The following is a 140,002-nucleotide window of genomic DNA, read 5'->3' as shown; positions in this document are numbered from 1 at the left end:
TGATCTGTAAGGCCTGTGGTTCTTCCAAAAGTGAAGTTTCCAATGAGGTTGCTTTTATGTCTTCATCTCTTTCATAAGCTCCAGAACATGATCTCATGATTTAAGGAACCATCTTACGACACTGTGTTATTGAAAGGCTAAATATTAAAAAGTAGAAAATTAAAGAGGGCATCTCTTGGGCGGTTTAGGGGGCAGGGATGGAGGTGGTGGTGGTAAGGATTTTGCTGTCTGGTACAGACTGGAAAAAAATATTGAACTGGTGACTCAGAATAGCATTTGATCTTCCTGAGTAATGGTGGGTGTCAGACCCCTCCTCTGCAGCCAGAGCAAAGTACCACTGCCGTTCAGTGGCTTCACTCTGGCCTCACAGCAAATCTCTACACGTGACAAGGCTCATCCAAAAATTTTCCAGTCTCTTTACCTTCCTGTTGACAGTTCTAGACGTGAAAGAATATGATATTATTGTTGTTATGCGCTGTAGCCTTGACTTGTCCTACATCCCAAGAGCAGTAATTTGCCAAGAATTTAAACTTACTATCAAGACAATATGTTTTCGTGTTTGCCAAAGTGTAGCAGTGGCTCTTTGCACAGAGCTCAGAAAATGTGTGCTTCATTCCCTATTTACTCTTATCTCTGCTGAACTAAAGTAATCAGGCAAGGATGCAGCTTTCCTGAGCCCAAAGGCACTGAGGAAAGGGTCGTTACCAAATGTTCTTTCTGCTACTGCAGAAGAATGCGAAATGTGCTTTCTGTAAGACCTTGCATGCTCGGGCCAAGCACGTTGGCTGGCTGGAAGACACGCAGTGAAAACAAAGGCTCTCCTGCTAAGAAAAACAGGCACTGATTTACAAAGAAAATGATACGCTGTTATCTGCTGAGTCCAGAGCACAGGCTTGTATGCCTCAGCTAAACAAACTGAAAACAAGCAGTGGGGTTCTCACGAATCTGAATACAACTTTCTGCTAAGAAATTAACCAATCTTCCAACCAACGCTCTTTTATTATAGACGAGGCACAAATGTGGTGCAAAAAGGTAATAGATACAACATATAGCCCTGCCACAGGCAAGCCCAACCAGGATTTTCTGAGTAGTTTTCTAACAGAAACGCTTATGTTGCAGTACCATCTTGTGGCTAACGTGTGACATAGGTTGTGGGTTTGACTTTTTTTTTTTTTTTTTTTTTTCCATTGAAAAAGGAACAGGCAGGTTAAGAGACAAAAATCCAGTTCTTTTCGTATGTCCACAGGGCATCAAATGCTCAGATTTTCTGTCTCCATTTATTGTAGCAGTGCTTCTAAGTATTAATACATGCATATCATTGCCATTAATCCACTTGCCAGACTGCTGTCCTGAGAATCCTGGCTTACAGAGGTACTGCTACAGACTTTGATCCACGCTTCTCTCTGGACCAGCTCTCTGGCACGGCCTCTGTCAGGGGAAGGATGTCAGTAGCAGCAGAGGCTTGAGAGATTTCGGCAGTGTCATGCTGGGGACCCCTGCTTTTAAGTCACGGCTCCCGTGGAAACTCTGCCTGCTCTCTGTGCTGCCTCCATCAACTGAAAGGCCCTTAGAATGATTGTCAGAGTGGCAGGGGCTTAATGGAGTTCGAGGCTGAAATCTGCCGTTGAAAATTAGAGTCCTGCTGTGTACACACTAAGCCCCAATTAACAGAAAATAATGTTTTAAAGAGGCACAAATAGCAATCAACGTATCGCATTTCACAGGAAGGAAATGCTTCCTGTCCCTCACCCTCACAGCTTCTGAGCACCACTTGCTGAGCGAAAAAAAAGCCTGTATAGGGCAGTGAGATGGTTAATGGCTCTGGGGCTGGGACACTAACTGCACTGCCTGGCACAGGATGCTCACACCAGAGCAGAAGGACCATGGGGACAGCGGGGGTCCCCAGCCCCTCCTGCTCCCCAGGTACATCCATCTGACGTGCATGATCTAGAGGAAGAATGCTGAAAATATAACTCTAAGAGCTTTAAAATTGACATTTAGTCATTGAAGTAGCAGTTGCTGGGGTAACAACTCATTGCATGGCAGTGGTGGCATTGCAAGTAGCATCTTCCCCAAGGAAAACACAGGCAAGCTATCATTAAGCCATTCACTATTAAAACAGAGTGCAGACTAATTCACAGTTATTTCCTCCATCTGGCTGTAGCGCACACACTTAGAAAATGATCTCTTCTTCTACTTTAATAATGAATGGGAATGAGCAAAGGGAAGGGTTGAGCTTGCACTCAGAGCATTGCAGTAGAAGGAAAAACTCATCCTGGGAGCAGCTCCTAAAACTTTCTTTATTTCAGGCTACAGGGGCCTAAACCACAGATGACTTGCAAATAATGTGAGCTTTAGCTTTTGATAAATCTAAAACCAGCACATCCCAATTATCAAATATTTTACATTTTATATTTTAAATTTCCCAGAGGCCAAAGGCTGTCTTGTGTAACAAGACCTTATTCACCAGTGATGCTCACAGCACAGCCAACCAAGCTGGGTCTTTTCCCCCAATTTTTGAACCAAGGACCAAAAGATACGACACAACAGTTGCAGGAAGGTATAGGATGGGGAGACATAGGAAAGAAGTCTTGCAGTTGAGTCAAATGAAATCCTGGAGTGGTGAGAGAAATCGATTGTGCAAAATTGCACTGAAGAAAATAAAACCAAGCAAGGTAGCCAAAAAATAGAAGAAATTGGACAGAGAAATAAGCAGAAAGAGGAGAGACATGCAGCTGTAAGATGGAAAGGAAGAATTGATTTTTTGATCAGCTGAAAAGGCTTAGGACAAGAAAATAATGATATAACTTGGGGAAACCATGTTGCCTTGGCTGGAAAGGTATCAGCTGAGCTCACCAGGGACTGGGCTTTTTGTTTCGTGTTGTACTGGGAGATTTCACCTCAAGGTAAGGAGGGGTGGGATGGGATCTGCAGAAAGGCTCTCACCTGCCTCTGGCTCGTGAAACAGCCACTCACTGCATTAATGCTTTGGAAGGAGCAAACTATATTAAAGGGAATAAAACAATTATATTATTACGGGGAAAGGGCCAACATAAAAACGGGAGCTATATGACTGGGCTAAAAAAATCTGAAAGGGGGCTAAATGCTGCATTTATAGCTAAGAAGAGGAAAGTGTTGGCATTAGGAGATTTTTTATTTTTATTTTTTTCTGTAATTTTCCCCTGGTCGTTTCACTAAGGTGCACAGTGGTACCGATCTGTACCCGCAGCATCGCTGGAGCTTGGGGGGGGGGAGTGGTCCTCCGGCACTGATTTTTGGGGGCCGTGGGAGCAGCAAGGAGCGGTGAGGCCGGCAGGACACCGCAAGAGGGCAGGGCATAGCTGGAAATTCAGCCGGCATGCCTGGGACAGCTGCGGCTCACAGCCTGCAGAAAGCGTTTAGCGGAGATTTCCCCACAATTGCACCGAGGGGCAGAGGGAAGGCGGCTCTCAACGCCACACAACACAAATGCATGCCTAACGCAACATAAATCGTATGTAACAGAGCTCACCATAACCCAGCATAACACAAAGAGCACCTGGAGAATTAGGCAAAGGAAAAAAAAGGTGCACAGCTGGGCCATTTACACCCTGGAGTGTATTAACTGAACGTGCCATTGATGCTGGTCATATCATGGCATCGGCATTGCAATCCCCTTTCACCCTCTTGCGGGAGCCAGCCAGCACTGGGGTACCCAGCACATCTTCCAGGCTGCTCTGATCCATCCTGCCCAACACAAATCCCTTCTCAGAGCTCAACACGACCGATAAGGATTTTAAAGGTAATAAACAAAAAATCCTCTTTCTTATTGTGATGGGCAACCTAAGCCCAGATTCTGTGAATTTATTATTTTGGTGCATTATTTACATACCCTATAGGAAAATATATCAGGAAAAAGAGATGAAAAATTCTTCACCACTAAGATATAGTTTTGTGGCAGTTGCACACTAAACTGTCAGTTCAGTGTTTATTGAATCATTTAAAAATATTTTTAAATGCTGTGTTGCCTTATGTTAATATTATCAAACTGAGGGCAGCTGAAATATCTTCTGCCACAGCAGTACTACCAAAACATTGAAAAAGTATCTTAGACTGAAAAAAAACACCTGCATTTAAGTAACACCTCTTAAACAGGGACACATGAGCCAATCCTTGAATCCCCGTGCAGCAGTGCTGCGTCATCTGGCCCAAGGTAAATCCTATAACACTTGTTCCCAACCCAAATCCACAGGAGTATGATGTGTGGCTTGATTCAACAGTTATGTTTCTCGAGCTTGATAGCAAACCAAGCATATTTCTTTGCAGCAGGTGGTGCTGCAGAGCAGACCTGTTCTTGTATCTGTGGCTGAGCTTTTTAAAAACTGTGTTTGGAAAGTACTGAATATATACATTTACATTAAGCTGATTTTCAATAGTTTTCCATTCTCCTCTGCGTGTTACAAAAGTCTGTATTATTCAGTGAACACGCCAGTGGGTACGTGTTGCTGTGTAATTAAAGGCTGGGGGGCTGAGGCAGCGCAGCATGAGCTAACACAGGTATTTGAGACAGAACAATTCGGCAAGCAATCAAAATCCTAAGCTTTTGAGGCCAGAAGGTTCAAAGCACTTGGACTAGGCTACATGTACTAGCATGAGCATGATAAAACCTCAGGAGGCAGAAGCCGTAGGTGTCTGGCACTGCAGGAGGCAGGCTTTGCTGCAGTTAAACTCCTGGCAGAGCCAGGGGATTGGGAATTTTAGCACCATGAAGTCCAGAAACTGAAGTGCTGGAGGACTGGAAGACTCGGGATAGTGAGCGATGAAAGGTTCCAGGGGCAGTCCCAAGGGGGTGGTTGAGAAACTGGGGCTGGTGCCAGCATGATTTGGTCCTTTGACTGTAAGGGGAGCTAAACAGTGAGAAATACTCTGGTCACTGCTCTCGTGGAAGGGATCTAAGAATTTTTACACATTAATTATTTAAAATGTGAAGTGCACTTGCCTGTGGGTGCTTAAAAACTGTTACTGCTCTTAGGATCACTTTTCTGAAGAGTTCACATTGTTCACATTTTCTTTACTTTCATGAATTCTATACTGCACAAGGATTGGCTCCAGGTAATAAAATACCCAGCTCAGGGTTGTAGTCACCAAACCTATAGGAAGATTGTCTTACAGCTAATGCACCTACATGGGACTCAGACAATTTTAATGACTGTGTCTTCCTGTGGATGTGCAGGCCACCACACATAGCTCCAGATGGGATGGACAAAAGACAGACTTGGAGGGCCCTGTGTACAGACATAGGAAGGAATTCGCCTACTGCTAAGTACCAGCTTGTTACTTGCTTAACCACTTACTTTAATAAAACAAGGCAAAGGGGAATATGAGGAACCTAATTGATTAATATCCTGATATTTTTAAATACACAGGGTTTTTTACAAAGCTTTGTGAAGGCAGCAAAAAACTGGTGGTTTCTAAAGCCAAGAACCAAGAAAATATTGGATTATTTATTTATTTATTTATTTAAAATAATTTTCTGTCATTAGAACTTGCACACAGTTAAAACAGATCGACACTGCCTTTCAAAAATAGATGTCTGCCATCTTGCTGGGGCTCTGAAAAAAAAAAAGAAAAAGGTGATTTTCTATATTAATAGTTCAGAAGACCAGAGAGCAATAAAGAGTACAAAGCTGTGAAACAGTTTCCATAGCAAATACTAAATGCCAGGCTTCTAGATAGTATAGGCAGTGCTGTGATTAACAGCATCAGTTACCAGTACAGCACTTCAAGTTCTCTCTGTGACATATTAACATAGATGTAGGAGCTTTGAAAATCAGGTTATGTAGCATTTTAGGTCTGTTGATTGACATGATGTTATGATATCTACCATATGCTTAAGGAAAAAAAAAAAAAAAAAAAAACACAAAAAAAAACACACACACACACAAAAAAAAAAAACAAACAAAAAAACACAGGACCTTATACTATATTGCTAGTCTGTTCTTTTTGCACCACATTTTTGTTTAGCCATACAGGACTGGTTCTCCTAACATATTTGTCCTACTTTTCCCCAGAGCAACTGATTTCTAGACACATGTTGCAGATTTTCTGCTCTGCAGCTCACACAAGTCCCCAGAATAAGCCAAGCTGGTTCCTGGTTGTCCTCGACGCATTGTCACACTGGCCCAGTTTTAATGTGCAGATGTAACACAAATAACACAAGCTCAGGTTCACATGTTAAGCTGGTACACAACACCATAGACGCCACCTGAATAAAATTTCAGTATTATGAATGTCTCCTAAATAAAGTGTAAATTGTCTTTAAACACATATCATGATTACTGGGGCCAAAGGAGAGAGTGAACACTTGTGACAGCACCAGCACAGCTGCAGGACAGCCAAGCTGGACACCTGGATGGTGACCTGGAATTGCTACCTCAAAGCACATTTTGATGCCAAAATCTTTTCCTGCACTCTGACCCAGCAGGATGAAGGCTAAATTATAAATAATTTTCCTTTGAATTATAATTTTTCAATTTTTTTCTATGTTTAAGAGATGGAAAGTATATACATTGAGATACAAGCCCAGACAAGATAAATATCTTCTCTGAATAAGTCACAAGAGGATACTTAGATGTACATGCAGTTCTGTTCACTGAAGTTTAGAAATCATTTCACAAGCTCCAAAGTCAAATTGAATAGGACTGTAAGTGGCAGCAACACCTATTTCCCGTGTCTACAATCTTGTATTTACGATTTATTGAACATAGTTGGGAAAATATGTTTTCAGGTTGTTCCAGCACTGTGTATTGTTTGTGGAGCTGAAGGACTGTGCTTCTCCTCTGTATTGAAGCAATCTGGTTTATATGTAGGAACTCTTCACATTCTTGGGGTGTGCAAGGCAGCCTAAGAGAGGTGCAAAACCACCTTGCATCCTCCTGTGTGATGGGAACTGCACTCCTCTGAGGGAGATGGAGATGAAAGAAGAGGCATCACTTTCAGGCTGTTCCTCTACATCAGTCTTTTCTGTGCATTTTTTTTTCTTGTTTGCCATGCTTTTGCACCTGCATGTTTTATGGCAGCCATGTAATAGTTAGCTGGGTTTCAAAGTACTCTTTCAAGAAGCAGCAGATCCAGAGCATGTCTGCCCAAGCCACAGCCCGGACTTACGCACTTCAAGCTGTTTTTTTCCCTCTCTGTTTTCATGCACCACAGATGAACTCCACAGCATAACCATGAGCTTATTTTTTCTCTGGTGGACCCAGCCTGTATCTCAGCCGTGGGGCTGCCCTGTGAGCTGCAGCTGTGCTGTGGAGCAGGGCTCTGTGCAGTGGAAGACCAGCGGGGCTGCTCAGCAAACGCAAGGCAGACGCTGCAGCAAAGGTTATGTCACTTGGTCTTAGGCCAGCAGCAGGGGGGACTGAAGGGCTTAATAGACCGAGGTCCTCACACTGTTGCTCTTCTCTTTGGAGCAAGGGGAAAGTATGCAAAACAAGAGCCAAAACCTGAGGAGAGTAGCTCTCCGGAGCTGTAAGGGATCTAGCATCAAACCTGTGATTTCTGCTCCAAAGTACATTTGCCTGCTGTCTCTCTCTGATTATTGTGTGTCCAGATCAACCCACGGAGAAGCATAGCTTTGTTACTTCAAAAGATTTCTTACTGGCTAGGGATTAAACAAAAATTCAGTCAGAATCACAAGACTATTTCAACTGCGACTGCTTGAACTCCACTCTGAAAATAAAGACCACACAAAATAACATTGCAGACTTTGCAATGAAAAATGAAAAGGTGTAATCCAGTCACAATAAAACAAGTAAAAGGGAAATTCATCTGTGTGCTGCCCCTATAGACACAAGCAGAGGCCAAGTGCTGGGATCTGTAGAGCCTGTTCCTGCCCTCTCATAGATTTGTGCATACTGGGATTACCTCTGTAATTATGGCTCAGGAAACAATTCTACTGGAAATCTAGTGAAAGGTATAAAATCCACTTAGCTCCCTTATGACTGCAGGTTGTCAAAATGCAGAAGGCAGAGCCAGAGGGTGGATTTCTAAGGACTTGGAGCAGGATCTATGGTGTTCCCCCATTATCATCAACTTGGACGTTTTATATGCACAAGTCCTGTGCTTAGTGAGAGACTGTGCTGCTACATTGCTTCCCAATAGCATGTGAATCCTTCCTGGGGATACACCCCAAATCTGCACCACAGATTATATGGGATGGTCACACAGGGAGAGCAGGACAACGTGAGGCCTTGCCAAAGTCATCTGTGGCGAGGCCAACAGAAGCTCCTGGGAAGCTCTCCAAAGCTCTAATCTGGGCCTCCTCTGTGTTTTTCTTTTGGTAAAAAGCCCATTTCTTTAATCCCTGATGTTCGGGGTCAGGATGGCACGAAGCCTGATGTCTCGTCCTGTGGGGCCTTGTGCTTTGCAGGAGCAGGAAGTCCCAGCGGTGGGAGGCGTCTCCCTGGTGCTGATCCTACCATGTGCTGAGAGAAGGACACAACTGAGCAGGCCCTGGGCAAACATATATGCATCCAACACATCTAATGGGGGCCATTTTTGAGGGGGGGAGGTACTGAGCCATAGCTGGAGCAAAATCCTGTTCTTCCGAGCCAGCTAGGCTGAGCAGAAAGCATCTGCTGCTGTCTCAGCCGTGTGAGTTGGCTGACATGGCCTGGTTTTAATCGGAGAGGTGCTTTCAGGTGAAATGTTGAGTCCTCCTTAGCCCTGCGAGAACACATCTGATCAAAATTTTATACAGCCTTGGGATCTTGGTGTTTTATAAACAAAGGTTTTCCAGAAGTGTAAATGAGAAAAGACTGGAGTTTCAGAAATTGCTCGTCAGGTGAAAAAATACAAAGGAAGAAAGAAAAGCATAGGAACTTACTGATTTGTTTGTATTTATTATTTGCTTCCATGGTGAAAATAACGTCTTTCCTTAATATGAAAAATAAAATAAAGCAGTAATTACTATTTGTGCTCTTTGCTTGTTTGTTTGTTTTTCAGTTTGTCTATATATAAAATCATTTTCAAAACCTACAAAATGTGTTTCAAGTCTTTAAGGAAAGAGTAAGATCTTTGGGCTGGTGTTCCCAAGGTACTCCATGGTCTTTTAAAATGGTTGGACAAGATGATCTCACAGGTCTTTTCCAACCTTAATAATTCTATGACTCTGAAAATCCTCAATTAATTTATATTAATTCTATCCATCCTGGATATCCTGTAATAGTTCAGATTATTGTCTCTGCTCTTTATTTCACCTGCAGTCACAGGTAGGGATGCTGGTGAAGAAGCAAGGCCTTGCAACACCAGTTGTGTTAACATGGAGTGGTAGAGGCAGCCCTACCTAGGTGTCCCACAGCCTCTGCACACACACAAGGGGTGATAATGGAATTTCCTAGCTTCTGAGGCTTTTTAATCACAGTGTTGTTTCAGTATGGGTTTGGGGTATCATAGAGCCATATTTTCCTTGGCAGGCAGTGATCCTGATCCAAAGATCATTGCCAGTTTGGGAAGAAAATGTATTAGTTTTAAAAGAACGAGATCCTTAATTCACTGGATAATCCACTGCTAATATCTAGTGGAGAGAGGCTGCTCCCCTCTTTGTTTCTGCTTTCATAATATTTAACAGGTACAGTTGCTCTCCCTGCAGCGGTACTACAGTTCCTGGCAATATTCAGAGCCCCTGATATTCTGTTACCCACTCAGCTACTTGGTGATCCTGGAAGTTATGGAGTGCTGAAAACTGGACCACTGCTTGGAAGTGTGCTTGCTTGCAAAGCTGGTGTGATTTCCATGTCCTGTTCCCTCCGAATCCCACTTGCTATTTGAAATACATCTGATTAGGATGTTAAATCGCTCTGATGTTAATGCACTCCAGGTGGTCCTACGCTGTTGGGAGCTGACGTGTTTCATCACAGAGAGACACCGCAGTAAGTGCTTACAAAATGGAAATACTGCAAAGGCTGCCAGTTGTCATTTGTTCAACAAGCAGAACGGTCAGCACTGATTACAATGCACCAGCGCACCTCCGGTGCAATCCCTGAACCACAAGCAGAGCCTCTGCAATAAATATAAATACAGCTGAGCAAGGGCTGCCGAGACATAAATAGATAAAACCATCTGGTAAAAATTGACCTCACCTCCCTTACAAGAGCCCTTCTTAAAACTGAGGGTGGCTGCCAAATGCATGCTTGCTCTTTGTTCCTGTGCTATGAGACGGACGATGAATGTCATTTACCAACTGGAAGTGAATCCTTCTTGGTTCAGGGTTTGAGCATCAGTCATAACACACTTTTGGTAGTATGGCGGACCTCTGGCAGAAGTCTGGAAGCCAAAAAAGGGCTATGTGATACACAAGCTAGCCACAGGCTGTACGCTGTACCTGTTGCAATAGAAAGGCTGATATGTTTTAACTTTTCCCTAAGATGCCTGTTGGCCACACCAAATCTCTAGTCACTTTGCAGAAGACTGTTTTATGTAACTATAGTGGATGGAGTGTTCCTCATACCTGTGTTAAAATATATATATATACATTTTGACAAAGATTTTGAAATACATTTAGGTACCAAGGAGGATACTTGGGATTTCCAAGATGTACCAGGCAGGATAAAGAAATGAGTTTCCAATGTGTGGAGACCTAAGCAGCAAACAGATCTGACAGAGAGTAAAAAAAAAAATTAATGTGGAAAGTGTGGAGAATTTCAGCCTTTCTCCGGGCTGAGAGTTGGACCTGGAGAAGAAGGTCTACCTGGTAGAAGATTGGCTGGAGGATAAGGAGACAGAAACAGGCAATAAAAGGCTGAAGGACTCAGCACCTTGGGGCTGAAAGATGGCGTTAAGTAAAGCCTTTCAACCCTGCATCCCTGCATCCCCCCCTTTTTTTTTTTAAAAAAAAAAAAAAAAAAAGATTAAAAATGAATGAATTGAACTGATTATTTTTTTTTTTGGGGGGGGGGGGGGGGGGGGGGGGGAGGGGTGGAGTGGGTGATTGGGGAGGGAGAGCTCTTCTCTTATAAAAGCAATTCCTATTGTAAACTTCTGGATGACAGAAGGTGTTATACCAATATGCCCAATATCACTTCCCTTTAATGGACAGTGCACAGCATAATTTTAATGGCAAATTTATTATAAGAGTACTCTTCTCTACTAAATCTCATACCACAATCCTAAATACTGATCTATGTTTTCAGCCTCTAAAATAATCCTTTCCTTTCTCAAAGTACTAAAAATGTCTGCTTGAGAGAATAAGTGTCCAAACATTTTCAAACTGTTTTGCTGAATTGCTCAACTTGAAGATAATGTTTGCCGGAGTCACACTGGAAAGTCACATTTTGTCTACTAAATTTAAACTTCATTCCTCTGTTTGTTTGTAAGATACTCTTTTTTTTTTTTTTTTTTTTGGCTTCAAACTGTTATATTACCTAACTACTACGGCTAACTGCTATATAAACTATTGTGCTAAAACTAAAAATGAACTAATAATGTTTATGTAACTGACCTCAGAATTGGGAGAACTTTCAAGCAAAGGGATGTGTTTCTACTCAAATTTCACCATTGGATAAATTTGTCACTGTTTTTGTCTTTGTAAAAATTACAGACAGGTTTAGTTTTCATAAGGAAGCAACTATTTCAGGTTAATATTGTCCCATTTAGATTTGGGCTTATTTGTGTTCAACTCTGTATTATCAGATTTTAAGATTCAACTTTTGCTGTTAAGAATCTTTTTTTTTCCATCCATTGTGTTGTGCCTTTTCAGCAAGAAAAAGACATGTTCTGCATCAGTTTTTTTTTTTTTTTTTTTTTTTGTATGTTACCATTAATAAGAGACTTGCACTTTTATTTACAAAGACAATTTATTGTACTGTATCTACATACTAAGTGGTTGCTAGGAAATCCAGTTTAATCCACTGCTTGTGAAAGAGAATCCATCTAGAATTTTAAATAGATGAAGCAAATGTGAATTATTTCTTTGTTTCTAAGTGCACTGCACACAGGTCCAAATTAAAAAAATGACTTTGAAAGATTTTTGGGGGACTGTTGATTCTAGATTGATTCCATCTATCCATTCAAACTACTGGATTTTATTAATGCTATCAAGTAGAAGGCTGTTGTCTCTTACTGATCCTCTGCTCCTAGCAGTCTTTACTGTCATGCACCACATCCAGGTTTGTATGTGAAAATCCAGGAAGGTATTTTAATTTCCACAAGAGACATGTTTCAGCAGGACATCTTATTTGGCAAAAATACTGCTTCATACCTCTGATAAATATCAGTTTTACTGATCACTGTGGAGATCTCTGCTCTTGGGCCATAGTGTGTCTCATACCCATGCAAGAAAACAGAAGATTTCAAAAAAACATTCAGTCACACAAGAAATCCTGTACTTTTGGTTAATTCAGGTTTAATTAAAAGAATAAATACTGTATATTGCATGTGCACTGCTGGTAATCCCATGTATTGAAAAATGCGAATCCAATCCCATGAAATGTGAGATTAATTAAAATAAAACATTTGGGCTTTTTCTGAGGCTTGCGTTTTGATCCACAGGTTTCCTATTTCATCTTCATGTTTGCCTTCCTGGCCATGTGGGCTAGAAACTAACTTTTTAAGGGAAAGTTGAGACTCTAGCACACTAAATAAGTTTAGCTGGTGGGCCTCTAAAGAAAATATTCATTACCAGCTGACTCGTAATAACATCTTTCAGCAGCTGCACGGCGTGTGCGGTGTTCTCCATGTGCTGGCTCAAGTGCTGGGTGCACGTTGCTCTCGGGCAGCTGGCTGATCTCCAGCCCTCTGCCAGGGTCAAGGCAAACACTGAAAGCCTGCACGGGGATTGCAAGTGAGTGCGTGGACCCTGTTAGTGCTGCAGGTGAGTTGGTTGCTCTACGAGTAGTGTTCCCACAGCTTTGGGAACTCGTGTTTTTCAAAAGTCAAGAATTTGCATTCATCTGCTTATGCTTTTGACCTTAAAACAATGCCTTTCTATGCTTTTGCCATGACAAACACTATACAAATAAAAATGCATTTTTTTTCTAACACCTGAGACTGTTAGGAAATACCAAATCTATGGTGACTTAAACAAGGAGGAACTGCCTACATAAGAAAACAAAGCGGGCCTTGAACCAATTAGCACAGCATGATTTCATTTAATATATTTATTATGGTTTCTATTAAAGAGCCATTGCTTGCCTAGTTACATAATGCTATCATTTTGATAGAGTGTAACGCTCTTTATAAAATATGATATTATTTTGGCTCATGATTCCAAGAACAAATTTTTCACTTAATTTCTGCTAAGTTTAAGGAAGCAGAATGAAGCTGGTCCTGACAGTCTAGAAAGAAAGGGGTAAAAAATTTGTATAACAGTACTCGTGTACTAGCTGTCCAGGTGAAGTGAAGTGTATGGGGAAGACATAGGCACATTTCCAGTTGCCATCACATTGGCTTGGACACCACTAAAAGAAGAAATGGAACACATAGACAAATCAAACAACTTTCCTGCTGCTCAGGGTCTGCCATGGAGCCCAGGAGGGGTCCTGCAGCTGTTTTCTCTTCACACTTTGTCTCACTCCATGTGGAACAAGCTCTTCACCTCTCAGCAAGAGTGGATTTCAGTGAAGGATGGATATTTTCCAACACTAGCTGATTTCATTGAAGAAAAATTCCCTTTGTTGTGGTTGGATCTTGCAATGAGGCAATTTTCTCCAGGCTGCAAAGGTGACTGTAGTGCATTGTCCTGCAATGATAGGCTAGGTTTTCCTCAGACTCTTACAGTAACTTCCCAGACCCTCAGACGATCTAAATGAAGCACCATCCAGGGAGCTTCAAACCATTAAAATCTAAACCTTCCCTTTAATCACCTCATGTTGCTGTCACAGCTCCTTTGCTAGTGCCCTGAGGCAGTTTCCTGAAGGATGCAGGAGCTGAGGAGTGACTTGCTGAGAGTCTGAGAGCAGAATATTTAGTTATCTAAATTGGCATTGCTGAAGTGATATCAATGTACATGCACAGTTTTATGTCATCTGGAGATCAAGGTCTGGAAATGTTTCCATGTCTTAAAAAAAACCACAATACATAGCTTATTGTGCTCTTTCCCTTCTCTTCCTCTTTCCTCATACTCTTCTTTATTTATCCCAATGTTTTGTTCCACCTTCCCCTCCTTTTGACACTATTTTCTATACAAATTCTATTTTTTGTTTGTTTTGTACTGCTACTTATAATCTCACCACACGGATTTCCATATATGCTTCTAGATGACATACCACATGCATCTCTAAACCCTGGCTTTAGAACACAAAAGCACAAAGTTGTAAGTTTGGTTAAAACTTTCAAAATTTGATATAAAAATTACAGGAGGAGATCAAAAAGTAAACAAACAAACAAAAAAATAAAAACAACAGGAGTGTAAGAAATTGCATTTCAACACATCATTCTGAAATCTCTCGTCTATTTGCCATGCATCATGGTTGAACCTTTTGCCAAGACCTTATTCAAAATGGTCTTCTGTGGATCTCACCTCTATGCAGATCAATCTGAAAACAAGAGCAAGTATTAAAGTTTGTGTTCCTGTTGAATGTAGGACCAATTTCACTGATTTCAATGGTATTACTTGAGCAATAAGCTACTACTTCGTATAAAAGAAAGAAAAAAAAAAAAAAAGAAAGAGAGAGAGAAAGAAAAAGAAAGAAAGAAAGAAAGAAAGAAAGAAAGAAAGAAAGAAAGAAAGAAAGAAAGAAAGAAAGAAAAGGAAAATTTCAATTCTACAATCTGAAGTCTATTTTCCAATGAAAAATACTTTTAATGTCTAATGTTATTCTCCTTGATACCTGACAGTGCTATATAGTCATTATTACTGAGAAATAGTTCATTTAAGTCACCACAAAATCACAAATGTCTTCACATTTGAGATTTTTTGTTGTTCAGGACAAGGAGTATACCCACAAGCTCCTGAGTTTTGAATACACAAGTTCTTGCCCTTCTCAATCTAAGCTAGTTAAAAAGAACTATGGACTTTTCAAGATATTGCCTCTGGAAATTCCTGTGATAGTTACTGCACATGACATTACCACAGTCTTGTAACTGTTAATTGTTTTAAAAAATAGGATAAAGACTATATTCCTGACACACAACCAACTAGAAAATTACCCTTTTGTTAATGTTCTAACCTGAGAAGAAAAAACTTTGACTCAAGACTCATTAGAACATTAAGAAATATAATGGGATCTTTCCTTCTTTTTAATTTTCTCTTTCCTTCAGTAATAATAATAATAATAATAATAACGTAAGGTTAGCCATTTATAAACCTGAATATATTTTCTTGATTGTAATATAATGACTTTGCTTAGATTGCCTGGAGTCAACGAGGCATCTATTCTTCTAGTTTTTGTATGAGCAAAGAGCTTTTTTTTTTGCTTTTTTTTTTTTTTTCTTCCCCCCGTTAATCTGAAAAATTGATTCATTTTTCTTCTTTTCAAATGAAAGCCCTATCCAGGTTAAGTCAACGAGATGTTCTACTTACTGCAGCACTGCCATATGCACACCATGTCCAATGTGCTTGATGTGTACCGTGTGCTACACAGCAGATACAGCATGGGGAAGTGGTAACTGAGATGTCAGACACCAAACTGTCATAGGTCTTGCATCTTTGGTGACACGTGAGCTTGGTGTTGAGTGAAATCATGGACTTATTCTTCGGCAGACAGCTTCTTCTGCTGGGGACCACATGACGATGGTAATGGGTTCCAAATGAAGGAAGGCTTTGGGGTAGGTCATCACCTCTGCTCCACAAAACTTGAATTCTGTGGGCACCACCATGAACTCTTCCCAAGAAACCTTCACAAAGGCCAAGTATGCATTTCCTCAGCAAGATAGTCAAAGCTGTACAGATTGATGAGTGCTGCTGAAGTCTCTGCTGGGCTGATCTTTCTTGTTTTTCTTTATTTAATTTAAATAATGTATTTGGATGTGCTCTTGTTACTGGAACAACTTCTGGAAAGCATATGATGACTGCAAGCAGTAAAACATACTTTATTGATATACCATGGGTGATTACCAAGACTTGGTTGGAAATTTGGAAAAATCTGTTCTTATTTAAATATAATAAACAACACAGGCTTGAGAATTGCAAAAATTGTTGAATAATATTTCTCTCTCTGAGAAGATTTGTCTGAAATGCATTTGTTCATGTTGATAGATATGAAGAATAACCTCATGCAAGTTGCACTGGAGAAAAATGAGTGTAGGAGGAAAATTAAGGAAAGGAATCTGAAGCAGAAACCACAGTTTTATGGTATACGAAAAAAAGGAAGTATTGTTGCAACTTTTAAGGGAAATGTATTTATCACACTGACATTTTAAGGCTGTAGTTGGGGGTGCTTTGAGAATAAACATTATTATACAAAGAAAAAGGAATCTGTAAGGTCCTGACGAAAGTAGATGCCAGAGACTTGATTCATTGCCTCAAGCAATTATTTCATGTAAACAGAAGCCCCCAAACCCACTCCTACATACTACTGAATATGTTCACTGTTTTGTTTTGTCAGTTGTTGAAAGTCATATTGCAGTTTGTTTAAAGAAAAAGCTTTTTGTTTCAGAAAACATATTCACCAGGAAACCACAAGAGACCAGTCTGTACAGCAGAACGTACTACAAACAGATCTAGGGTAATCCTTACCCTGAGAATATGAGGGTAAAAAAAAAAATACATTTTCCGATGTATGAAGTTTCTGGGTTCCTTGGATATATTGTGTGAGGAAGCCACAATGGTTTTAGTTTCTGAAATAAAAACAGAGTTCCTTAAGGAAAGAAAGGTTTCTATTAATTTTGGTTCTTTTGGGTGTCTCCTGGGGGTGTTATTTATTCTTTCTGTTGCTGTATCCACACCAACAGTGTTTGAATTCACTGATATTTTCACACAAAATGTACCTAACATTTCTGAGAACTCTAAAGATGTCACAAATATACTGGTGATTTTTTCTTGGGATTTGAGATATTTTTGTCTCCCTACCCTTAATATTTAAATTCACCTGCTCTGTGAGATATGCCATATACATTTCAGACCTGCTGTTTACCACTTAGTGGTGATGATAAAGAAGGTTAATCAGCCAGAGATGTCCAGCTCCTCAAAAAGAACAGTAAATAGGACAACTTAGCTTCAATTACCCTGTTCTATCTTGGCAACAGTTTGAATACTTCTGGTTTGGTATTTTTCCAAAAAGTCAAAATTGTCCAGACATGCTAATAAAAAGTTGAGAACAATATATTTCATTTCTAGCTAGAGCAGATCAGGAAATATTCTTGCATTTATTTTTCTTGTCTAAGTCCCAAACAGCCCTGTGTTTTGCTTGCATGAGACTGAAGTCAGACAAAGAATGAAAAGCAGCCAAATATTGAATAAATATTTCTCAGGGAAGGTGACCATGATAGGTCATCCATGATAACTCCCTGGGTAACTCTCCTTCTACACTAAGGGGAATACTTTTTGTTTCACAATACTTTTCTGGTATTAATATATAAAAAAATCATTAAAGAGTCAGTGACTTTTAGATTTCATTGTAAAAAATTGCTTTTTTACAACTCTATCAAAATTCCATAATTGCTAAAGGAGTCTTAAATACTCTCCGTTCAGCTGAAAATAGAGTTGTTTGAATATTATTTTTTTTTTTTTGCAGTTAAGATATGATTTTTGCTAATAAGTGGATGCTTCTGTCAAAATATTTCAGCAGCTTTCTCTCTTTCTTTAAAATTGGCTCAACATCCAAAAAGAAAACTGTGTGCCATGGGCTGCATGGTATATAACCAGGGACAGCATTCTTCCAGTTTATCATACCACTGAAGCACTTTTATTAGAGTATAAGATACAGTCAGGCAAAAAGAACTTTATTTTGATGTTAAAAAGAAAAAAAAAGCCCACAGCAATTGGGACAGGTAACCCAGATCAGGAGACAATGACGTAATTGAAAACATTTTATTTTTACTCATTATCCCCTTATTTTGGAAAATTCATCCCCGTTGGAAAAATTTGGCGAATTCCATAGTTAAAGCATTTTAACGGGAAGAGAAGATAATGGAGAATAGAAGGGCAAAAATCCTTCATCTAATCCTTATTCACCAACAGAAATGCTTATTGCCTCATATGACCACACTTTCATGCCACATGGCTTGGCAAGATCACAGCCTTTCTCCCCATCCACATCAAACATCAAAGAACATAAATGATGCCAGCACACATGGTCTCCCTCTCCATCATTGCCATCTGCGTGGAGATCATGCACTTGGATGGGTGATGGGAGACCCTGCTTCATTACACTTTGGGGTCACAAGTGAACATGCCACGAGTCTGAGAACTGCTGTGAGTGGTAAAACCATCCGGTCTTAGCTGAATCCCTGTCCTGTCCTGCAGCGTGGGAGAGGTGAGACGTGGTGTGGCATAGTGGGATGCTGCTGCAGTCCCACATTTCCTCCAGCTGCCAACAGACTTGGGACTGCTCCCCATTGCTCATCAGCTGAGCAGGAATGAAAATCACACCTTGGAAATCTGGGGAATTTTCACAAATCATGAGGAAGGAGGAATTAAGACATTGGGCAAAAACTAAGGTGGCTGCTGACAATAACCACAGCAGCACGAGGCTGGCAGTGGCTGTAAAGGAAGATTTCCTGCACATTGCAAAACCTACACCACTTTGACAGAGGTTGCTATTTTATTTCACACTGGCTGATGCTAGATGGTCCCTGGGGCCCGCTAGGTCTCCAAGTTGGTGAGCTCATGATACTTTCAATAATCAGAAGGTATTCCTACATGGCTGCACTAATAGACAGACTGACAGGATCTACCTGCAGGGAAGAAATTGCTCTGAAACCATAACAGCAGCGTTGAGGGATTGATGGGGTGAGGTGCTGGGTTTTCACAACTCCCTGTGGGTAGGATTGCTCTGTGCTAGTGCAGGAGGATCAGTGGGCAGAGAAACTGAGCTAGAAATAAACTTGCCTTTTCTGTTCATTTTATTTATTTTATTTTATTCTATTTTTTATTCTTCTTTTTTTATTTATTATTATTCTATTTTATTTTATTTTAATTTTATTTTCCCTGCAACCCCTCTTAGATTAGAGTTTTGTTTCTGTTAGTCCATGTATTTTGTGTTTTAAGTCACCTTTTCCAGATCTCTGCCCATTACAGCTATCACAGTGCCACTGTCAGGAGACAGCTCAGCAGTGACAGCCACCCTGTGGGTGCTGCCAGTGTCCTTTGGGGGTCTTCAAACTACCATGAGCTTCTTCTAGGGTGGCAGGACAGCTATCAACCCTATCTACCTGCTGGGTACCATTTCAGACACTGCAAGAAGGGGAAGCCTCTGCTTTGCAGCCAGTGCTGCTCACGGATGCAGATTAACAGGGGGGACTCTGCTCTTTTCCCCTTCTTCACTGCCTTTGTGCTCAGTCCTGGACGCTGGAAGCAAAAACTTTGTTTCTTCTATGTATTCCTCTTAATTTCCACCATATTTGAGATGTGGAAATTACTGTTCATCTTATTAATTCTTCAGCCATGCTGTTTTCTTCTTATCCCTTGAATTTCCAGTGCTTTGCATCCTAGAGAGGTGGCTGCACGCTTTGTTTGCGCTGGTAAACCTAAATTACATTCCTAACCCCATTTGTATGGAAGATTAGTAACAAAGCAAGCTGAAGAGAAGCGGTAAGTCAATCAATGAATTAACCTCCTGGTTAAATGCCATAGTATGTGACAGGACAAATGCATCATGATCCCTCTTTGGTTTAGAAATGCAAATTTCAACAAGGGAGATTAGTGCAGTTTATAATGACCCAGAATGTTTGCCTTAAAAAATGATATCCCAGATGTTGGCTGGCAGACAAGGATTCAGCCTCTAGAGTTTCAGCAATATGCTTGCAACATGAAAAATGTGCTCTTATCAAGGAGTGGAGACTCCAGGCTCAGTATTGATTTAAATTTATGAGCATATTTCAAAGGCAGCGCAGGGTTTATTTAGTGCAGGCAACTGGCTGAAAACAATATTTACCTTGCTTCTCAGGGCCAGCAGAGGTACCAGCTTCAGGTTTCCAGCTTCCCCTGGTGTTTGTGCAAAACTGCATGTCTTCCATGCTGTACAAGGGGGAAATCCAAATCTGCCCACCCAAGTGAGACAGCAGACAGATCACCCCTCATCCTTGAAGGATCAGATCTGGCACAGGAGCTTCACTTGGAGTCCACCTGAAGCGTTGGGGAATTGTCTGAGGTGACAACTAGTATCTGGACTATTTCAGTTTTACATCTGGAAGGAGAGAAGACAGCTGATCCTCACTGACCCCTAGATGAGCTTTTTGCTTATTAATGAAGGCTGAGGAGGACCCCATCTCTTCCCTTGCATTCTTGCAGAAGAGGCGGTTTATGAGAATGACTAGTCAGGACTGGAGATTTACTGTAAATGTCCTAGTTTTCCTGTGGGTTGGCCAACTGTGAACCTCTTACTGAAGATGTATTCTTCTATAAATTTCCATCATGGATTGTTTTATGATATCCTCTTCATCTGGCCGATTCTGTTTACTTTAGCTGCATATAAACCATCTCACAGGTCAATGTGGCAAGAAATTAAGCTAAAACAAAACATTTAACTTAAAAAAAAAACAAAAACTTATATTTTACTGTTCACTGGCCATCACAGGCTTCTTATTTCTATTTTAAGACAAGCTTTATGTATTTTTTAGGAAGGAATATCAATTATTGGAAGCTTGCACATAGTTATATACATTTTTAAAGCTTAAGAGAATTATTAGATTTTCTTTAAGAATTAGAACTTTCCCTTTCACATTTCAAGCTCTCCAGTTATTGCTTTCCCCAAGCTCTTCATCTTTCTAGATGTTCCTTATTTGATGTGCAGCTTATCTAGATGTACCTCCACTAGATGATATGTAGGTTTATCTGTGATAAAATACTGGAGATGAGTTCTCAAGGATTAATCTGACAGAATTTTCTTTCTTTGATTTGCATTTTAATGAATTTATATAACCTTAGGGTACTTTTTAAGCATCAGCAGCATTATAAATGGTTTTAAGATATAAAAAAATCTGCATTTTGTTAAATACAATGACTAAAAGTTCAGATGTCGTTAACTCTGTAGTTTGTCTATCTATATAATACACTCTGAACAACATTTAGAAAGGTGACCTTGATGTGTGAGCGTATCCATGACAGACAAATCTAGATGCAGTTTAGTCATAAAGTCTTAAATAAAGACTCACAAGTCTTCCTCCTTCACCAAGATAACACTAAGGGAAAAGAAGAAACAAAAGATGGAAGTTACAGGAGACAACAAATATATCTCGGGGGAAAAAGAAAAAAAAAAAAAGGGACAGAAACTCCATATAAACAAATTATTAACAGAACAACCTTGGAAAAAATGTATGAACTTTTAAAACCATATAATGGTTTTAAAGAACATAATATTACAGAATCACAGAATCACAGAGTAATTGAGTTTGGAAGCGACCTCCAGAGATCATCTAGTCCAACCCCACTGCTCAAGCAGGGTTGTCAGCATTTAAGTGAGATTGAATTAGTCATGCTATAAAACTGGAGATCTGTAAAAAGAGATAATTATTTAAAGGAATTCAGTTCCTAATGGAAACTTCCTGGAGAAACAAATCCCAGTTTTGCTATGGTCAGAGCCCTGATCCATGCAGCCAAAATTGCCTGAAGGAGTCCAAAGCCAAAGCATAACCACTTCTGTAGGTCTGCCATTGATATTCTTCAATATCCAAAAAAAAAAGCATCCAACTCAAATTGCAGTAAAGTAACTATATTTAGAGTTGAATTAAAATCAGAATAATAATAATAAAAAGCCATAGAGTTAGAATTAAAACAAATAAACAAACAAACAACAAAAAAAAAAACATTTAGGGAGAGACTTGAAGGCACAGTGATTTGGTGTGCAAGAGTAACATGCCAGGTAGCAAGGTCAAGAAAGAAACAGAAGTGAGAAGTAATACTTCTCTACAAATTAAAATGAGGTGGACGACACTGAGTTTGTACAGAACTAAGTGGAGAGTTCCTCGCTCCATGTCTTCTGTGAGACCTCAAATGGTGAAGCTGTTATTTTGCAATCAACTCATCTGTATGTACATCACAGAACATATTGCTACAAAGTTCTGCCTAAAGTTTTGTAGATTAAATATTTATGAGCTCTTTTGCAACTCAAAAAACACTGAATAAAATTGGACTCCTGATTTGAATGGAAATACATTGCTACTTAAAAGACTCAAGATTTGCTGGAGAAGTTGCTTTTACATTTTATTGTGAAGACTTGTACCTGTCCTATGTGTGAAAAAAATTCCAACCATCTTTATTTACATCAGAGGCAATTATTGCAAGAAAACACAGGAGAAGACTCGTGATTTGGGTCTGAACTTACATTCAACATCTGGTACTATAATCTAAATGAAAGCTTTTTGGAAGGAAAAAAAAAAAAAAAAAAAAAAAAGCTATTGACTTCTTTAGGTTGTTCTAGATGATTTTAAAAGTTTTAGAAGTATTTGTTTCCATGACTTAAAATTAGGAAAAAAGATCTGTCATTTTTTTTAAAGACTTTTATGTTGTTGTTGTCGCAGATGCATCTGTAGTTAATACAAACCAAAACAAATTAAACCAAACAAAGATTCCTCATGGTAGTCTAGCGGAGATTTAGAGGAACTGGCAAATTGAAATTAAAAACTTTGCATAAAACATTAATCTTCTTATTTAACAATTTCATAATAAAAGTCTTGGCTACTCATATGGCGCTCATGATGGGAAAATACAACAGCTCTGTGCAGTGGTAAGTGCAAAGTGTCTGTCATTAAGCTGGGGCCATTCTCTGAACCTGAGAAGTGCTATGGGGTAAGGACGATCCAAACTGACCTATGCAGAGGTGTGTGTATTGCATGCTACACTATATTTTACATATGGACCCTGAAGAAAGAATTTCTCACTTAAGGGGAGACTAATTATATGACCTTTGTAATTTGAGGATCCTTCTGGAGAATTTTAATCACTCAGACAGCATGAACGATTCAAGTCAGCTCTACTTACAATCAATTACATGTAAGCAGATTTATCATCAGAACAAGCCATCAAAAAAGGCACCTTGATAGAAATAGTGCTGCTTACATTGCATGCTAGAATGCATGTTATGATTTCATATTTTCCTGATATTAATCAGGAAATCAGGATACCAACTCTGATGAATTTATAGCAGCAGGGACATTGCTAGGACAAGATGTGACTGATGCAATGTATTTTCCACTTTAAGAACACGAACTTCAATTTTTTATATTCATTCATTTATGTTATGTTATGTGGGACAAGTTGTGATCTGTTATGCTGCAGTTCAGTACCATAAACATCTTCAGCAGCTCTAGTGAAATCATCTGTAAAATCAGGCCATAAAAGCCAAAATTGCCCAGAGGAGCCAGCAATGGTAGCACACCTTACAAGTGAGGCAAATGTACTCCTTGAGTTTTGCTCAGAAGGAGCTAGAATAGGTGTTTTAAGGTCATTTGTCAGCTACAAAAGTTCTAGGCATCTTCCAGGCTCTATATTACACAGAAGCACTTCCTTTTGGTCTCTTTTGGACAGAGAAATGTAGTAAGATGAGAAAGGTAGAGAAAGAAATGAGATGTTAAGAAGAGAGGCATTGAATGGAGAAATTACAGTTGGGATAGAAATAGAAAAGGAAGATGAAGACAAAAATCTTAGTGGGTGCGTTCGTTACTGAACACTTCTGTCTTAACTCTATGGAGATTTTATATGCAGCTGTACATTTCTCATAGTTATTTATAATCACCAGATTCAGAAAAAAAAGCTTTATGTCTTTTCATAGGCTTGCCAGCTCAAGAGGACAAGATCACCTATCTCCTTTCCAATGGTAGAATAGATTACAGATAACTTTACCTCTGTAACTTGCAAAGATGTTTTCACTACAAACAAGTGACTTTCAGTGTTGTGTTTAGCTGAACAAACATGAAGTTTATCATTATAAATCATCTCCTCTTATTCATCACCTTTAGATATTTGCTATTCTTTTTAAGAAGTTTTCCTTCTTTTTTCCTTCTTCCTTATTTTCTTCTTCCTCTCCTTTTTCTGTGAAGCAGTTGATTCCCAATTCCCATTACAATTAGAGCATCAAACCAATTTGAAGATCCTGATTTAAAAGCTTACATGTTTTACCAGTGACCTGTGTGTTCTTCCTGATTAATCTTTCTCTTCTGATACCTCCTTTGTAACATCTGGATACCTCAGCCAGGTGCTCTGAGATTCACTGAACAGTCACTGTTTACCTTATGGAAAGCTGTAACAGATACCATTATAGCCACTGCTTGATGATAGGCTATTATGGGTTTTCTGCTCTTCTCAGGGGTTTTGTTTCTTGCTAAAAACACCAAAAGTGGTGATCTCTACTAGGCAAAGAGCCTTTTTCACCATCAGAAATATAAATTTGATGCATTCTTGTGTTCTGGAGCACTTCTGTAATTTTCCACGAAAGATTAACTTCCCCATATTTGTAAAGATGAAAAGACCTCAGTGTGATGTTCATTATCAGAGAAGCAAACACTGACTCAATACTGACTATCAGATGTAAGAAAACAACACAAAAGGACAGATAAAATCTTTGGCATGGGGGACTTCAGGCATAGAACCTATTGCATTGGTATTGCTGTACGGATGAATACAGATTTTAAGAAGCACAAGATGGGCAGGGCTGTATCTCTAGCCTGAGCAGACTGCATATTGAAGTACCGAAATTGAGGTCAGCTCATCAGCAGCAATTATCTCACCTTCCAGACACAACAGATTCTTAGACCTGAGCTCATTTGATGCCTTTTCTTCCAGGGTTAATTTGGAATAACCAGAGAGAATGTATTATTCTGCTTGCACCATGGGTCAAGAATCAAATGAATAAGTCACCCTTGAGCTTTTAGTAAAATATTACTTACACAACGTGTATTACCAGATGCAAGAAGGCCTTTTTTTTTTTTTTTTTTTTTTTTAGTTTGTCCTGAAGAAACAACAAGAAAGCATTTTGGAGACACTACCATCATTAGAATCATAGAATCATTCAAGACTTAATTTTAATTCTTGGATCTCAAACTGAGCAGAAACATTTCCTTTAATTATAACTCCCATGTGAAGATATTTTATCATTCTGTAGGTAAAATAAACTGACACAGAACCAACGAGCCTCTACCTCTGAATGTCTCTACTGTTTTCTGGTTTTCTGCTGAGAAGATGATGAGAAAGTACATACATTAAGAAATACAAATACCTACAGATGGTCTCTGGAAATTCACACGAAGTTGAACTAAAAGATCATTTCGATAACTGGCTGCCCAGCAACACCTTTTCTCTAAGACAATTCTATAGCATGTAACAAGGTTTTTGCCAGCTCTGCTATGATGATGGTGCTTTTTTTATTGGTTGTGGACCCAGAACATCTTGGTTCATGCAGAGTCCATAGGCTGGAAGTCTCTTGGAATCTGCTGGTCCCAGGTACTTGCATAAATGCCACCAGTAAAAACAAATTTAAACATTTCATTGGTGTAGAATTTCAAAACTATTCAAATCCAAAGAGATGAAAACTTCCCCTTACTGAACGAGTGACTATGATTTGATCTGCTTCTGTATCCAGAAATACTTGTTATGGGCTTAGGGATATCTATAGTAGTAATAAAAATAGTAACACACTGCTAATTTGAAATACATTCTGATTTCCTTTCTGGAGACAGAATCTGCTCTCTGATGGCAAAAGACATGAGTGTAGCTGGTGGGGGGTTAAAAGCAACATTTGTAAGATAAGCATTACCGAGGCCTTATGCCCCTATCTTGTTGAAAAACATGTTGGTATAGCTGGAAGCCTTATAGAGATTTGAGGCTTATATTCCTATAGGGAAAATTTAAATAAATAATTTTCTCTTTCAACAGCTGTAGGAAATGCTTAGATGTACCCTTTAATTTCTCTCATCAATCAGTTCAGATTGCTTTTAAATGGGGATCATAGGGAAGCCATATGCTCAGAGATATTCTTAACACATTGTTCAGCCTAACAGAACTAAGCTTGCTCCTTAGGAGGTTAATTTTTCACTGTAATCTTGTATTCTGATCGAATTTCCTAGCAGTAGGTGGTCAGCTGCATTGTTAAAGGGCCATTTCAATGAACTCCAAAGGAACGTGGCAGAACAGCTCTCATCTCGCTTTCTTCTAATTGCTTAAAACATCTCCACGTGTGAAAGGCAGCACAAAGGCTTTGCAGCGAGCAGTGATCAAGGTGGCTGCTCAAATCAAAGCAGAAGATTGTTGTGAGATACTCTATTCATTTTGTGAGGAAAGTCTTTCCTTTTTTACACAGACTCAGAAACATGGCTTGACCTGCCTTTTGCTCTCAGGGGGACAATTGGTACCTTTGGTTCTCACCCTCCAAGCACTCACCAAAGTCAGTGAGCTCTTTGCCTTTAATCCATAAATTCCTTTTCTGTGGAGTACAAGCTCTGAAAAATTAATGATTTGAAAGAGATCATATGCACAGGTCCTGTCTCAGATCCTTTTCTGTGTGAAAAACTGTGTATTGAAATGGCAGAAATATACATATATGTGTATATATATATATTTTTTTTCCCCTCAACTTCTTATTGTTTATGAAGAAGGCCCTCAAAAATAGAAGGGGAAAAATCACCATTCAAGTCAACTGCAAAGTGCCCAGCTCTGTTCCTGAAAGCTGCTGCTTTGTCCTGGGAAGGCTGAAGACCTCCAGCCACCTCCTGCCTCAGCAGGACATGGCACAAAGGCAGCAGCTCTGCAGTACATCGAGAATGTGCCAACTGTGGAGTCAGGTCATCTATGGTGAAATGCCTTGAAATGGAAGATCTTTCAGTTTTAATGATGTTATTTCTTTGTGTGAAAACAGAAAAAATGAAGTCAAGAATATATATTAAGTGGATCAGTAGCAAAGGCAAAGCTTGGGTCCCAACTTAAGGCCAATAACTTGTTCATCTGGGGAGACATGCATTTGCACCCTGTTGCCTGGGCAGGGTACTTTGGGAGAGAGGGACAGCAGTTCACTTGATGTTGCTCTTGCAAGTGAACAGCTTTTTGCATGGGCCTCAGCCCAATGGCTGGGAGCTAAAAGGTCACATTACCTCTAAGGAAGAGGAGAATGAGCAGTCTTCAAGGCTAATGGAAATGCTGGCACTGGGTGTTGCATAAAGAGAGCCTGGTTCTTCTTTCAGGCGTGTGTAAATCAATCTGAGTAAGAGATAATGCATTATAAACTGTTGCACATAGAAGGAAAAAAAAGAAAAAAACACTAAGAACACTGTTTCTTTTGCTAATGGCATGTGCTCTTTGCAGCCTCTAGTAACAGCTCTCAGCATGGGAGATATTTTATATAACAACATCTGGTTACATAGTGCAAACAAAACAACAATTTACACAAGGGCATGTGAGAAGGTTTGACATATGGTATTTATTTATGAGTTTCAAAGAGTTGCCTCTATTTAGTTTCCATTCGCATATTCCATATATCCCATGAAGAGACCCCACCTGGGTTGTATACATGATCAGATCATTTTGGTGTATTTAGGCACGATGCTGAGTTAAGGGAACCTCCAATTGGCAGGCTCAGGTGAAGCAGAGATTAATCACAGTTTCTACTGAGAGAGATGGCAGTTTTCTACGAGAAATATTAGTGAGAAATTCAGAACTGAGAAAAAAATATCACAATTCATCGATAAGGATTAGGCACCAAATATGTGTCATCTGATTTATTGCAAGAAACTTCCTGTAATGACATTGAGCATCAGCCATTAATGCCAAATTTTGATCCTGAAGTGTTGTGGAGTCTCCTGTTAAGTAGGGATACTTTTTAATGTTTAGATGGAACATATAGCAGAACATTTCAATGCTTTTCTTGCTTAGAGTGGAAAAAGTATGCTTAAAAATATAGAAGTCATATCTGTGCCAGTCATTTGGTTCAGATCATGATGAACTCAGCCATGACAAGCGTATAAACTCTCTGTGTCTACATGCACATCCGCTCATTTCTGCTCTAATCTTCCAAGATCCTGAGTGCACAAAGTGGCCTCAGGACTAAAAGATGCATGACTAGATTACTATATTACAGATCTGTAATGTCAACTTCATGTCCCTATGGGAAAAAAGTATCATTTTCCAGTGACCAAGAACAGTAAGCTAGCAATTTCAACTACTTTACACACTGATTTATTTCCAAATCATATATCCAAGCCTCAGATGGGATTTCAAAATACTTTGTCAACTTATCAAACCAGTAAACTTGCATAGCTAAAACCCAACCAAATGTGAAAAATCTGCAGACAACAATTCAATCAAAACAAATTTCTAGAATACCAACATATAAAGCCTAAAAATTAGAATCATGTTAGTCTCACATCCTCAGGTCACGACATTTTCCATAGAGGAATGAGAAGATGTAAATTTGGGAGGGATTTTTATGGTTACTCAGTTTGACCTACCACATGGTACAGACTAGACAGAGATATTTTTTAGATTATTTCTGCACCCAAATTCATATCTTTTGAAGACATTCTAAAGTCTCTATTACATCTGTCACCAGTTAAGTTCCAATAAAGTTTAGCCTTGCCATTAAAAATCTGCAGCTCGTTCATGTTCTGATTTTTATTTATTAGTTGGTTTCAGCTACCAGAGTTGATAATTCCGGAATTTGCTGAGCCAAAAGAGCCCTCTGCTGTTGGAAACCTACTTACACCCAGGGGACTTTTAGCCCACAGTCAAGTGTTCTATCGCATAGTGTAGAAAAACAGAGTTTTTTAGTTTTTGGAAGGCAGTATTTCTTATGCTGGCATCCTTCTTGCAGTTCTGTTCTGAAATGTTTCTAAAATTGCCAACATTTTTTGTGGGTTGGCATCGCAAACACTGGCATCTCGATTGTGGTGAAATTAAAAAATACTTTCTTCCCCTCTCAAGTTTTTAAGTCTCAGATTTCACCTTCAGGTAGTTATTTTTCAAAACAACATAAAGAAATATGGCTCAAATTAGACATTGTCTTTGGTGTGAGCTAGGCAACCACAAGTAAAGAGGGACGTGTGACACTGGTCAGTCTTATAGGGAAGGCGCCTGTCTGCAGTCTGTTTTGGACTATGTCTTGTGGCACAACCACTTCATCCAGCACGGAAGAAACATTTTTATAAGGCAAGATAATAGTGCCTGCAAACACAGTCAAGGCTAGCAATGGTCCAAAGACTGAAGTTTTCTACAAATGCAATTTACTTTCATGGCTCTCCTAAAAATATGGCTCTCATTAGAGGTATGGAAGTAGACCTTTAAAAATACCTCTCTCTCTGCAAAGTGAAAGCAGTTGGCTTGTTGAAATGCCAAGTTTTTGTCCTCTGAATGTTAGTCGTGAGAGTTATTTTTATTTGGCTGCTTCTCCCCTCACCCTGACCCAGAGCTGGGTCCCCTCCGGGCTCTCCCTTGCATCTGCAGGATGAACAGACCTGCTGCAGCTTGCTTGTGAGGACCCTTTCTGTCCAGCAGAAGATAGGTCACAGCTATGCCCTTCTACCGTCCACAAGCATAAGGGGATATCAAAGAAAAGAGGAAGAGAGGACAGGGCATGCAGGCTGCCACCGTGGTGGCTGCAGACACATCGTTATGGACAGGTTTTCTTCCTTGTGACAGCATAGAGTAAAATCACTCCATGGAAGCCAGGACTGGGTCATCTACTCCAGAAAACCCTAGGCTGACAGGAAGAAAAACTAATTTTCTCTGCACCAGATTTTCAGATTTTCAGTTAATCGCTTGTATGAGCAGTTTAAGCCAGCGTGCCCGGTGTGCGGAGCTGTGGCAGTGCTGATGGGACCCAGCATGAGCTGTGCTGGAGGCTGGGTAAATGAACCTGTACAGTTCTCACAGCTGCTTTCATTATTAATTATAGCGGGCATTTATGTACGATCTCATTTAAATACATCCATCACATATGAGATAATTTCAAGGAAATGCTCAAGAGGCTGAAAATAAATAGGGTCTCTCGAGCCAGATGAGCTGACCCTGGCTCAGTCACTGGCACTACAGATGTCTCTGTGGATTTTACCTTACAGGGCCTCCTGCATTAATTAATGCCCAAGAACCGATCTGATCAATGGCATGGTCACAAGATCTTCCTCACCTTTGCTTGACAGTCAAAGGATACCCCAAAGTTAGAAATTATTGGCCCAAATCTTCACAGCATATTAATTGTATACACATGATTAATTTTATTAGTGCTCTGGATATTGTTACCAAATCCCAGTTTGATTCTCTAATTAGCCTGCTTTGTTAATTAATTAGGCTTTTATAGCCACACTGTGAGAATGTTGCCTCCAATACTTTTTGTTCTTTTTGGACACACTCCTTTGATTTTGACAGGGAACTTGGAGTTTGCAGATATTTAAAGTTACTACTGACTTCCTTTCCCACATTCTTATTTTTATGAAATACAGATTGCTGATGCTCTGGGTGAGGAACAAGCCATAACCTGAACTGACTCGTTAACAAACAACAGAAGTTATCTGGGGAGGCACGTGATAAGTAGCTCGCTCCCTTCCCTCCTAGTAAATATTTATTTAATATTAAATAGTAAATATTTATTTAATTTTTATTAAGTAAATATAAGTAAATATTTATTTATTTTTTATTGCCATGGCTTATTATGTAGTGTGAACTGCCATAGCTTCTGTTCTAGTTTCGAAACAGATTTTTGGCCTTGCACTGCAGCTACTTCCTTTTTTTATGCAGCTCTATCCATTGTGGCCCATGGAACCTGAGGGAAATCAGAAAAGCTCAGACACCTGGAGAGCTCCACGCCACTGAGAGTCACATGGTGAATCCCGAGAGACCAGAGAGTTTTACACAATAACATACCGATAGAAGAGAAGGGAAAAAAAAAAAAAGTAAAAAAAAAGTATCAGAAGTCACCATTCCAGCAATATGAGGGAAATGATGGAAACCAAGTGTGTTTACCAATACAGACCTTAAACTGTTATGTTAATTGCTCTGGAAATAGTCAGGAATAGTGATGTGGTCTGAGACCCCTGGCAGTGACTGTTCATAGCACAATCTACCCCCAGAATCCCATTTGCTGTTTAAATGAATCAGTCAGTCCTGGACTTGTCACAGCATTCAGGCTGGGGCAGCCGGGGACTCAGGCAGGTCTGGGCAGGAGGGGTTATTTTTAGGACAGGAATCAACATGATCCAGAAACAAGAATTATAACAATTTTTACTTTCCAGATCATGAGCTTGTTCTTCAGAATTAGATGAAATTCATGATAAGTCTGGAAAAAGGAGAAGTTTTGTATCATTATCAGCTCCACATTTTTTCTGGTCAAAAATAAGTAAATAAATAAATAAAAATCACTGACACCATTTTGAAGCCCTCATTAGAAGTACCTGTAAAGCAGGTCAACCTGTTCGATGCCCAGCCACAGATCTGGCCCAGCACACCAAGGGCACACCGTGACATCCACCAGGCTCTTGGTGCAGCACCTCTCGCTGATGCTGGGCAGAGCACCATCCATCCATCTCAAGTCTAATGTGACAGTGATTTATGACAGGTACCTCTAAGAAATCAATACCGAGAGAGCCAACTGCTTCTGAAATTGCAATTTATACAAATGTGGCCCTCTTCTGATATTAATCTTAAATTCTGAAACTATGAAGCTCTCTGAAAACTCCTAAGATTTCCTTTCTCGTCCCTTTCTTGTACCCATCCCATCCCAATTTTGAGGTCAAACAACCTGTCTTATGGCAGCTCTAACATGCTGTGCTGGCAAGTACAGTCTCTGTGTGCTCCAAGCTTCACCCATGCTATTTAGCACAGAAGTCTTTCCTAATAGCCTGTATTACCTAATTGTGTATAGTTGCATACAGCATAAATTACAATACTAAATTTACACGTATATGAAATAAAATCACCATTACACAATTAAATAATTAAGAACACTACATTTTAACAACTTTATAACATCCTTATAAAGGTACCAACTAATTCTATACATTTCTATAAATTATATATGTATACATAGCATAATTGCTATACACAGACCATATTATGTTGAGTGTTACTCCAAAATTTGAATGCTTGTAGTTACCTATTAGGAAAATATTTTAATTTCAGTGAAAACTATTGAAAAAACAGCTTTGCCTGATTTGCTTTGAAAAGTGTCATTTGTAGGAATCAGCTGTTAATATAGTTTATATCTTACCTCTTGCTTTTTCCTTTTGTGGCAAAGAAAACACATGATTATGCTTTATCACCTTTTTAGCCAGGACATCTTATTTGAGATGAGACCTTAAAAGTCTTACTCACAGGAGGGAGACTCTTAAAATCCCTTTTATAAATGGCTTGTTTGTAAAACTGGTAGCTTACAAGCTGTAGGTTCTTTAAGAAATAGTTTGGAGAACTGACTGCAACCAAGTAACCCTTTTTAAACAGACGCCAAGGTTTTTCCATCATCCTGCCTCCTCCTTGCTAGGATGGTGGAGCACCCTTCATAGTCAGCCTATTAATGAATCCTGTCTGCATGAATTTCCAAACAAAGTTATGCGGTCATACTAAACATGTGTGTTCAATACACACAAGCACATGTAAGTACAAGCAAATTAAACTTGCAGCTCTTATCAGCTGCACAAGGCTTTTTCCAGAGAAGACTAAATGGAGAAAGTGAGTCACAGAAAGCTGGAGCAGCATGGTCAGATTGACAGAATACTGAAGAACTGAAGGTAAATCTTGGCTCTGCTACTCCTCAGCTTTCTGTGCTCATGGCTGGAACATGTGTGGCTGCCTGTACAAAGAAACTGGACAGAGAGAAAATATGCGAGAAGGGCCTCCGTGCTTGGGGGAAAGGGAGAAATGTAAAGAAAAAGTTTTTCTCTCTCTGAGATCCTAAATCTAATCTTGAAAGAGCGTGGTACTGTTGTTTATATGTTTAAACATGAATATGCACTGCTGATTCTCTGGGATGAATAGCTTTTGATTTTTTATTTGTAGAAACACAATTACAGTCCACTCCGAAAGGTCCAGAATCACAACTATCCCATTGTGAACCTTTCTTTATAGCACAGACATCTACTTTCTGACACAGAAATGAAAGAGACTGACAGGCCAAGCAGAAAGATCCGCCTGTAAAGACAGTGTTACCTCAACAGATTGCTGTTGGGCTGGTAATAAAACCTGCTTGCACCCTCTGGTTGTTTTCTCAGCAAAACCAGCTATTTGAAAAAATCAAGGTGGTGAAAACACAAACCAACTCTGTAAAGAGTAAGGAGTTATATGAAATGATGGCATTAAGGACCAAGCAACAAAATAACCGGGTTGCCTGATGGGGAGCTGAGGCAGAATGCAGGGGACCATTAATTGCCTGGCCTGGATAAAGGCTTTTTGGCCTGAGATGGCTGCACGGCACGGCCAGCCGTGGGGCTCCCACCGCTGCTGACACGCACAAGCAGGGCTCTGTAAACACCATCTCATTAGGGCTTTCAGAAAGGGAATTGTTATGAGCTGGGTCTGGGAGCGAAGCCTGCACGAGGCAGGTCACGGGCGGGATGGGGCTGAGGGCTGCATCCCAGCCTTTGCATGGGGCTCACGCCTGGGTGACTGCAGTAGAGGAGCAAGGGTGAAGTATTTAATGCTAGAAAGACTGATATCAAAATCCACCACCTCCACCACACTTCCAATAATCCTAGAAATTGCAAGGGATTTTTTCCCAGATTAATGAATGTCCATGGAATTGGGCTGTCTGTCTGGAATGCGGTGTGTCTTGCTTTGCCTTTCTCCATCCTACTGTTTTTGTTTTAAACTTCTGGTGTTTTCCAGGGCATTTTCAACATTGCCTTATAAGTATTTTTTTTCTTTCATGACAGCCCTAGACAAGTAGGCAGGAGGAATTTACACATGATTGGGTGAAATAACACGAAACAAATATTTTCCATTGCAATTACAAGGTTGGCCTCCTCACATAAATTATTTATGGAAAAGTGTGCTTAATACTGTTACCCAGATTTTCCAAGATAAAAGAGGATGAAGCTAAAGTTGCTGCACTGTAATCCATTAGTCTGGTATGTATGATGGATCACAACTAGATGGGAACCATTTACAGAGTAGCTATAAGTGATCCTCCAGCTGACCCTGACTTTTGAAGCTGATTTTCCACTACCAAGGTGAAGATATATCTGCTGCAGCACAACAAAACTTTCTAGGCACGTTGCATCCATCTTCCCGGCCATGCTGGCCCTCGGCTTGTTCAGCAGCACTTCACTGTGCAGCCCTGGACGCAACAGATACGTGTGGATATAGGAAGGTTAATGACATGAGGCATTTCACACTGGAAAATATGATACTGGGGAACGTTTAGTTTGTCTGAGTGGATTCCTGAGTGACTTGACTCACTAATGCTGCCCTGCAGTAAATTGCTGAACGTGCGAGGAGGTGTACAGACATGCAGGGGAGACGACCATGGCTGAGCAGACCGCTCATGTCTACCAGAGCCTTCTCCTAATTCCCATGGCTCAGGGCCCTGCCACGTGGCTCAAGATGAGGCAAAACATTCTCATGCAAACTGGACTCACCAAGGGCTCAAAGCACCTGCTGAATCACGAGGCAGAATTGCTGTAATTCTGGGATTAAAGAAAGAAGTGGCTGACAGCTCAGCTCATCATAAAAATTCAGAGAATACAATCTGCTGCCAAAGACTGTATTCATATTAGTTGATGAAACTAATCACTGTGCATACTCATAGCTGCGAGAAAGCCCAGAAATTCTTAGCTGCAACCTGAGTTCCACATATGGCAACTTCATTGGCAGGACAAACATTGTGAGTGAAGTTTCTTTCTTCCTCTGTGTTTAAGATGAATATGTGTGATTTAAAACAAATGTGCTATAAAACTCCCCGCCATTTGGTGATGTGTTGCCCCCTGCCATTTGGTAATTTGGCCAGGGGGCAGCAGGACTGGAAGGTCATTGCAGCCTTTGGGACAAGGAGGGCTGGTGGAGAAGCAAGAAGAAATGCTGAGCTTGCAGCAAGTGTCCTGGAGGGACTGGAGGTACCAGCATTGCGTGCAGGCAGTAAGGAAACCGAGCGTGATTTCCTCTGGACCTCTATCCTGTGTCTCTCTGTAATGACTTGATGCGTCTGATTGCTCATCACAGCCAGTCCAGCTTTTCTTCATGTCTCCTGCTCCCTCATCCAGAGTGAATACCCTTGGCTCTCTTCCATACCCCCTAATTGCCATCTTGGCAAGAGGATTCATGTGCTTGGGTTGGTCTGAAGCTGTCTGTATGTTGGTATAACAGCTAGCTAAACATAACAGAAAATCATTAAATTCGCAGAGCAATTTTCTTCTCGAGTTACTAGTTTAGCTGTCTTTTCACTATTCAGCCAATTTTCATGCTATGTGAGTGGATTTTTTTTTGTCATCTTGACTTTAATGTTGAGTTGAAATGAAATCCATCGGGGACTCAAACATCACAAGAGATGAAGGCACTGCAGATGGATGGATTTTGGGAAGACCGTGGACAGGCAGCTTGGTGACAATGCAACACAATGGGACAGGCATTTCCAGATACCCTACTACAAAAATTACCTTCTGTGGGGCTTCAGGGTGTAAAGAAGGACTAGTGATGCTTCTGTAACACCTTAGGCAGCTTGAATTTATCAGAGATAAAATAATGCATGGGAAGGGTGTGACATTATTGGTAAAATCACAGTTTTCAGATGAGTGTTTGCAAGTGACTTCTACCATTTGTGAAAAATCATGACCTTACATGACTGTAACCTCAGTTAAAATACAAAGTACCCTTGAAACATAAAGCTGTCACTCAGCATTAAATAATCAAAATATCTGAGTGCATGACAGAGTTCTCTGGAGAGAGAGAAGCTAAGTTTTCATTTTTCCTCATTTGCTGGCAAAGAAGCCTTCAGTAATGTTCTCTGTAAATGATCGGAAGTCTCTGGTGAATTTCTGCTGGGATTTTGTCCGAAGTGAATGAAACCTGGATGATGAATGGGTTTGAAAATGCTTGTTTATATTCAGAAAAAGCATCACATTTAATATCACTTCAAACCACCTGTGAAACTAAGCAGGAAAGATAATCATGGTGTAGTGTTACACCTATTTAAATAAGAAGACAGCCTGAAGGCTCAGAAAATGTACAGGTCCCATTCCCAGGGCTTCCAGCCTTGCTGCTGGTTTGGTCCAGAGGTCTAATATCTCATTTTAAAATTTCTGCAAATCCTCTCAGCTTTCTTCTGAAATGGATCCCCAAGAAGCAGACAAGACCAATGAAGCAGAACACAAACTCAAGTCTTGGTAGCAAAGTTTGTGTTCAAATTTGGAATATTTGAAAATTTTACGTCTGAGGAAAAGGAGGCTCATCTCAAGGCAGATGTGCAGAAAATATGGATGGGAGAGGAAGAGAAGGTCATAGGCAATAGCTGCATCTCTAAAAACCCCAGGAGAATGCAGAAATTGCTTTGTGCCAGTTTGGTTATCAATCTAGATATAGCAGTAACCAAGAAATATGAAACTCACTTGTCTGGATACTGTTGCAAAGGACGCGGTAGTTCTTGACTTTATTCACCAATAATTTCCTTTAAAAATATTATTATTGTTTTTATTATCATTTTTTAATGACATAAGATGTTATATCCTGATGGATGCTTCTGGAAATGATTATCTGTTCAGCTGACAAGCTTATCTGGCCTCAAGTGAAGCTGAGGTATTTTACTTGAGTGTGTTTGCCATACCCAGTATGAAGGAAGCAAAACTAATCTGAACCGCACTGTGGGGTGTATTTGGCTACGTTTCAATATTTCTGAAATTCAAATTCAGTAACCCAAATGTTAAAGACTGTCTGAATGATATAACTTAACTGAAGTCAAGAACATCTCTAATAGTGATGATTCGATTAATAAGTGTGACTGTATAAGCATACTGTGAGAAATAACCCACTTCTTAGAAATCTTAGTCTAAATATTCAGAGGGCACAAAAAAGGGGGAAGCTGATCTCTCAAAGATCCCTTTCAACCTAAATTGTTCTGTGACTTTAGGAACCAAAATACTCAAGGTAGATTAAAAAAAATGAAGGCATCAATGATTGCTATATCAGACCCCTGACCTTTTAACCACCCTGCTTCCTTGGCAGTGCCCAGAACTGCTGTGGAGAAATGCATTAATGAATTTCTCATAGTCAGGCATTTGTGATTTGAGGTAATTTACATTATGCCATATATTAGTAAACATCTGCACAGCCTTAAAGCTTCACTGTATTTTTAGAGCCCCTCTGGCCACCTTTTGACTAGCTTTATCTAACAGGCTGGCACAAGTACTTTTTTAACAGCTATAAGTCAGGTTCAAACGAGTTTATTACACAGCTGTGAAACTCTACTGTCATATCCAGTAATGTAAGTCTGACATGAATCTTTGATGCCTACTGCATGACAAGTGAAGACTCATTTTGGAACTTATCTTTACCATAAATTCTTGCATTTTCACTGTTTTAATAAGTGAATGCATTATGGAAGGTATCTCCAGCATTTTGTCAAAAACATGTGATTATTACAATTAACAAAATCAGTTCTTCCAAACTTTAAACAAATACATTAGCTGTAATTAATGAAATGTCTCTAAATTAATGTTGAGTCTGTTCAGATTTGGATATAAACTATGTAGGGACGTAGTTATTATGGAAGTATCACATTATTTATGAACCACAACCATGAATACTACTTTAGTCTGAAAGGAATCACTCCTTGCTATTGTCTTTAAAAAGCTCTTAAATATAATAATTTTGATGACTGCTTTATGGTGTCACATTTACCCACTCTACTGCATTTGGCATGGCAAAGACTGCTACATTTATGTGTCGTCTTCAGTCCCACCAGATTTCTGTCTGTGACTTCTCACGCTACACTTAGGCTGTGGATATTGAAGAAATCGTATAAAGAAAAAAAAAGGCTTTTGAGTTTCATCAATCTCCGCATTGCATTTCCCTGCTGCTGCCTGGGATGTGTTAAACATACTGCTCACACTCCACATGGCACATGTATAGCAATTTTGGTCCAGGAAATACCAGACAGAAATGTGAGAGTCATTACTTTTTGAAATTCAAATGTTGGCAGGTAGGTGATGTCCATGGGAATTTGCTGGAAGTGGCTGTTTTTGTACAAGTAAAGCGAAAAGGCCGCTCCTGCCGCACATCACCCATAGCCTGTCTGCCTGCAAAGCTGGGGCATTTCTTCCCATTTTCTCCAACTATTCCATAAAACCACCATCACCCAGTCATCTCTGTAGCCCTAATGCTAGCTTGGCCTTACAGTTAAAATGAAAGGCACATAAAATTTGCTCTACCTTGATCAATGCAAAAAACTCTACTTTCAACTATTGACTAATGCAGACCCCCAGCCTTTCAAATGCTGATTAATCAGCCAAAGGAAAATAATATTAGGAAAAAAAATATTGGATCTTCTTTCTGTAGTGCTAGCATTACAGACTTTTGAATCACATGGCAGTTTCTTCCGTCCCCTTTCTGGTGATAATCCTGCTGGCGCTGATCCAGCAATGACTGCCAAATGCCAGGGCAATGTGTTGTCAACATCAAATCTACAAGCATTCTGGGGCATGAAGAAATGTAGTTCCCATCATAAAAAAGTAGAACTATTACATTCTTTGCAAAAATGCCTGAAATTCTTTTTGGCTTTGTTTATGGCATGGGTTAATGTTGTCTTTCTCAAAATTCTGCTTCTTCTCATCTGTTCAGCATGGTAGGGAAAAGAAAACTCTGGAAAAGAGGATGCAGAGATTTTTCACTTCTCCAGCACAAATGGAGTGAAACAAATTTCTCTGAGCTAAGTATCTCTAAATAATAAGGATGATGTGTGAAGCCTCTGATCCACATTCAAAGCATTTCTGCCATGAACTGAGCCATCACCTAAGATGACTTTGGGATGCTCAAAACATGAAAATCCCACAGTTCTATTTCTTGCTAAGAAAAGGGTTCATACAGCAAAAATGATATCATAGCGCAGGGAAGTATAAGAGAACAAGGAACTTTTGTTTCCATGGCAATCTGAGCTCCTTCTTCAGAGAGAAACACAAAGGCAATATGCTGAATGATTATCTGAAGGTCATGTTGTTCTTACCAGAAAAGTTAAAGACAATACACTGGGCTAATTTCCCCAGGCAGAATGCATGCTGTATTTCTAACCAGTTAAAATAAACAATTTCTAAAGGAAATAACTGCTATCATTGATGTCATGTGTTTATTTTAAAATCTATTTTCAAAAAAGAATACCAGCCTGCTCATGAGGGAGGGGAGCATAAGTGACTGTTCTTCAGACTCACGCATATTTTTTGTCATTATTTGATGTCCTCAGAAGACAAAAGTTGAGATCCTGCACATTTTTGACATCCCACACCTGGTAATATAATCTTATTCCCCTTTAGGTCAAACATCTCTTAACAATGAATTAAACGTCTCCCTATCAGAGCTTGAGTTTGCATCCAGTCAGATCTTGGAGGAAGAGTGACACTTGTAAGCAAGTGCAAATAGGTTTTTAAGAGCCTGGGTACCACAGGGGTGCACGCAGTAAACACAGGTATGCCATGGAAAAGCAGCTAGCTGTTATTCTCCTCAGTTACATACGTAAGAACCAGCACTTAAGTGACATATAAATGTTAAATGCAGTTTACTTTGTGTTTCCCAGTGTTAGTTTTAGGTTTCCATTTCCTCTGATATGTTTTGACCTTGTTGACAGCAGGAGTAAAATGATTTATGAAGAAAAAAAGAAGACTGCTTAAAAACTAATTCTATTTTCTTGCTCCGCTCTCTGCTCTGTGATTTACTACAGATCTAAAGTACAAAGGGAGAAAAAACTTTTCTGGTGTTCAGAAGAAAAGTTATTTTTAGTGTTGTTTTGTTGCCAAGACATATAGAAACCTTATGTGCTACCTCAGAAAGTTACCGAGGAATGGGAACAAGAGGGATGCCTATTTCTTGATCTTTTCCTTCCCACCACTTAGCTTTTCTCCAATTAAAAATTGCACATGTTCAAAAAGAGAAATTGCAGGAGTCACTGACCATTTTGAAGTAGAATTAAGTAAGAAATTTGTGATCATGCATTGTGTAAATATAAAGGAAGATTTTGAAGCAGGACATACTTACACATACAACCCTACCTGTCTTCAGTAAAAACGCCTTCCTGAATCAGAACTCCTAGAAGGTAGGGTTGTTGACATCCAGGTAGGGACAAACAAGGTTGCAGGTGCTGGAGAATGTGATGGAGCCCAGTTCTTCGAGACTTTAACCAGTAGTTCCAACAAAGCTATATAATTCCAAACTGAAATAAGAGCTGGAAAAACAAACAAACAAACAAAAAACATCTCAAGGGACAGGAAAGGTGGGAAAGGGCAATGCTATTTGACTGCAGCTGGGGTGAGGAGGAGCTGGAAGTGTCTCTTTTTCCACAGGTGTTGATGAAGCTGGCTCAAAGAACATGGCTTGAATAATGTTAACTCGACTTGGAGGGTAAGCCATAATCTTGCAAATAAATAATTCTGAGGAACAGAGGAGGAAACCCCTGCTCATTTGCTGATAACAGCATGCAGTGTTTCACTTCAGCAGAACAAAAATTTATGTAGAATGACTTCTACATTGTCATGGGCTTTGTTCCAGGAGGGAGGATATGGCTAGCTACAGTCGTTCTACAGAAATATTAGTCTGCTTAATCTCCTTTCACATCAACTGCAAGTTTTTAAAAGCTTTTGTGATACTTTACAGGCAAAAATAAGGAACAGCCCTTCTTATGCCAAAAACATCTCTCAGTTCAACTAATGAGACTTCAGTGAGGTTAATACTCCCATGGTAGTCTAAGAAGAAAAAAACATCTCCCTTCCTGTAAGTTGTATATTGCTAGGATGCTGACTTAGAGAAAAAAGGGTGAAGACTTCTTATACTTAGGGAGACCTAAATTCTACCCAGAGACAGGCTTCGCCATGGCTGGAGCTGGCTGGACGCATGCATACCCTGAAAGCAGAGGTGGGTCCACTAGGAACAGCAATGCTTGCAGATGGAAACCCACAGGAGGAACAGCCATTTCTTAGGAGTGCTCCCTCTGTGCATTCTGACCAAGCTGTAGGAAATACAAACTAGCAGAAAGTATTAAAGTTCAATAGAAAGAAATGTAGGCAAGCTAGGTGCAGACATGGGCAGGGACGTAGGAATAGATGTTGCTGGGTATAAACATGTTTGCGAGTGAGTCTCTCTGGGCGGCTAGGAGTCAGTGATTGCTGTCGAGAGAAGGAAGGTATGGATACATGGAGAAAAGGGATAGAGTTATCTGTGCTGGCTCTGAGAGGTGAGGAATGATTGGGGCCCATCCTGAAGTTCTGCAAGACTGTTACTTGCAGAAATGGAGGTGTGCAAGCAAACCTGCAGCTCCTTGAATCTCTTAATGTATCCTGCTGGATGTATCCTCATGGCTGACCATGAATTCCTAACCAAGACTCTCTTTGGGCTTGAATGTCCCCAGAGGCATGCTTGGGCATGGCTTCTCCTGTTTCCTGCAATGTGCAAGCTCGTGTTGTGGCTTCTCACCATAGATCATTTGTGACGAGGCCCTTGCAGGGACTCTCAGATAGCCGCAATGCATAGAAACTTTGTTCAGACCTTCACTGCTTTGATGAACTTACTTGTAATTTGCCAGAGAATTCAGAAATTATTAGGGGCAAGAAGAAAACACACAGACGCTTCTTGGAGAAGATTTTTCCTGCTCTACTAGAAGTAGCTATAGTCATGCATCTACTTATATATAGACAATGCATGATTATCTATTAAAGAGGTCCAAATCATATGTGACACATTGCTATAATATATAATAAATATATGCTATATAACGTATAACATGTAATATATAATATACATAATATATAATATAGTATAACATAAAAATATAACGAATATAATAATAATATAATATAATATAATTAATATAATATAAAGTAGGATGAATTAAAATATAAAACTTGACTCTTTACAAGAAGGTACTATTTTATAGAGCAGCTGTTGTGTACAAAAGGATATGCATGGTGTTTACATGCATACATTATTGAAATGTGCATTTATAAAGTTGACAAAAGCAAATAATTCAAAATTCCCCCGAATCACATTCCTCAGACTTTAATTAATGTACACATGACTCTACATTGCATTAAAATACTTTGTTTTGCTTGGAAATGTAAATCCTCTTCTGTTTCTATGGAACATTTTTGACCACTGCAATGACTTTAAGAATTTGCAGCTAGGGCTCCCTTAGTTACCAAAAATGTAGGTCATTAATGATGACATGGAAAAGTCAACTCTACAATGACTTCTGTAGACATGAAAATGTCCACAATATTCACAAAAATTGTCTGTGCTGCAAATAGTAACAAAAGTATGCAAATCTTCTGTACCTCGTGCTCTGTCCTTGGAAGTTAGGATGAAGGGAGAAGAGGACTGAATAGTTTGGAAAGGGAAAACAAAGTATGAACATCTGTGAAATCACTAAATTGGGATATCCAGGATATTCAGCCTGCCACTGAATACAGAGGACAAGCAGCCTGTTTTGCACGCTGTGCTTGGTGTGTCTGAGCTCCCACATTTCCCCCATCACTGCACGAACTGTGCCAAATGTCACAAAACCTCATATTGCAGATAAAACTATATGAAAATCTTAATTTTTAACATTAAACACTTTTTTTTTTTTAATTATAATTTAGTAAAGCAGTGGAAAAGCAAAACATCTTTAATTCTAGTTTCAGAAAATGAAACTCTCTATCTTCAAAAGAAAAACATTTGCAGTTTTGAGTTTTAAAAACATGTAAAATATAAAAATCGGACTGAAAATAAGATCAATGGTGAAAACTTGTTTTCATTTGTTTGTGTGTCAGTAAAAGGGAGGACCATAAACACAATGTATTCACTAAATTGCTAGTGGAATAGTGATTAAGAAAGCAATGACAATAATTAAATACAGGGGACTGGATCACCCAGCGTCTGGAAACCAAATATTCCAAAAGATATAGGTACTGAGATGTGAAATTGTGTTTATTATGTTATTAAAGTTATGAGAAACACACACAAAATGTGATTGCAAAGGCAGAATGAAGAGCGGAGTAACAGATGTAGTACTTTTTCCTAGGTGACTGGACAATGGCAAGAAATTCAATATACATGATGAAAATATAAGCTGGTACTTTCAACACAGGAGTGAGGATTCATATTTCATGTGGGCCAATGGCTGCACATTTCCTTCAGCACTGAAGATTATTTTGGAGGTAAGAAGAAGATGAAAGACAAGATTTTATCCCCAGACAAATTGATTCCATTAACGACACTGGGTTGCACGTGTGCTGCTGCTTGCACAGTGCAACCTAATCTGCTTGGAAGATGTTTCAGAGAGAACAAAAGTCAGGATCTTTCCAAAAAGAGTGAGAAAAAGAGCTTCCTGATATTTAATTGGGCCATGTCCAGTGAGCACCCCTAAGTCTTAGGAGAAGCCTGTAAAAAATTGGTGCAAGTTATGTATTTAGTTATATTGTTTGGGGCAACCAGGGAAGCTGAGATCGATGCTGGAGAGGGACGCTACTGTTGTAAAAGCTAGAAAAGAAAAAATAAAAAGCTTTATAATACATCATACATGGCATGAGGACTCTTTGACACTGACTGATCACACACACGTGTGCACGCCGAGTGTCAGAGCAGGCAGGTTTGCCCAGGGCTGTGTGTGCCCACCCCCATCCCGCACAGCATCTCCCAGGGGAGGGAAACACTTTTACACGCAAGCTGGGAGGCGAAGGCTTGCTGCCAATTTTACTTTTCTCCGACTAAACGCTCACTTGGATCGGCTGTATGTGGGAAGACTAAAGAAACTCTTAGGGGATTTAGCCAGAGCTGCCTCCTAGCTGTGTTTTTGGAAGAAAGTGACAACAACGGAAGGAAAATCTGCAAGAGAGTTGTGCTGGAGATCACACCTGCCAGGCGCCGGCAGAGCGAGCACACTGCCTTCCTCGCGTGCGCTTGTCCGTCTGTCTGGCTGGTAAGCCCAGCGATCACATGCATCCCGCTCCTGCCCCCTCCCTCCGCAGCCCTCTGTCCCGCTGCACGCCTCGCAACTTCTGCAAACTAGCCCAGAGCAGAGGCACTTTCCACAGACGGGCTCCCTTATCCCCCTGCCAGGGCTTTCTGCTTCCCCTTCTTCCCAAATAAAGTTCAGGGGCTTGCAGAGGAGGAAGCAAACACTAATGATCGCCCTTAGCAAGGAAAGCTCATGTTCGTCTCAGCTCTGCCTCGCTCTCTGTGCCTTTGGGCTCCTATTTCTGGGGGATCTGTCCCGGGCTGTACCCATGGACGATCAGGATTATTATCTGCAGGAGATTAGCAACAGGGATCATTATTACTCCTTTCCGTACCCCGGTGAAGAGTATTTTCCTTTCACGGAGCAACCTGGAGAGGAGGGAACTATCCGTGCTGCACAGCCAGAGGAGCACCCAGGGTTCAAACCGAGCAGGAAAGAGTTAAAACCGAAGAAAAGCAGCAAAAAAGGAAAATCCATTCTTGAAACTCCACCAGGTAACTTTCCACCTCCTCCTCCAGAGCTTGGAGTCTGCTGAATCTCATGCTGACTGTGACTTTTAACATTAATGAATATCCAGTTAATGGGAGTCTTGGTAATAATAACAATAACCATGCTCGCGGTGATGATGATGACAACACATTAATTTTTAATATCCTGCAGAACAAGTCTTCAGAACTTTTACAGGCTTTTTAACCCCTTCCTCATCAAGTAAAGAGCTTTAGGAGTGCTAATGTACTAATTATGCTGCACTGTAGTTAGTGCATGGACTTTTCCTTCTTAATTACACTTGACAGCTGGATTGTTGTTAAAGTTGCAGTTCTAATAACAAATGAAGGGAGACAGATTCTGAAGTACAAGCGGGTTGTAAATGCTAACACCTTACTTTGTCCCTGGTAATTTTAGCGGAAGAGAGACTCCTGAATTGATTGTACTTACAAATATGAATATCATTTGAGGTTTCACTTTAAAGCCCTCCAGAGGAAGATATGTAGACAAAGATCTTCACTGTAAGAGGCAGCCATAGCAAACTCAGTGTAATCATTGGCCTGTAAAATAAGGAAAGTAAGTGACAACAAAAAATCTTTATAAAAAAAGTCACTTGTTATTTTATTTTCTGTTTTCTGCATGTGATTTAATGAAAATATGCAAACATTAAAATTTGCAGAATCTCAGTTAGCAATTATCATCCAGTTGTTCCCATTGAGAGCGAGTTGCACCAGCCAGAAGTAAAAGTTTATTCTTGTGTTTTCTGCATGTATAGTAGTTACTTTTGTTAGGTTTGGGACACACTCAGAACTGAATTTAGCCCATGAGATGAACTTCAGAGTTATACAGTTAGGGACCAAATCCTACTCACTTAAAAATGAACTCCTCTTTACTTCAGAAGGAAACTTTTAATGATAAAAACCAGAGTACAGGGCACAAAGTGTGCAATCCAGAGACATTACTATGTGCAATGTATCAAAACAGCATCAAAGGTTGTATAGAGACATTATTTTTCTCCGTTTACATCTAGCCAGTAGCAAACATAGAATTTTCAATTTAAGGTTAAGACTGATAGAAATCAATTAGTCTTTGATTATAAAAGTTCTTAGCTGTTATAATAATAAACAGTGGTAAGGAAATACCATTTCTGAAATCTTGAAAATCCTTTGTGGGTCAGCCAGTTTGGACTGCCAGTGTAAATCAAGGCAGAAACCACAGATGAGAACAAGATCCATCAGGGGCCAGAAGTAGGCAACAGTTTCCAGGTCTCAAGTACTGCCCCTTTTGTTATCTAACCATGGGCTTTTAAGTTGCCTCATTAGGTCCCAGGTTTTCCTTATTCAAAGTGGTAGATGCAGCACAGGATTCCCACTTGTAGTGGGGTGTTGTGCAGTTCAGCTCTGCTTTCACCTTTTTGGTTGGCTTTTTTCCCAGTTTCCCTGGCACCATGATTTCACACATGCTCCAGAAAGCACAGAAGCACAGGAAGAGGAATGACTTCTAGTCTTGAAGGGCAATGTTCATTTACTTTGGCAGACAAGCATCATTCTTGTTCCCCACCTGGTGTGCTGAGCACCTTGCAGGTGCAGAGGAAGCAGCAGCTGTATTGATGTCAACCTCCTTCGTTGCACAGCACTCTTCCCTTCCCAGCCTGGTTTGTTTTATGCACTGTGCATGTGCAGCACAAAATTCCAGCTATGCTGGGAGAGCAAACTGAGGTCTTACAGGCATTTCCTAAAAATGTTTGATTTTGCAAGTAGAATCGCATTCCTTTTCTACATAGGAAATTATGGAATTAGATAAGAAAAACAAACAAACAAGCAAAACTCTTCCTTAAACTCTCCCCCAAACATACTCCATTTTGTGCCAAACAGTATACTAGTACAAGATTTATCTTCATTTCTAATTTACTGCTTCTTGATTTCCACCCTACCTGACTCTTTTATTTCTGTGTTCAGCCTGGCGAGCTCCTCCTCAGTCTCCTCCTCTTCCTCAATATGGCCAAGCACAAGGTCAAGGGAAGCATGGGTAAAACTTATGACACACAACCAAAAGCAGCTGGAAATAGCTCTGTTGCAGCTTTCACAGCAGGCATGTACTCTTTTGACACAGCTACCAGCTTCCAAGCTTCCACCAGCCACCTGCAGTAAGAGTCTATGACTCTTACAGACTTTTAAAGTCTATGAGCTTTGTGAGGTTAGCCAGAGGTAACCCAAACTGATTTCCTCCACCAAACCTTTGCTCCTTGCTCCAGCATGTGGAGGCTTGACACCTACTCAGTAAGGTGGTTGTTAGATCTACTTTAATATGGTGAAATGCAATGTGTTTCCTCAGGAGAAGTTGAACTATATTAATGGAAATAGCCATAACAAACCCTAGGGCAGACACACAGAAAATGGAATGGTTACCATTTGTTGAAGATGCAAATAACTGAAAACAGGAGTCATTTAAAAGGAAGTGTCAGGCAATTTTAACTAGAGACTGTGATAAAAATTCTGGCTCTAACATCTGAAATCTCTCCTTTTCCCTCTCCCAAAGGCAGCCAGTGACAACAGGCAGCAGCAGTCTAACAAGGGCATGGAGTAGATGTCTAGGTCCCAGCAATGCAGTGCAGTGCAGTGACACCAAAGCCTAGTGCCATGTCATTGGGTTTGAAATGAATAGCTGAACATCTGGCCCCACACAGAGGTGCCTAAATAATAATCCATAATTATAATTTCTCACATTTGGCCAATTAGGAGGACAACTAGAAATAATAATGGTGGTTACCAAATAGCCAAGAACAATAACTATGTCTGATTGTAAATACATGTGTGTGTTGTACATATGTGTATACATCCATGTGCTTATACATGTATCCAGAACTGGAAATAATTTACTGGACATGCAGTAAATACAAAAATCTGCTTTTTGTGAGGCTCATTGGAAGCCGGGGCATGTGGGATTAATTAGTTGTAACAAACAATAGGCTGGCTCGGAGCTGGGATGAAGAAGGCGGAGGACCGGGAAAATGTGATCTGCCCTTTGGCTGAGCAGCTGGTACTGATCACTTCTAGCTTTGAATCAAAGCTGAAATCAAACTTAGCAGTCTGAAGGATGCAGCACATAACAGATGACACGGGCTCAATTTATTTAAGCTAATTACTAAAGGTGGTGAGAATATAAATGTTTTCAATCTGTGAAATATAATTGTAGGAAGAAATCCTATTGATGTCAGTGGGGTTGCAATATATGTATATATTTGAAAAAGTGTTGTTGGAATCAGTATTTGTAAATATTCAGGTAGCAGCAAAAAATACCAGCCTGCCTTCTTGCCTTTAAATGAAGGGCAAGAAGGCAGAATGACTTCTAAATGAAATGGTACTAAGTCATCGTTGAAAGGTAAACGGTCAGATTGACGGGTTTCTGTATATACAAATTTCCCTTTTCTAATTCCATCCTTGCTTATTTAGGCCTTGATCCAAAGCCCATTCAAATCAGTGGAAAGAGTCTCATTAACATCAGTGTTTTTCTTTTATGAGTTCTTTAATGGAGTTTAATAAATGCTGCCTCAGCTACCACCTGTGTGGCAGACCCCCACAGATGGTTTGGGGCTTTGTCTGCCTAGAGACCAAAACTCACCTCAGAGAGGTTTATGGGCTGAGGTGCCCATGAACACTGCTTAATATTGCCTATTGCTCAGGGTCACGGTTAAACCTTCATTCCTATTGTGCCTGAATATGCCATAATTATATTTGTAATTATATATTCTTTTTTACTTTTGCTGTTTTTCAGCATAGCTATGAAATATCTTCAGAAAGGCAGTGCAAAAGATATTCTATTCCATATTGCCTTTCATGTCTAACATGACATCATTCTTTCCAAAGTGCCATCTACACAGCTTTTTTTAATCTGAGGCTATCAGGTTCGTGGAAAGTAGAGAAAGGTGGAACTTACCAAACATTAGGTGGAACTTACTAAACATTAGCAAAAATTCTTACTAGGAAACAAATCTGACTTACAAAATTGCATGTGTTATAGTGGTTCTTGTTCTGTCACCACAATTCTGACTGCCACTGGAAAATAAAGGAGCTGTGTTTGGGTTTTAGTCTAATTTTTACACTAGGTTTCCAGCTAGAACAGAAGGAAAGGCAGAAGAAAGTGGTAGCCTGTGAATTAGCATTACTTGCCAAAATTGGGTGGGATTATCTAGAGAAAAGATGGAAAGGGAGCAGACAGGGAAGAGATTGACAATAGGCAGACATGCTGGATGCATACCTAGAGAGCTGGGAGGAAGGCTGGGAGCAAAGGGAGTCATCAAAGTCAGTTTTCTGAAGGCATTTGAGATCCAGCATGTTGAACTTTGCTGGCACGTTGAAGATGGGGTAATGTCTCAGAGCTCCAGCTAGGAAGAAGTCATTAGAAAGATTGGCAAGAAGTGTTTTTGTGGAATGCAAGGGCTGAAAGCCAGATGGGGCGGGAGGCTGGTGAGGGTCTGGCAGAGAACTGTGCCAGCAGCAGCTTTAGGCAATGCATCAGGGAGCTTAGAGGGGATGGTGTGAAGGGAGATGGGGCAGTGGCTAGTAATACAGCAATTCAGAGGAGCCAAGAAACAGGTTTTGGTGTTAAAGAACTGAATCAGAAGGTAAAGTGAAATTTGGGCATAACTGCATAGAGAAACTGATATCTAAGTGAAGACTATTCAGTTGTAAATGACCAATATAGCAACCAAGAATATTATCGGTGTTGCTGTTATCTAATCCACTGATATCTTGTCTTCAGCCTGGCTCCCATTCCTGAGAAGTCCAGAGAAAATGGAGCACTCCTGTGACCTAGGATGTAGATTGTAATTTTAAAACTTTTGCTTAAACTTCTTATACTGGCACCTTCTGTGAATGAACTCATTGGCCCTACATGCTCTTTGGAACATCTCCCATGAATTTTAATACGACCTGTATCATGTCCTAATTGCCAGATGTGACAAGCAAAGATGAAAACATCTGGCTTTTAATGAGCTTTCTTTCATCTACCAGCTTCTATTTTCTCCTCAGCATTTCTACAAATATGTAGAATAATAAGCCATAACACAACCATTCTGTTTAAGAGCCCATCCTTTAAAGAATGTCACAACAAAAGAGGAAAGAGATGACTAAGAATAAATAATGGGCAATGCTTTCAAAATCATCCAACCCTTTTTGATTAGCTATGTCTTCAATGAATAATATAACATGAGAAAAAATTTAGAATAAACACATTTGATTATGCTAGAGAACACCATTTTCTACGACAATTCTCCTAGCAAGCTTCTCTGAATTCAAACTAATTTTTAAGGTGAGAAAAATACCTTTTTAAAAAAGGGAATGATTTCACTGAATAGATTTTAATAATATGAATCTGAGCCTAGACCCGTCCCTGAAATGCCAGCATATTCTGAGTCACTCATTATTTGAACTCATTCTTGTTTTTTAATGTTATTCTCTGTTCAGTGAGCTGGTTAGAGAGGTCATTCCGATGGTTCACAATCAAATTTCAATTATTTCTTTTGGGTTTGGCAGGAAGACTTCTATCAGCTATGTGAACTTAGAGTCTATCAAAAAGATGAAGTATTGGAAGTTGAAGATATGGTGCAGAAGAAGCAATTTCTTGAATTTTTTAAATATGAGCCTTTTCCTCCAGGGATTTTTTGAGCCTTGTCCAATTCATTGTCTATGTAAAAAGCAGACTTCTGAAAAAATTATTGTCTGGATACAGAGATGAAATTTGATTGTCATATTCACACAAAATAGCTGCTTGTGATTGTATTATCAAAAGGTGGGGGAAGAGAGGGCTGCACTGCCACATTATTATGCAAAGTATGCAATAAATCTGAATAAATCTGGCCTTCTTGTCAGGCCTCTGGTGAGGTTATGTCTTGTGGTACCGCCTGTCTTAGAAAGTAGGGCTTTTTGAAACAAACATACAGCTATGTGCCCTCAACACTCATTGCTGGTTACCTGTGGAAAAAGGAAACAAGCAAAACTGTGATGCAGCTGAAATGTAAAAACAAGTGATTACACATGCAAAACACTCCCACAGCATTTTCTCAGCTCAAACAAACATTCCCCAAGAGAAAACAGAGGTGATAGTAACAATCAGTCATGCTAGGAGCAGGCAATCACCTTTAAGCTTTCTGTCCCTGGGAACTACCTTAATGGATGGCTTGGTCCTTCTTAATTCAATAAGCCGTGGATCAAAGAGGGCATTAGAGTCTCTTTGCAAGGGATTTCATTTGAGGCTGATCACCGCCATCATATCTGTGCAGTTATGTCTCTGATGCAGAAGCTACTTCTCTGTAACCTGCTTGAACACACTGTCCATGTCCTGACAAGAATAAAGCACATTGACAGTGGGTTAAGGGTCTTTAGATGCCACCATGACCATGGCCGTCTAACACTGCTGCTCTCTGATTACTTTGTTGATGGGAGCATCATTTCCTGAGCCATGGAGGATGCTGATCACTGAACACCTCAGCTCTCTCTTTCAGGGGTTTACCCAGCCTCCCTGGAAGTCTTTCTCTGGCTTTCTCTTTACTTCAAGAGGTGTTAGATGCTTTTTATTTATTTATTTATTTTACATATTACTCTCAGTGAAATACACTGGAATGCTGACTCATTACTTTGGAATTAAATACATTTCTAATTTCCTTGTAGTACAGCAAAAGGAACATTTATGATTCTGTCACCTTGTGGTTTTATAGACACATTTTGGGGAATAATAGGATGCTCTGGGTGTCTGCTGTGTGCAGGAAGGGCTGGAGCCCAACCAGAGATGAGCAAGGCATTTTGTTCTCCATGCAGTCAACAGGCAGTGCTAAATCAACTTGACAGGTGTAAAAGAGAAACTGTTTCTCTTTTTTACCCATAGCTAAAAATGGCAACAACAAAAAAAAAAAAGGTGAGAAAAACAAGAGGGGGAATGAAAAGATGCCAGATGGTGACTCTGAGAGTCAGAGTGCCTATGAAGACATCAGAGAAGCATGTGAGGATCATTTAAAGCATCTTTGGAATACTTGGGCTTAGTTAACAATCTCTCTAGCCCTGTTTGAATTAAATTAAAAAGGAGATTCTGGAGAGTCTGTTGATAGATATCTGAGTCCTCTTATGGATATCAAACAGTTCCTTTCTGCTGGGTAACATACTGATATTGGCAAGCAAGGATTTGTACCATGTTATTAGAGGTTAAATGGAGACGAGTAAAGATGAGGGGTTTATTCTTTATTTCCATAGTGAACTACGTCACTGTTTCTTAATCAAATGAGGCTTTAGTGTAACTTTCTGATTCTTGAGTGCTGTTTCAAGGAGCTGTCTTATAAATGGGAATCTGGCTCAATGCACTGTAAAATATATTCTACAAGAATGTCTTGTAAAAATTATATGAAATACTACTAATATATCAGAAAAACGAAATGATTCCCTGTTCTGACACATAAATGAGCTTCAAACCTGCACTGTATGGTCTGTGTGGGGCTGAGTCTCAGAGTGTCAACTGGGATTCCATATTGAAGAAGATCAGACAAAAGCTGAAAAGCTTCAGCAGACCATACAGAGTTCCAGTAACTGTTAATCACTCATGAAGTTGAATATCTGATTTAGTAGTGAAAGCAACCAAAGGCTTAATCTTCTGTTTAATTGCAGTTATTTACAGTATGAAAATACTTGAAGTATACAGTTCTGTTATCCAGTAAATAATATAGCTCTGCTGCTCTGCTTTCACACAAACATTAGCAGGATGTTGAATTTGCAAATGTGCTACTGAATCAAACAGTCCAAACAAGGAATGTAATAACTGTTATTCTATACATAAGTTAAACATAGTTCGGGTACTGGCAGCATACACTTTTTATTTCTTTCTACTACAGAACTTACCTACTGTGAAGTTTCTAGTTACCGGCATGGAAAATTTAATATTCAAAGTGGATAAGGTATCTGAATATTTTTATTTATTTATTTAATAGTGGATACAGTGGACAGATCTTGACTATTCAGAAGGAGACACTGTATATGTCTCAAAGGTGAACTGCAGGTACCTAAAAAGAAACTATGCAGTGTGTAAAATTTTTCTAGTTGTCTTAAAGGCAAAATAGTACTTAATTGGAGATTTATGCATCTAAAAGGGAACTGAACTGCAACTTAAACACCAGAGTCCTCTATTCAGCTTGTCTTTTTTTCTTTTGGTCCTCAATACCTCATCCAGACAATGACTAATAGTTTCCTAAATCTGAATTGTTTTCTTGGGTTACGGGGTTTTGAGTCTTCTTCACACTCCCAAGTGTCACAAATGCAGTACCTTTCTTGGCATTTCCTTTCTTGTTGCCTCTACAAGACTGATCTTTCTGTCTGGGACCTAGAGGGAATCTGAAGGGGAAGCCCAAAAGTCCCAATTTGACTTACAGAGTTTTCTTTGGCCTATAGAGGGGCCCAAGAGGTCTGATCTCTCTTGTCCCCAGATTTGCCTTTTCCCTATTTCCTTATAAGATCTTTGGAGAGTAAATCAGTCTTCATGATCCCATTTCGATGGGAGTTTTGTTTGACAAGAGAGTATAGAGTGATGCCAAGTGTCTCCTGCTTCTAACACATGTGAGGTTTACTGTAAACTGCCTGAGTGCATTAGTCATCACGATGTGCTGGGAAACATGGTGTTTGCAGTGGAAGTAACTAAAAACTCTCTCTATCATTCTTTCCCAGAAATTAGAGTATTTTTATGTTCTCTTCAGAGAGACTGTATCTGATGGTGACAGGTTTATGGCTCTGCTCTACTGTCAGTGTGCTCATATAACATGTGTCAAAGGAAGGGAAAAGTTCAAAGTTTCTTAGAAGAGTTGATTTCAAATCTGGATGTAAGCAGTCCCTGCCACCACCATTACTACTGACCATAATGCCCTAACTGGTTTTAATATACAGTCCTTTTTCCCCAAAATAGTTTTCCATAGTGTAGTGAGTTTGCCCGATGCACTTGACAGGACATCTGAACATAGGACCAGATTTCAGACCTCCCAAAGATTTTTACTGATCATACAGGTTATATACAGGTGATACACATGGAATTATAGTTATATACAGGTTATATACAGGTGATACATATGGAATTTCTCAGAGTAAATCTGGACTTAGATATACTCCTGGATGCAGGTGACCCAACAGCATGGGACAAGCCCCAGTTCTCAGTGCATTTTGCACAGCCCAGAAAAGAAGGTTTCTCCCATGGTGAGACAGGGCAGTCCAATTCTTTTCCAGACTCCTCTGAAGACTGCCTCACATCTGGTCCAGTTCCTTTGCATTGGATATTTCATTAGATATGTGTAAGTGACAATAATGGGCCCCAAAAATATTTTTTCCATCTTATAGAGGAACAGATGACTGAGGGATCATACAGAGAGCAGAAAGCTGTGAGTGACGACTCACAAAGACCTTTGTGAATGCTTCCATAGTGAGCCCAGGCACTGAAGAGATCCAGAGATGGGTGGGATGCTCAAGTCTCAGAGTAGAAAATTAGTCTGAGATAAATTCCTCAGCTGCCAAACATGCTGCACAGGAGGAATGAGGTATCTGGTCACTGTAATCAAAAGGTTTAGCATCTGTTCTCTGCTTGAATGACTGAATTGTTTATTGAAAATGAAAAAAAATAAAAAAACAAAAAGGGCTAACATATTCTATTTATTTATTTATTTATTTATTTATTTTCCTGCAAGATTAAATGTTTGTTGCTTAGGGTCTGAAAACACTTCTATAAAGAAAAAACGATGATGTCTGTTTGCAAGCAGACAAGTTCAAGTACACAGTGAACAAAGAACAAAGCTCTCTTCCAGCAACTGACGGCATTCAATGTTATTTTAAACTATTAAATGAAAAGAGGGAAAAAAATTCTTGTGGATCTACTTTCTAAATAATCCAAATCATGATGAATGCTAGTAATATATGGAATACAAAATATTGCAGACACATCTGAATTGTTTGATGTTGCTAATAATATGCAAAGAGCAAATATGTACTTTGGATTTTTAATACTTGAAATGCTAGTCAAATGGCAATGACCGAGAGAGAGACCATACACTCTTACAAGAGAACTAGAATGGGAAACTTTTCAAAATACAATTAAAAAATGCTAGTATGGGAGTTATGCAGCTAAAATGCCACTGAGGTCTTTGAAAGCATGGAGAGAAAATAGCACAGAACTATTCCTCTGCAAAACTGTTCCATATTTCTAGTCATTAATCCTGAACCAGATTTTTCCTCCCAATTAACAAGTTGAAAAACATTTTGTTATGCTCAGGGAAGCTTGCCTTGAAACTTTCTCTATTCTACTTCTTTCCAAGTGCAGAATACCTATACCCTCTGAATACTTCCAGCTCTTCTGGGTGGCTGGGAAGACAGGCTCTGTACGGCAGTGGCTGAGTAAGTGATAAATCCTGGATCATGGACTGAACTGTTCACGTTAGCACATTCAAGCTTTACAGCAGAGGCAAGGACTCTGTTGGCAATACCACCAGCTATTTATTGCTAGTACAAGACTGTTCAGGTAAAGGATGTCAAACCCCACTGGGCAGGTAGCATATATTTGGGTTTATTTGAATGCATTCCTGAGGAGTCCTCATTGGATCCACAGGCTGGTAATCCTTTGGTGTGGATCTCTGGGCCTTGAAGAATCATACATTCATACATGCATTCAATTTTAAACTCACTACAAGCTCACATTTGATGGCATTTGAAACTTCTGACACACTTAGCTTCACATCGGTTGAGTCCTACGTGCCAAATGTTTAGCTTGTGATTATGAGCCTTTGCTGGACCAAGGCTGAGTCATTAAACAAAGCACAGAAGTTGTTTAGAAAGAATGAATTTTGGGAATCTTTTTGGGGGCTGTGCAACGTTTCAAGGAGGCTTCATAGGAAGCTGGAATGAGGAGGAAGGACCTCTGGACACACAGTCATTTGAGTTGGAGAGGTGCCCACCCTTCAAGATGTTTGTCTGAACCTTGCTTGAACTGTTTCAGATCCTTTGCTCTCTAGCATGGAGCTCGAGTTTTGCAAGAGCTTCCCTGCTGAACCTCCAGTTCTTCCCTCTGATCAGTTGAGAAATATTGAGTGCCATGTCTTTCTCATGGTATTTTTAGCATTTCTCTTTCTGCAGGCAGGAAGCTAATGAAAATGCTGAGCACTCAAAATGTAACAGATATTAATGGAACTTCTAAAACCACAGAATTCTGGTGCTGGATTGGGCTTGAGGCATTTATTTATTTAAGTGTTGTAAGTTCCCTAAACTGGCTCTCCCATGACTAGTTCAAGGGCAGGTAGAGATGGGGAGGTAAAATGTGTGGGCCATCATATGTTTACGGTGCCATCTTCACAGTGGACATCTGAAAGCTAAAAAGCCATCTGAAAACTAAAATCCTTTTGGGAACATAAGCAAAAGCTCATGAGAAACAGAGCTGGTGAAACGTGGGAAAGGGAGGCCTGACTGCAGGGTGCTTGTGTGTTTTCTGAGCTCCATAAAAATCTTGCTTTTTTTTTCTGAAATTGCTTTAGGGAATAATTAATTGCGTGTGGGAGCTGGGCTCTGTGCTTAGATCTCTGCACTGGTGGCACATTTTCAAGAGGTATTCTTGTGCTGACCTGGAGTTTGTGTCCCACAGTGAGCCCAAACACCATCCTTGGACCTGTTCTCTTCTGCACCCCTCCTGCATCCCTCCTGCACCCAAGCAATACTCTCCTTCCTTCCTTCCTTCCTTCCCTCCTTCCTTCCTTCCTTCCTTCCTTCCTTCCTTCCTTCCTTCCTTCCTTCCTTCCTTCCTTCCTTCCTTCCTTCCTTCCTTCCTTCCTTCCTTCCTTCCTTCCCTCCTTCCCTCCTTCCCTCCTTCCCTCCTTCCCTCCTTCCCTCCTTCCCTCCTTCCCTCCTTCCCTCCTTCCCTCCTTCCTTCCTTCCTTCCTTCCTTCCTTCCTTCCTTCCTTCCTTCCTTCCTTCCTTCCTTCCTTCCTTCCTTCCTTCCTTCCTTCCTTCCTTCCTTCCTTCCTTCCTTCACTTTTTAATGTGAGTAGTCACGTTTCAATCGAGGCCTGGGGTTGATTTCTTCAAATCTTTGAGATCTAATTGTTTTTTGAAGTTTTACTTCCTGCAGTTTTGAACCTTTAAGCAGTCTGCTTTCAGGGTGCTTCTCAAGGGTGCAACAGCTAGGACTTGAAGTGCTCTAAAGGAAGGAAGAAAGCTTTGTTATATGAGTTCCTAAATCTTTTTTGCTTTTTAGGACTTCTGGGTATATCCAAAGAGCCTCTAGTTATTTTCTGTGTGCCCTTGGCCAATTTTTCATCCTCTTACTAAAACAGTTTCCACTGCTCAGGATTTTAAATGTATCAGCTACTTCTGACTTTTTAGTACAATATTAGAGGTGAGCTTGGATCAACTGTGAAAAAAAAAAAAAAAAAAAAGAGCCCATCAAAAATAATAATTAAATAAAGAGCAAACAAACCAACTAAACTTATTTTTTTCTTTTACTGTGCTCAAGGAAATACAAACATTTTGTTTTAAGGGTTGGGAAGGAGCACACAGTTTGAAATCAGGTTAATTGTAACCACACAACTTCCTTCTGAAATCATTGTCTGAGCAACAGCTCCAGGCGCTACGGAGACTTCTGTGCTTTATGAGGAGTGTTTGTTTTTATTCATTCATCTTATTATTTCATATAAAATATGAAACAGATGTGATTTTAGAAAAAAAAAACACTTAAATATCTAAACTCACTGCTAGAGCAGACACACCAGGTCTCCATAAAACCGAGACTTACACCGTATAAAAGGTTTTAAAACCAAGTTGGATAGATTTTAGGTATTTCCTGTCACAGGCTCTCTATATAGGTCAAGTATTTAGCCCAGATGTGCAACCTGGAGGAGGCATAGGCTGCAGCTGAGACCAGCCTGCACGGGGTGACAACTCACAAACAAGCCCTGTGCCCCAAGCAGCATTCCCACCACTCGCTGATGCTTCCTTGTGGTGGGCAGCTCTGCTACTGCTGCTATAGGAAGAGAGACGAGTGCCAGGGGATGCTATAAGCACAGTTTGGTGCTGGGGTGTGATGGTTTGCTCTGCTGAAGTGGCCAGCCCACCTTCTAGGGTCTTCTTGCTTTGTTCATGGAGGTGTGTTTGCAACTGTGTGCTTGTCTACACACTGGGAGGCAGATTTTAATGCCACTTCTGATTAGCCACATACCCTTTGGGAAGATTTAGAAATGTCAAGGACTAATTTTTCACAGATCAGCAGAGGGAGGGAATGACTCTAAGAAAGATGATCCTACACTGTTCACCTAGGTATCACTGCAGACACAGATTATTTCTATTCTACATTCTGTTGGTAAATGCATATTTTTAGTTTTAATTGTAAAAAAAATGAAAGATGACATTTAAACTTACAGCTAAGATGACTAATGACTATCTGCTGCCTAAAGGCATAGCTCAGACTTGTGCTGGCTCTGAAGTTTGCTGGCTACCACCAAGAGCTAAGTCTGAAAGCTAAACTGGTAGAAAACAGCCTACTGTGGAACCCAACAGGGGACAGCAAAGTGATTCTATCTTCGTCTCTCATTTGCTTGTCTTAAGCTTTGGACTGCTTCATCAAAGGAAGCTTATGTATCTGTTTCAATATCACATTCAGAACATTTCCCACCTTTTAGGAAAGTAAAACGAATACAATCTGGTCTATACTAGGACTTGAAATTGATTAAAAGTATAATGGCATTATGTAGTGCTGCCTGGTAAGTAGCTGATTTCAGTTTCTCAGCTGTAAATTTGGTACTTGGGAATGGAGGCAACAATAGCAGTGGCAATAAAATTTAACAGTTCAGCAGTACAAATGAGAACTCTTTTACAATCTTTTTTATTGTTGTTGTTGTTGATTTGTTTTCCTCTGTGTATGTGTGCTTCATGTGTGTGCTAGGAAGACAGAAAGTGAAAACTGGTTGATAATATAGTGGTGCCATTTATTTCAGTGAAATTATGAGTTTGGAGAGAATGACTGAAGCTGTTTGTATCTTCTTCACCAGTAGGTCTACAGTAGCCTAAGGTGTGTAATTCTGATCCTTGTGATGGGGAGCCTTGGATCCTCGCTTTGATGCAGAACTAGTGGCTCTGCCCCCAGATCATTAAAGCTGACAGAATCCTTGGTATATCCATATTTCTGGGACCCGGAGTTTAGGCAATTTTCTAGTTTATGTATGTTTAAAGAGTTTCCTGACTAAGCTGTTACACTGTACATCTGCATAGTGAATGTGCTATACTGAGCTATGGGTGTATTAGATTCTGTATAGAGTTACTACTGCAGCTTTCATAGGAGGGAGAGGAAATTGATTGTATCATAAGATATTTTTATACTTATACAACTGTTTGTATGCAGTTATACTATTTTTGGTAAAATGTATTGAAATTGAGTTGTTAAGGTGGTTAAATTTTAGCACTTTAAAGGTGTCTCATTTTTTGGGCCATCTTAAGATAGTAGCTACTTTCTGTCTTAATTTTATTGTAGTTAATGGTATTCCAAGTTTCAATGTTTATTTTTAATAGCTGCAATTAAGTTCTTATTGTAAAATCTTTAGTCTTGAACTATACCTCAGTGATTTGATATTTTAAGCTATTTCTGGCATGAGCATATTGGATAGATATGCATTTTAATGGTAATTTTAGTCCTATACACAGCCAGTCTGCAAGCAGTCTGACTTTTTTTTTTTTTTTTTTTTTTTTTTTCTTTCTCCATTGTTTGGCTAAGTCTATTTGTTTGGATCTGGAAAGAAAAGAGTGGTTCTCATTTTTGATGTCTGTACTCAGTTTTGTGGCTTTAGCTGGAATTACAGAAAGTCTTCATCCCATGCTTCAGAAAAACATCAGAGGAGACATTTTAAAATAAATAGCACATAAGTCAGTATTACTCAAAACTTATAATAAAATGTGAAGAACTGATATGTTATTTTTCAAACTGTATTTTTTTTCAGCTATTAAAGGGAAAAATATTTCTTTTTCAGGGTGACTAAGCACACATATTCGTTTGTAGGGAAAATGGAGGACTCGTCAGCTTTGGATACAAACAAGAGGGTACCTTGTATTATGAACAACTGAAAATCTTTCCTGGAGCTATGTCTACAGTGAGACTTAACACCTAAATACAGCGATGGTCCACACTGAATACAGCTTGTTATCACATCATTTCTTTCATTAGGGCATTGTTGCTATGACAGGGTTTGGAACATGAAGCTGTTTGATTCCCACCCAAGTCAGGTCAGTGTAGGTGGTGTTCCCATGGGCCAGCACAGTGGAAACTCCAGGGTGCCTACCTAAAAACCCCTCTTTCCTCCACCTTTTTCTTCTACTAGAGGGGAGAAAAGAGAGGGGAAAGGGAGACAAGCCCAGTTTCAGATATGCAAGAGCTATGGGCAGTATTTCCATACCACCTGGAGGAGGAGGATGCTTCCAGGCACTTACAGGCATGGTTGCTTCTTCGCCGCTAGTAGAAGAATCACAGGCAGCAAGATCCAGTTCCAGGAGGAAAACTGGGACAAGCTTCTTTTGCTCAGTCACACTGGCTTTGTGCATGGAGGATACAGCTCCTGTACTGGCCTTGTCATAAATCATGTCACCTCCTAGGTAGACTGTATGATGACAGCAATAGGCAGCTCCAAGAAGGTTATATAGTGTCTGGAGTTTAGCTGAGCCTCCTGAGTCTGAAAGCTTGGCCAGAAAACTCCCAGAGAACAGGCTTTCTGGAAATTCCTGCCTCCAGCTGTGCCAAGAACAACAGAAACTCTTCCGTCTTAAATGTCCTCTTTTGTTGCATCTAGAATCAGCGACAATCTGAATGTATGAGGGAGCAAAACTGTGAAGAGTGATAAAAAAGTGTACTTTCTGAATACCAAAAATGTTTGATTTTATGTCAGATCTGACATAAATAATCAGGATAATCCCCAATTTATTCTCTATTTGACTTTAACTGCTGAATTTTCCCTGAACCTCAAAAACATAAGAAACACTTTTACTTTTGCATAGAGCTGGCACCCTGCAGCCTTTCAGATGTCTGCTCTGTCCAATCCTGCCATCAGTTCAGCACTTAGGTGGCACAAAAGAAACATGGAAGAAGTAGTGTCTTGGTGTCATGGAAAGGCTCTGTGTGTATCAGGTATCAGGTATCAGGTACAGTGCGGACATAACTTTGATGGCCTTGAAGCCCCTGGAGAAGATGGTTACAAAGGAGCAGAATATTTGATCATCAAAAGTAGCTTAAAGATATCAGATGGGTCATATTTGTGGGAACCTCACAGAGGCTTTGCCTTCACCTAGAGCCCTTCAAAATGCTCCTTTTTAATGAGCATTTATTAATGAGGCTTTGGCTCTGACCTGGGTTTTGTGGCTTTTATCCAAAACTGTTTTGTTTTGTTTTGTTCTGTTTTTTTTGTTTGGTTTTAATCTTCAACAGCAACCACAAAGGGAAGTGTATGTTGCAGTGCTGTGATAAATACTGCTCTCTCCTTCTCATATAAGTCACTGACATCTTAAACTTCTGTGCAGTGTTTTCTGATTGTGCTAGAAAAATTATACAGCTTTGATGCAATATTAGAACACGTTTAACATAAGTAATGTCATCTTAGGACATAAAATTTGGCATCTATTTAATCCTTTAACTGATCTTTGATCTGGGACTATAATTCAGTATTTTAGCTTATATATAGGGGATTTGTTGTAAGTGTACATTGCTCATTTTATTCTTTTAGTGCCCTGGGAATGGGTTTATAACAAAAAGCAAATAAAAGCGAAATGTGTTTCTTGAAGAACTTTCATCTGCCTATACTGCTTCAATTAATCTGGGGCACATGGGGGCTAGTGGTCAGAATTCAGGCCAGTAGACAAACTAGCATGCATTGCTAGCAATATTTTGTATGTGAAAGAAGTCAGAAAACTGCTCAGACTGAAATCCATGGAGCTGCTTCCAGGGAAAAGCTGGGACATACCAAGTATAGAGTGTGACTCATGAACATCTGTGAAAATTTCACACTTCCACAATCACATCTTCAAAACAGCAAAATTTAGCTAAACCATGTTCCCCCTACAAATGGCTTAAGACTGTAAATATAACAAATTTTTTAGAAAATGAAGAACATTGTTCTGTTTAATTCAGCCCCCACAAAGGCTGTCTGTCACAGTAAAGCAATCAAAAGATATTTTCAGCAAGTAGCAGGCCAGCAGAAATGTGCTTTTACTGTTATTTCACCTTTCAGGTGCATTACATTTTTAAAATACTTGGCATATCCATGACCTAAGTATCTGAGACACAGGTGTTAGACTGCCAGAATTTCCATTAAGTTTCCACTATTGGAATGAATTATCAACCACATGTTTCATAGGAAAAGCTCTAAAGTTTGATGATAGGTTTAAATTTATTGTATCGACTTCATTAAGAACTTTTGTCTAAGACTACAAAGATCTACGATTTAGGTCAAAATAGTGTGAATAATGTAAGTGTTAAAGTTTTCATCCTCCCCAGATATATGTTTGTGTGCTTATTGTACCAATATCAGTAGCTTCATAGATTAGCAGTTTCTTCTTTAATTATGTTTAAGTGTTTTGCTTAAATGAAGCCTAAATTCTGCATCTACTTTGGGATGGCCCAGAAAAAGAAATAGGGAATCAGAAATTAAAAGTACATCTACCTTATGAGATGTGACTTTGCCATGAGATGCCTGAGCATGCTGTGTTAGCAAGGGTATGTTTTGGGTCCCCAGAGAACAAGATCTCTAGAGAAGAGACAAGACTGTTGTTGAATCTAATAGGCAAACGTGTGCAGAAATAAGAAACCGGTTTTGATTATAGCAATAGGTTGCTAATTAGAAATAGAAATAGCATCCTAAAGCACATCACACTGGCATCATACTGCTTTCCTTCCAAGCAATGATAGACCTTCTCTGTTTGGTGGGTGCCTGCTGGTCTCTGTTATCCCCCTACATGAGCAAACTCTGGCCACGTGAGGGCCAAGATATGCAATATGGGCTTTTGACCTTCTAAACTGAGCAGAATCATTTTAAAAGATAGTTCATTTGTCCATTGTTGCTGTTGATGACAGAGAGAACTTGGGCTGTGCTGCATTACTGGAGATCACAGTGGTAGTGTATGTTCTGATGGAAAATGAAAAGCTTAAAGATATGCTGGGAGGTTGATGAGGTGAAAACCTGATCCAACTTCCACTTGAGTCAACAGGAGTTCTTCCATTGACTTTGCCTCAAGTGCAAAGACAGAAATATTAACAGTAACGAAAAAATATCCTGGCTCTAAAAAATTATTTGTATAGAGAAAACTCTGTGTAAACTCATCAGCAGTGCTGCCTTGACTTCCTCCTGTCTTCTCTGAACTGCTGTATCTGGATAGTGTAACATCCTTTCTCCCCAGACAAATGTTTGCAAGTGCAAAGGGGCTCTTACATATTTTAAAATGAGAAAGATCTTAGAGCTAAAACACATTTGGAATCATAAAAAATAAATTGAATACACTCTGTCTCCAAATGTTAGGGAGACTGTCACACTGCACGATGATGATATTTCTCCATTTCCAGATCTGAGTGTGATGAGTTAGACAAGCACAGACTTGTGGGGATTGAAAAGGATTATAGGTATGGCTCCTAAAAAATAAGTAAAAAGAAAACTGCTGCTTCTGTTTTCTTGCCATTTGAAAAACTGAACAAATACTTAAATTGATGGAAAATGTTCTTTAAATAAAACAATCATTTCTCCACTTTGTCTCCAAAAGGACAATACAGAATGATTTACTAAATGCATCCTTATTAGATACAAGATCTATAAAGATAATCTGTGCTTACCTGACAATCTTTATTTAGATACAAAAAATAAAAATAAAAAATAAATAAAATAAATGAACAATTTAGGCAATAAAGATAAACAGGAGTGTTTTTCTTGCCCTGTTCATATATATATCTTCTACTCATGACATTAATTTGTGTTTTTAAGAATGTCTGCAAAAAGTTTTACCATAAAGAACAGCTAATGTTGCAGCAGAACAACTATAATTATACTGCACATATAAAGACAAACAAGCTGACTCTGCAGAGTTGTTTGTCTTTTTGTTTGTTTTGTTTTTGATAAGAGTTTTGGTGGAAGATGTTGCATCATTAGGGCATGCAATCATGAGGCTAAAACTACTTTTGAACCTGGGCTAATATCTCTGTACTCTCTGTACAAACTGAGACTGCAACCTGAGTTGGTGCTGGCTGGAGAAGGGAGCTCAGTAGCTCCTTCGGGTAGTCCTCTTGTTATAGGTAAGCCCTAAATTATAACTGTAAGGTTCAGATTCCAAGAGGTGAGGTGGAGTCTGAGGTATTTGTAAAGGGTTTCCCCCTCCTGATTTCAAGGGACAGGTGATGGCTAACTGTCAAACTATGAGAAAAGTCTTTCTGCCCTTAGCTGGGATACAAACTTCCACCTGGCTAGCCCAAGCAAAATTGAAAACCATAGACATGTAGATATAGCCCTTTTTCAAGATGCAAATGTTATTAAATCTGTACCCATGCCCTGTCTCTTTTTAGGTCTTGGAATTAATTAATTTGATCCAGACATCTTGTTAATGAATTTTTTCTAAAGTGAATACCTACTCATGGTTGAAAATTACAAATGAAATCACGGTTGGATACAGGCCAGAAAAAGAGAAATGCCCATACCTCGGATTCTTCCCCAAACCTGCAGTATTAAGGCTTGCTTTTATGTCACTGTAAAACATAAATGTGTTGCTGGAGTTTATTACTAAGTTTTTATGTAAATAATATGTGGATTTAAGTGTCTTCCAAAGCCACAGATAAATTTTCTGTATTTTGTAATAATTCGTTTTCATCAAAATTATCTATACTGCATACCATAGATAGCTCCTGCCAGCTCTTAGAGCCAGTCTTTTTTCCATTGATAACTCCTGTTAAATTGAGCATTTCATAATATTGGCCAGTTAATCTGAGGCATTCACAGACAATACAAATAACACATACTTTAAAAATATAGAGCAGTCAGACGTTTAACTGAGATCCATATGAACATTCTTGATCCATACAAACTATTATTGGGCTTCCGTTTCTCTAGAAATGGAGATAATACACACAAATATATGCAGGCAGGTTTTTTGCAGCCTGTAACTAGCCCATCCTGGAGTTTTAAGAAACATTGCTTGAAATCCACAGGCAATGCCAGAATATTGCAGTTTCGTAATAAATTAGGAACATTTCAGTCTGCTGAATAAAACCAAATCCGGTTCTTTGTACGTACACTGGCAAGTGCACGTCACTCCAGCAACGTCTCAGTGGGCTGGGTAACTTCATCCAGCTCTGGCAGGCAGCTGCCAGGCTCAAAAATAACAAGTTTCCTATGGTTTTAATGAAAATAGGTCTTTGTATGGAAGACAGCAATTGTGCTAATAGCCCTGCTGAGGAAAACGAGGCTGCAGATTGTGTGGTTATGAGTGATAGGGAGATATTTGATAACAGAACTGGGCTGTGAAACACAATCTGGAAGAGGCCAAGCTTCATTGGATCCTCTGCTGATGGAACTGACTATTTGCTTTGTGGGAAATTTTTGACTATTAACTTCTAGCTGTACCTACATATTGTCCTCCTAGCCTTGAGTTAGGTTTAACTCTATAAACATAGAGTTAAATGATCTTTTATGAACTGAGTATGACAAAGTGTCTTGCTTTTGATACTTCTTCATAGTGGTTCAGTGCCTTTAGAGAGTGTTTGCAGACAAAAAGACACTGAAATGGAAAAGAGTATGTTGGATTACCCCATGAGATTGATTTCCAAACCTGTCTTGAGGACTGAACTTGTTAAAGGGGGGCAAGCAGTTCCCAGCTAAGTACTCTACTGCTGGTGGAGATCTGTCAGAGTTTGAGACTTCTTCCAGTCAGAGCACAATGAAAGATGAAGCACTCTGTAAGGAAATGCAATTAAAACAATCTGCCAATGAAACAAAAATCCTCTGAGCTGCTTTGTCCTCTGGATTTCCTTATAAATCCTGTCTCTTCTCTGTTTTGGATAATTAGATTGAAAGCTCTTCAGAATGAGGAGCTGTCTACATCTTGTCTCTTGTGTAATACTAAGATCACAGTTGGTACTTCAGAAAATACATTAGTACTTAACATTTGTCTTTACTGCCTCTGATAAAGACATAAAACTTAGGCCTTGTATTTCTGTGAGAACTTTTCTAAGGATAAGCAAAGAAGAGCTAGCACAAATAAACAGCATGTAATATTTTTCCTGAGGGATTTTAGGTTGTTATGAGCTGACGAGGAGCATAGGGTATCTCATATATGTTTTGTCAGTTTGTGCGCAGCAATACAAAACTACACGTGAGAGTCAGACACAGTGAAATACTAAGTGTGGCACAGTTTGCTGCTTCTGCCCTACATAGGCTTTCCAATCCCAGTTGGTGCTGACTTTGGGGGTCTCTAAATTGTGCTCTCTTGTACAATTTATATGCTCCCCAAGTGATACTCTGTGGTTTGTTCACCTTCTGTGAAACACTAATAGATTTTCTTTCAAAAATGGCCATTGTATTTCTAGGACTGAGGAATGTGAGGGACTCAAAAACTGGTGGCTGGACTCATCTTAGACCACAAAGTTTTTATGATAATAATGAAGTAGAGTCACCATCCCTGGAGGTCTTTAAAAGACGTTTAGATGTAGAGCTTAGGGAAATGGTTTAGTGGGGACTGTTAGCGTTAGGTCAGAGGTTGGACTCGATGACCTTGAGGTCTCTTCCAACCTAGAAAATTCTGTGATTCTGTGACTCTTTCCAATGTCTTCTCTGCCAAAGCTAGAGCTCCAGGCTGTAACTTGCTCACGGTTGAAGTAATATCTGCTTTTCGTTCTTTAAGACTGTGAAATTTGGAGCTTCGAGAGATGTCCCCTTGTTTCAGATTTGCCCTCTTTGTGCTTTTTGTGCTTTAACCTGGCAGGCAACTAAGACCCACACAGATGCTCATTCACTGCCTCAGCCCACCCAGTGGGATGGGGGAGAGATTTGGGAAAAAAAAAAATAGGTAAAACTTGTGGGTTGAGATATAGACAGTTTAATAGAGCAGAAAGGAAAGGGGAAATAATAATAGTAATTATGATAAAGAAGTATACAAAACAAGTGATGCACAGGGCAACAGCTCACCACCCATGGACTGATGTCCATCCCATTCCCAAGCAGCAGCCCCCACCCCAATCAATTTTCCCATATTTATTGTTCAGCATGTCACCACGTGTTATCAGATGTCAGCCTGGGCCAGCTGTCCTCGCTGTGTCCCCTCCCAGTTCCTGGTGGACCCCCAGTCCCCTCACTGGCAAGGCAGCAGAAGCAGAGAAGTCCTTGGCGTTGTGCAAGCACTGATCTGCAACTACAACACTGGTGTATTATCAGCATTACTCTCATCCTAAATCCGAAACACAGCACCATGCCAGCTACTAGGAGGAAGATTAACTCTATCCCAGCTGAAACCTGGACAGTACTCAGTTATTACCTCTGCAGAGTTCAGCAATCCAGCCTCCCAGCCCTCTGTAACAGATGCTATTGTGCAATGTGAGTGACTGTGACTGAAGTTTCCAGAATAGATTTTAATTAGAACCAGAACTTCATACAGTAGCTTGGAATGAGTACAGGGGGAAAATCAAAACAAGAGATGAAAAAGAAAATGCCAAAAGACAGAAAAATAAAAGGCCATTTTACTGGCATTTTATACTGAGAGGCACTTGACAGGAAATACGCTGCATATCTGTGAAAAACAAAAGCATATAGCAAGCAATAATAACTTTTTAAGAACCAAAAAAAGCCAGATCCTCAACTGGTGTAAATCAGCATTGCTTCGTTGATTTCTTAAGAGCTGCTATTTCTCATCAACTTCACTGGTGCTGTGTTTGTTTACACCAGCTGAGAGCCCTGGCCTGTTTGGCACAAGTGAAATCAAGAAACTTGGAATACTTTTATGGTTTGCTTTTTTTTTATTAAAAAAAAAATAAAATTAATTTTTATAAATCTTTTGTTTTGTAGATTGTCCTCCACTTGGTTTAGAGACATTAAAAATTACTGACTTCCAGCTCCATGCCTCTACAGCAAAGCGATATGGCCTTGGGGCCCACAGAGGAAGGCTTAATATTCAGGTAACATCAATTTTGCTCCTAAGTGGGAGAACGGCTTCAGGTTGTACGGCTGTATAAAGCGAGCCAATGGATGGTTATTGGTTCTGACTTCTTTGTCAGCTCATGTAATTCAAATGAAGGGGAAATGCTAGAATTAGAGCAGTGAATAAGGTTGATGGATAACCCTTAAAGTTGTGGGGCTTGTTTCCTGGGTTACAAAATGCTCCAAACTTTGTGCGGTGAGGGTACAAATCCACACAGACCTCAATGTGTAAGCAGAGGTGGCAGCACCCCAGAGTTGCTCCCCTCCCAGCTGTAGAAAATCACCGCAGGTCCTCAGCAATACACCTATAAGGAAGCTCCCAGAGCAAGCTACATTTTATTATTTTTTTCTTTTTTTGTCATTTGCCTGTAGTTAATGACAGCAGTTAATTGAAAGTGTGTAGTTCTAAGTGAAGCACTTGCCCTGAGGCAGCTTTTCTAAAGCAATGATTATGCTGCAAAAAATTCTGCAATTCATAAGCTACTAGCTTCAGAATTGTTTAGCTGCTTTTATTTAACATTAGAGATGTGCTTAGGTGCTTTGTAGGACCAAATTCTGTTTTCCTACTTCTTGTGTTTATGTTTTCAACTTCAGGAGTGCTACTTTCTGAATTACAATACTTTCCAATGTAAAAAGTGTGCTTTTGCATGAGAAAGCACAACATTTAAAGCTCAAACTCATAAAGAGGATACTATCACCAAGTCAGCAATAAAAATGCCTAAAGATTATTTCACTTATTAGTTATTTTTTATTACTAGACCCCTCAGTAGATTTTTTTCTCTAGCTAAAGGGAGCTGTCTGCTAATGAAGTAAGACTAAGACTGGGAAGGATGGGCTCTAATCAGCAGTGTAATTTCACCTGCTGCCCACTGCAGGGTAACGGTGGGCAGCTGCTGGGAGGTGGCACCACTCTTGGATAAAATTCCCCTCTGCAACAGCCTTCCTTTCCTTCAGCTCCTTGTAGTGCTTCTGCAGAAATCTCTCTGTGAATTTCTCTAGGGGAAGAATGTTTCCTTCCCTTCCCTTGTGTGTTTTAATGGGTTAATTTTTGTCAGCATGCTTAGTAAAGCAGTTTGCAACCACAGAAGCAGTAAAGGCAGCTCAAGGTGAGAGGTATGGGCCTGCGGGCAGTGTGGAGCTGAGAAGGAGCTCTTCCTTTCCAAGCCAGCGTGCAGGTATGGCAGGTTGGGTATGTGCAAAGTCTCACTTGCAGGCTTTGGGTTGAATTCCTGTTGAGAGATGAGTGGGGTATTTTGTTTCTTCACTTCATATTTAATGTAAATAGGGGGAAAAAAAAAAAAGAAGAAAGACACTAATGAATCCAAAAATATATATATACTTAATATGATATTCGGATTGATCCTATAGGAATGCTTAATTACTTTATTATAGTGTCCACATGGTGATATAAAATCAGTAATATATATCAAGGACTGTGATCCAAATTTGCATTGTTAATTCTTTGTTGGGTGTGGTTTCTCATTTTCCATGCTGACACTAAAGTCCAGTTTATTTAAATACAAGAACATCTATACTAGCTCAGACTGGGAGCCCAGTGTCCTGTTGTCATCAATAACACCACCTAAAAGAAAACAGAGGAGAGCATTTTACCTCTGAGTAATGTTCTTCCTACTGCCCAGAGCCTCCAGTGGGAGCTGAAGGAATAGTCGGTTCTTCCTTCCCAAAACTATGAGATGCTTGGCTCAGGCTGGGTTTCATTCTTTTGGTGTCCTGTCTTCCAGGATCTTGTGGCTGTACTTGTCTCCTCCTACATTCACCTGCTGCTTAGAACAATGCTTCTGCCTGTTCTGTGACAGAGGTTTCTTTTTCCTTTATTGTGCAGAAAAAGGCCTCCACCTCTGTACTGCTACAGCTCTGTGTCCTCCCTGCAGAGCCTTGGGTTAAAGGACCTTCAGTCCAGTGCCAGTTTAAATATGGTTTTTACTATTTGTTTTTTGGTCTGAGATTTTTATTTAGAAAGATCGTGGGGGTATTTTTGTGTTTTGTTTCTTTGTGTGTGGTGTTTGTTTGTTTCCATTAGCTTCTTCACTCTCCTGTTTATGACGAAGCATTAAAAATGCATAGCTTTTTTTTTTTTTTTTTAAGTTGTCATAAGTTGAATTCATTCACTTTGTTAATTTAATGCATGATTTATAAATTCAAGTAAACATCTCACTGAGACAAGGTAGCTTGATCTATATGCTTTGATTAATATTTGATGATAATTGTTCTCATCTTTCAGGAATGAAAGGTTTCCAATTAAATTTAACAGCAATTTAAACTAAATATTTGATTGCTATGAAAACCTTATAACCTCAAAAATATTTTGAAGTGTTTATAGGACAAATTCAAATTTTCCTTCCCCTTGAGGGGAAGAAAAAAAGAAATACAATTCTAAAAGAAACCTTAACACAAATTCCTTAGGATTATTTCCCTTTGGAAATATATTTGGAAATATACTTATTATTGATTAAGTCCTATTTCAAGTATTACTTAGTGATAGATACGCAAAGACACCTGCTTCTTTTTAACCTAGTAAAAATATTTATTTTTTTAGCTTTGGAGAAGCTAGCATTAGGAAACAAGTGCAGGAAGGAAAAGCAACAGTGTTTATTCATTTATTTTATTATTATTTTTTTTAATTCTTAATATTTGCCCCCAATTTAAGGTAGGGCTTCTTAAGATGTGCATAATTGTAAATCAAATCTGGAGAGTCTAAAGGCTATGTTTACAACTTAAGTATGTGAGTAGCTTTTGATTAAGTCCAGTTGAAAGAGTAAAGACATGAATATGTAATTTAGTGTTTCAATTTAGTGTTTCTTGTTGCTGTGATGTTCTTGGTTTTTTTGTTTTGTTTTTTGTTAGTTTGTTTATTTTGGCTTGTTTGCTTTATAAATAAGCTGTTCTTTCTCCTCTCTTTCCTTCTCTCTGTAATGCAGTGGAGAGGTTTATGCCCTGATGAGCATCATGCTAATTAATGGACAGCAACCTCAATCTGAATGAGGACTGAGATTCCCAGCTGAAGCACTGGGAGATATGGGCTTTTGTTCTGCAGAAATTAGTGGAACTTCATCAGGGATTAGCATGATGCTGGTTCAAGGTGCTCTGCAGGATTTTAATGCTTCCTGGCAAGTGTTGGTCTTAAACCCTAAGGCTACATCAAATTCCATCTTACTTTAAAATGCCTTGAAATATTTTCTTGATAAGGGTTAGAACTAAGGCTGTTACCATATTTATTCCCATTTCCCATTATTCATGTCTCCTTGAAAAGTTTATATTCCACTGTTAATAGTGTTCCTCCCTGTAACTTGCACATTTACTGTGTGTGGAAGTGTGTGCTCACTGTATGTGAGCTTCACATTTAAAATATTGAAATTTGAGTATAAAATCAGGTTGCTTCGTGCAAATTTGGAAAACGCAGGAAAACTAATAAATTTGAAGCTGCCCTATCTCAGGTTTGAATGCTGAGAAAGTGAGAAAGATTCAGTTCTTAAATTACCTGTTTTGCATTACTTCCTTCAGATGCTACCAGGCTCAGACTAGGGAAAGAAAGGTTGACATCTGCATCCCCTTTTTGCAAATTAGACTACTCCAACACCCATTTAGGTAGAAACTGTATGTAAAAATGGAAATAGACTTGTCAGCTTCTGCCACTGTAAACCAGCTTTGAATGTAATTGAATTAGCCATATAAAATAGCTGTACATCAGAGCTTAAAAGTGTCTATAAAAATTTACAAAGTTTTCCATTTTCTTCATTTCTCTTTGGGAAATATTTAAGTATATCCTTTCTTGGAGTTACATGGATGGCAATGATAAATCCATGTTAAACACAGATGATATAACAAAAATAAGTGTAGTCTCTGAGAACCATATGGAGAAGCTTCTGTGCTTTCTCTGACAGTAACCAGCTTAGTGCAGAACATTTCCTGGCCTTTAGCAACAAGATAAATATCTGAAAACCTCAGATGACATGTTTCTTTGAGTTTTATTTCTTGTGTGTTTAGAATACACAAAATATCTTTCAGCTATTTCTTCTATGAAAATGTTGAGAAGGGGTGTGTTTGAGGTGTTTATTGCCAGTAGAAATTGGTATGCAAGTTGGAGTACAGCAGGGAAGTGGGTATTCCTGAATCCTTAACCTTTAACATTAATTTGCTGTAAGGCCTGAAAAATCTCTGATGAAAAATGAAATAACTCTTGGAATGATAACTGGTGGAAAACAGTATTACAGTTTTCATATGCCCTGCACACTCCATTGCTGCTTCTGTGGAACAAAGAGGTTGCTCCTTCACTCACCACTATTGAAATGGACTGGAGTTTTTTGTTGTTGTTGTTGTTGTTTTTTTCAGAATTTCATAACTCTGAAGACCATGTGGATAATTCCTTCTGGATAAAGGATCTATTATGTCACAGGCACAGACAGGTGGACTGAAGTTCTGTTTGTGCTTTATAAGTTAAATTTATATTTAATGGTTCTTAGTTTTTGAAGGGACTTGCAAAATTCTTTCTCCCTGCCTTTGAGTAAGAAAATATTTTGGTCTCTCCATGTAGCTGTGGAGAACGACAGTCTCAGGGGTCTTAAAATGGAGCCAAAGGAGAAAATGAAATGAATGATGACTTCATGTTTTCTTTTCTCTTTCACGTGAAAGACCTTTTGTTTCTTGGTTCTGATTTATGAAGACAGTTTTGCCTTCTTTTCAGGCAGGTGTTAACGAAAATGATTTTTATGATGGTGCTTGGTGTGCAGGAAGAAATGACCCGTTTCAGTGGATTGAAGTAGATGCTCGAAGGTTAACAAAATTCACTGGAGTCATCACACAAGGAAGAAATTCTCTCTGGTCGTAAGTACATTCTGCTTTTCCTCACTGAGATCTGAGCTTCCAAACCAAGGAGTTGAGGTGTTTTCTTAATAAAAAGAATGAGTGAAGATGATGTATGAAGTCAAGTACTGAATAGAGGAAAGGCAAAGTGTTTATGTATGGCATAAAACAAATTTAAAGGTCTATAGTCATTATTCATATCTGGCCAAGGAAGCAACATGATTCCCTCCAGTTATATGCCTTTATACTCACCTTGTTGAATTTGCTTGTGTTTACCTTTCTAGTTCTTCACCAGTATTTAGCTTGATCAGCTTATCATACTAAGGAATAATTGGTGCAACTCTAAAACATGACTCTTAAATGAACAGTTAAAACAATAATCTATATCCTACATTTTTGCTCTAAGGAGGAATTATAATATAACCAAAACCCGCACAATGTGGTGATGAGGACTGCAGTATTTTTGTAGCAATCATGCAGGGCTGAGTTTATGGATGGTCAGATGACTCCATGCAATTTGAGCCTGCTTGCTAAGAAGGTTTTAGGAAAGAGTGCTTGCCATGTGTATGTCAGCTGTCTTGTTCCCTTGTTGCAAGGAGGAATGCAGTTACCTGTAGCCTGGTCTTACACATTTGGTCCCATAATGTTGTCCATTTCCAATGCTGAAAACATTTATGAGCTTTCTGGCTATTTCTCCTGTTATGTACTGAATATATTGCACAAGGAAAAAACTGTTTAGCTCAGAGCTGTGTGCAGTCCTTTGTGGTCTGCTTCTGAGTATAGGCACCCAGGTCACTCTATAACTAATGTGAATGAGGTGAAAATTATTCTTGGCATTGGAATATAGCAATCAGCTTGCATACACAGGAACTGAAGGTGAAGGCTTATTTTCTTCAATTCAGTTTCAATTAACTTCTTGTTTGGTTTAACAACATTATGTGAGTAAATAACCCTGCTCATGCTGCAAGATCTTTTTGACTAAGTATGCAAGAGATGCATTGCATTAGTCCGGTTCTGGTCAACTCTCACATTAAGAAAATTGGTGTGCTATATAATGAAAGGCAAAAAAAACAAAAATCACTTTAGTTAAGAAATATGCATTTTTTTTCTTCTGCAGTTTAATCTTCTGGTTTTATTTCTTTTAGCATTGGTGTGGGAGCCTTTTTGGCAATAGGGTTTCTATATTTATTCCACATTGTTCTGTGTTAAATAATTACTGTAGAAGAGTCTTATTCTTTTCGATATTCATACTCTTGACATTGCTGTTCCCATCAACGCCACTGTTGCACTGCTTCATCGTATTGTATTGCTATTTTCAGTTCAGCTGTATTGTCAGTTTACAGCTGGACTTGATGCTCTATTTATAGTTGTTATTCACTGCCTATCTGTTTTTGTTTGGGAGGGAAGTGGTGTTTTTTTTTTTTTTTTTCCCTTCTTGCTTTCATCCTCTCCTTCGTGAAGATTTGGAGGGCAGGAGGAGAGGTGTTGGTGCTGGGATACCAGGTCCAGGCTCCTCCTGGGTTGTTACTCAGGTCACAGTGAAAAAAGTACACTTCTACCTTGTAGGAGCAAGGCTTCCTGGAAAACAGGGCTTCTCTTGTCAGGATCTGATGGCCTCCATCTAACTTGGTTTCTGTTGGTGTAGCCTTGGCTGTGGGAGTGGCCTCCCTGGAGTCCAACTCATGTTCTCTTTCCTTTTGCTAGATAAAACATATGAAACCAGTTTAGTTTATGTATGTATGTTCTTTATGTGTATAAGACCTTAGATTTTAAAAATAACTTGTATAACAAGGCATAACAGTATAACTTCCTTCCTCAACTCCTCCAGCAGTCAAGGAACTGAGTAGAAAGAAAAAAACATGAAGTCCTTCCTGGTTTGGGCAGAAGTTGAACAAAGAAACTGGATGTCAGTAGAGACCCTAGAGAGCATAGAGCAGAGCTCATCTTAGAGAGGAGTTCAGGGGCATTGCTGATAGCTTTGGTACCTGTGGCTATTGGGGTGTACACTGTGAATTTCTTTTGTAAGCCAATTGAGTAGAAGCAGGCTGGTGGGGCTTCTACTGATGTAGGCAAGATCTTTTGTGGCTGTTCTGCTACAGTGGGCACTAGATATGAAGGAGATTCATTATTGTCTTTCTCTTACGTTTAGCTACTGGCTGTGATGGTATCAAAAAAGAGTATTTATGATAGAGTACAAAAAGATTCCATTATGTTGCCTGAGGCACCTTCCCAACTTCATGAAGTTACATGAAAGGAATATAGTGCATTTGTAGCTAATAGAAACATATATTGGAAAATAAGCTTATTTCAGGTAGAAGAGCTAGAAAAAAGCCCTCTCTTCTGTGTTGTATTACAAACAAAAGCCTGCCAAGCTTGGGAGCCAAGGTAAGATTTTATTTAAGCCTTGGAGACTTTCCCAGCATTATATAAAAGTCAAGGCACTGGGGTACGTCTTAGGTTCACCAATGCTATTATGTGATAAAGAATCAGAAAAGCAATTTTTCTCTCTTCATATTGAACAAGGAAACTTTAACAAAATGGAAAATTTTACTTAAAATTCTCTCTGAGCTTCCACCTAGATCAGATTCATACCTTTCCTGGTCCCTTTAGCTTCCTGCTGCTGACTTAATGAGGACATGTAAAATGACAAGGAAAGACAGCTGAGGACACCCAGCTGAATGCTGCAGCAAGTGACTGCTTTTCATCGTAAGGCTGTACAGGCAGTACCATTGTAGTTACTAGGAGTATGGCCTTTGATTCTGCTGCTGTTTCTGATGCTGTAGCCAAAGTTAGTGTACTGGTGGTGGGAACAACCCTCTACTTTTATATAAGCTCTGGCAACTGCTGTCGGGCTTTACTTCTTGCCCACTCCACCAGAAGAATGATGGTTTCTTTGCATCAGCCTTGCTTCTTGGTTTTAAAACTGCAGAGGGTATTGATGAAATAAAGGTTATACCTGATACAATGCAAAGAACACAAATGCATGGGGTTGTCACTATTTCTATGCAGGCAGGAACTGCTTCACCTCAGTTCTGTGATTCTGTGAGTTGTTTCTCTCTCAGTCTCACTTGGACAGTTGTTTTTTATTGTCCACATTCCCCTGTGGGCTGTGGCTCTGCTTACTTTCCCAGGGCTCCTGGGCCTGGGCTTGAGACATGAGAGCCTTGAGGAGAAAGAGGCCAAGGTGTGGAAACAGCTCTTGAAAGCACATGTGACCTGACTAGAGAAAGAAGGAAACCATGCTTGGTTAGTAATGAATATTTGAATTGTTTAATCACTTCCTTTACAGAGAAAAACACTTCTTGAAGTCAAATGTTGTACTTGAACTGTGTGGCTGCAAATTCCGTGACAGTAACTTGGAAACAAATCTTTCTGCTTTTCTCTTTCCCTCCTGTAATGAGCAGAAACAGCCTTTGAATGAAAACTGAATTTGAGGAGTCTTTCCTTTTACCAGTCAAAGCAACCATGTGGACTCGATAGCTAGAGCTATTCAGGCACCTCAGTCATTCTTGAGAGACCCAAAATGGTGAAGCACAATTTTAATGTTGTAAATAGCAAACACTGGCTAGACTGTCCAGATCTGCAGATGTTGTATTTCTGAGGTAATGGGGAACAGCTACAAGAAACAGGGCTCCTTTCTGACTTCATCCTGATGACATCTGAAACTAACTAATGTGGTCCAGTATAAATAAGATCTAACACCTTGAAACTGAGCAGAACATCAATTCCTTCCTATGAACTGAGTATATTTGGAATTCAGTCTCTTGGCCATTACCATGCTGTTTCACTATGACTATCCCGTAGTTAATAAAAGGATGTTATTGATATCTCTATGCAGAACAGTTTTGTTTGCCTTCAGAGAAGTTGTGTGAGTGATTAAATGCCTGGGATGTCCTCCTCTTAGAGACTGACAATGCCAGCAGAAAAGATTGACCTGGGCTACCAGAGGATTTACGGCTGAATATTTTGGGGATAAATATAGTGTATAATTCTCCAGTTCTGCCAATACATCTTTGACTTTAATGAACTATGTATCTTTAAACAACTGTTCAAGGCTGAGTGGGACACTGGAACCATCATTGTGGAATTGTGCCATGTTTAAAACAATGATGTGATAGTTTAAAATATGTACTCTTTTGACAGAGGGAAAGAAAATATTAATCACTCTTAGCAGTTTGGCAAGAATCTAAAAAACATAGGAAACATGTTTCCCACAACCCAAACAATCTTGATAACTCAACACCATCTCTTGTATCAAGAAAAAAAAACATATGTCTAAATAGACTCAATGTGTACTTTTAATAGAATGCTTCAGACTTTCAATGCAGAGGATGTTTTGATATTAGAGAAGTTGATGCAATATTTCAGTTATCAAGTTGTATCTGTGATGGTGCATTTTATTAAAATTAATCTTTCAAACACGTTATGTTAAGCACTAAGCACTACATGTCATGAAATACAATGAGATTGTGAAAGATTATGGGTGAAATAATCTGTAAAATGCTCAAGTTCTAAAGCAAATTTCTGGTATTTTGCAGGTGAAATTCAAAACACTTTTTTTCCAAAAAAGCTTAAGAACTTGAGCCTTATGAAAATATTGAAAATGTTTTGAAAAGCAACAATAACAAAATCCTTTCCTTTTAAATTTAAGGAAACAAATGGGGGTGTGAGACTGGGATGATTCCTAGTTTACATACTTTATCTGATATCTGTCCTGAAGACCTGGCATGCCATCCAATTGCTCCTGTAAAACATGATAGTCTCACAGACATGAATCTTATAAATAGATTTAAACCTCAGACTGTGGACCTCATCCATTATATAATTTCTTCAGGGCAAAACATAGTCCTTATTAGTTTGATATCTTTGCATACAATTTTTCAGTAGAATAAGAAAGTCACTTAAATGGACAAATTTCTTTCCAACACTTCCTGAATTTATTTATGACCACACTTGACAATATCATAACTTCTGTTTAACCACCCTGGCTAGATTTTTAGAGCTGTCTTTTGGCTGATGTATCCTGGGAGACCTGGTCTGATCATAGCTCTGACCCACCTCTAGACTGCCCACTATTTGTTCACTGCTGTTGGAGCTATGCTTTAACTAGAAGGTAGTGTAGACACCATTACACTGACCCTACTGAGCCATTTGTTATCCTTGTGATACAGTATAAGGATAGCAAATATCCAGCAGAACTGATTTTTATTTTGATCTTTTTGTATCAGATCACTTTCTTGCTAACTACAAATACTTTATCTTTTGATAAGAGAACAATTTTGCAGTTTCCTATAGCATGTTCTCAGGCTGCTCTGCATGGAATGCAATCCACTGTGATCCCCAGTATCTCTTCTGACAAATTGTCCCTAGGGAAGAGTAGGTAGGTCTGTAGCAAACAGTATTTTCTAGATATGTACTTGAGGATAAACTCAGGTCAGTACAGTTTACTTCTAATTTGGGTGGTTCACCATTCTGCTTTTTCTTTGCTAACAAGTGAAATGTGCTGTCCCACTTTCTAACTTCTGTATTCACTGACATTTCCTCATGAACTGAGGTTTACTTTTATAGGCAGTCATTATGAGAGGGTTTCAAGTTAATAAACTTCCTTGCTTACAGGAAGGTGGAATTTCTTGCTTTGTTCCCAGTTCAGCAGCGTATCATGGTCTTAGAAATAGCAACTTTATCTTCATGAGGAGAAAGTAACATCCATGTCTTTGGTACTCCCTTAATCAGGAATTAAGCAGTGATATCCCAGTGGAGCCACAGGGGCATTTGGGTCAGCATAGTGGATAATCACTGGTATTTGACTTGTTGCTACAGATGTCTAAGAAAACAATTTTGCACCGTATATGGAAAGAAGGGACAAAACATGCACAAAAAGGCACAATGCTGCTTTTGAAAGCATCATGGGATAATTGTAAATACAGCCCAGTTCACAAGAACAACTGCCATGGCTGGCATTGTCTTTCAAAGCAATATGTTGTCATCATGCAGAGGTTGCTAAAACAGACCCTCATTAAAGACTTCAGCAAATTCAATGAAAATATCTCAATGTTTTATCCAAGTCCTGTAATAAAACAAGCAGCTGCTGTGTACTGACACGAACCGTTACAGTGCATTAAATCAGTGTGAGCTGTTATTTGCCCTGACTGGGTGAGGACTGCAGAGATTGTTACAGCCTCACTGAAGTCACTCTCACTGAGTGAATTGCTCCAAATCCACTGAAATCATATCAAATATACGATGGGAGTTATGCAACAATCTGGATTCCGTGTGGAAAAAGCTCCCTCAATACGTTGATGTTGCTAGTTACCTACTATACTAGTGTTTATCACTGGCTTTATTAGTAAGCTATATTTTTCAGTAACTCTGGCTTGGTGGAACTATATCTTGGGTTTTGTGTTGTGGTACCTGGGCAGCTTTTAGCATCTTCAGCCTCAAGTGCTCTCTATCTATCTACTTATCTTCACTCCCTTTGCTAGGTTCACCTTGGTCTTTGTGCCCTGTGCATGGTGTGGCATGCAGCCCAGCGCTTCTTATGGATGCTTGCTGCCTGCTCCTGAGGTTCGGGAGCTACTCTGTGACCACCTCTAGTGATCCTGCGTGGGTGGAGTTTTGCAGCAGTGCACCCAGAAATGTGCTTGTGCTTTTGCTACTCTGCTTGACAAGAATGTCAGGACCGCTGACATTTTGCTGTGGGTAGGATTTGTCACGGTGTTCGCGCTCCAGTTAGGACTGTTTTGCTGGGTACTTAGTGACTCATGGTGCAGAGGCTGGGTCACTGCCATCCCCACGAGGAGTGCTCCTGGCTGGTTAGCCACAACTCAGCTCTTGGAAAGGGCAACATTGTGTGGAGAGAACCTGCTCTGCAGTGAGGCTGTTAGGGGTGTTCAGAAGGTGAAGGAAAGCTTGTTAACTCCCATGTAAGGAACCAGACTGGGAAACTTTAAATCAAATGAGCTGAAACTGTTAGGAAAAGGATACACCAGATAGGACGCAGGCAACTGCTTAAACCTGTTTATCATTCACAGCTTTGATTTTTATATCTTTGAATGTGAATTATGACTCGTTGCAATGAGAGTGACCACAGGGGGGTTACTGAAAGGCTGTCTGGCAGCTGCTGCTTTTCCCCCTACCTGAGCATCCTTCCCAAGCTAGTGTCCCTTTTGCACACACACAACTGCACTTGGTTGTGGTATTGTGTGCACTTGGTAGGCACTAGCCCTATCAGCATTGCTTTAAATATGCTCACAGCTGTGCACACAAATGGCAATATTTGCTGGTTACTGTTGGAGCTTTTTATTTTCCATTAATTTAATATTCACGAGCAGGAGACAATGCATGATGTGGCAGTGGCTGTATAGTTTGGATTTATCTGTAGTATGTAACCAATATGAAAAGGTGTGGTGGGCACAGAAAAGAAAGGGACAATGTGAAATATCACAAAGGAAGGTTTAAAATAAAAAGAAAAACACCTTGATTGTGTTCAGCAGGTATAAAAGATATGAAAGGGGAAGGTCTGATGTAGGAAGGATTTCAAATGCATGCAAGAATTTCAGACCCTTTGCAAGGTTGCCTTGTGAATGGTAGGTGTTAAGACTAACATCTTAGAGGCAGAGGATGTTTTTGACTCTACACAAGAGGCCTGGGACCCTCAGGTTTTGTTACAGTCTGAATGTGAAACAACAACAGGAAACTGGATTTTCAAGGAAGGTTAGAAAATCAGAGAAAAAAAAATAATCATAAAAACACAGCAGTAAGTAGCAAACATTGAGTGTGAAATGTTCCCAGTTCCTACTCACTTGAGAAGGGAGCTTTGAAAAAATTCTGCTTAATTCATCCATAGCAAGTGAAATTCTGGCCCTGAGCTTTTTTTCACAAGGCCTCTGAAGAGCAGATTTCACAGCAGTATATTCATTTAAGTCAGCTAGAAGCAATTTAAAAAATTAAATATTAAAAGATTTCAATTATTAAAAAAAAAAAAAACACCCTTGCTTGCTATTCAAGCTCCATCTCTTAAATCATATTTATTTTAATTAGTTTGTAAAACTTGATGGGCTACCTGTGGTTAGCCAGAGCATTTTCTGACTTGGTTTGTTCTGGAAACTGTTGGGCAGTAGGTGATTTAAAATGTTATCTGCATAAATGTTATTAGATTATATTAATGGTTTTATATTTATTTGCAAGAGACTACAGATTGCTTTTTCAAGCAGAAAGTCATTTAATTGCCAGCATGCTGATTCTGTTGCATCGTTAGAGATTAATCTAAAATTTGCCTAACTTTTTTTTTCTAGAGATATTTCTGTTTCAACCACTTTGGAATGTCAGTTTATACATTATTGGAGGATACAAATCTGTTTGCTTGCCTGTTTCTATTTTCTATTATTTCTGAGGTTTTATAATGCAGGTAAATTAGGTTATCCTGACAGTAGCAAAAATAATATGGTCAGCTGGAGCCAGGTCCACTGTAGACAGTGCTAGCCTGAACTCTGCCAGTGCTTGCTAGTCTCATCTCCAGCATCTCAGCTGCTGTGGTGTCCAGTTTCTACTGACAGGCACCTGCCAACCTTCCTCATTTGTCTTAAGTCATGGGGCAATTTGGTGATGTGTACAAGCACACTTGGAGACTGAGATAATTTTACTTGTTCCTTATTCAGCTTCCCATATTTGAGGAGCCTGGCCTTAAAATAGGTCATGTAGCAGATCCTGCTCAAATGAAATAAAACCATATCCAAATAGTCAGAAGTCTCAATTAATGTACTCACCTGCCGGAGGTCAGGCAGCCAAACTGCCTGGCATCTCTTTACTGCTTCTCATTCAGCAGTGTCTGTGTGCTATGCTGCATTATGATATCAGTGTTTCTTACATAAAGAAGTAAGAGAATTATGTTGAGGAAGGTAAGGCAGAAAGATGTTCTGTTGTTGTCTGTCTTGATGTCCTTATCTAAGCTCAATACCTGCCAAAGCTGTAGGAGATCTGCTCTCAAGCTTCTGCTTCAATTCAGGTTTTACCTCTGTCCATAGGCAAGTTGCTTAAGCTTCCCTCAGCTTGCCTTTTTTGGATGGAAATGGATAAGTTGGACACTTCCATACATCACGGGAAACTGAATTGAAAATGTTTAAATAAGCATAATCTAAAGACAATTCATCACAGATGAAAATCAACTAATTATAGAAAATAACTTTAAGAATTTCATTACAGTAAGTGAATTGGAATTGTGTTTTGATTTTTATATTTACTTTCTTTGAAACAAGTTGATTAATCTTGGCAAAAGATAAAGAGATTTTTCAAATAGATTTCTTGAAGAGATGAAGCTGGTGTAATTTTTAAAAAGGATTGTTAATGGGAAACACCTGGATCCAAACTATTCCTGTCAAATCTACATCTTGTGATCTTTTTATAGCATAGACGAAATTCTGAGGAAATCATGTAGGTAGCACTTAGGCTCATCTTTGTGCTAGAGTGCGATGAACTCTTAGTACTTGAAAAGATACTGTTAACCTATACCTTCTGTATTGCCTAGCTTCCTACCAAGAAAACCTCGATAATTAATTTGTTCCTTTTTGAATGCTTATGTACGACTCTTCCCTGAGTTCTGTCTCCTTGACTGTGTAACAAATGCCTGTGTATTTTGTCTCAGAGATATAATAGTAATGTCCAGGGAAGTTTTATAGACTGAATTCAGAAGAGCATCTCTATAGTAAGTGTAGGGACATCCTAAGTACTGTAAAACTTTATACTTTTCTTTCAAGTTTCCTTAGATGGCTTTATTGTTCAGTGCTGATGGGGCCCAAAAAGGATTTCATGTGATGTGCTGCAGAAATTGTCTGCAACTCCAAAACCCAATGAGATGAATCTTTTTGTCACTAACAAAAGAAAGCAGATGACATTCCCCAGTACTACTTCTGGCACAAGGCTTTTCTTTGTGATGGGTTTCCCTGAAAGCTTTACATTTCCGTGTACACATGAACAAACCAGACACCCTGTAAGAATTAAACTCTTCGATTCCAGGAAGCACTGTGCTTGCTGTAAACAGGCTGGCTGTTGATTCGAGCATGTGCAATGCATTGATCCGCTCCCTGGAAGTATCAGACCTCCCTTGCTGCACATGGATGGGAATCTATATGGAATTAATATGGAAAGCCTGCAGCTTTCAGGAAGATTTAACATGTAAATGTTGCTTGCTGATCTGGATCTGTAGAAGTGCCTGGGGTTTAAAGACACTCAGTTGGGAATGTGATTTCAAGGCAGAAGACAGCTTTTTTTTTTTTTTTGAGGGGAGATTGAATTTACAGCAACCTCCTTAATAGTGGCAGAAGCTTTTTATTTCCTTCTTATGACATGTAGGGGGGAAAAAAGGAGGAGGAACTTAGACCCGTAGAGGCTCTTTGGCTATTTAGTGTTAGTGGGAGAAAGAGCTGGTCACCTGTGATTTGTTTATTCTGCAGCTCAACAGATGCAAAAGGGATGTTTATTCCTTACAGGCAAGCCCAGTTAAGTCTGTGGTGTGTGACCTAATACATCACACTGATTTATCTCCTCCCACGACCCTCTGTAGTCCTTCGATACTGCAACCATACAAGATTGGATGAAGTCCCATTTGTGTTTTAATTGGCAGACTGCCTCTGAAAAGCATGTTACTTGTTATCACTCAAGATGGATTATGTGTACTACTGATTAGTATACATTTTCCTTCAGGAGAAGTTTGAACTTTTGTGAGTATATGGAATGAGAAAATTAAAATATGGTAAATAAGTCCTAGCTGGGAAACATTAGTATAACAACAACATATTTTCTTGTGCCAGTAAATTGACCTGGTTCTTTAAAAATAAAAATAAAAAATTGTATAAGTGCTGTGACTTTCTTACAACGTTCTCAATTATAAAGAATGCCTGTTTTTATCTTGTTTTTGTGTGGTCTCAGTATTCTCTTGGAATTTTTTTTTCCCAGCAGTAGGGTAATGAATATGGATGCATTGTTTGTCCTGATTTTAATTATGCAGCTAGTTGTGTGGTTGTTTTTTTGTTGTTCTGCATTCAGCAGTAAATGGTATCTTCCGGTCTTTAACGTAGATTCTTTGGTTAATCCTGATTTTAAAAAACGGCTATAATTCAGTTGTGCACTGAATATGCGTGCCCCTTCCTCCTCACCCATTTAAACTTGTAAGTCTTGCTCTTAAGCTTGCTTTATTTTTCATTTGAAAAAGTTGTTTTTTCTTCATGGAGGTTTGATGTTGCCCATTTCTGAAATTCTTCCTTTTTATCTTTGATAGATGTAAATCTGCCTTCCTTCAGCTTACATGTATGAGTGAAAGTGAAATATTTTGATGCAACTACCACGTTATTGCCAAAGTTGAGGGAAGAGTTCTTTTCAAGAGTTGCTGGGAACTTGTGTAGGGCACTGGAGTCACTGTCTACCTTATTGTATATTCTTTCACAGCCACAAAGACTTGAGATGCCAGCATGGCACTTCACAGATCTGCTACCTCAGGAGGAGCCTCTACCCCAGGAGATCTTCTGTTGACAGGCAGAAAATAAGTATTTTCAAGGGCTGATAACTTGTTAAAGTCTTTCAACAAATGTTGAAGTAATGTGTTCATTACAAGCTATGTACAATAAAAAAAAGTTCAATCTGCACGGCAGTAGCCAACATTTTTCCATTTAAAATAACATGAAGTGCAAAACCTTTTCATCTAAAAAGGATGGTCAAAGGTTTGCAAACTACAGATACCAGTGTATAACAGTTGGATTATTTCAGTCAGTTCTTTCAAAAGCACATATTTACCCTCTTACTTTTTCGGGGTACTTATAGGTTGCATGCAGAAGTACATCCTACTAAGCACTTTGGTTTTCTGTCATTTCAAGTCTAGACCTCAGTTTGAATCATTCATTCAAATGGGATAGAAAATGAAAGAGTTGGACATCTAAAGCTATAAATTTCCTGCTTCCATACCTTGACTTGAATGTTATTTGGAGGTCATTCTTTTTTTGAAAAAGGAGGTTAAGGGATCAATGTATTTTCTTACAAAGCTGGGTGAAATTGTGTTGATCCTGGGGCTGCTGAATTTGCCCTTATATATCCACTGGAAACCTGAATACTTTGTATAGAACACATGAAGGCTAATTTGCCCCTTTGAATGTTCACATATTGACAATTAAGTCAATATGTGAACATTCATAAGTAGCTTGTTAATGTTTTTCTTCTTTAAAAGAAATATACATATACATATAGTTGCATGTGTATGGTAGCACAAGAAGTTCTTCTTAGGTGTGTCTGTCCCTCCAGGTCTTCCTGTATCTCTGATCCATATGATCTGTTGTTTCTCCCACAACTCCTATTGCCCCTGTTCTTTCTAATCTGAAGAGCTTTCCTTACTCTGGTTTCACTCTCAGTAACTTTAATATGTAGCTTAGTTAAGAGCCTGGTTTCAAGAATGACTGCTCTAGAGGACAGGTAGTTGCAGGTGATTTGTTTTCATACATGAAAACTGGATTTAAACATCCTGGCCTATCATTACAGTACAAAGATATCTCTGAGGCATGACTCTCCTCCAAGCTACTGCCTATTGAAACCAGCTTTTATGCAGGGGGAAAAAAAAAAAAAAAAAAAAAACCTCATGATGGAAGAGTCAGGGTGTTACCTTCCCCATAGATGTATACGCATTACCATGGGAAATGCCTAGACAGTGTATGACCTACATTGATGAATCTCCTCTCAGAATAGGGGAAGTAGGAACTTATTTCTCTTCTAACTCATCTTTGGATTAATACAGACAAGGTATTACCTTTGTATGAATGAAGATTTTACTTTTGAGATTAAAGGGGATTTTCCTGTAAATCAAGGAAATAGACCACTAGAAAGATCAAACTATCAAAGACTGATCTTGTTATATTGCAGTAATGCACAAGTACTGTGATCAATTAGACTGCTGTGAAGAGGCAGAATTATGTCTGCGTTCCAACCTACTGCTAATAAAACTGGGAATGACGGCAGGCTCTGGTTCACAAGCTATGGGCTATTCAATATTGGTGCCAGGTGAAAGACTAATGCTTGTACAGAGGAATGGAACCAGCTTGTAAATAGAAAACAAGTGAATGAAAAAACTGATGCTTAAAATTCACAGACTTCTTATTGGGGAGGTTTTATTTTTTTCTATCTTCTCTGATAACAATCGTAGAAATAATGTGTTCTGTGCCTGAACAGATAAGAGTTCTGAATGCTGGAGTGAATACATCTGTTCTAGACAAGCCATTTAACCTGAAAAGGAAAGGAGAGCAGTATTCCCTCGCACCCTGGAATCCTAGAATATTTTTTTATTTTTTTTTGTCTGTGCACTAGCATTTCTTAATTATCTGTTAAATCTAGATCCACATGTAACTCTTTTAATCCAAGTGTTGGCATGACTGTGCCAAGTGGGGTTTCCAACCTTAGAAGCTTTATTACAATGCAATTTACAGTCGCTGTTATCTATGGAAAAAATAACTTGCTGCTTTGTCTTTTTCAAGGAGTAACTGGGTGACTTCTTACAGAGTACTGGTGAGCAATGACAGTCATGCATGGACAGCTGTCAAAAATGAATCTGGAGATGTGGTGAGTATCACAAAACAATTGTTCTGTGAAAAGAGAGGGGGGGGGGGGCTGCCTATGTGGGATTTTGACTTGCCAGATTAATAAGTATAAGGGTAAAAGGCAATATCTCTGTAGTCCCACTAGCCTGATGTTACTTTAAGAGCACATCATATAATATGGAGAGGGACTCAGAATATTCTGTATGGCAAATCTGCATGAGTCTGCCTATGGATGTGGATAGCACCCTGGTAGTAGTCTTACCTGAGATGAGAAATGTCTCTAATTACATGTCCTGCACAAGGGTTAGCATCTCTCCATTGATACCTGGGGACATCTCATGTACATGAGGTGCCCATTACTAGAGGGAGGGTGTGGAGCTTTGGCTCTTCTGCCCCTGCTCTGGGGAGCACGGAGGGACTGTGCTCTTTGAAGAGCAGTTCTGGCCTGAGCCACCATTGACCTGGGCCTGTACCAGATGACTTTATCCGATTCTGTTACCAAAGGTGTAGAAAGCCTTTTTGAAGAAATGATCTTACTATTTTCATATGTTTGTTGCCTACGCAGATTTTTGAAGGAAATAGTGAGAAGGAGATCCCAGTTCTCAATATGCTGCCAGTGCCACTGGTTGCACGCTACATCCGCATAAACCCTCGGTCCTGGTACGAAGAAGGTAGCATCTGTATGAGATTAGAAATCTTAGGGTGTCCTTTGCCAGGTAAGAGTCTTGCTTGGTTGGTGTTGACATGGCTGGCTGTGCCAAGACACAGAAATTTTATTTCCATTGGATATCTTGATATAATACCTCTCTTTAATGGACAGCTCTATGCAAAAAGAAATGAAAAATATCTGTCCAGACACATGGGCAATATTAAGATAGGTCATTTCAAATGCAACTGCATAGGATATATAAGTGGATATATTAATAAGAACAAGTTGGCATGGATGATCTAACAAGATTTTCTCTGTTGTTTGGGCTGAAGTGCAGTGCAATTAATCTTACTGAGTACATGTGTACTAGAGAGGCAATAGAATTATATATCAAGGCAGTCACTTGCAGATGTCTTAAGCTTTTAAGGCAAGAAAGAACCATTATAATTATGTCATCTGATTTCTTTTTTATTTATTTATTTTAATTTTGTTTCAAAAGCTATAGGACTTCCTTGAATTAATTTGAAGTCAGAAGCTGTGACTGAACTAGTGCTTATTTTGGGGAAAGAGGAGGGAGGTATTGGGAATACATTTAAAAAAACAAAAAAACATCTAGCATATTTAAAGTGTTGTTGAATCCAACGTGACTCCTGGTAAGTTTCAGATGACGGTAAATGGTTTTGTTCTTGATAGAGACTGAAACAACACAACAAGATGTTTAGCAGAAATGTTAAGCATTACGTGTTTCTTTTACTATATAAGCTCAAAATACAATTACAACTTTGTTAGTGTATACAGATTACAAACTTATACAAAGTCACTTTAAAAAGAGGCATTCAGTATAGCAAATTATGGTGAACCCACGTTTCTGCTAAGCATATCATAAATAGTCTCGTGGTCGATTCACATTGACCTATCTGTATCTACATAGATATTTGTAGAACTGTTCATTCAAACCTTTAAGTTGTTCGCTACTCATTCCAGATCTTTCGTCTGCTTTTTTTCTTTGCTCTTAAATTCTGGCACCTTGGGGATAGCTCTCTCTTTTTTTTGCAGGGGGCTATGAATAATATTTTCAGAAATACTAGAACCAGAAAGAAAACTGCCTTTCCAGTGCCTATCATTGCTACTTTAACTGTGACTGCTGCTGTTCAGAGACTTGCTGCATCCAATTCCACTGTTGATGTAGGGTCTTCACATACCAAGCAGAGGTAGCCTGATTTTTGTCCTTTAGATGTTTAAATACTCATGGGAGAATAAAACCAGTGTGGGTCATGGAAGGGGTAATTCTCTAAAGAAAAGTATGTAACAACTCTTGTCATAAAACTAAATTGGTATCTTAAAATGAAGCAGTGCGAGTTAGCAGCACTTAGGCAACTGCTTTTCTGTTGGTAACAAATCCATCCTGGACCTGAATAGCAATGATCAGAGGAATCTCGTGTAAGAGACTGTTCACTTTTTTGGTAGGATTCTGACTTATTTCAACCATGGGTTCAGAACTCCACCTCCACATGTTGTTTGTTTCCCACTATACCTCTTACCATGGAGGAGCAATTCCAGAGCCAGCATTTCCTCTCAGCTTTTGGTAGGACAGCTGAAATTGCCCCAGATTCCCATATGTGGTTGCAGAGCTCCATTCTGAATCAGCTCCATTCTGTATAAAATGGTGTGAGACTGAAGAAAAAGAGGTTTCATTTTCACCATAACTCTACTACAGGACACGCACTGAGGTCTCCAGAGAATAATGGACATGACACTCAAACTATTTTAAAGAGCAATTTATAGAGAATTACTCATAATCCTTTTCAATTCCATAGAACAGTACTTAAAGAAATAGAAAATATGTAGATATTTTAAGTTTTGTTGTTGTTGTTGTTTGCTTTGTAAATGCAGTAGTTTTACCCTCTATTATTGCTTATACATCTTATCAGGGTCAAATTCTGCTTTCCAACATTAACATTTGTCACCCTTCAGCTACCAGTGGTGGTGAAGGTGTTACTGAGATTCGAATATATCTGCACTTACTCCACTGTTGAAATGAGTAGTGTTACAGCTTGTTGCAGACCTCGGATTAGCATGGAAACAGCATCAGTGTTTCCTCCTGGTAGTCATTTATTGAGTTAATTGTCTGCAGTGACTGATTCCGTTTATTCTTGAAAGAAAATACCATAATCATTCATTGAGAAACACAATGGGATTGGAGGTGTGTTTATTCAAAATGTAATTGGACTGAAAGAACTAATATGCTTTGATAAGCTGCTGAGCCATCCTTTAAGTTAAGAAAGGATGGATATTTTCTTCTAGCTTATTTTATTCGTCACACAAAAAGCTCTCAAAACAAAATTACCCAGGTTGCAGAGGCCTTTCCATGTATACTTTCCTCCTGTGGGACATTTTTTTTTGCAGTTCCCTATAACTGAACTTCCTCACTCTTTATAGGAGTCACTTTACTTGTTTCCAGGTAGATCACCAGATGGTTTGGCCATGGGTCCACCTTCTTCGATCATACACTGATTGTACAACTACAAGTCAGTTTTCAAAAGAAATGTTTTTTTCTGACAGAGGCTTCCCACACAAAATTGAGCAAAATTAAATTAATTAAAACCAGTGAGTTCTCACAACCCTATTCTTTCAAAAGCCCAATGATCCATGAAAGAAGTTATGCTATACTTAGTTTTCTTGAATACCTGGTATATTTGTGACCAGATCTGTACCTGAATGTGGCCATGCAAGAAAACAAGTTGTCAAGAAGAGCAGCTTGGTCAGATTTTAGCGCTGCTCTGCACTGTGCCCTCCTGAGGCAATGGCAGCGAGGACAGAAAGGGCATAGGGGAATGCATCAAGGAAAAAAAAGTGGGTTGTAAAGAAAGAAGAGTGTTCTGGAAATCTTTCATGATTGAATCTCATTTCAGGTCTTTTTAACTTGTAGTGTAAGGCTTTATGTCTTTATTAATTCCTGAATACATTAAGTGGTTTGCATTCAGCCTGTACTGTGTATCAGCTTTCCATCATGCATGCTCAAGGGGGAAAGGAAGAAAGGAATAACAGACAAAAAAGAAACCTGAATAAGATATTAATATTCTAGGAAAGCTTGTTAGCATTGGCAGAAGGCCATGAAAGTGGTTAGAGCCAGCTAGGACCTGTTGCTGTAGTAGGACAGTATGTGCTAGATAACCCAAACATTGGACAAAAAGTGAGAAACCTTTATACAATCTGTACAGAGATACTACTGATTGGATAATCTGTATTTCTAAGATAGTCATTTTTATTAGTGAAAAGCTTATATATTATTCATAATACATTTTTGCTGAACTGTAGGCTGGTTTTGACAAACAGCCTTTTCTGGACTAATACAGTAGCTGTACAAAAACAAAAGCTATGTTATTGAAATCTGTCAGTACCATCTTTCAGGCAACAGAAGTGATTTGCTGTTTCACCAATGGAAAAGCATTTAGCTTCAGAGGAAAGATGCCAGCAAATCCTACCTGCGGTAAAGGATCAGTGCTGCCGTTACTTGTTGGGGAAAAAAGGTGGACAAAAGCACCCACATTAAATTCTCTCTCCAGTTTCCAAAGATGGTAGTGTTTACACAGATGTAGACTGACACACAAAATGTTCTGCAATTGCCTCAGAGGGATGGATGTACTTTCCTTGCCTGCTCTTTTTCAAACCTAAGAATCAAAAAGAAAATGCATATGATCAAAAGTACCCAGAAGATAGGAGAAAGAAAATTAGCTGAACTCTTCATGCATTTATTTATACTGTAGAGTATTCAAGGCAATAGGCAATTCTTTTAATGGAATAAATTTGTGATAAAATTTAATTTTTAATAATTCTTATATGGAAAACTGTCATTGATATGATTATGCCATCACTTTCAACCCAAGATAAAAGACCAGCTTTAACTCTGTAATGGAGTACTGTGTTTTGCAGTGGATGCATCATTCAGTCCTATTTTCATTGCTTGCCTCTTTCTGCCAAGCTACCTGGTTAAGTCTAGGCATGAGCCCACCATGTAAAACTCTTCAGTTTTCTTCGGTTATAAGTGATTGTTCATTCAGCACTGCTAAACTCAGTGCATTACTTTTGAGAGTAAAGTTTTGCTTAGAATGCCAGTCTGTCCTTGTGTTCTGCTTTTATAGTTATAAAGATAACACTTAATCCTGTACAATTTAAAACTTTTTTTGAAGTTTTCCTCAGCAAAGAATGAATAAAAATGAGACCAAATTAAATAATGTTACTGGGGAAGGCTGATGTATTATGTTTCTCCATACTCATCGTGACAGGTATGTAATACCTCCCAGTCGGTAGGGTCATCTTTAAAAGGATATTTTGTATTTAATTTCTAAAATATTTACTATTTTAGAAAAGTATTGTCAATGCTCAATTTCCCTTATTATTAGAATAAAACCGTAGGAACTTATTAGAAAGATTAAATGATGCTAGAAAGCTTTTAACAAACATCTACAACAGGTTAAGGATTTGGTTTTTACCTTTCATATTGTCATCATGCAATATGTTTAACTGGAATTAGTTTTGAGGTATTTGACTATACCTCACACTATATGTAATATAAAATTGTGAGGTTCTGTGGAGAACTAAAATACAACAGAAAATCCCATCTGTATGTCAAGCTTCTGAGGAATCAGTCCGCTCTGGTACTGGGTTAAATTCATGGGCAAGGCCCAGAGCTGACATGCTGGAATTTCTGAGCTGACCTCTTGCTTTCATGTAAATGCAGATTGAAAAATCTTCTGAGTTAATTGTCCATATTTACAAAGAATTAAGGTGTAAAAGAATCAAGCTACCTTTACCTGCAAACTTTATTAATTCTCTTGGTAATATAAAGATAGACTAGTGGAAGAAAATACTAATATATTCCTCTGTATAAACAGGGGTGCTTCCGTTTTGCAAAATCTTTCTTCCTTGGAAGAAAGAGAGGCTGTCTGAGGTGGTGTCATGAATAAATGAGCATATTTCAATTCAAATTCTTCTGTGGTTTGAGGTTCCTGGTCTTTTGTTTTACAAAATATAATTTTGCCAAGTTGGGCCTAGGAAACTGTGCATGAGATTTTATGCATTTCTACATTTTAGCCTCTAATTTTCTGATCTGTATTCCTGCTGCAGCAGAAATCCAGTAATCCAAGCCAACTCAGAGTAGAACCTGGCAAAATATGAGTGTTAACTCTCTAGGGAGCTGTCAAATTGTGCAAGTTTTTTGAGGAAGGTCTAGAGATGCAATCATTTTCAATGTATATTTTTTTCAATTTCTTGACTTTTCACCAACTGTTCTCTATTCACAGTCATTCCCATGATATTAATTTTTGATGTATGGAAAAAGTGCCAGACTTTGAAGGAATGGGATTAAAGTATTAGGAAAAAATCAGCTGCTGTATACTTTGGCTTGTGGTGATAGAGAAAGCTTTCAATGTCCTGGCAATTTTTTGATGTTTCTTACTATATTTTTACAACAGTGACTTTTACAATAATGAAGATATTCCATGCAGCATTCAGTACATTGTATTTTTCTAGAAGAGGTGTTTTAATACTCTATTATTTGGTCATTGATACATTAATAAGTAATTTCTGTGAATTACCATGGGCTAACCTTTAAGAGTTATCTGCAGGGTTACAGCAGCATTGCTGTTGTGGGTGGACTTGCATGAATTTGGCATGCAGTTAGGTTGGAAAGAAGACTTAAAGTTGCAGGTGCGTTACCTGAAACTTCACCCTCTTGATTCTTCAAAACTTTGTCTTCACATGCAAAGGAATCTTGTTTACTCATCTGGTTAGGCTCTAATTTAAATTATTTTCCTGTTGGTTTTGCTATATAGTACTTTCTCACTGAAAATAACAGAGCATATGGAAAAAAAAGGTTAATTTTTTTGCCTTTTTTCAGTCCTATTTGTAGATCAGCATTCAATTGATCCTCTAGTGTCTCTGCTGTAGACTGGGAATAGAAGGAAAGAGTCAAGGAAATGGAAAATAAATATGTGGTAGGAAACATGGGCAAGGTTAAAACTTAATATTTATTCCATAAATAACTAAAATATTTCAAATTTTGCTTTCTTTACACATAAGAAAAATGCAGAATAAACCCACTTAGAATTATATGGAGAGAAGAGTTTTGAGAATTTAGGCATTTTAACATCAGAAACATGAAACTTAAATATGTTAAACTGTAATGTATTATAGGTAGTTTTCCATAATTTCATGAAGCATTAGTTGTTGCAGAAAATAAACACTATTATTCCTCCTACTAATACTTATGTTCTCCCTTTCCCCTCCCCCAAAATCACAACTCTAGGTACTGATTTTTTAAAAGAAAAAAGGAAAAAAAATACTTTTCTCTAGAGGTGGTGTCTTTTGGCTGTCTTGAAACAAGATAGAATGATATTTAGCTTTTAATATTTGGCTTTTCCAATAATTTCAAATGAAATCGAGATGACTGTGGGAAGGAAAATGATTTATCATATCAGTCTGACAACCACTGATTTGACAAAAAAAATTACACATGTTTCCAGACATTCTGAATAGAACAAAATAAGGAATGATTTTGTTTTCCAAAAAGCTTAGTTTATCTCTAAAATCATAATAAATTTACCTGGAACATATATCAGGAAATATAAAGCTAAGCCTCGACAGTCTTAGCCTGTATTTTGTTTTTGTTTTTTCCAGGTGAATGGCCAAAGCACTCACCTGAAAAGTCAAGGACAAAAAATTGGTTTTGTTCAAGCCATGTATACACCTTCGATGTTACAAAACATATGAATTATAAATTATATCAAAACAGAAACAATTGTGCTCATTTTAAAGTAAAAAAGAACTTAAACTACCATAAAAATTTTTTAGGAAAACAATTAGAAATATGTAATTTGTGCAGCGGTTTCTCTCTCTAAGAGATGCATAGACAGAAACTACTCATCAAGCAATTCCATTCTCCATAATAGAAAATTAATCAAGTGGACACAAAACATTTACTGATGCTTTCTCCTCTGATGTGATTTTTTTTCCCCCACTCTTATCTTGCATCTGACTCATGATTTGCCTGTCTTTTGCCCTTCTCTGTAGCCTGAGGATGCCCTTTTGCTTTTCTGTTGAAGTTTAGCAGAGTAGCTGTCTAGCAAGCTGATGCCTGTTGCCTCCTTGCTTCTGTTTGAATCAATATGAATTGATTTGTGCTGAAACAAGAATTATTTCAAGTGTGTTGTTTCTTTGAGCTTTGTTTTTGAAATCCTGTATACAACTGTGGAACTCAGATTTCCATGTTCCATGCATATGTTATGGTTAAGAATCTTTATATCTGAAATAGCTAAAAAGTACATGAAAATTCTTTTATTTTTCTTCTTAGACCCAAATAATTATTACCACAGAAGAAATGAAATGACAACCACAGATAATCTTGACTTCAAGCATCACAACTACAAGGAAATGAGGCAGGTAGGCAGAGTCTACCTACTTGATAACTTCCAAAATATGTTCCATCATTTTGCTTCAATGTGTAAAAGTAAAATTCTGTGTTCAGAATAGTGAAAATCTCCAATGGAAATTGGAAATTTTTCTTTTCTGGAATTGGAAATTCTCCATTGGAAATCTTTTGTTGACCAGAAATCTTAAGGAGAAAAAAAATAATAAAATCCTGTTGGTATGATTTTAAATCTACCAGCACTGTTAATCTTGTTTCTTTAACTTCAAATAAGCAATCTTTGTTCTTGTTTTTGTTGTGGTGGTGTTGTTTTTTTTTAATCTTGGTTCATATCACCACAGAAATAGGTGTGGGTTGCACTAAGGAAATGTTTCTGCCTGCTTTCTCTCCAAATATAAAGATAATATGTTTGGACTTGAAGTGTGTGAATCATTTGCTGTATGCTGAATTTTCACTATATTTATGCTGCATGAATCACCGTTCATTTTTATTGAGCAATTGTGTACTGAGTCACACACTTATTTCAGTAGAGATTTCATGGCCTATATTTCTTAGCACAAAGATTAGACAAGTAGAAACTCAATTGGCATAATTACTGTCAAGAACAATAAAGTAAAGGGTATTTTAGATTCTCTTTGCAGAAAGACAGGTTGGTCAGGTTAGAAAGATATTTAAAAAAAAAAAAAAAAAGCAGCTTTAAAACAGGATGTTTTTCCAGTTTTCATGCAATTAGAAAATTTTCAGCTGTGGTCAAGAGCTGGTCAGTTGTGACCTATCATTGTGTTCTCCCATGGTTTGTATTTCTGTGGGTCAAAACAGTGTATTTAGAACCGATTGGATTCTAATTGAGTTCTGCTGCTTGTAGGTAGAAGATTGTGGGCTGGGTTGCAACATGTCTTATATCCTCTAAACTGCTCTTTAGTGATAACTAATTTCTTTCCTGAGTATAAAATAGAACAGTATCTGTCAATTTCAGAGTTAACTCCATATTATTACTATATTTTTTTGTAACGCAGCGTTGTTATCAGTTTTATGAGCTGCTTCACTGCCAATCATCTCAGAAAAGCACAGTTCTTTGAAGTTATTTATCGTAAACACTGAGAAAGGAGGAGGAGAAGAGTGTTCCCTGGGCCATGTTTTGGAAGCATTACATTACAATGTGCTGAGTATTTGTGGGAGGGAGGAATTTTCTCAGCGTCAGGTTATTTTAATACAACTCTCTCTTTAGGAAGATGAAATTTATAGTACCAATTTTTTCTCTCGAAAGAGCCCTCAGGAATCTCCTTCTAGTCAATAGGAAAACTCACTGTATCCTGTAGTCAGAAGTAGGGATTATTTTGTATTCCAAGAAGTATATACACAATGTATTTATACTGTATAGCAAGGTTTTAAAATGGCTGACAGATATCCCTGGAAATAATTTGAAATGGACATTTGAGTACATCTTTTGCCTGTGTATACTCAAATCACTTGTATGAAAGAATGGAAAACCCATCCCTTCTAATAAAATGAAACACCTGATTAAATTAAAGGTATGAGGGAATCCTGCGAAAGTATCTGAAACAAATATATTTTTCTGTATTAGGAGTACCTATTCTAAAATAGCTTTGAACTACAGAAGAAGGTGAATCTGAATCTTGTCCAAAGCTTCAACTTTGTCTTTGTAACAGAATGAAATATCTAATTCCTATCATATCTGCCTTAGGAAATGAGTGCTAATTTTTGAATCCAGTTAACTGGACATGATTCTTACCTTTGGGAAAAGTCAGGCTACAAGCACTCCTGAAGTCCTGTTGGTCTTCATGGCAAGAGTTGTTTATGGAAGTGATGCAATGGTAATGCAGAAAGTTCTTCTATCTTGAGCTGTATATGTTACTTTATGAACATATTTATCAGAGGGTGAAACAATGAAATCTAGATAACTAGAGCAAAACCCAGGAAGCATCTTGGGTTGCATGCAAGGCCAGATTGACTCTCTAACTCTGAGCTCAAAGAGGAGGCAATTTCTGGTTTGACCCTAAGCAGAACAAAGAATGCAGAGTTTTTTGTACTTAGTTGCAGGACTCAGACAAAAGTTCTCTATACAGGATAAAAAATAGCCCTAAACAGAAAGTCATTGATAGGAGAGCCATTTTGCCTCCTCTAAGTTTAGATAGCACTCAGACTTACATTCAATAAGCCTTTTATTCAAAACTGAACAATTAGATCTTCAGACATCAGTTTTTCAGGGCTGCTTCAAAGAATGCTTGCAGTCTTCCTAAAGTGCTAATAGGATAAATAATAGGTAATGACAAACAAACAGGAGCTGTCAAATAAGAGCTGCCAATGAGCATAACTCTGGAAATGTTTTACAATCCTGCTGGCTGTTAATAAAGCCCTGATGGACTATAGTCTTCAATTGTCTTTGACAGTTTGCATATGTGAAAAGAAAACACTAACATTTCAGGTGACCTATTGTGCTGCTTGTAGGAAATAGGCACGAGAAAAGCAAACATGAAATATGTTTGTTTCCCATTTTGTATTTGTATATTAACACGTAGCTACCTTACCATATCTGCACTGTCAAAAAAAAAAGGGCTGACATATAGCTTACTGCAGAGGCCCTGATTCAGGAAAGTTCTTCATTCAACTTAGGAAATTAGTCACGCTTGAAATTAAACAGATGGTTGGGAGTTTACTGAGGCCAATACAAATATTTTCACTGATTATAGTGTGTTTCGAACTTGGTTCTAGGCACTTTTCTCGCTAGGAATGAAATTTAACATATTCTTAACCACTTTCCTTAATTGATGCCATGGATATCCTATGCCCATGTAGTGCCAGGCACAAAAAAAGCTTCTGCACTGTAGAATGATTTCACAGAGATCTCTGCAAGGACAAGCTTAACTTCCCTATTTCAAACTTAGAGAGCTGCATGGTTGCAGGAATGCATCAGCCAGAGGGAAGCTTCCTGCAGTCTCAAGAGTAAGGAGAGGAATGGTTAGGCACAGAACTGAGACAATTACATAATTTACACATTAGAGGAAGAGGATCTTAAAATAGAGGATCTATTTTAAATTCAATATTTGTACTCACTGGCAAAGTGTGAGGAAAAAAATAATATCTGTGTGGAGAAAAAGATGGTATCTTGTCCAACAATGATCCTTTTCATCCTACTGTCAGGATGACTACTAATAATCCACACACAGTAGAACTTGGATTAATGATGGTCTGTGAGGCCCTAGTAAGAGCTCCATGGCTCCATATCCATTGATAGTATTTTTGGTTCATTGTGAGCAGGTTCAGGTGCAGTAGTTCTTGACCATGGAGATTTAAAGTGGTCTGTCTCAAAAAAAATAGGTTTTAACTTGTTAAACATTGTGCTAGAAGATGTATAACAATGTTCTCCTATTCTTATGTGTGTTTTAGCTGGAACAGCAAATGAAGGTATACACATTTACATACACCAAAATCATTAACAAATAATAATAATAACCAGTGGAAATAGCTGGGTATTCATAATACCAGTACATTAATGATAACAATATCTGGGTACATTTTTCAGATGAGTGCTGAGCTTAAGTTTACAAAAGAAATTGTTTCTCATGTGTATAAAACTAATGTACAAGATGAACAAACCTGAAAAAAAATCTCTTTGGTCTCTGCATGATTATAAATAGAAGTGAAGTTTTTTATGAGAGGAATTTTAATGATGTTCATTCCAATGTGAATTGTGTTTCCACTTTGATTTGCTAAATGATGGCATGGGAATTGGACACATGTAATTAATGTATTTTTTTAAAATCATCTGCTTTGTTATCATCCAGTATTGTCTCTATATTAACATTGTTTGAGCAGAGGTTTTTTTATCCTCCTGCAATTCTTCTTCAATAATATATTCACCCTTGTTTACGGAAACATTGTCTAATTAATAGTGCCTCGGGTTCCAATTTACGGTAAAGTCCTTATTTCTTTCTTTAATCCCTTCCATTAAAAAAAATCAAAACAGATAAATTTTGTCATTTAAAGCTACTTGCAATAACTTCTTAGTAAGAACACATCTTTTCAGTCTCGTTTGTGAATTTTAATGTTCACTTGAAATGTCACAGTGAAAATTGGTTTTGTTTATTTGTGGGATGATTTAGACAGCAGTTATCTTTATCTGGATGACATCTGTGTACCTCCATTGATTTAAACATAACTACACCCCTTACTGTGACCTTCCTTATGCACTTTATTAAGCAGTATGGCTATTTGATTATGTTTTGATTATGTCATGCAATATCTGTAGAAATGATGAAAAGATTTTGTCTATAGATATGCCTTCAGACTGGTTGTTGGTATTGTCATTATTTTTTTCAGAAACCTGGTAAATCAATTCAGAGAAATCTGATATACCAGTTTTGCCTGGAGTATACTGTGCTATGTTTATAGGAGATATTCAGATAACACCTATCTTGCTATTTTGGCCACAACAACACTGCCTACAGTAACAATTTTGCACCTATGAAATTTCATATTGTAATACAGGGGTGAGCTTGATTTCTGTCTCAGTGGTGGTGGCAGCTGTAATGAGAATTCTCTGGGACAGTGCTGTTTAAATGGACGGTATTCTTTATTTTGAATGAAATCATCACTACATAGGGTGAAGGGGAGAGAAATCTTTACTGGGCAGTGTATCTGTGGGAACCTGTGATGTATGCACATTGTCATGCCATTAACACGCTTGGGTCATCTTGAGTCAATTTAGCTGTATTGATTACAGAGCATGTAGGAAGAAGTGTTGGGGTGTCTAATCAGCCCCCAGCATGTAATGTTTTGAGAACATGTGTTTTATTACCTCTTGGTAGTATAGGAGTAATGCAGGATGATTTTTATTTTGCTTTATTGTTATTCCTGTTAGACTTACCCATTTTAGTTAATTTTGTGATAATATTGGATATGCATAAGAAAAAGCTGGAACCCCATCTACACTCTGCTGTTTCAGCAGACAGTATTCAACTTGTTCCAGCTGAACAAACATTATGTTGTGTAATAGCAAAGCCATAATTTGTAAATTAAATATGAAGCATTTACAACTAAGAAATAAAAAAGAAAATGAAGAGTTTCTGATAAAAAGCAATTTGGAATAAAATAATTAATAGTCAATCTGTTGATGATGTATTGTCTAATTCTATGTCTTTTTTTTTGGCAGTTGATGAAAACAGTGAATAAAATGTGCCCAAATATCACAAGAATTTACAATATTGGAAAAAGCCACCAAGGACTAAAGCTGTATGCTGTTGAGATTTCTGACAACCCAGGAGAACACGAAGTTGGTTAGGATTTAGTAAAACTAAATCTGTTGAAGGGTGTCGGGCTTTTTTTTTTTTTTTTTTTCCCTTCTCATTCTCTGTATCTGCAGTAATTATCCCTGATGGAATTATATTCATGGCAGCAATGACTTCAAATGTATGTGGGAGGAACTTCAGTGCTAAATTTCTAAATTGGGAAGAGGAGGTAGAGCACAAAGAGAAAGCATTTTGAATGTGGGATCAAATTCTTTAATGATAATGAATTTTATTCTTTACAATTAAAAAAAAAAAAAGTGAATTTTAGTGCTAGGGATTTATTTAGTTTTGAATGAGAATTTGCTTTTTTATATGGGAGTGTTTGCATTGCAAAGCAAAGACAGGTGAGATTTTTCAGTGTTATTTCACCGGTGAGCGTTGGGGTATAATGTCCTACAGTAATATAGTCCTTCAGTCTTCAGTCGTTCTGTGGAGATGAATAAAGAACTCACTGTGATCTGTTTAGGACAGCTGTTGGTATAAAGGTGACAGTGCTCTACCTTACCTGTGAATGCCTCAGTAGGTGCCCACCCCATGCTAGGAAGAGTGCTGCAACATGCTCCTAAGACATCTCTCTGCTCTGCTGTAGAGTATGGAGCTGAGCAGATGACATCTCTCCCTAAACTTGGGGCTGATCTTAACCCCTGAATATCTCATGCCCTGTTACTGAGGGTAGGGACAGGGACTGCATCTTCAGTCAGGCTGCTGGGAGGGTGAACCTAGGCACAAATTATAGATTGTGCATTTTGGATCTATTGTATTTGATGTTTGCAAGTGTTATTCTTACAAAGGACAATTGAATTATGCTTTTTTGAATAGCTAGTACTTTTCCTAATCATTTCTGACATATTTTGCCGTTGAGTGCAAGTATTGTAGAATTCAATATAATCTTGAAAAATATATGTGAACCTATTTTGTGATTAGTGAAGGAAAAGGAGTGTGTGAAGTCAGAGATCAATCAGATAATGCTACTGGCTGATTATCTTTTCAAAGCCTTAACATCTGTCCAAATGAATTACCAGCAAGGTATTTTTCATGTTATTTTTACACTATCAGAATGTCTAAGATCTACGTTTTCAACTTTCAGCAGGTAATTAAAAATTTTTTTTTAGTAGAAAATGTTGAGATTTTTACACAGTGGCTTTTAGACATTACTGATACTGATGAGCCTGTTGTAGAAAGTGTACAGAAAGTAATTATTTTTTTTCTTATATATTTTCACCTATCATTCGTTCAGTTAAGGCATTTCTCTAACCTGTCTTAAGTGAATAATTGCTTATTGACATCAATGAGTTTTGAGTAGATCCTTGATCTGCTGTTCTGACTACAATTCTGGCCCATGTGTTTGACAGGTGAACCAGAATTTCGGTACATTGCAGGAGCTCATGGGAACGAAGTGCTTGGACGTGAGCTAATCCTTTTGCTGATGCAGTTCATGTGTCAGGAATACCTTGCTGGGAACCCACGCATTGTCCACCTCATTGAGGATACAAGAATTCACCTTCTTCCCTCAGTCAACCCAGATGGATATGACAAGGCATATAAAGCGGTAATATGGAGGAATTAATTAGTTCAGTTAAGTTAATGAAACAAGCAATTTATTCTTATTTTTTTTCCAGGGATCAAATTTTACAAGCAATCAGAAGAAATAAGCTCAAAAGATAAAACCAAAATCATGCAAGCAAAAATAAACCACTGGAACTTACCTGGGGAAAAAGCATGAAACAATTTTTTTATGTGATGTGGGCTAGTATGAGGAAGTACATGGAAAGGAGGGGCACTAAGACTGCCAGAACAAACCATACTGAGGTGTACAGATCAGTGGAACACCATTATGGAAAACAGAAAATTCATGCAGCCTGTTTCTCATGGGACACCAAACTTAAGCCTATGAAAATTTGTGTATCTCTGCAGCTAAAAATTAATAGTGTACCTTTAAGAAGTGCACGGTGTGTCAGGCATTGTAATAATTCAGTCTGGAAGAAGACAGACAGCAGAAGGAAAAAATTCAGGGGCTCTATTCAAATGTACTGGAAAATCTTCCAGGACAGTCTATAGCTGCAGACTAGAATACAAAAGCTGCACTCACAGCCATAAAGGGATATGTTATCATCTCTAGTGCAACTCTGGAAAACCTGTCTTCAGTAGAAACCTTGAAAACAAAACAGAATGTTTTGTCTAGCCCCAGGTAATTTTTCCTGGCTTTTGTTTTATCTTATTCAAGGTTTCATGTAAAATAGGAAAAAAAAAAAAAAAATCAGTTAAAAATTAATTTGTCTTTCTAGTTCTCTGTATGGAATTACCTCTGCCACATCCCCAAACTCTTTTCTGGGGGACCACATGTTGTCATGTTCTCAATGAATTTTTATCTTTTTTTTTTTTTTTTTTCATTCTAAGGGTTCAGAATTAGGGGGCTGGTCTTTAGGACGATGGACTCAGGATGGCATTGACATCAACAATAATTTCCCTGATTTAAACTCTTTGCTTTGGGAGTCTGAAGATCAGAAGAAGAGCAAAAGAAAAGTTCCAAACCATCACATTCCCATTCCTGACTGGTACCTGTCTGAAAATGCCACTGTAAGTAAAGCTGGTTTTGGAGAGAGCGGAATGCAATGTCCAGGGCAGGTTGAAAGACTGAGCTTTATGCTTCTCAGGACCATGAGCAGCTCGTAGGTGAGGTTGCATACCTACTCCAAGCTAATTGCTTAGGCTTCCTCGATAGTCAATGGAAATAAAATTATACTTTAAAGTATAATTAGGTCCCATGCAGAAGCTGCTTGGGAAGGGAAGGGAGGGTCTTCCTGGAACATCATCTTTTCCCTGGGCTATTTGAAGAGCCTGGAGGACGTGATAGCCAAATTTGAGGCTGAAGCAAAGTAAGGGAAACACGCAGCAGGGCCCAGATCTGTGAACCAGGCTTCTCCATATCTTTGCTGCATGGATGAGCTCTTTACCAACTTAGTCACCATGAAGGTTTCTCCTATTTTTATTTTTTTTTCTTGATGTTGTTTAAAATAACATAATGCAAAACTACTGCAGTGGCTTATGTTAGCCATGTTTAAATTTAACTTACTTTTGCATGGCATTTTAAGTAACTGTTTATAGTGGCTGAGCTTCTCCTGTTTTGTGGGAAGGCACTTAACTGTGACAGTTCCATGGGCCTTAGAATTATTTCCATGCTTAAAATCACTCATTTTGATCACTTGTTTCCTCTGATGCCAGTGGGCACAGTCTGATATCTTTCTTGGTTGGTGCTTTAGATTGTTCCTTTTGCACAAATTACAAATGTTAAGGTTGTGTTAGTTTTTGTAGATTGTCACTGGAATTGAAGATGAATCTGGCAGGCACCATAATTAACTGAAGCTTTTCTTCTTGGCCACATGTCTTGTGCTGGCTGCTCACTCCATGTTTAGCAACTCCCTGTCTACCTTTGAAAGAAGATTATCAAAACGCACAGGTTAAAACAAAGCTCTTTCTCACAGGTGGCAGTTGAGACACGAGCAATAATCGCATGGATGGAAAAAATTCCTTTTGTGCTGGGTGGCAATCTGCAGGGAGGAGAGCTGGTGGTGGCATACCCCTACGACATGGTGCGGTCCCTGTGGAAAACCCAGGACTACACACCCACCCCAGATGACCACGTCTTTCGCTGGCTTGCATACTCCTATGCCTCCACACACCGACTGATGACGGACGCGAGGAGGAGAGCGTGTCATACAGAGGACTTCCAGAAGGAGGACGGCACAGTTAACGGGGCATCGTGGCATACTGTGGCTGGAAGTAGGTGTCTGTGGAAACTCCCTTGTGGTGTTACCCTGTTGAACGTGATAATGCCATCACTGCCCGCTATTCACAGCGGGGGTAAAAGTGGTGGAATGTGCTCCAAGAGGAATATTTCCTCATCTGAAAGCCTGTCATGAGGTATTAGCAAATTGACAGAGACTGTGTCGCTAAATACCCAGTGACAATTTCATTTACTACCCATGTTTCCAAAAGTTCATGAGCAATTTATTTTGTTTATTATGTTAATTTCTGTTTTCTATATGTTCTATATATTTAACTGGGGAAATAACAACACAGCCCAAACCCTTTAGCAGGTGAAACCTCTCAGCATTTTGCCATCTCAGAAGGTGTCATCAGAAATCTGCTGCCAAACTGCAGAGGTAGTCAGTGTTACAGCCGAGGTAGAGACTCCCAGAGGGGCCTGGGCCCCCTTGGTAATCCTCAGACAGGAAAACTATGATTTCAGCCTCTGTTCACTGCATTCAGTTGCAGACTGGCCCCCAGTGATGTTCATTTGAGTTGTAATGACGTGCCACAGAAAGCTACTGCTTCCCCGTGACCCTCCTATCTGTAAAAGACTTGGACCACTTGCGATTAAACTTTGACCAGGCTCCACAAGCATTTTTGCTGCCAGAATAAATTACAAACTGCATCATTTGCTGTGTGCCCAAGCCTGTCTCCCTGTCAAAGAGTGCAAAGGGGAAACTGTGTCCTGTAGTGCAGACAGAGCATCTATTTCCAGGGAAGCCCAATTAAATGCACATTATTATCCCCAATAGGTACATTTATCTATGAGTGTACACTCAAACTGGCTCTGAACAGGCACGCTGCTGAATATCACAGTTCTACTCAAAAACTGCTTCTAAGTGACAACATTTTCTATGAAATTAAGAAGCAAGCAGCGTACCTGCCACCATTTGAATAACAATAGGAGCCACTGCAGACCTAATGGCAAACAGATGCAAGAAAGCAGCTGTGTGGACATGTTTTTCTTGGAGCTGGCTCTTGTTTGTAACTTGCAGGTAGTTTCACTGCATAAACATTTCTCGGTTTTGGACGTATCTTTTACATTGGCCTGTGTACAGTTAATGCTGGCCAGCCATTGATGGCTAGAGCCAAGAATTAACTTTTCAAATATTTTTTCAGGAGGTTAAAAAGTGCTGGGTGAAGTTGGGGAGAAGAAAGATTGAACTGCTCAGATCATAAGGCCAGTGTCCAATGATACATTTCTATGCATTTCTGCAAATTCTAAAAAGAAACAAAAAAAACCCTCCAAACTCTTAATGCCAACTTGACTGCTTAATTATCTAATTTATGAGCTTAATTTTCCTAAGTGCTACAGAAACATAATTATGAATCAATACAGAAAAGATGGCACTGGCCATGTCACTGACAGATATTGCATTAAGTAACATTAAGTAATGGTGTGCAATATAGATGGTGAATAGTATCTTGATTTCTTAGTAACAATTGCATATTGGATTTGGTTCATCTGTTCTGTTTTATTGAGTTAGGATGTTTCTCATTATATCGTACATCCTGCTTTATGCCATTATAATAAGTCTTCCAAGATTGTCTTTGAGAAAAATGCTTGAATATTGCTTTTACCTTTGTTCTTTACACCTTGGATTCTAGACTAAACCTCATAATATTTCTATGCAAGCTCACCCTACAACCTGCAGGATGGTTTTGGATGTTTTCTCTACATAGAGAAATGGAAGAGAACAATTTGTATGGCACTTATATAAATATTTACACACATACATATACATACATGTGCACATATATATAAACACGTTTTACAACAGTTATTCAACAGTACCTTGCAATGTAAAAGGTTATTCAAATATGATTCCAGGTTTGTACACAAATTTCTCATGGACGTTTTTCATTCCATTTCCTCTGTTTTTCTATAACTCTATATATGTAGTTATGTAGGTCACTCAGCTTTCTGTTTATTTACCCTTTAGTTCAATGCATAGCAGTTTCTTCTCCAAAGAGCTGCTTGCTTAATGCCTGATGTCAAGGTGACACATCTGCATATTGCTGGCAGTGGGCTGCCCCCATAGGTTTGCTGAGCTTGAAGCTGCCCTTCCTCTCCCGCCTCACCCACAGTGTTGCATGGCCTTGCAGTGGCCATGCACATAAACCTTTTGCTGCTCATACCATGGGAAAAATTTGTAAGGGATTTTTCTGATTCCTTTTCAGCACTAGAGAGTCCCTAGAGCAGTTGGTACACCACAGATATCAAACATCTCCCAGTGCCTTTGAAAGCCAACCATACCATTTCCTGCACGTATTCTGGATGGCAATGAATTCAAATTTTTCAGCAGCTTGACATTATAATATTTCTGCAGTGGATGAACTGCACAAAGACACAAAACAGATGAACATTTTTTTTTTATTTATTTATTTCCAGTGTTTTTGAGGCTGGATTTGCCTGTTCAGACATTACACGGAAAATTGCTCTTGGCAACATTATGCCATTTTCTAAAATATGTGTATTAAAACTGATCAATTACTGTGGGTTGCAAAACATCTCGCAATAGACTAATCAGGGTGCGATATAGTATGTGAGGGGAAAATAACTGTGACTGTTTCTCAAATGGAAGGGAAGCACATTTACGCAGAGTAGCATATGCCACTGTCTGATATTTAGGCTTTTTCCATCAACAAATGCAAAAAGTGTAACATCTGTATTACATAATCCTCCCGCTCTGCACCCAGAAGGCACTGAGGGCTCGTTAAATACTTGGCTACTGCTATGTGGTAATTGGACAGGACAGGAATTTTTATTTTCTTTAACTCTTTCCACTCAAAACTGCTTGGTGAAAGCATTTCCTGCTAATCTTTGGCATTGTAAAGGATAACACCTAATGTCATTAATAAACAGTTATTTAAATATTTTTATTATTAAATGTAATCTTCTTGCTGTAGAGAAAGACCTACTTTCCTAACATCTTTCTAGTGTGCTCCAATCTTCACCAGTATCTTGTAAACTTATTCCAGATAAGGTTTCTATTTTATTTTATTTTGTACTGTTTTCTGCTAAATATCTAACTCCTTTAAGTTTTATGATGGCAAAAGGACACAGCTCTATGCATCAAAGGAATTGAGGATACAGTGCTGGGGCGAACCAATGACCCTGGCACTGACCAATGACACTGTGGTCTCGTGCCCTCTGTTTTAAGCATATAGAGGAGATGCTGTCTTTGCTCTGCCATTACTCTGGTGCTTTGTTACAGGAGACAAGGCATTCCTGAAAAAAAGATTTTCCTTGCCAGATCTGCAGACTAAGCCAGCTAGATAAAAATCTCAGTTTTTGCTTGAAAAAGTTGTTTACTGCACATAAAATCGCCAGATCTGAATAATAGATTTAAATAAATAAATAAATAAAATTGTTTCTTTTTTTTTATCCCTCCTCTCTGACAGGCATAAATGACTTCAGCTACCTGCACACAAACTGCTTTGAGCTGTCCATCTACGTGGGCTGTGACAAGTATCCCCATGAGAGCGAGTTGCCTGAAGAATGGGAGAACAACCGGGAATCCCTGATCGTTTTTATGGAGCAGGTATTTGACGGAAGAACAACTCCTTAGTAACTTGGTGACTCCTTTCAGACTGAAAGAGTTTAAGGAATAGCTCTGGCTTTCCCTGAGGTTGCTGTGACCGTTTGTGTTGAGCTTTATTGAGGCTGAGGCCCAGTGGAGCAGTGATGTTGCTGTGATGAAAAGCAGGAGCTGAGTCACCTGCTGCTGCCTTCAGCATCTCCCAGCCCTTGCCCCTCATGCTGTACCAATGCTGTCACTGAGGTTTTCAAAGCAGTCTGGGGTTTCTGATATATTTCTTACATGGCTGTAATTATTGTCCTGCTCTGGCAGAAGTTTCTACACAAGCTGCTAGGTAGCTTTAGGAAGTCAAATGTAGTTTTTAGGCTTCATGCTCACACTGTATCCCCATGAAGGAGAAGCTGTCTGCATTGTGCAAATATTTCACCTGTAACTGTGCTTATGTGAAAAACAGAAATGGTCACTATAATGTGAAGTCTGTGCCATACGGTCCCTGCAATTTTACTTCGATAACATCATCCCTTCAACTTCATAGGCAATTTCAGTGTAAGGTTTCACTAACGCTTTGTGCTTCAAGTGATAGAAATTGCATGATTATTGATATTTATTAAAGAAAGTTTAACTGTAAGCAAAGCTGGCATATAATTTCAGCCAGACTGTCTTAATTTCAGAGGACAAAATAACAAAGCTTGTTAAAATTTGGTAAATGTGCCATAGAGCTTGCCAGAAAAGAGCACCTAAAAACCCTTTATGTTTGCTTTATCTGCTATTTTAATCTGTTTCTTGAATTTGATGTTTCTAGGATCCCAATAGACATTGTAAATTGATTCACAAGCGTGAACCCCAAAACAGGAATAAGACGCACGTAATTGACATGAGGACTTAATGAATTGCTGTATCTTCCTAATGATGGCACTGCTCATTGCTGTGTAATGTTTATTTATTTATTTCTCCTAATAGGTCCATCGGGGCATCAAAGGCATAGTGAAAGATGTACATGGAAGGGGAATCCCAAATGCCATTATTTCGGTAGAAGGTGTTAACCATGATATTCGCACAGGTAATAATAATAAAATTAAAAATAGTTTTAAAATAAAAAGTCAACGCAAATTAATAAATTTATGGTTAAAAAACAAACAGAAAAAAATAATAACTTCACTGCAACTTTGAAGTCTTTTTTTTTTTTTCCTGAGGAAAACCAGCAGAGAGATAATCCAAGGAGTGCATTGCAGAAGGGATGGTATTTGGGGGGCTCTTTCTCTCCATGGCATAGCTGCATAGGTGAGAATAGAACTATGGTTTCCTTTTGGACCCTGTTCCTCTTCCCACCTCTTTTGAAGTACTGAGCAAATATCCCTGTATCTACCCAAAATCTATAGCCAGAGTAAGGCTGTGTTAAAAGAGAAGTCATTCTTCCTTTTCTCATGAAAAGATAATGCAGCTCTAACCCAGAGTAACTGCAGCACAGCTAAACAAGGCTGTAGTAGTAGCTCGTTGCACAGAGTGCTTCTCTGGTTATGGGAATGTGTTGAAGATGTGATCCAGAGCTGTGTCCAGAGGAGGAACAGCTGCTACAGGGAAGGGGAGTTTCACACGCTTCAGAGTCTTCTGCAAAGCGTCATAAAAGATAGCCTGATGGGGCTCAGCTGAAACAAGGACTTGAATGGGTGGATTGCAGCCTGGAGAATTACTGTTCTATATGTATTTAAAAAAATAAATAAATGGACAAATGGACAGATGCCTTGTTTGTACAGCCTTGGTCTATACCGAGACACAGATGTTTATATTCAGAGTAAATTCCAGGCCTATTTAATGGCCTGGCAAGGAGTCATGGTTCTAAATAAAGTACTGCTTTAAATAGATACCAGCAATGACAGGATTAATGGTAATACCCAAAAACTGTTGTTGGCAGGTCGGGGGCTGGACAGTGTCCGTTGGCTGCTGTGTTTCTATAGGTCCTATACAGTCCTTTATGAAATGGTCATCGCTGTGCTTGTGAGCTCTGTTGTTAGAGGAACCAGAGAGAGTATGGAGCAGGGAGAGGAGCATGGGGAAGGAGATGGCCAAGCAAGACCTGTCGTTAGCAAAAGTCTGTCTGATTGCTTGCCGCTGAGGTACAGGATGGCACACTGATCTGTTGGCTGATTCCAGGTTATGGAGCATCACAGAGCATTAGATAAGAGACTTCCAACTCTTCAATGTTTTATCTGAGCAGATAATAATTTTGAAATATCTAACTTAGTTTACAATTAATTTTACTTCAGTGCTACCATGTCTCTGTTATTAAAGAAAACACTGGATGGCAGATACTTAATTAGGCAATAATGACTCTTCCTTAAATATTTCAAAATGGGACCAGTGGGAAATGATAGTGGGAATGAAAGTAATCAGCTGGTCTTCCCTGTCTTGGAAGACTGCCATAAACGGTAGGTTGCACCGCTCTGGTAATGGAATTAACATATTACTCTGCCTGAGACCAAACAAATGCAAGAGGAAATTAATCTCCAACTCTCTGTATGCTGGATTTCTACATGAAAGAAAGATCAACTGTTTAAAAACAGTGGACAAGCATATGGAAAGAAGTCCTGGTAGCATGGTAATAACTGTGCAAGGTTCCAGAATGCAGTTTGTAGCACTTGGGAAGCTTACAGCTCTTTGGATTAGGTGTTGAGCTGAACTTCTGTGGTTAAGGTCAATCTGAACTTCTTGGTACAAGCAAATGTAATTGGTTCATAATTTTTATTTATTTATCTAATGAGAAATACTGAATTTGACACTGTTTGGGAATCACTTTATAAATGGGAACATGAGAGTTCTATCTTGTTTTATATTACACAGATAATGTACATGTTGGTTTTGAAACAGCAGAATTTATGGTGCAGGGAAAAAAAAGCTAAAGCGACACACAGCTTCAGAGAAAGAAGGCAAGTTGTCAGAATTTGCCTTTCATTTATACATTTTAAATGAAAAATGAATCAATTTAAAAGTCTGAGTTGCCTTGATATAAAAATAGTTCAAGTGGAAGAAAAATTGTGGCCGCTATATTTATTCATGTAAATTTTGTTTAAAGTGATCTAGGCTGTAAGGTACCTGCTTTTTCTTTGGTACACTGATGTTGTTGACTACCCTGTACAGCAGATAAAATTGTGTGAAAAGGCCTTTTAATAATATTTATTTGTTTGAGAACATTTCTCTGCTCTTTTCTGTGGACAAAAAAAAAAAAGTGCACAAAAAGTCCTTTATTTTCTCTTGAAAGTACAATATATCTTATTGAAAAAGGATACTGGTGGCACTAAGCTGATAATATTAACAGGCTAATTGAAATTATTGATTTAGAGAGCAAGAGCTTTATGGAAAATTATTCCATTTTCTTTTGATGTAGGTGTAATTATTGCTTCACTCTGATTGCATGGTGTTACAGTTAGATGTGGACTATGCTCTATGAGATAACCTTCAGAAAAGAGTTCATCGATTGGATGGATAAATGTACTAGACACCCTTTTTTCCCCACATTGCAAGTGCAGGCAATTATTTGGGGTGCCTTCTCGATCCCACTAGCAGAGGTCAGTGGACTTTCCATTACCAAGAGGGAAAGGAATTTGTAAAATGTTTGTGACTTACTATGGCCTCTGGGCATATCAAATCATATGCCAGTGGCATCTTCCCAAGTATCTGGCAAAAGGTTATATTTTTTTATATCACCTGCTTGTTTTTGCACTGTTTTAGCTCATTATTTTTTTTGGATGGGTAGGTCGAATGTGCCCTGTTACCAGAGTAGGAAGCAGACTTGAGGAAAGGACCTCTCAATACAGAAATTAGCCCACTGCAACCTTTTCATGATAGTACAGAACCTCTCCTCCCGCACCCACTGGGCAGCTCCAGTAATTGCTGCAATAAAAAGTAACTGGAAGGTGTAATTTCTAGTGTTTTAACTGCTTGTATATACTAGCAGGAGGTAAACAAGCAAGCCAAATGTCATTACAGAAGAAACCACCTTCCAAAAGCACCATTGCCTAGAGATCTCTCTTGTGACACCTCCCATCACTGCCTGTGTGCACACATGCATGTGCCCACAGAAACAGAAGGCACCCAACCTGTGGCAGCCTCTGACTGCTTGCAGTAAACAATTCAGACAATGCTAAACCTGGAGTATTTAGTGTCTTGATCAAGAAATGTACAGTTCCCTTCTAGTGAAGCTTTTCTGTACTGGAGCCTTCAGAATTCAAAAACAGATGCACATATCTGTATGATTTTTGCAATTAAGCATAATTAATTTAATTTCACACAGTGTTCAGAGAAAGATTTATGAGTATTTTGGTAAACTTGATATGCTTTCAGCATACATTATGTAACCAAACTGAAAGATTTTGAAGTACCATTTAGTTAATATTTAATAGCATTAGTCTCAGCTAAGTATATTTCCAATGTTATAATTCTCCAGGTTTTTTCTCCTTGCTGACTGCCTCTTCAGCAGAGAAAAGTTAAGTTTTAGTTATTGTATGCACTGGCCATGCATCGCCATGACTAGATTTCCTGGGACCTCTGTAGATAACAGCGTATTAGGATAATTTTTATAATGTCTTTAAATTCATAATATTTAGTTGAAGTCATTTAGTTGTAAAAGGTTGATTGATCCTATCAGGCTCAAAGAGCACCCCTCTTAACTAGAGTGTTTCTGGAGTTGTCTGACACATTTAATTTCTAATATGTATATTGTGTATATATGCTACATTTTTATTTTATCTGAGTGGACATGAAAATTTCTTTCTAGACCCAGCTATTGGATATGGACATAGCCTTCCTTCAGCCTTCTTCCATTGGAGACTGTTATTTTAGTAGTCTTAATATTTGATAAAAGTGTCTGTATTTTTAATTGTTTCTCTTGCCATCTGCTCTGATTTTTTTTTATTTATTTTTTACCTTCTGCATCATTGAACCTAATTTAAAATAAAAAAAAAAAAAAAAAAAGAAAAAGAAAACAACCTTACCCTTTTAGTCTGGTATTAAATTCTGGGTGATGACAGCTGACAGAAGCACTAATGTCTAGTTACTTGTGAATGAAAAGGAGGTAAAATGCATCATGCTTAACAGCTTAATATCCAAATGTGTAATGGTTTCCTTGTGGTGTGTGAACCTGCAGATTTTTTCCTGGCTTTGTGCAGGGTTGTGATGAACTGCCTGCTAAACTTGTCAAAAAATTATGGGTCAGACTTGAATCCCAGGGGCTAAAGGCAACATCTGAGCAGGGATGAATTCACAGCCACAAGTTGGGGGCATGCAGCCTTCACTAGGGTGTCAGTGGACCTAACAATAAAGGAGAACTAAATAAACTAAATAACTAAATAAAGCGTTCCTCAGAGGATCCTTTCTAAGAGTGCCATTCCTAAGGTCTTAAGAAAGAGCAAATCTAGACCTTGGCCATCACCAAGTAAGGCTAAAGTGGCTGAAAGAAACACCTGGGCAAGATGGTATGCAAAAGATAACAGTATCAGGTGTGCTTGCACACAATTTCATGCTTGCAGTCAAAGGCTGCAATATCAGGGTATAGTACATATTGCTGTTTTGATAATGCTTGCTGCTTGTAAACACTATTTTACTTATAAATTAATAAATATTAAATAAGTATATAATACAATTAATATTATATATTATTTCTATTTTACAAAAGCCTAAATTAAAATCATTTTTTTAAACAGAAGCCAGCTAGACTGATTTTTTTCCCAAATATAATATTTTCATACAAATTGTCTTTAGTTTTTGCAACACTACATTGTAAGCAACCCAAGGCTAGTGATAGTAGGGCTGTCAGTAAATGTTAGTACTAAAAACAAACAAAAACTTTGTATGCAAGATGTTTTATTTCTATTTATATATATATAATTGCATATTTGAATATGCACAGTGGGTTTTCCCCGGATAGGCTGAAAAATTAATTTCAGGTATTGATATTTCGTTGTTTCTAGTCCTCAGCGATGCATACTTTCTAGTTAAAATATTATTTTAAAAGAAGTCTAAAACCATCCTAGTGTATATATGGGTAAACCAAGATGAACGGAAAGGAAAGCCCTGATTCAATGAGGTGTTAAAATACAATGTTTTATGCACAAGTGATTTAGTTGATCACAGTGACTCTGTTCATGCATTTACAGGTAAGAAAGTGGTGAAGTGTCCTGATGAATTATAGTTTGTAGGAAAATTAGCATAATAAAACTCAATATAATATTTTACGGAAGGGGATGCTTAGATCTCAGAGTCTATATGGTACACACTCTCACATAGCCCCACCACCAACCTATGTGTGTACAGGTGGTCTGTCCAGGACCTCATGTGATGCAAGTAGGTCCCTGCTTAAGAAAGGAGCCCTGTCCTAAAACTTTCCTTTTTCCAAACAGGAGCTGATGGGGATTACTGGCGGCTTCTCAACCCAGGGGAGTACGTGGTCGGCGTGAAAGCAGAGGGCTACACCGGCGCCACCAAGACCTGTGAGGTGGGCTATGACATGGGAGCCACCCAGTGCGATTTCACCATCTCCAAAACCAACATGGCGAGGATCAAGGAAATTATGAGGAAGTTTGGGAAGCAGCCGATCAGCCTGTCCCTGCGGCGGCTCCGGCAGCGGGCTCGGCAGTGGCGGCAGCGGAGATAGGCCTCGGCTCTGCCTCGATCAGCCCAGCTGTAGCAGTAGTGAGAGTTATGTAGCCCATCTCTTCATACGCATTTTCCTGCACGAGGCCTTTCTGTTAGGGGAGCTGGATGTGGGTTTGTCATTTTGGAGAAAAATTGGAAACAAAATTCAGTTTGAGTTGAAGAGAAATAAGCCCCAGTGAGTGGGGGGAGAGGCGGAAGGAATGTAAAAAGATGTTTTGAGTTAAACTGATTTTTTTTTTTTGCCTGTGGATTATTTAATCCTTTGTAAATCTGTTTTCTTTAAATATAGAAAAAAAAAAAAAAAAGAGATACTTGTACATGAGAAATGTTGTTTTGAAAGAAAAAAATGAAAAATGGTGTTTCTAAAGTATAAAATTGATATATTTTTGCAATTCAAAAAAGTTATGACACTCTTTACATTTTATCCACATATGGGAGGAAAGCTGAGAGGGCACAGTTTCTGCTGAACATTATTAAAATGTGTCAGATTTCAGTCTCTTTCCCTGAAAGAGACTTTTGGACAAGCATCATAATCTGATTGCTGAACTTAATGCCCAGAACATTTTCTCTTCTGGTTTAAAAAGCTGTATTTTCTAAACCTCTAAAAAAAAGTTGCTTGATAAACATCACTGCAGCACTGTGCCATAGCACATCCTCTCTAATCCAGGAGAAGGACTCAAAATGAAGCTTTCATCATAGATGCAGGCTTGGTCATGGGCATGTATATAGTTCACAAATCCCCTGGCAGCATCTTTTTTCTTGATTCTGGCCTGCCTATAAGTGCCTTTTGTGCTCACGCACACCTTGTGTCCCTGTCTTTCATAACATGCAAAAGATTCCATGTTCCTCTACATGGTCTCTTCATCTTACCACTACAGCTACTGCTTTTCTGGCCTCACTACTCTTAGTGCTGGATTTCTGCTTTTTTATTGCCTATTAAGTAACAAAGTTGTACAGCAGAATAGGATTGAGGTTTGGTAAAGATGCAGATCAGATCTAGGAAAGAATGAACTAAATAAACACTCATCAAACCATCAGCTGGTGAAAATCAACTTTGCTCTGTCAGCTTCAATGTCATGACCTTAGTTATACCAAAAGAAGGGCCAGCTGTACCTTTTTAGCCAGTCAAAAGTCTGTGGATAAACAAACATTTTTAATATGCATGGTAGTGAGGCTGCAATGTACACTTTCAAATAGAGTTTGTTTAAAACTTTTTAATTGCTATTACAGTTCTTGCCTATCTTGATATGATTCTTGGAAAAGACGTTCACCCAACTATCACTCAAAACAGGAGAAATAAACTAAATAGAAAACTTACTGTAAAAATATTGCTTGCCATCTGTACTAAATCTTTTTTCTTGTCAGCAAAGAATCTTGTAAACACAAAAGGCAAAAGATTTCAGAATGAATAATATAATCATGAACCCTTGCATAATAAATAGTCCTATTATTAAATTTCATAGACAATTCCAGCCTATGCTTGTTCTGCAAATTCCATTAAATAACAGCAATGTATTTGACAGCAAAGGCACAAAGAAAATAACAGGGTGCACACATAATTTTCTATAACTGAAATTATGGAACTCCAGCTCCTAGTCAGCATCATTTAAATTAAATAATAGATGTAAACAAATAATCCAATCATCACATTAGCATTTTGAATGATATTTTACTTTTTTCACTCTATTTACCACCTTTACAACATTCTGTGTTCCATATTTTTATTTTGAGCTACAAACTTAACAGCAAAGTTGTCAAGAAGTTTTTTTTTTAGCATCTGAGAAAGGACAAATGATATCTTTTTTTTTTTCAGGTAATGATGAGAAACTTTTTTTTTTTTTTTTTTTGATCAGTGACAGCATAAAAATTTTCCTGCTAATTTGCCAGCATGCCTGATTATTATTTTTTTTTTTGTTATGAACTGATGAAGTTCCTTAGGTAGATTCTTTCTTGAATCCTATGAAGTCCCAGTCATTTTGCTGGAGGGTTTGCACAAAGATGCAAACAGGGAAATGAGGAGGCACATTTAATTCACTAATATTCAGATTGAAGGTGGAAATCACTAGCTGGACAGTCAGTCCTGACAGGTCAGTTCTTTCTACCTTGCAATATCTTTTCAGGCTGTTCTGAGATTAACTTTACAAAGCTAACTGTCCCTATGCTCAGTTCCCAGGTATCAGGTTATCTCAACAAACAAGACATTTTTTGTTCAGTAGTGAGAAGTGGACCTCATGGGAAGGCATTTGATGTCTGTTAGCAAAAATAAAGTGGATTCTGATTGCTGCAGACCTCACTAACATAAATGCTGATGACAGTGGCCCTGCTGGCAGTGGCTAGTGCTTGCATGTACTTGAGTGCAGCAGAACTATGACTAATGTAGGTGATCTTAGTCTGTTTTGGTCCAGGCATTACTAAATAAATGGCCTAATAGACATCAAGTATAGTCATCACTGCAATTATTTTGTGTTTGTTCAGCACCTTTAAACTGAACGCTCAAGTTCAAAGGAATTTTACTAGTAACTTCAGATACGTGAATATCTCATGCTGAGATAAGATGCTTTTGCCTGCCCTGAATACAATAATAGCAGAATGAAGCGTGCCCTATTTGCTACTATAGTAATGCACTTGGGAGTTAAAATGTTCTTTCCTTTTTTCTTTTTTCTCTTTTTTTTTTCTTTTTAAATACACGGTACTGCTATTTAATCTCCACATATATCCACGCCACAAACCAATAAATTCAGATGCCAGTATTTTCTAGTTATCTACTTTTTCCCCATCTTTAAAATAGTATTTTATTCTAAATTCTGTGCTTTTTATCTCTATCTCCTTTCATTTTATTGTTGTAGGAAAATTTGTAACCCTAAAGAAAAGAAAGGAAATAAATCTTAAGATAGATACACTCCTTTTATAATTACAGTTTCATTTTAACAGCTACATATATGAGGATTTTGCCAAGCTTTGATCATTCCTGATATAAAGGAAAAAAATACAATTATTTCAAGTAATAAGAAATTCAGCTCCACAATCTCACCCACGCAGTAAAGGCTGAACAAATAAAAGGTTGTAACAGGACGTATTCCACTCTCTTTGATAATACCAGCCATCAGTCTTCTGCTCCCATCCAGAGTGCTGACAGTCATAAAATACAGCACGAGCTGGCTGGCTTCTCCTTGAGTCCCCATGTCATGCCATCTAGTTATTCATTTTTTATCTGTTTAATTATCATAATTTCTATAACCACCTCGCAGTGTTTGTCATCCTTTTTAGTTACTACAGGTATGCTGACCACTGGAAGACAGGTCTTAGTATCTGCAAATTGGCTTGAGAATTCTGAAGCCAATAATACTGTATCTACTAAAACGATATCTACTTACACATGTTGGTATGAGTGTACTGAATCTTGGTAATCTCTAACTCAAATTTAATCTGCTGGCACCAGAAGACAAGTAGGATTATCTGAGTATTGTGATGCTGAACTCATTGTGGGTAAAATACACTGATAAAAATGAATGCAGATTAAGTTATTGACTACACTGAAGAGGAAATGCAATGTTTCATTGAATGTTTTAAGCCTGTTGTGTATTTTCAACTTCTTTTACCAAATACTTTTCCTTCCCTTATCCATGTACAGTTGTGGAGGCTTTTTCCCTCTAAATTTAGCTCATTATTTTCAATGAATTTGGGATATCTTCACAAAGCGTGGATTTTAACTGTCAGTGACAGTTATACGACCAGATTTACTTGCCTCTCATCATTCTACAGTGTGTGCTGGACCTTTCTGAGAAACGCCTGAAGAAAGATGAGTTAACTTGAAACAGAGTACAATTGGTGTCGCACCAACACCTTTCATTAGTTAACCTTTAAAGTTGGTATGTAAAATATCCAAGTTTGGAGGCAGAAGTGCCTCATTTAACTTTGTAGGGTACCCATGTGAATTCAGCCAGGTTGCAGCCACCAGCCTGGCATGAGGAAATATACAAGCCTATGCCAATGGTATGGATTGGAGCAGTATCATGTCCTGCTGTGGTATGATGCTAGGCTGGCATGGGAACACCGCAGGATAAGCAGCTATGTATACACCGACCAACTATCCAACAAGAGTGCAAAGAAGCTCTATTTCTTATCAATAAGAGCACATACCTTTCAAATGCTTTTTTTTTTCTTTCTTTCTTTCTTACTGTAGCTGTTGCACACACAGAGAGAGGGGCACTGCTTTTTTACAGTTGATTTCATGGGTAATTTTAGTACCGCTTTTGCCTGTGCTTATCTGTGCTACCACAATGGCAAGCACTTTTTTCAGTCCTCTCCATTAATATGTATAATAGGTGAACCAGTCCTTAATAAAAAGCTATGAATGTTTTTAAGCTTCAGGAGATTAACTTGTAGATGTTTAAGGTATTTCCTCATTTTGCCAAGCTTAAATCACATTTATACATAGTCGGATGTGCTTACTAATCTTTAATTTCTTTTTAAAGGTCATTTAGCTTGAGATGACATTTTTGTATTTCACTGTGACACTTTAATAAGATTTTTGAGCAGCAAAATTTATGGTCAATGAAGCCATCATGGTGAATGCAATCTTGTGCCTGGAACAGTAAGTCAGTAAATAACTATTGTCTGCTAACCTCCACTGATGTAGTCATCATTGTGCAGTGTATATTGCCAGAGTAAGTCTAGGTGAGATTTACAAATCCACCAACTCCACATTCAGGTTTGCAGGACAATTTGAAAGACAGGTAGCTCCTCCGTCTTCTTAACCTGGCAAATTACCTTTTTATTTATATATTTTTTTTCTTTAATGGAGATTTGGATTATTTCTCTACATTGAATATTTTAAACAGTGTTCTTCCGTTCATTGTATGCTCTTTGCTCATTAGGCAGCAAAAGGATGGGTTTATGCCTTTAAATTTCAGAGGGGCTAAGTTTATTGGATGGTTTTTGGTATACCATTTTAACTCATTACTAGCTGAAAATAAAACATTTATCAATTAAAACAAAACAAAACAAACAAAAAAAAAAACAAAAAAAAAACTCAGGTAATGAATATAAAGGTACATTATATCTGTTTTTCCATGCTATCTGCCTTTTTATTCATATGAACACCTTCAATAATCTGATACAGAGAGCCAGGCTCTAAGAGGTTATACACCCACCTTCACCTCCCTTGTGTCTGGTGGTTTGTATGGGCTAGGTTAAATAATATCCCCTGCAGTTTTCTGCTCAGGCCTCTTTGCTTGACTCTCTCTACAAAATTGATCTTCAGAGACCTTTCAGGCACTTACCTCTCCTCATCAGCCAGGCTCATTCAGATTTTTATAATTTCTGCAAGACTTTTTGAAAAAAATATAATTTATTTAAAGTTGAGTTCTGTACCAAAATGATCACTTGTCTCCAGTGGGTTAAATAACAAACCATCCTGCCCTTTGCTCTGCACTGAGGAACTGTGATGTTTCATGTAGACTGAGCCTGATAGCATCTGAAAGATGGTGTCTCATAAGATAAAGCTTCAATGTTCACAGAGTGAATTCCAAAGCCAGAAAACGGTATATGGAAGAGGGCATATCCAGATCTAAAGAAATACATAAATGGAGTGAGCCAGTATGTAGTTTCAAGGATGGCAGCTTGCTAAGTGTCCAGACAGTAGGATCCCAGATAGGCTTGTGATAACATCAGTTTAAAAATACTTATTAAGAATGGGCAGTTCCATGAGAATGAGATGAGAAAAAATGTATATATTTTTTTCAGCAAGCAAAATAAACAAGCAAAAGTCTTTCTCTGCATTTTTGAATAATATTTATCAATATTAATACCAAAACATGGCTGTGGAAAGAAAGCTTTCTCTTTTCTTTTAAATTAATTTCCATTCCAAATCTCTGTGGTGTATTCTGAAATACTGGTGTTGTTTAGAGAAAAATGTTAACAACAATTTCCACCTATTATCATATTCAGTTACATCAACCACCTGATATTTTAATTATTCTAATCATTAACTCTCACTTAATTTGCAGCAGCTGCTGTCTAGAATTCAATACACCATTTATGTCAACACAACAGTCATTCTTATTAACTCAGTACTCTCCCAAGAGCAACAGAAAAGAGCATTCAGGGTAAACCATCATTTAAAGATCTAACAAAATTCAGCCAGCATTATTGTCAGCAAGTAAGGTATGAAAAATGGAATTACTTTTCATGTTTTAGATGTGACAGAAATTCAATACCTAGGTTAATAAGGATCAATGACAGCATAATCTCACTTGAATAGACCAGAGGGATTTAAATTTGAGATCTATTTCTTACCACAAGGACCCGAATCTGATTACATAGCCTCAGGTGTTTTGTTTGTGGTTTGTTGTGATTTTCTTTCCTTTTTTTTTTTTTTTTTTTTTTTTTTTTTAATGTAAAGGGCTTTAAAATCACATTCCTACATTCCTGTTTATTACAGTTTCCTGAGATGTCTAATTTTAAGGCAAACTGAGTCATTGCTTATTACCTTGGTTGTCTTCCAGAAGCATGACATAGCTCTATGCCAGCTCACTGATCAGCTCCTGGTGGCCTCAAGTTCAGATCAGATCTTCAGAAACAAAACAGATAGATTTATAGTAAAACCAGGAAAAGAGTGGGAAGTGAATGGGAAAACAGGCTCTGTGTCTATTATCTACCCTGTATCTTCCCAAATGCAAAAGCTTATTCTTCTACTTTTGGTAATGAATCACATCTAGAGCTGCTCTGATAACATAATGCTTTCTGGCAACATTTCAGCCCCCCTATGTTTGCGTTGAAGGACCAAGGCAATCAAGTCAACAGCTACACCAGAAACTATGTGTAAACTGTTAAATCTACTTATCTAGTTTAATTCTAAATATTCTGCTTTCACGTGTTGCCTCTGTTTCTATGCCACTTTAAAATCCTACACTATGTTGCTTAAATGTTAAAACTTGAGGTATTCTTGAGAGATATTTGGCATGTGGTTTTATTGAATTTTTGCAGTTATGTTTCATTGCACAGTTTGTAGCACTGTTGCCCTAAAAAGGTCACCAGGGACCATTTTAATGAGTCTGAGTCACTCTAAATTCAAATACTGATGGCACTGTATTGTCAATAACTATGCCACCTTCAGCATTAGGTGATGTGCAAAACATACATGATTTGGAGAAAATCCAGCATAAGAAAATCAGTTTCTCACTAATGAAAGTGTCTGTAAAATTAACCGATGAATTTCCATCTTGGCTTCAGAAGAAATTTATCATTCTTAAAGCAGTATGGGTCTCCAGAGAGTGCTTTTCAGCTTATCACACTCTTCAAATGTATTATTAATTCTTTGACTGCTGGATGATTTGCTGTTGGACTGAAAATCAAACGTAATAAGCACTTGAAAATGATGGAGTTTCATCTGGCCACTTGTTTTGTGGCTTACTGGCACAAACTCCAGGGACAATGAAGAAGTGCAACCTTTCCCCATTTCTGAAAATACTGGTTGAAAAGAAATACTGTGGACAAGATCTGCACAAAGTATAAATCAATAGAACTTCACAGACTCTCATCTTTGTAATCTGCAGGGAACATGTTAACTTCTTAGGTCTAATGTTTGGGTAATGAGAACAGAAAAAGCATGAGAGCAGCACAAAGAAAAACGAGAGAGAGAGAACAGATTTTCAGGGCAAAGCCAAAACATGGAAAAGAAGATTACAGTCAAAAGCTTCTTTTCACCTATTTGTCCAGAAAAAAATCTTCCCTGAACTTGCCTTTTCCTGACTTTTCAAATAATCTTTTCTTTTGAAGCATTCAGTGAGATGTCCAACAAAGAACAGCCATAGTGATGGCATTTCAAGATTTCTGGCCCAAATGAGAGAGTTCAGAAGCAGATGCTCACAAATCATTTCTCCCTGAACACTGATAACTGCAATTTTTCAAATAACAGAAAATGACTCTGAATTTTCAGATCTGGTAGGAGGAGAAGTAGGGGTACTTTTCACACCAAGGGAACTGGAAGAGAGCTGGTAAAAGCTCAGGATAGGAAATCAGATGGTCAAGGAAGCATTCTACCAATGAGTTAATCATTTGACATGAAATTCTTATTTGTTGTGAAAGAGAAAATGGTGTAATATTCTTATAATGGCAGGAAGATGGACAGCCAGTGGAGCAAACGTGAAATAAGCCAAGACGGGACTCCATTCACCTCTTGTTTTCCAGATTTTTTGGCCCATACCTGGCACAGGCACAGCTCTGAATTACCACAGTCCCACATCAGAGAATCTGGGGAGGGGTGCTGAGTTTCTAGAAAGATGTTATAGAACTGTTGAGGATGCTGAAATGATCCATTCACAAATTAAAATAAAATAAATGTGTATTATTATTGTAGGGATAAAATATACTCTGGAGGGGGACGAAGGAGCAAATAAGGATGCTGAAGTTGGTAGAGTAGAAATGAGTTATTATGACCCATGACAATACAAGTGTGTGTGTGTTTATATGCTTCTGTGTGGGCATATAGTGTACACTTCCCATGCTTACTTGCAGTAGACAGAAGCAATCACAAGAACAGGCAGCCCTCAGGGGGCATCAGGGCTACAGAGCTGCCAATTGTTTGACATTAGGAAAACCAAACTGTACAGATGTAGCCTTATTATAGTAACAATCAGAGCAGAGTGTAGGAGTCTATAGTATTTATCAGCTTTCCTGATTATATGTTGTTGAATTTATGGTAAATGGAGCTGCGTCAGGCTGGCGGGCGGTCACCAGTGGGGTCCCTCAAGGCTCCATTTTAGGGCCGGTACTTTTCAATATTTTTATAAATGATCTGGATGTAGGAATAGAGGGTATTTTGAGCAAGTTTGCTGATGACACCAAACTTGGAGGAGTTGTGGACTCAAATGAGGGCGTAAAGGCCTTGCAGAGGGATCTGGACAGGTTGGAGAGCTGGGCGATCACCAACCGCATGAAGTTCAATAAGAGCAAGTGCCGGGTCCTGCACCTGGGACGGGGAAACCCTGGCTGCACGTACAGACTGGGCGATGAGACGCTGGAGAGCAGCCTAGAAGAGAGGGATCTGGGGGTCGTGATAGACAGCAAGTTGAATATGAGCCAGCAGTGTGCCCTGGCAGCCAGGAGGGCCAATCGTGTCCTGGGGTGCATCAAGAACGGCATCGCTAGTAGGTCAAGGGAGGTGATTGTCCCGCTCTACTCTGCGCTGGTGCGGCCTCACCTCGAGTACTGTGTGCAGTTCTGGGCACCACAGTATAAAAAGGACATGAAACTGTTGGAAAGTGTCCAGAGGAGGGCTACGAAGATGGTGAAAGGCCTTGAGGGGAAGACGTACGAGGAACGGCTGAGGTCACTGGGCCTGTTCAGCCTGGAGAAGAGGAGGCTGAGGGGAGACCTCATCGCAGTCTACAACTTCCTCGTAAGGGGTTGTCAAGAGGCAGGAGACCTTTTCTCCATTAACACTAGTGACAGGACCCGCGGGAACGGGGTTAAGCTGAGGCAGGGGAAATTTAGGCTGGACGTCAGGAGGGGGTTCTTCACAGAGAGGGTGGTTGCACACTGGAACAGGCTCCCCAGGGAAGTGGTCACTGCACCGAGCCTGTCTGAATTTAAGAAGAGATTGGACTGTGAACTTAGGCACATGGTCTGAACTTTTGGGTAGACCTGTGCGGTGTCGAGAGTTGGACTTGATGATCCTTAAGGGTCCCTTCCAACTCAGGATATTCTATGATTCTATGATTCTATGAATTTGTTTCAGTGATCTAGCTGTAGCCTAAGAACTTGAGATGGAATATACTTGTTTCAATATCCCTCCAACCCTCCAAAAAAAGTAAGGAGAAAAAAATAGAAACAAAACAAAACAAAACAACAACAACAAAAAACTGCTAAAGAAAAACCCAATGTCTCATGTGAATTCTGCATCTGAAAATGCTATATTGAAATGTGAAATACCTTTGCCAGGTTTTTATTTTAGCCAGGTTATAAAGAGGCTTTAGGGAGGTAACAAGAACAAATGTTTACCTGTTGAAGCCAAACCAAATCTACTGATATCAAGATAAAATTGCCCAGACACTTTGTCACTGCATTTGGTAGACTTCCTTATCAAACATTTAAAACAGTGTCATGGCTCACCAAGAGTTATTTTTTATCTGATTACTGCTGTGAAACTACGATGATTTTCTGCACAAGAATTTGTGACCCATTGCCACTTGAATGCTTGTAAAAGGTCCAGCACATCATGGGTGCTGCCGTAAACACACTACTAAAAAATGACTTGTAATTTGAGTTCTGATAAAATACTGCCAACTCTTGTAGTTATGTTGGAGATCTCACTGAAGAAGCTCAGCTTTTCTTTTGTTAGAAGAAATTTCTAGCCTTCAGAGTTGTAAAGGAGAGCCCCATATCAGATGTTTACAAGCATCTGGAGAAGCCATAGCCAAATAACAACATCCTCAGTTATATTTTCTCCTCATTTTTAAGCTGAACTCACGACTTTGCATGAGCCAGAATAAAAATTTGAAGATGATGACTTGATATTATTGTGAAGATATTTTGTTTTTTTCATTTGTTTCTTCCTAAGGTTGCTTTTTTTAAAAGAGTTCTGTGATCACCATTAACATTGAGCTTATAAGTGCATTTTCTGTACCCAGGAAATCACTTTAATAAGCTCTTTAATTAACCAACAGTGCCTTTGCTCCTTTGCCCCTTCTTTCTTTTCTGTGCTCTCTAAACTGTATGACCAATACTTTAAGGAGGAAGCATTAGCCTCCCAGAGACAGACCCATAGTCCAAGTCACTGCTGAAAATCACCATGTTTTGGTGAAATAAGGTTTTGTGATGCTGTACTGCTGCAAGAGGGAGAAATGGAGACCAGCCATGGGGTCCCAATAGAGGTAGGTGGCACTGTAAGGAAATGTGGGGAGTGATGTGGATTGCATATCCAAAACTGTACATTTATTATGGATTTTCTAGAAACTCCACAAAATTCAGCTGTAAATGCCTCCATCAGCTAAACAATTTAAAAACAAACAACAGAGCAGGAGAGGTCTTCATGGTCAATGTGGTAGCTAGCATTTTTATATTTTTTTTTTTAAGTCACGGATTCTGAAGAAGTACTAGAAGATATCTGAGGCTGTCATCTTCTTCCTCTTGCTCTGAGGCAGGAGCAGCACTTTCACATCTACCCACTGTGTCTGGGTAAGCAAGATATTTAAAGCTAGCAATTACATCAACTGACGTTAACAGCTGCCTGGAAGCTTCCTTGTTTTATGCACATCAGCCGGTTGGAACAGAAGGCTGAAGAGCAGTGTGGAAAGACAAAAATGTGCAGGTTCCACACAAGCAGAAGGCAACACATATATCTATTTTGATGGCTTATCCCTATCCACGGAGGTTGCTGCTGCCAAGATGTCACCAAGGCTATTTCTGTTATGTTGCTGCTTTAGGGACATCCAGTTCTTCCTGTCTCAAGCATGCAGTCAGGATTAGGAAATCTCAGATACCCTGCTGAAGTCCAGGGATGGCACCAGCATAGATGCTAAACATATGCAAAGAAGTGTGGAAGGTGCCCCACCACATTTCAGAAAGTGGGTGCCAAGATCAGCTCACTGTGAGGAACAGTGCTTGTGCCCAAAAGCAACAGAAACCTGAAGTATGTTAAGTTTCGGTGAGTCAACATCTCCATAAAACTGAGAACTATCAGGGGATGATTTGTAAACAGCAAACCGAACTCAATTCAATCAGCTGTTCACAACAAATAATTTGAACAGCTCTGTGTATGCAAAGCAGATAATTTTAATGTGAAGATTATGGCAAATACACAATCATTTTAATAGGATGATTAAGAGCTGCAGGCTCCTGGGGAAACCATTTCAGCAGTGTGTGCACCTGCATCTATTGAAAGAAGAAAAATACACGGAATAACAAGCAGTATCTCATCAGCACATCTGCAGGTCATAGCATGGGCCAGTTGGAGCTGAGGTAGAAAGAAGGAAAAAACACATTGTTAGACAGCTTGGGACCATGTACTCAAAGTCTTGAGCTTAAAGCAAAACTGAAAAGGATGTTGCAGGTTTGCTGTGGGGGCTCATGAGTGCTGAGGATGATCAGCACAAGGAGCGAGACTGGGGAGTCATTTGGGCCATGCTGAACACTTAGCTCTCTCCAGGAAAATCCTCAAAATTGGGGATTTTAGAACATGCATGCAACTCGGGGTACAGAGGAAGAGAAAGTAAAATTAGAAAGACAGAGGCAGCATCTTCAAAATCTCATCAACTAACTGCTCGCTTCTACCATGGACAACAATATGCCTCAGTCCCCGGAGAAAGTCTGGGCAAATTGGCCAGACACTAGAGGAGCAAGCAATCTAAAGTAATCACAAGTTCTTCCAAGATGATGATTTTGCTGTCTCTATATATTCAATATTTGCTGGCAGCAATATTTGTTAGGTTCTGTTGACATAGGAAAAGTGAAAATAATTATACTTTTAAAATATTATTATCTTTTTATATATAAAAATAGGCTATTTTTAACAGATAATAGATTTTATTGCATTTTTAGCATCTTCTGGAGAAATACATTTATAAAACATGTACATATTTATATGTGATATAAATATATAAGTATATAAATATTAAAGAATGCATAGACATATTTTCACTGCCTCTTCAACCTCTTACATTGGAATGGAGAAATAAAGTATGACTAAAAATACCTTTCAGTGAATACATCCTGGCTCTACAGACTGGTCTCATACTTTGCTGGTTCCAGAATTATAACAACTTGAGCAAAACAAGGCCAAAGAAACTTATTAACTGTGTTTATACACACACCCCGTAGTTCATAGCTGGAAACAGGCATACTTCAACCAGTAGTTTATAAGACCCAATGTGTTGCTTTTGCTGGTGAAACATTTGGGCTGCACCCGCGTCCCACTTTTTACCTTTCTGTGAAAAAACTTTTTCTCTCATGCACTTTGCTGGCCAGAGCCCCTTCCCAGCACCTCTTGCCCTTTTGGGCTCAATTGCAGGCACAGACATGGAAAATCAGGGAGACATGATTTCTTGTATTGCATGCATTCAGATGATACCTTTATGACTACTCAGCCACATTCCTGGGGGCAAGTCCTAAAATGCTGGCTATTTTTGTTGGCTTTTAGTGTTATGTTTATTTTCCTCACTGAATTAGAGGCCAGCTACTACTTAGGCTACATTGCAAATGTCCGTGCTAAGTCTACCAAGGTCACAGAAGAGGTGATGTTTTGTGTGACATCAAATCTAATGTAACTTAATCAATAACAAAATCATAGAGATGGCCAGAAAGGTGAGGTACAGGCCTTGCAGTACATAACATAACGATAATGTAGGATATCAAACAAAGAAGTCTATTCTGTCCCTTCTATATAGGATGCATGTCCTTGAATTATCTAGCAGGTGGAACATCTACCTGCTGCTAAATAAACCATTATTTAGAGAACTGTCTGAGTTTAGCATCATTTACATTTTCCTTTAGATTTAGATACCATCTGCTGTTCTGTTTTCTTTTGCCTACTGTCACAGTCATAAGCATGTAATTACCATACTCCTACTCATTTTTTTCGTGTTCCTTTTCACTACAAGCTTTGTTTCAACCAGTTTCTGTCTTTAGCTTGCTTTAAACCTGTAATTATTAGAAGACACTTTATGAGATCAACAGCAGTGTTTCATGCTGTACAGATATTTTTTTAATGGATTAAACCAGGACAGATGACAAAGCACTGAAAGCAATCTTTTTATCAGAAAAGTGGAAGGAAAAGGAAGTCTAGTGAAAATGAACTTATCATGACTTTGTGTGTATCAAAAACTTTAAATAGACTGCTGTTTTGTTGTTGTTGTTGTTTTCTCATACTGATTAAACAGTAAGTTTCAGTAGTGAGAAAGTGTGTACCTGTGTAAATAATTAACACAGCAAAGTGCTGCCTTGTCTCTTGCACTTTTGTCTGAGTTCAGAAAATACTTGCATCAAGCCTGAGCCTCAGAAAACTGTCAGGTTTGTTGTTAGCTTCTGATGTTTTCTGCTGTTGCAATTTTTATAATGTTGACTGATGACTTTTGTGGCATCCTTTTTCTCTGGAAGCACGTGGTTCAGGAAGATCTTTTTACAGAAAAACATCTTTTGATAATGGTTGCAGTAATTTTCAACATTTTAAGTACCTGTTTTTCATAATTCCTACTTTGTTCTCTGGAAAATCCTGGAATTTTTAGCATCTGAAGCTGCTGAGACACAGATCTGACAAGTAAATTCAGTGTGAGAGTTGTGCTATGCTAAGAGCAGCAGATATCACTTCAGGGTATGTTTATTCTGTTTAGACAAAAGAATCCACATAAGAGCAACGTGGGAGCTCTCATAATGACATTCAGAGAACTAAAAAGGACATTGATTGTAAAAACACACAAGTATTACAGGAGCAAATAGAAATACATCTGCCCCACATACCAGCCCTAGTGTCTGGTACCATTTAAAGGATGTAAAACCCTGGTCCTGTCTGCCGAAACTACAGAGGAGCTCTCAGCTTTCAGCTCATATGGGATATTCAGCTCCTACTTTCCATGTATACCTTGTACTGGCAGCGGGTAATTGTGTAGAGTGTGCTGAAGCTAGGAGGGCCCTCCTGGCGCTACCCTTGTTTGTATCTCATCAGGGTTTATCTAACAGAATGGGTTGGTGAACATGCACACGCACACACACAAACACACACACACCAGCTTTCTTATGGCCAAGAAAACATAGTGAGCTCTCCAGTATGGAAAATTAAGGCAGCCTAACATATACTCCAACGTCATAGGTAACTAACTCTTTCCCAATCTCGTTTGAAAACCAGTGTTGAAAATAATGTAGTCTATCAGGGATTCAACTAAGTTTACATGTGACATAAATGTTGTGTGTCATGTATATTTAATTTCTAAAATAACATCTTGCATGACAAGCAGGTCGAGGGAGGTGGTTCTCCCCCTCTACTCTGCTCTTGTGAGACCCCACCTGGAGTGCTGCTTTCATCCCTAGGGCCTCCAGCACAAGGAGGGACACAAGAATGACCAGAGGGATGGAGAACCTCTCCTCTGAAGCCAGGCTGAGGGAGTTGGGGTTGTTGAGCCTGGAGAAGAGAAGATTCCGGGGAGGCCTTATAGCATCCTGCCAGTGCCTAAGCAGGGCCTACAGGAGAGCTGGGGAGGGACTCTTTGTCAGGGGTGCAGTGATAGGATAAGGAGTAATGGCTTTTAAATACAAGAGGGTAGATTTAGGTGAGATACGAGGAAATTCTTCACTCAAAGGGTGGTGAGGCAGTGGAGCAGGTTGCCTGGAGAAGGTGTGGATGCCCCATCCCTGAAAGAATTTAAGGCCAGGCTGGATGGGGCTTTGAGAAACCTGATTTAGTGGGAGGTGTTCCTGCCATGGAAGGGGATTGGAATGACGTTGTCTTGAAGGCCCCTTTCAATCAAACCATCCTGTGATTCTATGATTTAAAGTTTACAGATATAGAAGGTTGAAAAGTGAGAATCTCGGATTTCAACCAAGTTTTTGTAAATTAAGTTTTGAAAATGTGGGTTAATTTATTTTTTTCAATTTCATCATCTCCTGAAGTCTTCTCAAAAATATCATGTGGCAGTCTTTCTCTTGATTTATCAACAGCTTGGAAACAATGCAACTAAACTGTGCCAACATGTGCCGTGTCTTATTGTGCAAGTGTTTATCCCTTTCAAAGAGTTTCTTGCAGCAGAAAAGAACTGGGGAACGATTATTATTTTTTTTACTCTGAAAGTTTTCTTTACTTGTTTAGTTTCTGTTTAATTGTTCCCTCCCATAACTATACATGCATAAAATAGATAAAGATCTGTAGAGTTTGCATCATGGTTTGCAGAAATGTTAGCTTTTATAGAGAGTAAGATAACTAAAAGAATAATAAAACTCTGAAATTATCTGGAGAGGATAGAAGATTTGTGGAACTGTGATCACCAAGAGTTTTACAAACAGGTGAGGTTATCATATACTGGTGCTGGAGTAGTTTTAACTGACCCTACCTGAGGGCAGGTGGCCCCAAATGTCTGATTCGCTAAAACATTTTCTTAACAATTATTTTATTATCTCCACTCCAAAGCACTGCAGCTGGAAGTGATTCTGTTAGTGTACACATGACAGATCATCCATGATTGTAAATCTATGTTTTGTGAGGGCAAATAGGTAATTTAATATTCCAATTCTTTCTGGCCTGAGACTTTATTCCAAGACCGCTGGTCTTGGTGGAAAGTCACTACAATGTCCCATCCCTCAGGTCACTTCAGGCTCTCTCTCAAGAACATTCTGCTGTCATTTGCTATTGAAACATTTTCAGCGAATTTATTGGAAGAAGGTCTAGACATTTCAACATCACATACCACTTACATAGGTCTCTTACTCTGTCCAGCATGGGGTTTCTGAATTGCTGTCTGGAAATGCATGTCTCTTTTGATTGGAAAAGCAGTCCCAGGGACTAGGCGAGACACGTCCCCACTGGCAGAGAGGCAAAGCTTGCTGCTGAAAAGCAACCTACAATTTAGCCTCTCCTAAACAGCAGTGAAGGCTCTCATGCAAGTGAATGCTCAGCAGAGCAATTACATTAATTTCTTGAGGAGTATTAAATTTCCTAAAGTTATAAAGAAAATTGTCTTCCTAAATTATAAAAGCACTGGATATCCTAAAGGTATCTGTGAAATGTTTATGATTATTACCAACTCTTACAAGAAACAAGAAAATGACAATGTATTTAACACACTTTGATCTTGTCTGTCTGAATGATGACAACTTTGGAGTGGTAGCTCGAGGACTTGGTGATGTAGGTGATAATGCAAAGGGATGTCCCTTGCAAAAGAGCTGCCAATGGAGACCCTGGCCTGCATGGACACTGTGCCCTGCAGAGTCCCTGGGACCCCACATGAGTGGTCCTGGTGTGGGGTGAGCACAGGAGCACTGGAGGTGACTGACAGCCCCTGAGGGAGAGGATGTGGATTCCCTTTCAAAATGTCACATGTTAACTATGGTTTATCTAAAAGGTTAGAACTAGTGAGGCTAGAGCACATTCGTAGGGTATCACATTGTTGGGCTGGCTGTTCACATCACACCTTTATGATGTTGTATGGATTGCAGAGAAATCTGTTTTTAAATGAAACAATATGAATTTGACAGTTCACCTGTGGGGAGTGGAGGTTTTACGATAGAAAGTAGTAGGAATGATAAGGTAACAATACAAATATTTTCATCTGGATCCTCTCCCTGTGGGCCTTTTCCTCAAACACTGTCAGAGTGAGGCTTTTATCCCAAGATGTTCATGGGATCTTGTGATGGTCAGTTTTGACAAATAGTAACTTTAAGGTTTTGGGAGTATTAGGTTTGAGCACACAACTTCATAAACAGAATTCAAACATTATTTCCTGCTACATTTTGTGAAAGTCAGGATATTTAATGTGTACCAACAGAAATTGCTGCTGCATAGAAAAGGTATAAAATCTTTTGCTTTGCAGTTTAAGATGCTTAAAGAATTAATGAAAGCAAAAGTGACATCATGTATAGGAAGATATGGGAAAATGCTACATAGCTGGGGTAAATAGAATAGGAATTAAATGTGATACCTAGGCAACAAAGATGCACTATTATTTTTTAAATGATTAAACTTTAAATAATTTTTAATATGTTTAATTTTTAGATGACACTTGAACTCTGTAGTCCCCAGTGCTCTGCATGTACTATCAGAGTGCAGGCAGGGGAGGAGTGGTTGGAATTGCTGCTTGCCCTTTCCTTTTAATATTTTTGGAGATGTTTTTCCATGCTGGATGCGTGTCCACTGTGTTGCTGGCATTAGAGTTGCTTTCCTTTAAAATTCTGGGTGGCAGAAGTTGATGTAAAGCTTGTAAGTCAGTTCTAACATAATGCTGGCAAAAGAAAGAAGTTTTATAACCATGTGGATGGCAAGCCCTTTGAAATGAGATTCAGGATAATTATTCTGTCTCTGCTAAATCTCCAGGCAAAACTTTCCTGAAATGAATGTTCCTTTGCGTCAGGTTTTGTAATATGAAAGGTCCTTCCTAAGTGATGAAAAAAAAGCAGTTGCAATGGAGAGCAGAGCAAATGAAAACTTCTCACTCTCTGCTAGTAGGTTTCCCTTGGGTGTCTGCTTGAACCTGGAGCCCAGGATGGATCAGTGACATTGGAAAATGTCTTCTCCTTGTGAGAGGACATTATCATGGCACTGAGGTTTGCAGAGCCAGCACATCTCCAGCTTCTGCTCCCAAAGATAATGGTGAAAGCTATTGCCTGGGTTGACCAGTCACACTGTTTTCATGCTCTAAATTTGCATTTGAAGCTTGCTTTGTGCATTGACCTCAGTATAAATTGAAAGCAGCTATGAGATGAATATGAATAAATTATTTTCCCCATCCTACCCTGCCAGTCTTTCTGAGATAATTGCATCTCAGCACCAGTGCTGAGTGCTCACAAACCCACACACAACATCCTCACAAAACCGTCTGTGTGTGAGTGAGAAGGGACGGTGTGCACACAGAAAGATGGACAACAGAAACTTGCTTGCTGAACTGTTTAAAAGAAAGGGGAGATATGGGAACAAATGATGTCATGTTGGTTAATTTAGAAATTATTCAATGTCTGAGAATTTTGAGCTCATCTGGGGGTCTCTTCTGCTTTTCTACAGCACAGATTTAACACCTGCAAGAGAAGCAAAAGAGTCCTTAAGAGGCCTAATCTGTGCACTGGAGTGGAATTTAATCTCCAGCTCAAATCTCTGTCTAGAGAGCAGAGGAAGAAGACTGGGGATATTTGCGTTGATTTCAATGAGTGCTTATCCACATCTGGGAACTGAAGTTGTAATACTGTTATTAAAGCACAATTAACAGTTAAACCCTGTGACTCAGCAGAAGAATATATTTGGGGATAAAGCACTTGGACTTCTTGTAGACAATAAAAGACCTCTGCTCTGACAGGACTGCCTGCAAGGTCTGGCTCTTGGTTGGTTTCAAGATGGGTCTGAAACCTTCAGAGACCTTCTGTGGGAGCTCAGGGTGGGTCTGGAGCCTTGTAGAGCAGGAAGAGGAACCCTATACTACCAGAGACCCCCACCTCCTTTTTTTTCCACAGCAACCGTGGAACCGGCTCAAGGTATCAAGGAAAGTTTAAGTTGGATCATATATATTAAGTTTAGACCAATGCATTATGTATTAAGGTTCTCCAATAATTTCAGGTATGTTGCTCATAAACACATTGATGCAATCTTCTGTTACAGTTGACTTTGTAGTTTTTTTTTCCAAAAGTCAACAGAATTATCAGGTCACATCATTGCAGTCATCACTTTGCAGGTATGACTTTTGCAACAATGAAATGCAACAGACTTTATAAAGTGTAAACTTTTATATTAAAAAAATAGCTCACACGAAGTCATTTAATCATAATCACATTTCATTAACAGTCAATAAACAAAATCACAATATACATATATAGTATGTATTTATTTATATGTTACTTTTTATTAACCATTAACTCTATGTAATAAAAATATATTACAACATTTGATATGTATTCACAAAGCACAAGCCATTGTAAACAGAATAGGCAGCACAGGCCCCTTATTCAAAAAACTGAAGGATTAAAATTTACTGTCTTGTATTCCTTTAAACTAGAAGTGTTAGTACAACAGAATTTTATATATCTGTCTTTACATGAATGAATATGTATATTAAGAGACTACAGGAGTTTAGCTTACCAGGGACACTAAAGTCCCATGGTCCATTTTAACCCATGGCACTCTTGAGTATTTTGTCATTACAAGTTGGTCTGTGCATCACTCTATCAATTTATTAATATTGCCTTTTTTCCCCCATATAAATAGCCCCTACAATTACAACCCATTGTTATACAAATTAAAGTAAAATGCAATAAATTATAATTTTATACTTATAATATAGTCAAAACATGCCCTATCTACAGCAGCTATTATTAATGCTATTTCAGAACTACCTTTCTTTAGACTGACTAGGTGCTTACAATCTATTTTTGTTATTTCAAAACAAAACAAAATGAAGTTTAAATACACAGGCCATACATTTTTGAACCTCTTATATGAAGTTCCTTACTGATCCAAGAAACACCACTGTCCTTATAGCAAGCAATTAGCAGCCCCTAACTTTTTCCTTTTAACTTTTTTTTTTTTTTTTTTTTTTTTTTTTTTTTTTTTTTTTTTTTAAGCAAGTAATCATCTAATAATCTAATCTAGAGGAAAAGTTTTATATTCAACTGCATCTATAAGGACTGGTAATATATCACATTCCTGCAAGAATTCAGAAGGGAAAGATTAATGATTGTCAAATATATGTGTGTTGTTTTTTTAATGATCTTAAGTAAATAAAAACAACATGAAAAAAATCTAAGGTTTAGAAAAATGTGTATAAATAAAGCTAAATCAAGGCACCTTTTAATTATCTATTTCTATTTTCCAAGGCATTTTGTGATAATGATTTTTCAAACATGTTATGAGGGAAGCCCTATGGTTTCTGCTATAAATGACCCATCACATACTGTGGCTGATGCAGATAGCTTTATTTTACTTGAGTTGGTTGGACCAGATGGTACAGTATGGATAAGTTGTCCCCCGCCTTGTCACATTTGCTGTATGACCCTGAGGACACCACATATTTTACTGACATTGTTTTCCTAACAAAAGTCAGAAAAAGTCAAATGTCATTCAGCTCATGGGATATATATATATTTTTTTCTCTGTAGCTTGTGGATCACATTAACAAATCAGGAGGAGTAGAAATTAGCTGTCTTTGCATAAGGACTTCATGGTCAGGTTTGCAGCGTAAATCACTTTGAAATCCAACAGCTTTTTATTTGTTAATTTTGTTCAAGGACTCAAGACAACATAAGTGCAAAATGACTAAATAGGACTATCTATGGTGGTCAACCATATGGAAGGATATAGCCAAGTTTGCACACTAGGCCACGTTGCATTTCCTTTAGTGTCTCACTAGGATGCACTAGCATTTCATTTGAAAGCACTTGTTTTCTTCTTCCTTAGAAACTCTTGCTGGATCAAATCCCAGTAGAATGGAGGCTCTCAATTTCCTTTTTGCTATTTCTGTTATTTAAAACAAAAAAATGTTTGCTTCAGAACTGTAATGTTATAACTACAGGGACTAGAAAATTCTTTCTCAGTATTCAGTAAACTCCAAATGGAGATCCTTTTCCTAATATATTTTTGAAGACTATTAATCAGTTGAGTGGACTCATGCCTTTGGGTATATTGAAACCATGTGCAATAGTATTTCTTCAAGAAAAAAATCATATTTTACAACACAATTACCACACATGCATGCTTTCATCCACCTGATACATTTGCTTCTCAACACACATTTCTGAAGTGCACTTACAGTCTATAGAGCTAACCATCTTTGTTATAAATATAGACATATATGACAGTATCCTCTCTAGTTCATTAGATCAGCATTAGTTGCTTAAAAATCAACAATTTTAAATACATATTTACATGATACACACCAGAAATACATATAAGAAGTAGACATTTTATAGACACTGCAGCAGCTCTTTTCTCCATGTAAACTTTTATACCTCCCAACAAGGACAGCTGTCTTTTAAAGTGGGATGGTTTTCATAATGAAACCTTATTCATCAAAGATTACAAGGTATACTTAGTGCTCTGAGTTAAAGCATAAAAAGCAAATTGAAAAATAATAGATTTAAGGCTAAAATGTTATTGTCTCACCTATTCAGGCTTGGGTAGCTTATGAAGATATAGTCCCTGATTCTACCAACACAGAAGCTTATGCTTAGCACTAACTATCCAGTGTCACCTGGTAAAGCAAACACCATAGGATCCATGAATCTGAGTTTTCTGTGCTGAATGTGATGTGCAGTAATATACAGAGATTTTTTGGGCTAAATAAAAATGATCTGACATTAGTGTGAAGTCTCTGGTTTTGCTTATAAGGTTCATTTAATCATAAAAACATTTAGTGTAGGGAGAAGATAGTTCTGATAGTAGTGAAAAGCAAGGAATTTCCAGAGTTGTTTCAGTGGCATTCACTGCACATGTAAAAATGAACAGGACAAGATATTCTGAGACCTCAGAACCTTCTTTATTCAGTAGTAAAAGGAATGGAGAAACTATGAAAAGTTTGGCAAGTAAGCCCAGAAAAATTTTCTATCTGCAAACTACATAAACTTTCTGAGCTTTAAGAATTAGTCTGTCTCTTAAAGCAAGGCTCATCCAGGTGTAGATGGTTTCTGGCCATCCAAAGTATGTGACGAGTATCCATATAGCCCAACTGAAAATCATTTAAGCCTTCCTAAACCAACAGGGACCCTCCTATAGAGGCTGTGCTGTTTGTGCTACTGGGCTTTGAGAGAAGTTTTCACTTTGTCTTTGGGATAAGTGAATGGCTGAGAGTCCTGGAGAGTTCCTGGTGTGGAAGCAGGTCAACAGGAAAAGCCCAGTGCAGCCAGAGCAACACATATCATTGCAACAGCAGTAAAGTAAGGATTAGGTTTCCCAAACTTTCTGGTCCTCAGCCTACCATTCACATCTATTTCTGACCCAGTTTTGTAGCCTCTAAATTGTGCTGATGCAGCTGTTTTTGAAGTCAAGTCTAAGCTGGCTGTCCAGAATAATTTCAGAAAAAATAATTTTCAGGATGCCTTTATTGTTGATGTGGACTAGGATCATTTCCCAGCACTACTGCAGAGCAGACATGCATTGGTAAAACTGAGATGGTAAGCTACAGCAAAAAGCAGTGATGTGCCTCTTGGGAGGTGAATAAGATGACCTCCAGAGGTCCCTTCCACCCATTAGCTGCTCTGCAATGCTGTGATGCACGAGGCTACTGCTGCAGCAGTCAGGCTTCATAAAGATTTGTCTGGGAGTTTTTATATATTGATTATTTGACTTGATTAATTGTTATTGACTTGATTATTATAACTTGATTATTTCATAAATAAAACTTCAGAGGTTATAAAAAGCATGGTTCAGAGCCACTGACAACATAGTTTTGTGGGCCTTTTACTTGAGGGGTAACAACGGGGATAGACCTTAGTTAGAGATGGATCATGTAGTTGCCTAGCATTGAAAGTGGGTACTTGCACTCATGAGGAACTCAACAAACCCTGTTTACATCTTGCGTTGTGCAAATACCTTTGAAAACACAGCCCTAAACATTTAGAAGACAGATCTATAAAATCTGGATATAATTATCTAATGGGACTAGATTGTCAGTTGAAGCAACAAAATATTATGTTGATTTATGTCAGTAATAAACATATCATTCTCTCACAGTTTTTGCCATGTGCAATTACCAAATCTTCACATCAAAACTAGTTCAAAAACGTAACATAATATGGGGTCCTAGTTCATAGTTATGGCTCTGAAATTGTACAAGTAACTGTAAAATGAGCAGAGGGAATCTGCAATATGACATAGTGAACTAAATTCTCTTAATTGTCTGCCAATGTTCTGCCTGCCAAACTTACAAGATATGAAGGAAATGTTAATTGAACATGCATGTGAGAAATAGATATTGCATATGGAATGCAGATACCAACAAACAGAAAACTGCATATTGCCTAAGCAGCTGCACAAGTTTTGCACATGCAGTTCCATATTTTGGGCACACATCGTAGCTGTACTTTACAAACTTTTTCAAAAATATTTAAACAACAAATGGAAAATCCACCCCTCGCACACACACTCACATTTGCGTTGACAAGAAAACAGTTCCACCTCATGACCAGAGATAATAAAGTATTGTGCATTACATTTGCCATCATTATTCTAACTCACTCGAGTGAAAGTGTTGTATAGTACACATAATACTCAGCAGACATGTAGTCATATCTACATTCATCACTTAGACACACATTTTAGAAAAATTTGCCAGTTGCCTATAAGAATTCAGATGAATATCTAGCACTTAACAAGCCACAGTATCATATTTCTAATATCTTATGAAATGTCATCAGAAAATGTTAGGGTATTACTTTTATTTTGTATATTGAGTCAGTTTATCAAGCACCAGCATGTACAACTCTTGCTTGCTTCAGATGGTAGAAATATGACAATGTGTCAGAGATCTGATGTAAGTAAGGGGAAATTATATTTATTCTCTGCTATAAGATTAATCCTAGAAGAAAGGCACCATGAAAGAAAGACAAATTTTTAAACATATACAAGGGGAGAGATTTATTGCTCATGGTGACACATAAATCAACCAGTGACTGATGGTGATACACAGGCTTAATGAGACAAGTCCAATGTTATATTCTTCTCTACCTTTTACTTGCCATCCTAACAGTACTATAGTTTTTCTTCTGGGAAATTATTTTGCTCTATTTGAATAATGGATTGAATGCAAAATCCCTCTGGGGCTAGGTTTATCAACAAACCTCCCATTGACTTTGGCAGCAGCCCCATGTCTAAATTGACAACAGTTGGGGACTTTAACAATCAGCCTGTTTTAATTTCTTAACTAAAAGTGGTCTTAGTAAAACATATAACATCCTGATACAAAGCATTTTATCTTTTTAAGCTGATAATCAGCTTTCTACTATCCTTTCAGAATACAGTCAAGCCATCAAAATGACTTGAATTTTGTAAGAAACAAATATTGAACTGGGTGTTTTTACCTGTTGTACCTGAGAAAATTATGTTAAGACTAACAAGTCAAATGATTAAGATGAGGTAGAGAATGTAATGTGACTAATGGGTACCACAGAGTGTTGGAAAAACCTACTTGGATTCCATGACTATAGTTGTGTATTTTTTTATATATATATATGCTGTAGTTTTATAACTAAACTGAATAGCTGAGATGAAGACTTTTACTTACATGGTAGTTAGATAATGATCTTCTTTCTGATTTTTTTTTTTTTTTACACTTATAAAGCAGATGACAATGAGAGTTTATAGATTGCACCTGTGCTATTATGCCAGAGGGCTAAGGCAAGGTTCTTCACACTAGTGACCCCAAATTTGAGGTGAAACTTTGAGGTGAAACCTCTCACTGAGTTACCTATCTGGGTTCTTAATCAACAGTCAAAAATTATAGCAGTGGGTGTTTTTGCAAGGTATGAAGGAAAAATATTGTTGTAATATCCGTTTTATCAAAGGCAGGTGTTCATGGTGAAATTTGCAAAATGGAGTATGCTGACGTTTGCAGAATAACTGATATTAATGATTTCTCACAAATAAAACAAAATATACTAATTTAGCTCATTAACCTTTTCTGCCAGGGCTTCTGCAGATGCAGATAGATGCCATACAGTGCCCTTTGTTTAGAGAACACAAGAGGTGGCAACTAAAATTAATTCAACATTTTTAGTACTTGGGGCCCTATTTTATCAATATGTCTTCTGTATTTACAGTTGGAATATGCAAGGATTGATGTTAATATAGCCAGCTATATCAGCTGTTATTTAAGTTGCCATTGCATGCATGAAGCCTGTTTAACTGAGAATGTTCATAATCTGGGCATGCATTGGCTGTTTTACCCTCGTCAAAAAAAAATAGATATAAATAAATAAAATCTAATTTATGGCCACTAGAGAGAAGCTTTCTTGACCTACTGAGCAAAACCTAATTTCATTTCTCATGTTAATTTGCCTTTGTCTTATGGAATTTAAGTCACTTGCTGGAGACAAATGTGTGAAGAATTAAGGTCAGGATTGGTAGCAAGTCTTTTGCCAATCAAAGTATAAATGTGAAGCATTTGAAACCAATAGTTCTTTACCTGAAAATAATTTTAAGTTACATTTTTTTTTTGGAGGCAAGTTGTTTTATAAACTGATTATTCCTAAAATCGTAGTGCTGACAACTGATTAATTATTGCTTTTTATTTTCTACATCTTAGTTAATAAGAAAACACTTAAACTGTATCATTTCATAGTGTTTTCCCTGAATTGAGAGAGAAATCACTGAAAATTACCAAAGAAAGTAATTTGTTGTTAGTCACTGGAGGATGGATTCAATGTTGTGGCTACATGACGGTTATGAGGCCATCTATACACTTCAGTTTTACTTACAATGAACTAAATATTGTTTACAAAAATTAAGATACTGTGATAGTTTCTGAGGAAGTGTCACATAGGATTTTCTTGATCTTGAAAATTTTAGTGGTATATGGTTCTGTGTTAGCTGCAGGCTGAGCTGAATGCATGGTAAATATTAATAACATTAATAAGCAGAGCAACATTCCAGTGTTACAGAGATCCAAATTGAAACCTCTGAGATTTGCACTTGTTCAGATATGGAATAATATTACTGTCTGCACTTTCATGGTGGGGAGGAGGTCTATTATTTTTGCTCTACTTGCTTTGGAAAT

The 140,002-nt window shown here is 38.6% G+C and overlaps 1 protein-coding gene across 1 annotated transcript; it reads left to right on the top strand.

Moving 5' to 3' along the window:
- The first annotated feature begins 44,258 nt into the window (after positions 1–44,258).
- On the top strand, positions 44,259–113,845 carry CPXM2 (carboxypeptidase X, M14 family member 2). The gene is made up of 13 exons (XM_032191305.1): positions 44,259–44,656; positions 67,711–67,820; positions 72,545–72,684; positions 86,169–86,253; positions 86,797–86,947; positions 94,232–94,320; positions 99,480–99,603; positions 100,968–101,164; positions 102,013–102,192; positions 103,098–103,395; positions 106,831–106,970; positions 107,928–108,027; positions 113,360–113,845. Exons 1-13 carry the CDS (start codon positions 44,329–44,331, stop codon positions 113,611–113,613), a joined length of 2,196 nt encoding a protein of 731 aa, XP_032047196.1. The 5' UTR covers positions 44,259–44,328; the 3' UTR covers positions 113,614–113,845.
- The last annotated feature ends 26,157 nt before the right edge of the window (positions 113,846–140,002 follow it).

Source organism: Aythya fuligula, chromosome 7, assembly GCF_009819795.1.
Source record: "Aythya fuligula isolate bAytFul2 chromosome 7, bAytFul2.pri, whole genome shotgun sequence".
In the NCBI taxonomy this organism is placed as follows: Eukaryota; Metazoa; Chordata; class Aves; order Anseriformes; family Anatidae; genus Aythya; species Aythya fuligula.
The sequence above is the reverse complement of the archived record's forward strand: the minus strand, read 5'-3'. Positions and strand labels throughout refer to the sequence as shown.

Excerpts from the sequence above, each read along its gene's own strand:
- CPXM2 (XM_032191305.1), top strand. The coding sequence starts at position 44,329 with ATGATCGCCCTTAGCAAGGAAAGCTCATGTTCGTCTCAGCTCTGCCTC. Across the intron at positions 44,657-67,710 it reads CATTCTTGAAACTCCACCAG|ATTGTCCTCCACTTGGTTTA; the intron begins GTAACTTTCCAC and ends TTTGTTTTGTAG. Across the intron at positions 101,165-102,012 it reads ATGACAAGGCATATAAAGCG|GGTTCAGAATTAGGGGGCTG; the intron begins GTAATATGGAGG and ends TTTCATTCTAAG.